Source organism: Cervus elaphus, chromosome 26 (genome assembly GCF_910594005.1).
Source record: "Cervus elaphus chromosome 26, mCerEla1.1, whole genome shotgun sequence".
NCBI lineage: Eukaryota > Metazoa > Chordata > Mammalia > Artiodactyla > Cervidae > Cervus > Cervus elaphus.
In genome coordinates this window covers 19,179,490-19,323,668 of record NC_057840.1, presented here as the reverse complement: position 1 = coordinate 19,323,668, position 144,179 = coordinate 19,179,490, and the positions used below count along the sequence as shown (strand labels likewise).

At 41.8% G+C, this 144,179-nt stretch overlaps 2 protein-coding genes across 4 annotated transcripts; one reads left to right on the top strand and one right to left on the bottom strand.

The window, feature by feature from the left end:
• The first annotated feature begins 34,707 nt into the window (after positions 1 to 34,707).
• On the top strand, positions 34,708 to 101,116 carry SLC2A12 (solute carrier family 2 member 12). Of its 3 annotated transcripts, XM_043888165.1 has the most exons (6): positions 34,715 to 35,044; positions 57,977 to 59,317; positions 78,061 to 78,183; positions 80,414 to 80,546; positions 92,415 to 92,530; positions 100,696 to 101,116. In XM_043888165.1, exons 1-6 carry the CDS (start codon positions 34,930 to 34,932, stop codon positions 100,719 to 100,721), a joined length of 1,854 nt encoding a protein of 617 aa, XP_043744100.1. In that variant the 5' UTR covers positions 34,715 to 34,929; the 3' UTR covers positions 100,722 to 101,116. The 3 variants fall into 3 exon arrangements, with proteins under 3 accessions (XP_043744101.1, XP_043744100.1, XP_043744099.1); XM_043888164.1 differs by lacking the exon at positions 100,696 to 101,116 and having other exon boundaries at positions 34,717 to 35,044; positions 92,415 to 94,309; XM_043888166.1 differs by lacking the exons at positions 78,061 to 78,183; positions 80,414 to 80,546; positions 92,415 to 92,530; positions 100,696 to 101,116 and adding an exon at positions 69,187 to 70,459 and having other exon boundaries at positions 34,708 to 35,044.
• On the bottom strand, positions 96,309 to 131,732 carry TBPL1 (TATA-box binding protein like 1). The gene is made up of 7 exons (XM_043888167.1): positions 131,507 to 131,732; positions 103,284 to 103,462; positions 101,749 to 101,831; positions 101,526 to 101,589; positions 99,895 to 99,998; positions 99,710 to 99,804; positions 96,309 to 96,839 (listed from the first exon to the last, which is right to left on the bottom strand). Exons 2-7 carry the CDS (start codon positions 103,416 to 103,418, stop codon positions 96,760 to 96,762), a joined length of 561 nt encoding a protein of 186 aa, XP_043744102.1. The 5' UTR covers positions 103,419 to 103,462; positions 131,507 to 131,732; the 3' UTR covers positions 96,309 to 96,759.
• Positions 131,733 to 144,179: the final 12,447 nt, after the last annotated feature.

Below are 144,179 nucleotides of genomic sequence, written 5' to 3'. Positions count from 1 at the left end.
GGCGAATAGCCCCTGCTCACTGCAACTACAGAAAGCTCTCCGCAGCAATGAAAACAGAGGATAGCCAAACTAAATAAAAATTTTTAAAAGTCTATATTCTAGAAGCTGCTCTTAGTTAAGTAGAGGCTGCATTTCGCAACGCTTTACATGTTTTTTATTTGTTTATAGCTATCTTTTTAAAGTTTTGTCACCATAATAAATTGGGTTTACAGAAAAGTGTAAAAAAATTAAGACAAGACTACTCCTCATTAAAAAAAAAGAGGCTATTTTCTGGATGATTCCCAATCAAATATATTTCAAGACTGAACAATCTCAAGCGATGGAAACTAAAACTTCAGGGAAGACTTTCTACTATGTTCTGCCATTGGGAGTTACTGAAACATAAAAACAAATGAATGGGAAATATCTTAAAACTCAGGGACGTTCCTAGAAAATAACTGGGAAGCTTTCATTCAGAGTTGCCTTAAGAAGGAAATAATAAGAGCTAATGTTCATTGAGCACATATTGTATTCCTGGCACTGTAGTAGGCACATCCATCTTATAGATGAGAAAGCAACAACCCAGAGAGCTTAAGTCACTTGCCAAGGTCACACAGGTAGGAAAGAGCTCAGCCAGCGTTCTTAACCACAACACCAAATTGTGAACTTTCAGGAAGAAAAAGAAACCCTCTCTTTCTGGGCCCATTCTAATAAAATTCAAAACACAAACCAAAGTCAAATCCTTCACCAAAACAAAGCCTTCACCAATCACCAACCAAAATTTCATTTTGCTAGATACAGTCATAATTTTACCAATAGATGGCAGTGTTGGCTGGAGAAAGTCTGCCCAGGAGACGACCTGTGATCCTTACGGAAAATTCTGGCACTGTACAACAAGCAACTCTTTATGGCTTTTTAGAAGAGGAGTTTAGCTGTTGCTTACATAGTGACACTGTTGCTTTATTATTTTATGATTTTTCTCCAACTTTAAAGCATTAAATTTACACTTGGAGCAAAAGAAAATTCTAGAAACCTTAAATTCACAATAGCCCTGAAGGAGGACTTTTGTTGGACTCACTTTATCAGAGAAAAACAGTGCAAGCATGAAAATAGAATTTAAGCATGCTTATATACCTTGTTGGAGAAGGAAATGGCAACCCACTCCAGTATTCTTGCCTGGAGAATCCCATGGACAGAGGAACCAGGCGAGCTGCAGTCTGTGGGGTCGGATACAAGTTATCGACTAAACTACTGTTACTAAAATTAGCATTGGGGGAGGAAACAGCAACCCACTCCAGGATTCTTGCCTGGAGAATCCCATGGACAGAGGAGCCTGGCGGGCTGTCTGGTCACAGTCAGACCAGACTGAGGGACTAACAAACATGCACATACATGAACCTTGTGTTAGCTGCTCTATCACGTCCATGTCCCATGGACTGTAGCTCTCTAGACTGTAGCTCTGTCCATGTGGTCCATATGTCACTTCAAAAACTTAAATATTTATTTTTATCTTATTTACTTGAAAAGAGAAGCAAAACACATCTTCCCCAGAACTGAAGAACTACAAAGTCAAAGGTTTTTTAAGCTAGAGGGTAATTAAATTTTAAATCCCTCCATTATTGCAGATTTACTGAGGTGAAGCATCACAGTATAAATAAAAGCATTTAATAGAAAATCCCTTAAATCTTTTGTCTTATGTAAATATGGTTTTTAAATATTTACTTGCCTGATTTTCCAATGGTACTTGATTTTATTCAACCTATGTTTTCTAATAGTGGCTAAAATCACTTTGTGTTGAATAAATGTCAATATTGTTAAAAATGCTGAATATTTCAGGGAGCTGCTACACCAAGATTAAAGGAAACTTCTCTAAGCTGCTCTTAGGGCTCAAAACCAATTTATATGGAATTACTTGCTGTTAATGCCTGTCAATGATCTTTTAAATCATGAACAAGTTTAGACAAGAAATATCTCCTTTGACATTTTGTTTGTTGTTGTTTAGTCTCTAAGTCATGTCCGATTCTTTTGTGACCCCACGGACTACAGGCCACCAGGTTCCTCTGTCCACGGAATTTCCCAGGCAAGAATATTGGAGTGGGTTCCCATTTCCTGCTCTAGGGGATCCTCCCGATCCCAGGATTGAACCTGTTCCTCCTGTGTTGGCAGGTGGATTCTTTGGCACTGAGCCGCCTGGGAGGCCCCCTTTGACACAGAAGTAATTATTTTTTTGTTGATTGTACCTATTTTGAGGTTAATCATTCTGGAATTTTAATTGAGTTGGTGCTTCAGTGACTGTAGGTCAACTTGTCAGTTTCTATTACAAATAATAGGAACCAGAGCTCTACTAGGAAGGAATTTATGGTGGCTCAGCAGGTAAAGAATCCACCTGCCAAGGCAGGAGACATGGGTTCGATCCCTAGGTCAGGAAGATCCCCTGGAGAAGGACATGGCAACCACTGTTTTAAATGGTGCTTTAAGTGATACTTTGGTGCTTAATGCACCACTTAATGTCTGCTTTAAGTGATACTCTGCTGCTGCTGCTAAGTCACTCCAGTCGTGTCCAATTCTGTGCGACCCCATAGACGACAGCCCGCCAGGCTCCTCCGTCCCTGGGGTTCTCCAGGCAAGAACGCTGGAGTGGGTTGCCGTTTCCTTCTCCAAAATGATACTCAGATCTTCACAATTAACTTATGAACTTAGTACTAATTTACATCTAGTGAATAGTGAATTGGCTTGATGTCTGAAGAGCAGAATATTATTGACCTTGGCTGTGGGTGTGAAATTCCTTCCTCAGTTGCCAAGAAATGCCAACTGGATAATCAGGGGTTATCTATGGTTTAGAGCAAACTGATTTTGTCCATTAAAGAAAATTCATTGAACAACTACTGTATGCTGATACTATGCTATAACTTAGTTAAGAAATTTGAATTTAGTCTCTGCTCATATGGAATATATACTTTGATTATATCACTCTATTCATTTTTTTTTTTTAAATTTTTTTATTAGTTGGAGGCTAATTACTTCACAACATTTCAGTGGGTTTTGTCATACATTGATATGAATCAGCCATAGATTTACACGTATTATCCATAATTTAAAACAACATCTGCTCCTCCAACTAATAAAAAAATTAAAAAAAAAAAAAAAAAAAAAAAAAAAAAAAAAAACAACATCTGCTGAGGAGTCTCTTACCTGTCGCTGCTTCTTAATAAAATTCCTAGGAAAAAAGAAATATATGAGGAAAGAAAGAAATTTAGGAAAGCTCACAACACTGAAAATTGAGAGTCTAAGAGAAATTTTCTTAACTCTAATGTACAACCTGGATGGAAACATCTAGCCAGTACTGTGATATGGGAAACTGCACAAGCCTTATACTGGGCAAACCATCAGCTCCTGGCCCGGAAATACAAGGACTAGACTGAAAAGAAAACCGGGCATTTCTAACCCCACCCCACGCCCCCGTGCCGTGATGGTTGCTTTTGTAGATGCAAGATTGCCATTCCTCCGTCTACCCACCATTTCTGCGCTCCTTTTATTACCTTTCTTACTTCCATTTAGGGATGCAACTTGAGGAAGACAATTGGACAAGAAGCAGGAAAGGCAATGAATATGGGGATATGTCGTTTCCATAACTAAAGTGGGACAGTTAGAGAATGCCAGCTCTGGAGGGAGTCGTTTTTCACTTTCTCTTTGTGTTCAGTGTCAGAAAACTGGTAGAGAAGGTGGGATAAAATCCCATTGGTGCCACAGAACAAAGCAAGGTGAATGTAATTTGTTAGCTTTTAGAATTTCAGCTAGGAGCTGGATATACTAACCTCTTAATATTAAAAGCTACAAATTTAAAGAGAAATTCAGCTAGCAGCCAATTGTCAGAAAATAAAATTAAGGCTATACATTCACCCAATTTGGTAGATTCTAGATATGTATAGTCATCCCTATCATGGGACAATAAATTTGCAAGCAAACAAATGAGAAAGCATAGCGTGCCATTAGCTAATATTGCATAACAAACAACCACAAAATCTTGGTGACATGCGACAATTAATATTTATTCCCACGGATCTGTGAATCAGCTAGGGATTGCTTCTCTAGATGGGACTCAGTGGATATATCCCTTCACAGAGGTGAATTTTTTTAGTGATAATCCAACTTACTATATACACAACAAACAGTATAGAGATTTTGAAAATGATTTACAGAAGAAGAGACTCAAAAAAAAGACTCATGATGTTAAAAAATCTTTAAAGAGGAAACCTATAAAAAATGTTGATCATAGAAGCCAGAAGAAATAACAGAGAAAACTGTGTGAAATTTTCAATAAAATTCAAAATGATATGGCCTATATGAAATAAGACCAGAAAGTTATAAGGAAAGAAAAAGCTAAAATTGAAATGAAAAATGGGCACTGAGACAATGAAAGTAGAAAGATAGTGAAACAGTTCAAATGAACTTAAAGATGTAGAAACAATAAAAAAATCCACTTTTGAAGTTGATTTGTTATGGGATAAAATCCAACCAGTGATGTGTAGAAACCTTTCTACCATGTTGAAAAGATAGTAGAAAATGGACATCCTTGCTGTGAAATTAAGGTTTCCCAGAGTGGGGTGGGAGCCGGGGAAGTGACTAAAGCAATTGAAACAAGCAATAATTATACACATTACTGGGGGAAAAGAACATTTCCTGAGTTGTGGCAATGCCTTTCAGCCAAAGGTCACCAGGAACACAGTTGTGGTTAAACAGGTTGGTTTTATCAACTTATTGTAATGAGGGAAAACACAGACAGCATGGAAAACTGTGTTAAGAGGGTGTGAGTAAAGACTCTAGGATTTGGGCTTGTGTTAGGTGATTTTTGGCTTCCCTAAAAGCTTGGTTGGTAAAGAATCCACCTTTAATGCAGGAGACCCCGACTCGATTCCTGGGTCAGGAAGATCCTCTGGAGAAGGGATAGGCTACTCACTTCAGTATTCTTGGGCTTCCCTGGTAGCTCAGCTGGTAAAAAATCTGATGGCAGTGTGGGCGACCTGAGTTCCTTCCCCGGGTTGGGAAGATCCCCTGGAGAAGGGAAAGGCTACCCACTCCAGTATTCTGGCCTGGAGAATCCCATGGATTGCATAGTCCATGTGGTCACAAAGAGTTGGACATGACTGAGCAACTTTCACTTTTCACTTTGGGTGATTTTCAGCAGAGTTCAAGGAAGTCAGGTACTCCTTTGGATATGATGCTGCCAGGAAAAAAAGAATCATCCTGTGCATTCACTTCCTAGGGCTGCCGTAGCAAAGAACCACAAGCTAGTTGCTTTAAATGAGAGAAATTTGTGATCTGAGCGTTCTTGAGGTTGGAAGTTCAAGATCAAGGTGCTGGCAAGGCCATGTTGCCTCCAAGGGCACTGGGGAAGTCTCTGTTCAGACCTCTCTCCTGGCTTCTAGGTAGTCCCTTGGTTTGTGGTAGCACAATACCTATCTTTACTTGAAGTTCAGCCTGGGTGCATGTCTGTGCCCAGATTTCCTGTGCCTAAAAGGAATCCAGTCGCCCTGGATCAGGGGCTCATGCCACTTCATCGTGATCACATCACAACTGTCTCCTTGTGCAACGACCACTTTTCTAAACAAGGTCACATTCTGGGGCCCTGAGGGCTAGGACTTCAAAAGCAGATATCTTAGTGAATCTTATCTAGAAAGAGAGAATGCTATAATTAGTAAAGAAGCAGAAATCGTTTCTACATGCCAGGCTAGGGGGATGTTTGGTCATTTTGTTTTTTTGGCTCAGAGGACATTTACCTTTTTGTCTGTGCTCAGGCATGATTACTTCGTGAATTTGCTTTTGTCCTGGTCCATCGTGGTCACAGATGGTCTTGATTGGTGCTGGTGTTCTGTGTTTAACATCATTCTGATGTCTTCGTTTAATGGAAAAAGACAAAACTTAGCTCTGAGTGCTAGCAAAACCAAGACCTAAGTGATCATATTGAGCATCTCCCTGCTACCATGGTCTGCTTTTCTTACTCTCTGTCTACAGTTTTTATGAAGGGCAGATGAATCAGGGCACAGGATCTTAACCCATGATTTCCAGGTCTTCACCATAGCTGAAATCTTGCTGATCAGGGGGGTTTTCCAGAGAACAGAGTCCCTATTTCTGTCTTTGAACTATTTAAGCCTTCAAACTTAGCTCTTATATAACTCTCCTTTGTGTGGAGTTCTTTTTCAGTCCTTCCCAAAAATGCCCATTTTACCCTAGTTTAAAAACTGGCAGTAGAAAGGCAAACTAAAAAATGTACTTTCAAAATAAATGAAGTAGTCAATCCCTGTGTTTTATATATAGAAAGAAAAGCTAATTCCATTCCATGGAAAGTCAAGGGCAGAGAGCTATACTTATAAGTCCCTTGGATATATGGAGCTTTCAAAAGGTCCATATATTTCTGTTGCATTAAGAAAGTTCTGAATTACTGTGAGAGTGAGAATTGTTTCCTGTGTTTCAGCAAGGGTGAATGAGGTTGATGCCAGGTATGGTCATTGCTGAGAAACTTTGAAGTCAAAACCATGCAAAGCTCCAGGTTTATAAGTAGCCAAAAAGGATATATAATCTATTAGAAACCAGGATTGGGAGAATGGGTTTTATTACTAAGTGCTGAATCTGCTGAATCATCATTTTTCAGCTATAGATTGGATCATATAGCTGAATCATATTGGATCATATGTCTGAATTTCAGACAGACATTCTCTGATTCTATCATGAGATTTATCAATACGGAACATTTTATGAACAATGGCAAAGTTTAGGATTAAAGGACATTCACAATCAAGACATTGTTTCTAGAGTAAATTTCATTGTTTTGTTCTGTTGTACTTAGTATTCCCTTAAAATATGTAGCTAACGTGAACTTCATTAAACTCTGAAAATTGGTTCCCAAACTTCTTCCCTTCTGTTGTATTCCTTTCACATTATTGCTAATCAAGGACCTGGTACCACTTTAGTAAAGATGTAAAATGATGGCTTGTATGTTTAATTTCAACCTGCTAAGGAAGTGCTGTAAAGGAGTTTCAAAATCCAAACTACTGTTATTATGTACTTCTGTGGCTAGTGGATTTAAATTCCAAAGAAGCAAAGCAAAATTCTGTAAATTCTGCCCTTAATCACCCCCTTCTCTTCTGGGTTGAAAGACTTTTTATCAGCAGTTGGTTTATAATCCCCAAATTGATAGCTTCGTTTTACAATTAATCTAAATTAAATACAATATCAATGGTTAATATTCTTCAGTAAAAGTTTTTTAATCATAATATACTTTACACCTTAAAACAAGCAGTTTTGTTTACAATAGCTAAGGCATGGAAGCAATCTAGATGTCCGTCAGCAGACGAATGGATGAGAAAGCTGTGGTACATATACACAATGGAATATTACTCAGCCATTAAAAAGAACATATTTGAATCGGTTCTAATGAGGTGGATGCAACTGGAGCCTATTATACAGAGTGAAGTAAGTCAGAATGAAAAACACCAATGGAGTATACTAACACATATATATGGAATTTAAAAAGATGTTAATGATGACCCTATATGTGAGACTACAAAAGAGACACAGATATAAAGAATAGACCTTTGGACTCTGTGGGAGAAGGAGAGGGTGGGATGATTTGAGAGAACAGCATTGAAATGTGTATATTACCATATGTGAAATAGATGACCAGTCCAAGTTTGATGCATGAAACAGGGCCCTCAAATCTGGTGCACTGGGATGACCTGAGGGATGGGATGGGGAGGGAGGTGGGAAGGGGGTTCAGGATGGGGGACACATGTACACCCATGGCTGATTCATATCCATGTATGGCAAAAACCACCACAATATTGTAAAGTAATTAGCCTCCAATTAAAATAAATTAATTATTTTTTAAAAAGAGAAACTATAAGAACTTAAAACACAAAAACAAGCAATTTTGAACTCTGTTAAGGGTGATGACTACCCACTACAGTGTTCTTGCCTGGAGAAGCACATGGACAGGCGAGCCTGGCGGGCTACAGTCTATGGGGTCGCACAGAGTCAGACACAACCGAGCATCTAACATAAGTGTACCGCTGAGCGATGTGATGTAGCTGGAAGAACATGTCCTTGGTTCAGACTGCTGCTGCTGCTAAGTCGCTTCAGTCCTGCCTGACTCTATGCGACCCCGTAGACAGCAGCCCACCAGGCTCCCCCGTGCCTGGTTCAGACTAGGCTGAGCCTAAAGGAAGAGGATGGAAAGGCCCCTGAATTCTGCTCTCCCATCATGTTTTTGCCTTAACTTCCCTATGTTCTCATTCCCTCCTTTTTCAGGCTGAGCCTTCTCCTATTCTGTCTCAACCAGATTCCTGTGGAATCCATGCGCTCTTGGCCATCAGCCCATCCTCTGGTGGCATGGTAAGTCGCTTCAGTCACGTTCAACTCTTTGTGACCCTATGGACTGTAGCCTGCCAGGTTCCTCGGTCCGTGGTATTTTTTCAGGCAAGAATTCTGGAGTGGGTGGCAATTTCTTTCTCCAGGGGATCTTCCAGATCCAAGAATCACACCCACGTCTCGTATGTCTCCTGCATTGGCAGGCAGGTTCTTTACCGCTAGCGCCACCTGGGAAGGCCCCATCCTCTGATGGAGTGGTTCTTAAACCTTGGATGTGATGGACCAACACAGCTTTTTTTTTTTCAAATAGGGACAATAATTAAGTTGCCCTGTTTGTATTTCAAATGGAGAATTTGTTGAAAGCAACTACTGTTGTCAACACCATTTCTGTTTTTTAAAGGATATTTTAACACCAAAAATAGTTAGAAAGGCATAATCTCCAAATAAAGGAAAACCTTTTAAATTGAGTGATTTTCCTTCATAAAAAGCTCCCTGGATGGTTTTTATTTTTCTCATTTTGTTTCAGTCTGGTAAAAATGTGGGTGCAAAGGCTGGCTTTTAAAATTCCCTTCTGTTTTTCTTTCTATTTTCTCTTTCATCTTTTTTCTTTCTCTCCTTTCTTATCAAAATGTAACTATCTTGTGCTATGTTTCCTGAAAGCCTGCCTAGTGACAGGAATTAATTTAAAAAGTCAAATTTATGATAAAAAATAGTTAAAGATGCTACTACTCCTTTTAATTTTTTTCTACCTACTAATGGTTTAAATAAGAAAGATGTCTTATTAAATAAGACAAATAAGAAAGATGCTGTAGGATTGGTTTGACTTGTAAGTTCCAAGATGTCTTTAAGCATTGGCATCCCTCCTTTTATTATTCTAGCTGCATAAATCTGGCTCCCCTTCATGTTTGCAAGATGGTGGCAGATGCTGTCTGTGTGATTTGATTCTTCAACCGCACCCAGGGAGAAAGCCCGTTCACACTTGTATTTATTTATTCAGCCATGTGGCACAGCATGTGGGATCTTAGTTCCCCAACCAGGGATCAAACCCACGCCCCTGCGGTGGAAGCACAGAGTCTTGACCACTGGGCCTCCAGGAAAGTCCCACTGTTGTACTTACCATTGCATTTTGATACTGGCCTTCCTGGCAGCAAAACTGTTTTGAAAGTCATATTGGGTCAGACATATCTTTTCATCAAGCAACTGCCTGTACCAGTTGGCCCATTTTAAAGAATAATGCTAAGAGTTGACTATTTTGTAACTGGCCAGAGTCCCATCTTTCCAAAAACAACTTCTTCCTGACAAGGTATGAAGCCTGAGTTCCCGTGCTCAACTTTCAGCGACACACTCAGGAAGAGTTAAACTTTACCTTTTCTTTCTTTCTTTCTTTCTTTTAACTTGTTTGTTTGGCCAGCCAAGTGGCATGTGAGATCTTAGCTCCCAGACCAGGGATGGAACCCACACCCCCTGCAGTGAAATCACAGTCTTAACCACTGGGCCACCAGAGAAGTCCCTGTGTCGTTTTCTTCTCTTTAATCAATGATGGATTTTAAATCAATCCACCAAAATGCCATTCCCTTAAACTGCAAATGCTATTTTAACAAGATGAGAGGGATAAATTTTGGAGTATTTATCTGCATTTTATTCTTAATTCTGTAGGAAAACTGAGGAACGAGAGTTGTTTTTCCTCCTCTCACATCCTAAGAAACTAAATTCCAAGTGCTCCTTGGCTTCCGGGATATTTTTATCGCAGAACAGAAGGTGGAAGCCACTCCGAATAAGCCCTTTCCTGCCCCCACCTGCCCTTCAGTTCTGGAAGGATAGCCCACTGAGAGTGGAGGAGCCAGGACAGGCCAGACAGGGATGCTGGGAGTATTAGGTCCAGAGTCTGAGAAAGAACAGGTGGTTTGAGGTTCAGGATGGGTTAGGTGCCTGACTCCCCAGAGGATAAGACATCCGTTATGTAGTGGCTCAAAACTGGTAGAGGAGCTAAATGCTGGTGTATGGGGATTCCACTTATTCCTTTTCTTGATGATTCTTCTCATATGGAGAGGCCACCACAAGAGTCAAACAACTGACCTCTCTCCATCCATAACTCTCCTTGCTTAGTGGGAAGAAAAACGACCTCTCTGGTGAATGAGTTAGAAGGAATTAGGCTTGCACATCCCAGGTCTTCTCCATTTTTCTTTGCTCTGTTCTACGGTCAGTTTTCCAGGATTTGCCGTAATAGAGGTAAATTGCAATTGCCCAGATCAGCCTTGGCTGGGTGGGTGAACCAGTCTAACTGGATGGGTGAGTCAAGCCTACCTCTGGAGTTTAGTGTTAGCAAACCATTTGGCCATTTTTTCCCAACAGCTTTATCACTGTCGTAAGTGGTACTTTGATCTCCATCTGCACTATTTCTGCGTCTATTGCTTAGTTGGTCCTGAGCTTTAAGCAGGAGGCAAAAGAGAAGGCTGTGTATTAACCCCTTCAGATAGCAACAACCAAGAGTCATGGCCCTGGACACCTAAGGAACAGATCTTCCTGTCCACTGTGAATAATCGTTCATTTACTTATCCAACAAACATTGACTTCCCACCACATGCTAGGCATAGCTCTCAGTAGTAGGAATGTAAAAGGTGGGTGTCTCAGCCACAGCAGTGAGGTGGTGAAGACTAGAAACTTTTCTTGTTGATGCACCACGTGAGTCTTCAGGTCCTTCAGACACCCCCACCCTGCAAACCGCCAAACATAGCTGACGTATTTAATTTAGAATAATTCAGTCTTTCCCACATGTAAATACTGTAGCTCATATTCATAACTGCTACTAGTTTGTTTGTTTTGAAAAGGTAGCTGTTACTGAGAGATTTGGAGGGTAGGGTAGGATACAGAAAACTAAGGCCTTCCTTCAATCTAGTTACATGGACAGTGTAAAAGTTGATCTTTTTTTTCCCACGAAACTACACTATTATTTGGGGGGAAAAAAAATCCTAAACTGGAGTAAATGAGGCTCAAAGAGAGGAAGTTAAAAATACTAAATAATGGGAAAAAATAGAAATGAAGCAAACAAAAATCAGACTTTTCTGACAAAAGCCCAGACTCCTAAACAATTTTTTAGAAAACAAACCAAAAAAGCTACATAAAATGTTAAAAACAAAATAAAAAGCTAAATGTAGCCTTCTCTTCTCTCCATACAAAAATTGTTAAAATTACTGTACAGAATGTGTGTGTGCTATCACTTCAGTTGTGTCCAACTCTTTGCGACCCCCTGAACCCTAATCCGCCAGGCTTCTCTGTCTATAGGATTCTACAGGCAAGAAAACCGGAGTGGGTTGCCAGGCCCTCCTCCAGGGAATCTTCCTGACCCAGGGATTGAACCTGCATCTCTTAGATCTCCTGCTTTGACAGCCAGGTTCTTTACCACTAGTGCCACCTGGGGAAGCCCATTGTACAGAGAAGGAAACCCAAAAACGTTCATTTAAGGGTGGTCAGATTAAGTGTAACATCTAAATAGCTGGATGAGCAAAACACCATATTTCTGAGGAGTGAATATTACTTAATATGACAGAAAAAAAAAACCAATTATCTTCCTCAAGACTTTTGAAAAATACATTGCAGTCCCTATTCCTTACTTAATTCAGAACTCCAAGAAAAAAGACTTGAAGATCCTAAAATCATAAAGATTATTGTTATTGTCAGTTCTAATTCTTATGTTTGACTAGGGCCAAATGCCAAAAGCATTTAAAACTTTTCCATTCTTCTCACTTACCATAATGTTTGCCAAACCTAAAAAGGGAGTGTGAGAAATAATTTTAGTTAAGTTGTTTTTTTTTTTTTTAACATGTGGGGGGAAAAAAAGACATACGACTGTGCCAGGTCCTACCATGCTCTAATCACAGAATGTTGGGTTTAATTTGCATAATAGCTGTTCCAAAGCTTGTCCCTTAGCAAGTAACTCTGACTCAGCAAAGTCGTGAAGTGAGCAAATAGTCTTCTGGCCCAACCGTTTTATGGCCTGGGCCCCTCTTCATCCTTCTTCCACTGTGGTCTCTGTATTTCCCTACTAGGAAATTCCTAATTTAGGATTAGTGGATCACCCAAGTAAATTTTTATTTTGAAGATATGCAAATAAGAAATGCAAACGAGCAGCCTGAGTTAGGAGAAGATTTCTTCTATATAATTCTGTATCTACGTCTGTATTATGAGGTCACACTGTGCTCTATTTTTTTGTGCCTCTGACTCTCCCATTGGACTAAGAATTGTGCAGCACATTTGTAACCGTGTCTCTAGCTAGAGCCATGGCACACAGTAGGTAATCAATTTGTTTTTGATGAATTAATAATGAATGAATGTTTTCATATTTGGACACATTGACAATATATGTTCTGTCTTTATCCTTCTCAACTGCTATCTTTAATTCTATTTTCATCTTTCCTCAAAAAGTACATTTGAAAGTTGGATCTGAGTAAGCAAAATGGAAGTGTGACTTCCACAGAGTATAAGCAGAAAGCAACTTCATTCTTCCTCTTCATTGCCTTTCAAACCTGCCCTGAGGAGGTATTCCTTCTCTGTTGAATAAAATTTAAGGCAGATCCTAAGAATCTTATAATAACTCTCAGAAAAATTTTAAAAAAGAAGACCTCTAGTTACTTCTAAGTGTAGGAACAGCTTTATTTTAATACTAGTATTTTGGGTTCCATGTATAGTAAGAACTCCAAAACTATTAAGTGAAGGCTTCTTCTTTATCCAGCTCAAGCAGCCATCAGGCTGGAAACTTGCAATGGGGAGGAGGGGCGTGGTCATAGAGTTTCCTTTCTATTGCCTTGAGCTTCTATCTCCTCTCTACCAGCTGATCTGGGGCTGTAATTAGGGATGGGTAATGGAGGTTCCTGGAGAAGGCAGCCCACTCCAGTATTCTTGCCTGGGAAGTCCCATTGACCGAGGAGCCTTGAGGACTACAGTTCATGGGGTCACTAAGAGTCAGACACAGCTGAACAACTGAACAACTACCAATGGGGGTTCCAAGCAGACATTTTTCTTTGAGCACCCCTAGGGGTTCTCAGAGGCCCCTCATGAGACCTCACATCCAGCCCCCTGATGTGGATGATGTATATTCTAAACAAACAGTTGTGACAGCCACTACCCTCAGCACCAGACCCAGAGGGCTTCCCTTGACCTGCTACTGATGGGATTACATCACTAGGTTGATCTCTTGTGTAGACTGCTTCCAGATGGATTTAGTTACAAACCTCAGTGTCCACTTGGTCCAGAGTGTACTCAAGCATCCTCAAGTGTACCACATGCCCCCATCGCAGCCCCTTCCTGTTCCCTGTCTTCACCGGTGGCGTCAGCTTAGCCTTTTAACTTTGTCTTCTTGTGTATAGCCCCAAAATACTCCCACAGACTAAGAACACTCATCAAGCCTTGCAAATGTGTCTCTGAAGTCCTTCTCACTAGGCTTGAGTAAAGAGGAAGTAGTCCTCTCCTTTCCATTTGTCTGGTGTGGGGGGAAGAAAAGAGAATAGCTTGACAGCATTTTTTTCAAAAGAACTCTCTCTTCCGCCTTACCTTTTCACACCCTCTAGTGGATGTTAAGATGGAAGGGTCACAGAAATAGCTTTTTTTAAAAATACATTTATTTATTTTAATTGGAGGATGATTACTTTACAATATTGTGATGGTCAGGGAGGCCTGGCCTCCCTGGGTTGCAAACAGTCCATGGGGTTGCAAAGAGTCTGAAACGATGCTAACAAGAGAACAATATCAAATTGTGATGGTCTCTGCCACAGATCAACCTAAGTTGGCTGCAGGCATAGATGTGACCCTTCCCACCTCTCCCCACCCCATCCCTCCAGGTTGTCACAGACCACCAGCTTTGGGTTCCCTGCATCATACATCAAACTCTCACTGGCTATCTGTTTTACATATGGTAACGTTTATGTTTCAATGGTATTCTCTCAAATTATCCCACCCTCTCCTTCTGCTGATCACCTTCCTTGCTAGCCCCATGTAGGAGGTGCAGCACCTCACTGAAGAATGTGGGAATATTTGCTACCTGTGATACTTGAATCAACCTTTTGAAGCTGTAGCAAAAGTGCCTATTTTAATTAGTCACTCAGTTGTGTCAACCTCTTTGCTACCGCATGGACTGTAGCTCACCAGGCTCCTCTGTCCATGGGATTCTCCAGGCAAGAACACTGCAGTGGGTTGCCTGCCATGCCATCTTCCAGGGGATCTTCCCAACCCAGGGATCGAACCCAGGTCTCCCACATTGCAGGTGGATTCTTTTTTTTTTTTTTTGCAGGTGGATTCTTTACCATCTGAGCCACCAGGGAAGTACCAGAACACTGGAGTGGGGAGCCTATCCCTTACCCAGGGGATCTTCCCAACTCAGGAATCAAACCAGGATCTCCTGCATTGCAGGTGGACTCTTTACCAGCTGAGCTATCGGGGAAGTCCATTTTAAATCTTATCCAAACACAAATGACAGTGTTTACAGTCACCTGTTTTTTTAAACCCAGACTCTTCAAAATAAAAGGGTTAGGTTTCTGGTTGAAAATGTTAAGTGAGTATATGAGTTACAAATAAAGAAATAGAAGAAGGAAAACAAGAGGCAATGAGATTTTAGCTGGTTTCTGCATAAAGAAAGAAAGACTGGGGATTGAATGACATGCCATTCTGAGCAACCTCAGGAGAAGGTGACGGGCGAGGTGGCAGTTGTTCTTTGAAGCTTCAGGGAGGCTAAGCTCAGCATTAGCAGGTCCAAGGCAGGAGTGGGAGGCAGGAGGCGGCATTCCCTGGAAGGCCTTCAGCACAACGTGGGCTAGTGGCTGCCTTTCCATCTGTCTTCCCTAACCTCACACTTAACTAGCCACTGGCCAATACTCTCGTTAGTGCTAGGAGAAAAAAAAAAAATCCACACAGATGTGGTATCTAAAGAAAGGGATGACTTCTCACACTGGGCTTAGGGTTAGCAAGAGTGGGCACTAGCGCATAGGAGTGAAGTCCTGGCCTTTTTTCCAACAGAATTAGCTTAAACGTCTTCTGCAGAGTTTCCACCCAAAGGTAAACCCCGTCATTTGGTGCGTGTGTGTATGTGTGTGCACACACACACCCCTCCTCTGCAGCATGCTGGTTTCAGGAAGAGCCTTTGGTGGCAGAACAGAGGTACCCAGTGCCTTTGGAGACTGTGTCAGTCACCTCTATCCATCAGTCTTACCTTTCATAAAGAAACAGGGGAAAACACCCCAGGACAAGCAGAACACAGCCAAGGGGATCTGGGCAGACCCCACGGGTTGTCTGTGCTGGACGCAGGAACGACCCCAGTCTCTCGCATCTTGTAGAGGGGCCTGCTCGATCTGGGGAGCAGCTGAACGCACGGTGGGGCATCCCAGCACGGATACCCTGACTCCTTTTTCTCATCCTTTGTAGAAACTGAGCATGACAATGGTCTTGAATGTGAAGGAAAAAAAAGATTGGCCTGGAGTACTGAGAAGTCTGAACTTAGAAGCTGGTTATTTAGGAGCCTTCTGAGCAATGCTAGCTGTCCACATCTGGAGAATTTTAGGGCCTGCTAAGTGGGAAGTTGGGCTTCCCAGGTGGTGCTGTTGGTAAAGCATCTCCCTGCAAATGACGGAGATGCAGGTTTGATCTCTGGGTCAGGAGAATCCCTCAGAGTAGGAAATGGCAACCCACTCCAATATTCTTGCCTGGAAAATCCCATGGATAGAGGGTCCTGGCCCAGGCTACAGTCCATGGTGGTGCAAAGAGTTGGACATGACTGACCGACTGAGCACGCACTCACAAGTGAGAAGTTGAGTTTGGGCACCAGTCCCCCACCCCAGTGGAGGCAGGCAGACCACTTGACTACAGAGGAAATTTCAGGCTCTGCCCCTAAGAAGAGTGAAGCATCAGGCTCAGCTAGCTTGTTGCCAGGTAACCAAGAACAGCCTTACCAAATTAGTTATCAGGGGAGAAGGACCAAGAAAAATAAACAGAATGACTAATTCTAGAGAAATTGAAGTTTACCCAGGGGACCAAAAGGAATTGGAAAAAAAAAAAAAAAAAGCTTTATTGTGCCCACCCTCCCAGAGTACCATTACCCACCTACTTGCCTTCAGAGCAGAAGAGTTGAATTGTCAAAGCTGACACGCTTGAATCACAGATCTCATCTAGCACCAACCTTCACTAATAACTCAAAGATTACGGCAAGAAGCAGGGACAGATGTGGCACTTCTTTCAGGAGGAGCCCCCATCTGTCAGACACAGTTTTTTAAAATGTCTCTTTCTCCCTCCATAGAACGCATTTTTTTCAGATTTCTAAACAAGGTACGTGGCACAGTTGTGTTCCATTCCCCAGCCAGTCACGCTGCATACCTCCATAAATCTCATGCTTTTTTACAATCTTGACTTGATACTTTTCCTCCCTGGGATTGATTTTAAGTTTCACTGAGATAACTCATCAATACTTTTTTCAAAGGGTAAATGGTAGAACATTGTCTGAGAGTGCCTTTATTTTGCCTTCATGTTGGAGTAATGATATAGATCATTATACAGCTCTAGGTTGTCTTCCCCTTTATGGATCACAGCCTTGGCATGGAGAAGGGGCTTGTGTAATTCAGTGAAGCTGTGAACCATGCCATTCAGGGCCATCCAAGATGGACAGATCATACTGAAGAGTTCTAACAAAACAAGTCCACTGGAGGAGGGAATGGCAAATCACTCCAGTATTCTTGCTGCAAGAACCCCATGAACAATATGAAAAGGCAAAAAATATGACACCAGAAGATGAGTACCACCCCCGTCCCCAGGTCAGAAGGTGTCCAATATGCTATTGGGGAAGAGCAGAGGGCAATTACTAATAGCTCCAGAAAGAATGAAGCAGCTGTGCAGATGTGGAAATGATGCTCAGCTATAAATGTGTCTGGTGGTGAAAGTAAGTACTTTGGCCACCTCATGCAAACAGCCGACTCATTGGAAAAGACTGTGAGGCTGAAGTATCGAAGGCAAAAGGAAAAGGGGGCAGCAGAAGATGAGATGGTTAGAGAGCATCACTGACTCAATGGACATGAATCTGAGAAAGCTCTGGGAGATAGAGGAGGGCAGGGGAGACTAGTGTGCTGCAGTTCACGGGGCCACAAAGAGTTGGACACAATTTAATCAATGAACAACAATAAGTTTGTCTTCACTGACCACCTTAATTGGCTCCCTCTCTCTCTCTCTGTTTGACAGTAACTCTCATTAATATGCTTACAGGAAGGTCCAGTCAAGGTCAGTGTGCATGTAGGACAAGACACGATTTTAACATCGACATACCTATGTCACGGCTCCTCCATTACAAGTCTCTTATTTTCAGGAAGGACAGACAAAGAAGAGGAAATCTTCCAGAGCATAGATTACAGGGAAAAAACATTTAAAAATAAAAATTGTGTGTGATGGCTTCAGGGGGTTTGACTGAGATACTTGGGATTCAGCAGACAGACTCTAGGGCGGCCTCCTTCATGACCCCCACTACCGAGTGTTCACACTCTGGTGTAATCCGCTCCCGTTGAGTGTGGGCTGGACTTTTTACTTTCTCCTAGTGAACTGACTACAATAAACGTGATGACATGTCACCTGTAATAAGGAACTACATTATCTTATTCAAGACCTTTTCTTGCTGGAAGACTGGTGCTCAGGGTTCTCTCTCCCCAGCTGGCTTTGAAAAGAGCCATATTGGGAGGTCCATGTGGCAAGCATCTGAGAGGGGCTTCCAGGATTTAAACTCCCCCAAAACTGAGAGGCTCTCAGACTAACAGCTGAAGGGAAATGAATTCTGCCAAACTCGGAAGCAGATCCTTCCCCAGGCAAGCTTCCAGATGAGACGGTAAACCAGTTGACATCACCACAGCCTTTTGAGACCTTGAGCAGAGAACCCAGATAAGCTGTGCTAGACAATGGGATGGTACATGTTTTAAGCTGCTGTTTAAGCTGTGATAATTTGTCATGCAGCAATAGCTAGCTAATACATGATAGATCAAACCAAAATCTGGTCAATAAGAGTTCCAGAAATAGAAATATTGGCTTGGCCCAAAAGTTCATTTGGGTTTTTCCATTATATCTTATGAAAAAATCCAAATGAACTTTTTGGTCAACCCAATATAAAGAAAAAATTCTGAAATATAAAGAAAAATCTAACTACTTAGATTGAAAACTGTTGTGTGGATTAATGTGTGTGTACGCTGTCACTCCGTCGTGTCCGACTCTTTGTGACCCCATGAACTGTAGCCTGTCATGCTCCTCTGTCCGTGGTATCCTCCAGGCAAGAATCCTGGAATGGATTGCCATGCCCTCCTCCAGGCGAACTTCCCAACCCAGGGATCGAACCCAGGTCTCCCACATTGCAGTCAGAGTCTTTACTGTCTGAGCCACCAGAAGCTCATGTGGAATAATAGGTGGGGAGAGAAAAGATTCACCAGTTCAATTCAGTTCAGTCGCTCAGTCGTGTCCGACTCTTTGGGACCCCATGGACTGCAGCACACCAGGCCTCCCTGTCCATCACCAACTCCCAGAGCTTACTCAAACTCATGTCCATTGAGTCGGTGATGCCATCCAACCATCTCGTCCCCTGTCACCCCCTACTCCTCCTACCTTCAATCTTTCCCAGCATCAGGCTCTTTTCAAATGAGTCAGTTCTTTGCATCAGGTGGCCAAAGTATTGGAGTTTCAGCTTCAGCATCAGTCATTCCAATGAATATTCAAGACTGATTTCCTTTAGGATGGACTGGTTGGATCTCCTTGCAGTCCAAGGGACTCTCAAGAGTCTTCTCCAACACCAAAGTTCAAAAGCATCAGTTCTTCAGCGTTCAGCTTTCTTTATAGTCCTACTCTCACATCCATACATGACTGCTGGAAAAAATTCATACCAAAATGTAAAAATTCAGGATACCAAGGATAAGTAAAACAGCTTAAAAGATTTTAAGAAAGGGGAAGAAAATGCAAGTTTCTCTAAAAAAAAAAAGAAAATTGGGTAGACATCCTCTTGCTGGATACCTTTAAAGTTCTTATTTTAACCTAGTTATATATTTACCCACACCATTAATTCAACATGCAAACAAAGGTATTCTCAGACTGCAGAGTTCAAATAGTTTTCTACTATTTACCTTTTTGAAAAAAAATACTGTGACTCTACTTCAGGAAAACTTAAAATGAATCAAATGAAGAAGGTATGAGGTCAAGAAAGAAGAAAGTAAACTCTGATGAAGAATATGCAGTGGATCTGGAAAACAACCTGTTCAAATTAAAACAAGTCAAAGAAGGTGAGTGGATTCACCTTAACAATATTATTAAGAAGCTAGATGACTTTAGTGAGAAGGTAAAGGTATGTGCTTCTTTTAGTGAGACTACAAAGTAGGCAAAATTACAAACTAAAAAAAAAAATCTATAAGAAATTACAGGTTCAAATAAAAAGCGATCTAAAACATGGTGTGATTTTGAGCGCTTGATAAAGAATAGCACAATAAATTATTTTATTTTAACATTTGGACATATTTTCTTCTCCTCGTGTCACAGCTTTTAGTGACATATGAAAACATTTCTTTATGTATCCTGTCGTATTACTTCACTTAGTTCTTTAATGAATAGTATATTCATAGTCATCATCTTATAACTGCTATATGGTGAATACCAGTTTTAAAAGTCACCCTGTATATTACCAAGGCTGTTGCCCCAGAATCACACCCCTGCCTCTAAATGCCCCTAAATGGAAAAAAAAAATTACTCTTATTGAAGTTTTAGGAGAAAGCTGCAAAGAGGAAAACAAGAAGTGGTTAGTACCAGCCAGGCCCACGATGGTGGAAGATTTGACTTCCGGTAGACGTTGAACCTCATTATACCCTCACTGTAATACTTCAGCATGCTAAATAACACACCGACCAGCGCCATGAAAACTGCCCTGACCACGGGAAGAGCCCACAGGAGGGATGAGAAGGAGGGTTGCATCAGGTCTGGGCCCAGACCACACCTCTGCTCTTGGATATGCCTTGAATATCCCTCCCACTCCTGCCAGCTTGCTCCTTTATTACTTCAATCATCCTGTACATTTGATGTCTCCACCCGATTGGGTTGAGAAGCTGATTTGTGAACTAGGTTCCTGCTTCTCCGTTCTTTGGCCATTGAATAAAGCTTGTGCTATTCCAGTCTCAGTACTGGTTTCAGTATCGCCTGCACAAATCCACTTAAGAGAAATAACTTTCCTGGCCAAGACAAAGGGTCTCAGCAGGGGTTCGGACCCCAGCATGGGTCCAGTCGACCAATCTGGTAACACACAGACAAATTATGAATACATTAATTAGAGCTGAAGACACTAAAAACATAAACCCTATAAATACTGAGAATGTAAAAATTCATTTGGTTGTAACAGTTCAGAGGTGCTCTAGTGAGAATTGGAGGCCTGAGGAAAAAAATCCAATAGGAGAATTAAAAATAACTCTAATGAACTGGGTGGTAAGTGAAGGCCTGAGGAGCTTTGTGCTTGTGAAAGAGCCAGTGGGGACTGAAATGAATGCCTTCTGTTCTCGACTCTCTTTGAGCAAGCTTAGGGAGTTGGTGATGGACTGGGAAGCCTGGCGTGCGGCAGTCCATGCGGTCGCAAAGAGTCGGACATGACTGAGCGACTGACTGACTCTGCTCACCAACCCCCAGTGTGAGAGGGACAGCTTGGGGCAGCTCTCATTTCCAGGAAGAACCAGGTGAGGAGGGAAGGACGGGCCCCTCTGGGTGAACCTGGGATCAGTCCCTCTCGGGTTCTGCCCCTAAATGCTCAAGACTGTGAATCCGTCAGGGTGAGGCGTGCTGCTTCTCTGGGTGTGGAATCACAAACGCCCCCTCCACTCCCCAGGTCTGGGGGGAGCGCGTCCCTTCAGTCACTTACGCCTTTCCCACCCCGAGCGCTCGCTCCATTGGCTCTCCGCTCAGGCAGCACAATTCCCCGGGATCAGCCCAGGCCCAGGCAACACAAAAGCCAGGAGGAGGGGTGTCTTCTGGGTGCCTGGCAACCGCTCCTTCCAGCCTCACACAAAGCGGCTGCCTCGAACACGGGGGGCCTGGCTGTCTTCTGGAATGGGGGAGGTAAACACACAGGAGCCGCAAGACGCAAAGGGCTGTTTTCACACCATCTTATCATTCTCCTCTCTCTCCTACCTTCCTGCACAATCTGGGGTCTCTGAAAAGAAAACAGTATTCCTGGCTTTGCCATACCTCCCAGGGGCCCAGGTCCAAGCTTCCCAGCATGTTAGTTTCGCCAATGGAAGCAGCTTATCCATCGTCGGTGAGGGCTCAGGACTCCTAGACTGGGAGCCTAGGTCTGCAGCCGGTGGGCAGGGAGGCAGCTTCCCAGCTCATCATGAATCTCAGGTTTAGAATTTTCTTCGCCCCGGTGAAGCCCAAACAAACCTGAAGTTCGAGGGAGCGATGTTTGGCTTAAAGGCAGCCAGAGGGGAAGAGTCCATGTTGACAAACCCAGATCGTGTCCCCTAACTGGGGACTGGGCCCTCTTCTTCCTCACTGTTCTTCCCTTCATTTTGAGGGGTCCCTGTAGTGTGGAGTAAAAGAGAACACGGAAAGAGCCGGCTGAGCCTAATTTCTTGGTGTGTGGAGCTCCCCCACTCCTTGCTTTTCTCCCTAATTTGCTGAGATCACCGCAAATGAGCCCGAGTTGCCTCTGTCAAGCTGCAAAGTCATTCTTGTGCACCGTCTACCACAAGAGAAGGGAACACGAGGCCATTGGGCTTCCCTAATCCCTCAGCGGCTTTCTCTATATCTCCCCACATTGGGCTAAGCGGGGCCCTTGGTCTCCACTGGGGCCACTAGGGGCTTCCTCCCTGCTGTGGCCACTTCACTTGGGTTCCAGGCCACTCCTCCAAGGACCAGGTTCTTAGACGGGGAGGGATGGACCAGGCCAGAGGGTACTCTCTGTGTCTGGGCACCACCCCATCCCAGGGGACCCAGGCGAAGGATGTCCACAATAAGATCCCCAAAGCCTGCACAAGAGCAGTCAGGGCTTTTTATTGCTTTGCTCAATTCCCATCTGCCACAGCAGGAAAGATACGGGCTGCTGAAGTCAACTCATCCCTGTCTCACTCCAGTTTGCATGGAAGTGAGCAATTGGCCCCTCATCTCTCTTCTCCCCCTTTCCTTCGCCTGGTTCAGTGGATAGGAGAGCACCTGGGGAGGGGGGATCACAGGGTCAGCGAGGGTGGACGGGCAGCACTGTGAGGCACTCAGCTGTCCGTGTGTGTGCCCAGTTTAAACGAACAAGTTCTGAGCCACAGGTGTCTATCTCCCAGACCAGACGCTTCTGGACCAAAGACTCTAACTCCAGTTTAAATACAGATCCCAACCTTCCCAACAGCCCTCAGGAGTGGGCTTAGGGAACGGACTTGCCCCAGCCTCCGGTTTTCAGTCAACTATAAATGCTTTTCTGAAGTTCTCAGACGCTCAGGCACAACGTCTGAAGAAAGGTTTCTCCAAGTGGGATCCCAATTGTACCCCACTCCCCTAAGTCATATATTGGAAGCTTAACCCCCGGGACCTCAGCATGTAACCTTATTGGAAATAGAGACTTTACAGATGCAGTTAGTTAAGGAGGTCATACGGGAGTAGGATGGTGTCCTTATAAAGAGACTTGTGTCATTATTAATCCAATATGGTTGGTGTCCTTATAAAAAGAGAGCATATAGACATATGCACACATAGGGAGAATGCCATCTGAAGACGGAGGTTATGCACGGCTCTGCTAACACCTTGATCTCAGACTTCTAGCCTCCAGAGCTATGAGACAATTAAGTTTGTGTCTAAGCCACCCAGTCTGTGGTACTTTGTTACAGTAGCTTTGTTAGTTTGCTAACTAATACACCTGGGATATCTCATCAGTTGACATCACTTCTGGCCTTGGAAATCTGTCACTGTGGCACCATCTACTTAAGCCTCCCACTTTTCTCAGCCTGGGACCTATAGTCACTTATTCCTTGATTAATTTCCATCATAGACTCCTCTCACCCCCAAATGATTCCCGAAAGCTTAGCCTGTAACTCGGGCTCTCTGGTCAGGCTGAAAGACACAGGGGTTGCTCTTGGACTCCTAGAAAAGATTACTTTTAAAAAGAAATTCAGGGCTCCTTCATATCTTTTCATGATTTGAGAGTTCCAGTTGCTTTTTTGCAGCTTCTTCAATATGAGATGGGTGTTGGGCCTGCCTGCTCCTCATGCCAACTTCAGGTCTCAAGTTCTAGCTTATGCAAACCTCCCTTCTTTTCTCCATCTCTTATCAATCTATTTTAGAACAAGAATTCAAAAAGGAGATGAGTGCCATAAAAGATACACATTAATGTGGTTATTTGAACTTAAAAATGAGTTTAAATATTTCATGGTGAAAAAATAAGTTGTTATTCAACCAACTGAAGCTCCAATACTTTGGCCACCTGATGCAAAGAACTGACTCATTGAGAAAGACCCTGATGCTGAGAAAGATTGAGGGCAGGAGAAGAAGGGGACAACAGAGGATGAGATGGTTGGATGATATCACCGACTCAATGGACCTAAGTTTGAGCAAGCTCTGGGAATTGGTGATGGACAGGGAAGCCTGGCGTGCTGCAGTCCATGGGGTCGCAAAGAGTCGGACACGATTGAGCGATTGAAGTGAACTGAACTGATTTAACCATTTAATTTAACACTAATGCCTATCATGATAGGAAGTCTCCATCAAAGGTCGCCGTCTCAGAGAACTACGTCTAGAGAGGAAGAGTGTTAGAGTCAAAATGAACGTCAGGGCGCAGGTACAAAGAATGCAGTCAGATCAACTGGAAAGGTCTTGGGTTCTTCCGGTTGCATTCACTGTTCCACCTCATCACCATGCATTGGGCTGGGTGCGTAGTACATGACATTTGTGAGAACGGGTGAACGAGTGTTTGAAAGAACACATACATTCCCTTTACTCCAGGCAGGCAGGCAGGCAGCCCGAGCAATCAGCTACCAGACCCACAAAACTGCACACAGCAGCTGACAGAGGCAACTACCCCATCAATGCGGTGCTCTCTTTCCCCAGCAGACACTGGCACCTACTGTTGCAGTCTCCAGGGTCCTTTAGCCCCTTGTAGCTGAAAACCTGCTTTTCCCTCTGTCTATCAAAAGGGGGCGGCAGAGAAGAGTAAATTCAGGGACCAGGCAGTTGGGAGCAAAACCACCCCAATCCCACCAGCATCTGAATACAGATTGCCCATACTGTGTCCTCCTAAAAATTAATGTTCTTTTTTTCAATTTATTTATTTTTTGTGGAGAAAAGAAGGATTAAAATTAAAGAAGTTAGGGGAAATCTACCTTAAAATTAGATGTCTCCTAACACAACTCTCGGAGACTGAGAATCTACGTTTAAACTATTTTGTGTCTATACTGAAAATTTTCTTAAATATAAAATGTTTCTTGGTGTCCTAAGTACAGTATGGGCTTCCCTGAGTGACTTTCACTTTCTAAGTACAGTATATCGTATAGGGAATTTCTCAAACGTTTTGGACAGTAAAAGAGCCCCTTCATTTTTCAATTCCTCAGAATGTCTGTTAATATCTCAAACCTCTGTAGAAGAGGAAATAAGGAGCACCACCCTAGCCAAGAGAGTTTCCCAGGTGGCTAGGAGAGGAAAAGAATCTGCCAGCAATGCAGAGCCGTAGGAGAGGCGGGTTCAATCCTAGCCAATCCATTCTTATCTTAACACCAAAGTTGATTCTCTCCACTTTAAGGTATTGACTCTCTTTACCAACAGGGAAAGAAGGACTGGGACGTTGACCCCTGCCATTTCATAGAGTAAGCTCTCTAAAAATGGGGCTTGAAAGCTGGGGCCTGATCCCTTCTTGGCACTGTGTCTTCTCCCCTTCTCTCCTGGTGGTAAGCATTCATGTGTGCTCATTCACTAAGTCTTGTCCAACTCTTTTCAACCCCACGGACTGTAGCCCACCAGGCTCCGCCCAGTTCAGTTCAGTTCAGTCACTCAGTCATGGCCAACTCTTTGCAACCCCATGGACTGCAGCATGCCAGACCTCCCTGTCCATCACCAACTCCCAGAGTTTACTCAAACTCACGTCCATTGAGTTGGTGATGCCATCCAACCATCTCATCCTCTGTCGTCCCCTTCTCCCACCTTCAATCTTTCCCAGCATCAGGGTTTTTTCAAATGAGTCATTTCTTTGTATGAGGTGGCCAAGGTATTGGCGTTTCAGCTTCAGCATCAGTCCTTCCCATGAATATTCAGGACTGATTTCCTTTAGGATGGACTGGTTGGATCTCCTTGCAGCCCAAGGGACTCTCAAGAGTCTTCTCCAACACCACAGTTCAAAAGCATCAATTCTTCGGCACTCAGCTGAAGCTCCCCTGTCTGTGGGATTATTTGGCAAGAATACTAGAGTGGAATTCCTCCTCCAAGGAATCAATCTTCCCAACCAAGGGATCAAAAGTGCATCTTCTGCAGCACTCGCATTGGGAGGCAGGTTCTTTACCACCCAGTCACCTGGGAAATCCTCTGGTAGTGAGACCAGGCCCACTACCAGTTGGATGTGTAGCTGTGTGAAATGTTGAGTCAGGTCATGTTATTGTAGAGGCTGGAGATGCGTGGACTTTTCTAGTTTATCACCACTGTATCAGTTGCCAGTCTACTGTCATACGCTGTATCTGCCCTTATTTAGAAAGAACGCCTGATGTTGTATGGATAAACAAATAAACTGAGCATTAACTTGATTCTCTTCTATGGTTGCTACTGCTATTGAATTAGCAGATAATCATATTTATATAGCACCTGAACAATTTTCAAAGTGCTTTCAAATACTTTATCTGATTTTATCTTAACCACAATCCTTTGAGATAATTTTTGCTAAGGAATCATTGGACTCTGGTCAACAGTAGCCAAAAACAAAGGTGTTGCTGGGCTTTGACTGGTTTATAGGACTGCAGGAAAGAAAAGACAGGAAGAACAAAGTCTTGGGAGAAATGAGGAAAGTTCTGGAGAAACAGGTAATAGTGGGTGGTGTTTTCTGTTCTGCTATCAGGAATGAGTGACTATTCCACTCAGGTACTGACTTTGTGTCACCTCTCAAGACTCACATTCCAGGGACAGAACATCTACTTGTTGTGGCAGGCATTTACAAGCCTACCCCTTGGCTAAGAGATGGTGCACATTAGTTGGCAGGTCAAAATGGCATATCATTTCCCAACAGAAAATTACAAGGTTTTGCCTAAAGACGGGAGCTTAGCTGCATGGCAAAAAAAATTTATTAGCTTTAGGCAAAGCAAGTGTATGTTTTCCTATCTTAGAGATAAGGAAATAGCCTAGAAGAATCATTTGAATGGCTTAAAGTCAAGTGGATAATAAACGAAAAATACAATAGCATTTATATGATCTTACTCTTGAATCAATTTTTTTTTCTAGAATTACCTATACTTCCATGGAGCCCCTTGGATTCAACAGCTGTTATTTACTGAGGGTCACTATGGTTGGATTGGAAGGACTGATGCTGAGCATTGGAAGGACTGCTATTGAAGCTGAAGCTCCAATACTTTGGCCACCTGATACGAAGAGCTGACTCACTAGAAAAGACTCTGATGCTGGGAAAGGTAGAAGGCAGGAGGAGAAGAGGATGACAGAGGAGGAGATGGTTGGATGGCATCACTGACTCAATAGACATGAGTTTGAGGAAGCTTTGGGTGATGGAGAAGGACGGGGAAGCCTGGCAGAAACGGACATGACTGAGCAACTGAACAACAATGGTAGGATACTGTTCTAAATACTTTCTTTATATTAATACATTTAATCTACATAAGAACTCTAAGAGATGGGTGCTATTATTAGCCCACTTTAGAGATGAGGAAACTGAGACATAAAGAGGTTCCCGAGTTAGTAAGTGATGCAGCCAGAATTAAAACCAAAGCTAGTCCTAGAACCTACTTTCAAAGTGATTTTATAATGAAGCAATACAAAATCAACTTGAAGTTTTATTGTTCATCTTTTTTTATTGTTCATCTCTATCTTTTTCTCCTGTGTTTCTTTCTGCAAATACTTAGTGAGTGACTCAAGTCAGCACGCTGGACTCTGGAGGCGTGGCAGAGAACAGGTGATCACAACTTGCCAGGCAGTCACAGTGGTTACAGTCTAGTAGGAAGAAGACTTTAGGAAATCATCACCTTATGTCAGCACTGCCCTCTATGCCTTGGAAGCAGAGAGTGGGGTCCTTGGACCAACTGGGGGAAAGGGAGGACAGAGAATACTGAGGCATCTGGCAAAGGGGGCTGGGGAGGAAGTGGGAAAGGAAGGAAAAGATCATACCTCCCAATTCCTCCAGTATTGAAGGGCAAGTATAGAGCCCAGCCAGACCTCATAGAAAGTCAAAAGACAAGACCATTCTCCTGGGGCCTGACCTGAGAATTCCACTTCTCTGTTTCACTTTATGATTTTTTCATTCTCTTGCTCCCTCTCCACCCAGCTTTCTCTTATTTTGCACATCTCTGCTGCCTCTACCATAACTCTGGCTTGCACAGAGTTTGACCTGCAATGGCTCTGACCCCAGGCTTCACTTCATATTAATCCAAACATTCACCCACCATTGGTGGATACAGTAGAGTGGCCCTTTCAACTTCCATTCCATCCTCCTTCTTCTTGGATAGATTAGAAAACTACATTTCCCAGAGTTCTTTGCAATCAGGCTATAGACATCAGTTGGAAGCAACTGCAAAACGGTAGACATTAAAAAGAAAAAAAGAAGAAGAAGGTAGATATGATGGGAGGCTATTTCCTTTCCCTCCTTGGGAGTTTCCACTGGCCTATGAGATTAAGCGGATATGAGATTTTCCTGAGGCAGTATTTGACATCTATAACTTCCTGGAGAATGCAGATGTGGGGTGCATGTGTGCATGCTCAGTCGTGTCCAACTCTTTGTGACCCCATATACCGTGGTCTGCCAGGTTTCTCTGTCCAGGGGATTTCACAGTCAGGAATACTGGAGTGGATTGCTGTTTCCTCCTCCAGGGAATCTTCCTGATCCAGGGATCGAACCTGCATCTCCTATATCTCCTTCATTGGCTGGTGGATTCTTTACTACTGTACCACTTGCGAAGCCCACAGTTGTGGGGTAGTAGTGTTTAAAACTGACGCCTAGATTTAAACAATGCATCTTGAACTCATTGCTCCATTAGGTAGCCTTAGATGTAGAGCTCAGCTGATGAGTCTGCCTTGTATTATTCTGTGAGTCATTTCTCAATAATTGGAATCGAATCTTTCAGGCCTTCCAATGATTTTATAAGCCCCCAGTTCCCTGTGTTAAATTCCTTCCTGTTTAAAATTTCAAGAGGAATCTGACTGATACATAACCAATCTCTAAGTTAATTTAGAGAGAGAAGACCCCCAAAGAGAGGATCCTGGCTCATCCCTTTGGCTCCCTGAACATGGGAACTCTATTCCTAGTTTGGTCAGTTGTGCTGGGGGAGAGACTGAGGCAACTACAGTGAGGAGTGAGACTGTCTAAAAGTATATGAGGTCAAGGAGGCACTGGCCCATCATAAAGTCCAAGATGGGACTAGATTGCAGAGTTTCCAGTGAGGAAGCAGCAGGAGATGCATCCAGAGAAATCCGCTGAAGCCAGATCATGTTGGGCCTTTTAGGACTCATTGAGAAATGTAGACCAGTCCCAAGAACAGTTGGCAGCTGGTCAAAGGTTTAAAACAACTGGAACCATTTAAGGGTCTAGATTTTAGGTAGAAGTCTTGGCTGTAACATGGAAAATGGGCTTTGGGGGTAAAAAAAATTGCAGCCAGGTAGACCAGTTGGAGGTCACTACCGCTGTCCACATGGGAGGTGGAGAGTGCTCTGGATTAAAGAGTGATGGTAGGAATAGGGGTCGGGTTCCCTGGTGGCTCAGATGGTAAAGAATCTGCCTGTGATACAGGAGACCCAGGTTCAATCCTTGGGTTGGAAAGATCCCCTGGAGGAGGAAATGGCAACCCACCCCACTATTCTCACCTGGAGAATTCCATGGACAGAGGAGCCTGATGGGTTAGAGTCTGTAGGGTTGCAAAGAGTTGGACACAACTGAAGTTACTTAGCACACACACACAAGACACTCAAACCAAATACTTATCAAGTATGGGGAATAAAGAGTAATTTATCTTTCCTGCCATTATGGCATAAAAAGAAAGATAACCTAAAGGAAAGACTTGGTGATTGAATAACTCTTTGTGGATGCCTCCACCCAAAGAGCATGGTAATAGTACTGAGGAAAATTTAAAAATTGGGAATAATTTAATTGGAAAAATAGGTAATAGAATGGAGAAGGGTACTCATAGAGCTAAGCAATACAAAAGCAGATATAGGTTGAACTAATAGATAAGACATTGCAAAGCAGAGGAAGATCATAATTTGAACAGCCCCATTAATTGCTCAAATGGATCTCTGTGCAAATTACATTTTAACTTCGATTTTCTGGAAAATTTGTTTTATAAATAAACAAATTTCTGTCTAAGAGAATGGGAATGGCCCACCTATAATTGTGTGATGTATGTCTTGCACAACTGTTTATGGCAATCCTAATTTGAAGCACTTTTCTTCAGATTTATACTTATTAGATAGACAGTATTATAACAACATTAAGAAAACATTTTTTCAGAAAATACTTTTTACACATAATTTATTCATGATTAGGACTAGTCTAAATTCCTTCTGTGACCTAAGATTACTCTCTCAGTGTATTTGTTATTTTCAATTTTTCCAAATTCCCTTCTCGTTTCTGCCAATATGCATACTTTAAAAATAAATTGTTATGGTGGTAATCAGCATGCAATTTTCTTCTCTGATTTTTTTCATTTCAAATGATAGAAATAACATTTTATTATATTCCTGTATTATCCTTCTTTTAACAATTTATTTTATAATTTTATATCAAATGGACATAGAATGAATTTAATCAGACTTCTTTTGTAATTTGAGGAAATTTAATCAATATCTTGTAACTATTAATGTTCTACTCATTAAAAATATTGAATACCCTTAGAAAAACTTATTTGGATAGTATGAACATGTAAAATAATAAATATTCTTCCAAAAAACTCCTACCAAATGAATGTTTTATTGGAGTACGGCTAAAAAGACCTGCATTGGTATCTGAATAGTTTTTGTCCAGAGATCATATTTGCCATTTGTGTTTACATTGTAATGAACTATTTCAGGATAAAAACCCAGGAGGTACATTTTACAAAAATATAGGGCAATGGGAGGCACCACAGAGAAGCAACAGGGTGTGGTGGAAAGCATGTGAGTTTTGGAATCAAATGGATTTGGACTGCTGTGTGTTGAAATGCTATGTTCTGCAAAAAGACTTGTGCAAGAATGCTCATAACAGCTTTATTTATAATAGCCCAAACAAAACAACCCAGGTGCCCATCAGTAGGAAAATGGATAAATAAACTGTGATATATTTACCCATGGAATACTAGTCAGCAATAATCAGAATAATCTACTAATACACACAAACATATGGATGAATGTCAAAATTATGGTCAGTGAAAGAAGCCTTACACAGGAGTATATACTCTTTGATTCCATTCTATGAGGAGCTAGACCAGGGAAGGTTAACCCATGTGGAGAAAATCAGAACATTGGTTGCTTCTAGGGGTTCTGATGGGAAGTTACTCAGAAAAGACATAAAGGGACTTATTGGATGATAGTCATGTTCTGTAACTTAGTAGAGGTTTGGAGTGGACATACGTATGTGCGTCTCTGAATTTATATAACGTTACATGTGGGATTTGTGCATATTGTTGTATGTAAAATGTCTCAAAGAAAAATAAAGAACCTAAACAATTATTGGACTCTAGTTAATGACACACATACCAAAGTATTTCAACCTACTTTAAAATGTATAAAATCTAAAATGAATCCATGGATGGATAGAGGGATTAAAATCCAGACACACAGGAGAAAGAGCAAGCATAGTAAAATGTTGATTATAGAATCTAGGTTTTCCTAGATTGAAAATTTTCAGGATGAAATATTGGAGAGTGGTTTTGTTTATTTGTTTGTTTTGATCTGTGACATGTTTCATAAACCTCTCAGTTTCAATTTCTGCCAAATGAAGGCAGTAGTCTTTACTTCACAAAGTTGTTGCAAGGTTTAAGAAAAATCATCATAAAAATAGACCTGGAGGATAAACAGCAGAGGTCCACAGCCTTGTGATGCTGCTTACCTTCTTCTTCATCTCCTCTTATTTGCCCTGTCAGTTTATAAGCCGTAATGTATAGTTTGGGATTTGGTAGCATTACCTATGAGCAGGTGGTCTGAAACGCTGGTTGCTGTTGTTTAATCGCTAAGTCATGTCTGACTCTTTTGCAACCCCATGGAATATAGCCTTCCAGATTCCTTTGTCCATGGGATTTCCTAACAAGAATATTGGAATAGGGTGCCATTTCCTTCTCCAGGGCATCTTCCCCACCCAGGGACAAAACCCCCATCTCCTGCATTGACAGGTGAATTCTTTACCACTGAGTCATCAAGGAAGCCCAGTCTGAAATGGTATGTAGCAAAATTATTGGAATTATGGGAGATGAACTGTCCATCTGTTGATTATATCTTCCTTAAGTGGAGGAACAGTTTTTCATGATAGTAGTGGCTCAAATTCCATTAAAGAGGGACAGCCTGTGGCGATACTTGCTTTAAAGAGAGTCCCAAAAAAGAAAAAAAGGACAAAGTGTTACAGAAAGTAGTCAAAGGGGTTTTTATTTTTATTTTTTTATTTTTTTATATTTTTTTTTTTCAAAGGGGTTTTTAAACACTACATAGTTAATCAGGTCACTAACAGCCCATATGTGGGCAGTCGCTTATTTAACATGTATTTATTGAGGGTTTGCTGCATGTCTGGCACTATGCTTAGAGCTAGGGACACAGAGATGAACGAATGCTCAGGATAGACATAGGGGCTTGCCCTCATGGAGCTTACATTCTAGTCATGCTAAAGTTAGTTGGATTTACAGGAATCAGTCTGTCATCCAGCAAATATTTACTGTGTATTCACTCTGTGCTAGGAACTTGGAATGTCCATAGTGAACCAAACAGACATAGTCCGCTGTCACAGAGCCTGTGATCTAGCAGAAAAAAAGGAAGGCTGAATCAAACTGCTGTATGTAACTATAATGAAACTGTCACATGGTAAGTGTACAAAATACTATGAAGGAGAAGTACAGTGTTCTTCAGGAAATTTTGTCAGAAGAATATTTCCCACTAGTTTGGGAGAAAAGATTTTTTCTCCTAGACTTTGCTCTGTTTAAAAGAGAGAAGTGAGCAGAGGACAGAGCTGGGGAGAACCCGTGGCCCCTGCTGGGTCAACAGCGAAATAAAGAACAGGGTCAGAGGCACCGGCAGCAACGTGGCAGTCACGTTGTGTCCTACTCCTTTGCACGTCTCCTTGGTTTCTGCCCTAGGAGATCCCATGTGGTTCGGCTACAGAAAGCAAACTGAGAATTGCTGAATTGCTCTTCACCATAGTAAGGGATTCTGGAATTAGGTTTATCTTCTACTTGGTCAAAGACTACAGAAAACACCCCCAACACATCCATGGTGCCAGGAAGCTGCTGGAGACATGGGGCCTGAGATCATTAAACAAAAGCAATTATACAGCTGATCCATTGCAAGAATATGTCCCCAGCCGAGGTCATCAATTCCCAGCAGAGAGAAGACAGAAGCCAAGAGACTACCAAGAGATGATTAGAATACGTGTGTCTTGAAGATAAAAACAAAAAAAAACAAAAAAAAAACTGTTGCTCCTACAATGATAACACATCCTGGGAACAAATACAAGCCACAGCATCACCGCACCACACATTCTATAGTGGGGACAGGCTGATCTGTTGGAGTCTGAACCACTCACCTCTGAATCGGAAGGGGGCTGGGCTACACTCGAATAACTGCCATTTTCCAGCACTAGCAGCTGACATATAACAGGTGCATAATAAACACTAGTTGGATCAACACAGGTTTGTTTCCATTTGCTGCCTGATTCTCTGAAGAAAAAGAAATACATGGAAACATCTAACGATGAGCAAAGGAAATGTATAAATCATAAGTTAATTTAGAGGTGTGTTAGGATCCAGCCAAAATGATGAAAGTGATGGCACAGTTCAGCTTCTGCCTCTGCAAGCACGAACTTGTTTCTCTGTCCACAGGAATGACAAGGACCAAAAGCTGCAGTTCATCTTCTTCAGGTCAAGAAGTGCTGAAAGTGACAGAAACCAAGAAAATCAGAGAAGCACAAGGCTTGAAAGTTAGCATGTAAGCGTTATGGCATTAGATCACCTGGCTTCCTGGTCTCAGCTATACCACAGGCTAGCTGCTATTTTTGAGGTAAGCCACTTTGCCTCCATTTTCTGCTCTGTAGTATGGGAACCTGCCTTGCAGTTTCTCCCCTCCCCCAAAAGAATCATTTGAGTTAATGCTCTCAGCATAATTTCAGGCACATTAGTGCTCCACAAGTTTTAGTTTTTACTCTTAATGATTTTCAAAAGTGATCCCAATTTCTTCTCTAAGCTTTTTCAAGAAATACGGTTTGCTAAGTATACAACTGAAAGTAAAATGTCATAACTCTATAAGGCCTTTTATAGAAATATAGTCATAAATCAGGGGGGGGGGGAGTCCTTTTTCTCAGGCCCTGAATTTGCTCCAGATCGGATGATACCACAGCCACACCATGGACCATAAAGTCTAGCCTCTCAGAATTGGAAATGCCCCTCCTTCGGCCATCAGGCTATCCGGCAACCCAACAAGAAATTTAGGGTCAGTTCCTCCCTTAAACAGCTATGCATAAATAAACTGGATTATCTTGCTGTAACCCCAGGGTGCAAAAAGTCCAAAGAATCTGTGCATTCTGACTTTGCCTACGCTGGGTCTCAGGCCTCCATTTGTCTGACAAGCCTTGGAGAGAGTGAATATGTATGGTGTTTACCTAGGGTGGCATCAGGTTGAAACAATGGCTATGCTTCATGCTTTGTTGACTTCCCTAAGTGTCATGACTCTTGGAATAACAGTCTTGCAGAAAAATTGACACATTTTCTTTCTGGTGTGTCTCTGCATAAATTGTTCCTCCCTCTCTAAGATTAACTAATACCATCTGTGAGTATTCCAGGCCCTCCCTCAGCTTGCGCTTGGATCTGCCTGTTTCTTTTCCCTGCCTCTTTTCAAAGGTGCAGACAGAGGAGAGCTCCCCACTACCCAAGGGCCAAACACTGTCAGAGCTCAGGTTCCCAAGCCTTGAAATCCTTTGCTTCCAACTCTGCATCTGCAGGCAAAAACAATCCTCGGGAGATTCGGCCCTCCCACCGCCTGTGATAGGCTGCTTGGAATAGCAACGGCGTGTGTCACCGAAAAGGGCAAAGCTTTCGGAAATAGAAACAAAGTTGGTCACAAATCACATTGGCTTTGCTCGAAGTTTTTTTTTTTTTTTTTTCTTCCCCACCTTTCTTTAGCATGCAACCATGGGGAAAGTGACCGCTCGTGTCAGCTGGGGAAGTCGGGGCGGTTTGGTGCCCAGGGAACGGCTGTAACTTCTACGTGACCATGGTACCTGTTGAAAACGCAGAGGGCCCCAGTCTGCTGAAACCGAAGGGGCGAGCGGCGGAGGCTGATGGCAGCGACAGAGCCAGCGGCGGCCCGCATCCTCCCTGGGCGCGAGGTAAAGCGAGGCAGCCTGGCCGGGGGACCGCGAGAGGAGCGCGCTGGACGCGTGTCTCACTCGTGTGCGTGCGTGTGCGTGTGTGTGTCCACGTGAGCGTGCAAGGTGCCTGGAGACAAGGGGGCAGGATCTGGTGGGAGAAGCGACAAGGAGCTCTAATGTGAAGACTGAAGTCTCACTCCTCCTAAGCCGGGTCCCCTCCTCTGTGGGGGCTGCATCGGGCATAAATCTCCTTCCTTTGGAGAAATTGACTGGCAAGATAATCGCGCCGATGAAGACACCCCCACACACCCCCACATACACACATTTTTTTCTCATTTCTTGTCACACGTGAATAATCTGTAACAGTTGGACATTCTAACCACCATTTTAAAAACCAGCATTTTAAGGAGGCTTCCTAAAATTATTAGTTACATAATCAATAAATTCAACTTTCCTTTTAAGTGCCCAGCGTCTTTTTGTAATGAATTTGAGCCTTGTTTGCAGTCTAAAACGTCTGCTTACTTGCTCCTGCTTTCTTTAAAACCGGCATGTTAGACTGAGGTTTGTTTAATACTTTTCCTTCTGGAGGTGAAATTTGGAAAAGTTTTCATTCATTTCAGTTAACTTTGCTAAACCATATTCACTTCCATATTAACAATTTTCACAAACACACTGCCCACATTTAGTTGCCTCTCCTGATCAGTTAGTCTTCAAAGGAGTAGCAACTCATTGTAATGTGAAATGAAATCAAACACAAATAATACCCCCTTCCCCTGCTTCTCTCAGCTCTGCTCCCTCTAATCTTATAATACATTCCCAGGCCATATATTAGAATTTCATGAATAATCCAAACCACCAAATAAATACAAAAAGCATTTATCTTTCACCTTGGGATGGAGCTGTATACTTTTTTTCTTTTAACAATTGTTATTTTAAAATAATTTTGTTTTAATTTGATTTATTTATTGCATGCAGAGTATTAGTTGCCCAGTTCCCTGGCAAAGTCTTAACCACTGGACCTCCAGGGGAAGTCCCCTGTATGCTTAGGTTTGCCTGGTGGGATTGTCTGATCTTGGAATTCAATCCTCATTGGAACTGAAGCACCAAGCGACCCCTCCTTATAAATGGAGAAGCTCTCCTTCTCCCCTGCCCTCCAGCTCAGCCCTCTCTAGCTTCCCTCCTTCTAGTCAAGAATTAATATCTGAGGTCCCTTACACTATGGCCCAGTCCTCTCTTCAGCAGAGCTGCCCCTTTCTCTAAGTGTGATCTAAGTCCAAGAACAAACAAAAGAAACTTGTATTGGGGAGTAGAGAAAGAGTGGCGAAGTTCTCTCTGAATTCTCGCAAGATTGAGCTGGAGGGTGAGTTGAGGTGGTAATAGCGACAAAAGCATTAACTATATAGAGTCAGTGATAAATGTCACAAAGAAGTTGAAAATAAACTTTATGCTAGAGGGGCCTCCATGGTAACAATCAAAAATGGACTATTTCATTTTGATATGTCTTTGAAAGCATAGTGTCCTTTTAATAGGTCAGATTGTCCAAGTTCACAATGGAAAGCAAGTATGTGTGTTTCTAAAGATTGAACACACACAATTTTCAGTTTAAAGTACAACTTTAAACTGTTGAATAGAAACACTAAATGAATAAACACCATCAATTGTCTTTTACATTTAACTTTAAATGAATCTTTATCATGTAGAAGAAGAAACTTAAATGCTTTTCTTAACTCCTTAATGAATACAGCTTTGATGGGTGCTATATGCAGCTTGTATTTAGACAAATACAAACCTTATTATTATTTTCATAAATTTTCCTAAATTGTCTTCGACACTCTTGGTACCCAAAGGCAATTATAATGAACACAAAGTATGGACTTGTTCAGCTGTTTTGACAAGTTAGTTCACCTCTTCTATTGGGGTTGTATTTTTGTCTGATTTACAAAGATGTCAAATGAAATATTTGACAAAAACTTCTTTCAACTTCTTTATATTTTAAACTTCCATAGCTTCATGCAGGAAACTTCAAGTGTTTAAAATATGCTTAATAATTATCCTTCTTTTCCTGCATTTGAAGGTAGCAAGTTGTTCCATATTCCTAGATGAAAACAATGTGCAAAGAGGAATGAGTTATAAACCCAGGATAAGGTAATTAAAGCATTTGAGATACTGAAAATTGAAACAAAACAAAAACCCAGTGATTGCACCCCTTAATGCTATTGTGCATAGTGAGAAGGGTTGGCAGATTCTCCTTGGCCAAACCCTCTAAACTGGAAGGAATGCTTTGTTCCAGTGACCAGAAGCTAATGACTTTAAATTCATTTTCAAGAAGCTATGGCTTAAATGGGTACATTTTTAGTAAACATTTCAGCTTTCATAGACATGTTATAATTGACCTTGTAGGGCAAGGTTGAGCTCAATTTGCAATCTTGGTGCTTAGAGCCAGCAACAGATATAGATGAGGCGAGAAACATGGATGGCTAGAGCACCTCACACAAGGAGAGCAGGAGTCCAGAAGATGTGTGGCTGGCCCAAGTTCAGGGGGTGGCTGAGCAAAGCGGACCCTGGCAGCCTGGGGCCCAGCGGGGCCTGCTCCTTCCTCTCAGCTGCTGTGTCTCCCAGGCTCCTCTAAGTCATGATTCAACAACTGGCTAGGAAGAGGGTTTCCTTAAGTCCCCCATTACCCCACTCTCTCTGCCTTTCCCACTCAGATCTGCCCAAAAGGCCAGAAACAGAACAATACTCGTTGTGTGAGTGCACGTTTTCCACACCGCAGATCCAACTACCCGATGTACTGGAGCCCAGATCGCTGGAGCTAGGCTCATCGGGTCAGCGACCCTGACTGCACTTCATCCCCTCCCAGACCCTTCTAAACCTGAGCTGCCGCAGTCCCGCAGTCTGAGATGTAAGAAATGCACACCTCTGCTACCGAGGTGACTGCGCTATGTAGCTGTCCTCAAACATGTTTAAAGCTGTGGACTCGTTTCTGCAAATGGAGTCTGAGGAGCTGGTCAGTGTGTGAGACGGGTAAATGTGGCACTTCTTTAGAGGAAAGGGGAGATGTGTGGAAAGAAGGACCTGTGGCCTGGCTGCTTCTCTGCTCCCCTCACATCCCCTGGGGCCCTGAGCCGGCTCCTGGGTCAGGATCACATTAGCAAACCTCAGGTCCATAGCTGCTCTGGTTATGCAGGTCACGTTTTTGAGGTTGGGGCATATTTACTGTGCTCCTACTATGAGCCTTGGGCTCTCAGAATTAGCCTAAACGGGTCCCTCTTGAATTGAGTCGGGCTTGACCTTCTCAGGCTTCCTCAGACAGCCCAAAGGGAAGTTTACTTGTAAGATAGACTGAGCAGACTTTGGGGAATAGACTTGTTTTCAGGGAAGAGAAGATCAGACTGACCACCTTGACCTGATAACAGAGCTTTGACTGTGAGACCAACGTTGGGAAGTTACTTTGGGAAGACCGAGACCTTGACCATTCCCATTTTCCCAGGCTTTCCACATATTAAAAAGTGACATCTGAAACTAATACAGTAGTATAAATCAACTATACCTTTTAAAAAGCAGGGAATTTTTTTTAGTAAACCATATACAGTATGTGTGTATCAAAAGAAAAAGTGACAAAACCTGAGACAAAGCTTGTGCTTTTAAAAGCATATGTATCTAACAAATAAATGACAGTTACAACAGCAAAAAGCAAAAAAGTTGTGTATGGCTTGATATTCCCAAGGAAATGGCAGAATTTATAGACATCTGAATTTATGAGGGACTATAGATGCTTTTTTCTGAAAACAAGACCAAATTTAAAGATAACCGTCTTCTCTTTCTCTTCAATCAGCTTATCTTTGGGTCTGTACATTTAACCTCACTTGGAAATCATATCAAAAATCTAAATTTGAGGGGTTTTGTGACAGTGAGACCTGGGTAAATGGCTCCTCCGGGACTTGTGGTGGTGTTTTAAGTCGTGTCCGACTCTTGTGACCCCATGGACTGTATGTAGCTCCTCTATCTGTAGGATTTCCCAGGTAAGGGAGAAACCTCTAGACAAATATGGCGGAAGCTGTTCCACTGCCAACTCTGGGTGGGTGGTGTTTAACTCACATAGCAGGGACCTTCTCCCCTTTAATGTCATGTCACCCCGAGAGGTTAGGGAAGATTGCCGCTTGTCACAAACCACCTCTAGGCTGCCGCCACAGCAGCAGACATTCATTAATGACAGCCTGTGGTGGCAGAGCTTGGCAGACAAGGCCAGGCCAAGGAGCCTCCAACAGTGCCCCTGACCTGGAGGGCCTGAAATTAGCCTGTGGATACCAGCGTGCCCAAGCAGGTTTAAAGGCGATGTCTATTTTGACATCGGTACCTTGCACCAGTACCTTGGTGCAATTGTTAGATATTTTCAACATCACCCTTCAGCTAGTAAGATTGCCGACAGGACCCGAGTGATTGAGTTCTTAGGAAAAAGCCTGGTGAATAGCTGGAAGGACCCTACTGGGAGCCCTCAGGTATATTTTTTATGTATTCTCTAGGGTGTACTTTTTAGTGGTCTAGACCCCGAAGTAGCTGAGAAAAACAGACTCAAAATACAATGAGTCCACTCTGGAGGCAACTATGGAAAATAATTTACATATATGTATTAAAGGTGAATCAGCCCATCTTAAAATGCAGTTTTTAATTGCTAGAGATGTGTGGGATGATATTTTGTCACTGAAGAATAGTTAATTCTGTTTTGAAAGTTGGTTAACTTTTGGCTGTGCTGGGTCTTCCTTGCTTTGTGCAGGCTTTCTCTAGTTGTGTTAAGTCGGGGTTACTCTGCCATGCGGTGCCCCAGTTTCTCACTGCGGTGGCTCCTCTTGTTGCAGAGCACAGGCATTTAAATCGAATGGAATTGGGGCTCCCAAATTCAGCTTTTTCTCAGGAACAGCCTTCCCCAGGTGGACGAGTTAGCGAATAAAATAAGGCAGTGAATGAAAGTCACCCAGAAGTACACCAGGTCATGGTGTGAGAAAGGAGAAAAGTTGAAACAGGCTGCTTTCCAAGCAGCTATTTGGCCAAACACCAAATGAGAACAATTCCCTACCCCGTCTTCCCTCAGAAAGTACCCAACCTCGGGAAATTCCAAAGCAGTCCAGTGGTTAGGCCTCTGTGTTTTCACTGCTGAGGGCCTGGGTTCAATCACTGACCAGGGAAATAGGACCCACAGGCAGTATGGCGAAAAAAAAAAAAAAGAAAAAAAGACACAGAACCTAAAATCCCTCCAAGCATTTCCAAGCTGAAACATTGAGCCAAATATACTACCTTTATAGTAAACATAAAGTCATATGAGTTTTTTTTTTTCTATTTTATTTTTTCTATCTTGGCTCCTTGGTAAAGCTGTTTTTCCTGTATCACAGCATGCTCATTTATGCATTTGCTAAATGGTTATGCTCCAGTGATATACTAATTTTTCTATACGATTTAGGTGGAAGTGATGAGACTAAAATAATTTATCACATTATTCTTACTTTAGGAACTTTCATTTTTTTTGACTGTGACTCACTTTATACTGTTGTGCTGAAGTATCGGGGAGAAAAATGCAATCTTTTGACTTTTAGGAATATTTTCTTTCCCCTTAGGAAAATCAAGTATTATTTAAACTGTAGAATTGTGCATCCCTTGGAAGTAATCTCCAACCAGTCCATCCTAAAGGAAATCAGTCCTGAATATTCATTAGAAGGACTGATGCTGAAGCTGAAGCTCCAATACTTTGGCCACCTGATGCGAAGAACTGACACATTTGAAAAGACCCGGATGCTGGGAAAGATTGAAGGTGGGAGGAGAAGGGGATGACAGAGGATGAGATGGTTGGATGGCATCACTGGCTCAATGGACATGAGTTTGAGTAAACTCCGGGAGTTGGTGATGACAGGGAGGCCTGGTGTGCTGTAGTCCATGGGGTCACAAAGAGCAGGACGTGACTGAGCAACTGAACCAAACTGAACTGGAAGTAATTGTTTCTCAAAAACAATCATGACGAAGGTCTGACTGTCATTATTAGGCTCTGTGGCTATTAGCTGCATCCATATTATTTTATTTATATTATTGCTATTTTATAATGTGTTGCCCCTGTATGCACTTGTTTCCACACATTTTGTGCAAGTTTATGAGCCATGCGCAATGCTAATTTGTATATGGCATCTCAGCCTCAGATGTGCAAGGCTTTTTGAGAATAAAAGAGGGACTTTCCTGGTGGTCCAGTGATTAAGACACCGCCCTTCCGCTGCAGGGGCCACAAGTTCAGTCTCTGGTTGGGGCACTAAAGATCTCACATGCCTTGTGGCATGGCCAATGAAATAAAATAGAGATGATAAAGAATTGGGGGGAAAGTTGTAATTTTAATCAGTTAGTATTGTGAAAGAACATCCCTAGCTAATGAATGTTTCATTTCTATTGGGAAACAAAATTGTAGAAAACTCAAGGCAAAATCACAAGAAGAATTTTTCAGGATTTAAGTCCCATTGTGTAGGTTTTGCCAAAAATAAAGGGATTCAGGAATGTATGAAAAGGCAGAATTGTTATGCTGGAAGCAAGGTATCATGTTACTTCCTTTGCTATCAGTAAGAGACTGTTTCAAAGTTTTACTTACTTGTTAGGGAGATTTCACTCCATATATTCAGACTAGACAAATCTTTATTGAATGATTATTGTGGGTAATTCAATGAGGTAACATTACCCCTAGTTGACAGATAAGGAAACTGAAGCTAAGAGATCAAAAGCTAACAGTTACCAAGCACTTACTAGTGTGCACCAGCTACTTTTCCATTTCATTGATTCTCATAACTTTATGAGGTATGTGATATTATTATCTTTACTTTAGGACACAGAGGAACAGAAAGATTAAACTAGATATGTTGGAGCCTAGCTGCTAACTAACCAAGTACTCTGATTCCAAACTGTACCTTCAGTGTTAAGCCGAGGTACCTCCGGGAGAAAAGCAAAGTGATTGCTCCATGTAGCATGGATAACAGCTTAGAGATCTAAACCTCAGTGTTATAAATCTCTGATGGCTCAGACGGTAAAGAATCAGCCTGCAATGCAGGAGACCTGGGTTTGATCCCTGGGTCAGAAAGATCCTTGGAGAAGGGAATGGCTACCCACTCCAGGATTCTTGCCTGGAGAACTCCACAGACAGAGGAACCTGGCGGGCTACAGTCCATGGGGTCACATAGAGTCAGACACGGCTGAGCAACTAACACTTTCACTTTTCACATTCTAAATCCACGCCAGGGTTTTGCACTTGAACAATAATACCATCCAACACTGATGTCTCTACTTTCTGCTCTGTTCTGTGATCTGATCTGTGAATTTGGGTACCCATCACACTTGATTCAGAACTTCATTGCGTTTCATTTTAGCTAGTTCCCTAATTTTCCATATGATATGTCTTTTTCTATAAGATTATACATTTCTGGATTAAAATATATATTCTTGAACCTGTCAGATCTCTGAGCTAACTGTTTAGAAAATACCGTATAGCTCCTATGAGGTAGGAACTGTGCCTTTTCCTCTGTGTTGCTGTCAGGGATTGTGTGCATATGGCAAAAGTGCCGCTATCTTGTAGCCTCGGAAATGTGTCAACGCGGTGCTCCATACGCCCGCCTTGCTGACTGCACTGACCATCCAGATGAACCTGTCTGCCCTCTGTGTCCAAGATGGTACTGCCACGGAGTACATGCTTAATTGTTAAATCAGTGAATGAGTGAAGTGTTTGTTGAGCTAAACTAAAGCCCATTCTAATTCTGCAATAGTTATTGACTATCTCTGTGTAAGAGGTACAGTACAAGATACTTCAGTGTAAAAAATAAAAATATCTAAAATATTATCTGGGTCCATAAGTTTTACCAACTCATCAGAGAGATAAGAATCTAAATAATGACAATCATTTAGCAAATATTAAGCATGTCCTAGAATCAGACATGATGCTAGAACCTGGGTCCAAGGGTCAACCAGAGACATCTGTGCAATTCAGATGCATATTACCAATGGGTGATGAGAGAGACCAGATCAAGAAACGTAGACAGGAGGAGGTGACGAGACACACATGCCTTGGTAGTGCACAGGGGATCCTAGAAGACAGTATGGCTAAGCTGAGTCAAGAGAGTATCACTGAGGCCAATACGTTTACAGAGAACATTCTAAGCAGAGAAAATAGCTTGTATATGAATTTGGAGAAGAAAGAATGGCACATTCAGGGAACTGCAAATATTTTTGTCTGATGGAAGCACAGAGTTCAAAGAAGGAGAAAGAGGGTTATGAAAGAATCTGAAGATGTTAAGTAGGGACATGTCATGAAACCTTTGTGTGATAAGTAACATGACAGAAAGAATTATTAGGAAAAGATCTTATTGGTTTACGGAAATCAAGAAAAGCTTCTGAAAGTGATGATAGTGGTGACAGAATTAGGGGGTCTTGGAAAGCCCTTCCTCCATGCCTCTAAACCCTCACCATCCTTTTATTTTTTATTTTTTGGTTGCACTGCAGTTTGTGGCACAACCAGGATTAAACATGGGGCCTTTGGCAGTGAAAATAAATAGTCCTAACCACTAGGCCACCAGGAAAGTCCCACTATTCTTTTAACAGTTAAACAAAAATAGCTCCAGCTCCCATAAAGTTAAAGTCACATGCCTCTTTATTCCCCAGCTCTCTGCCCGTCCTCAAACACACACACTATACTGGTGTATATTAGGAGTCTTAGGATCAGAAAGTGGTTTCTGATCACTTTTTACACCAACTTCCTATTTACCCTGGTTTCTTGCCCTTCGCTTCCCAGAGCTGGTCTTTTCTCTTATCCCTCTTCTAGTCCATGCGTGGATCACAATCCTTTCCTTCACATACTCAAATCCTATTCTCTCAAGTTCTTCGTAGATTCTTACTGACAATTTAAAGAGGGCTATAGTGCAATTAAATATTAGGTGGACCCATTCATACAATTCTCCTGTCAAATCCACCTTAGGGACTTTCTTGTCAACCAATTTTTGCTAGAAGCTACAAACCTCTTGTACTATTTTTCTCTTATCTTCATTCCTCATCCTTACCCATCCTCCACAAGTTGACAAAATCTCCTGACCTTTTTTTTCATCTGTCTTACTTCTGGGTTCTGTTGGCCATTCTTTCTTGAGCTCTGTCTCTCTCTGTCTCTCTCTCTCACACACACACAAATTCATGCTTCTTAGCATTTTCTCCCTTTCTCCCTCTCCCTCCCATGACTTACCTCTGTTATCAACATGGACCCATGGCCTTTTCCCTTATCCTTGAGGTGGCCATCCAGGTATTCATTTTTAGTAAATAAAGTGCTCTTCCTAAGAACTTTACATCCACAAGCTTTACAATATTATTGTCTCCCCATTCATTTCCTTAATTAAAGAATTTTTAAAGCACTGAGGATGACGTTCAACCATTTTTGAGCCCCTGGAATCCTTTTTAAATAGAAAAACAATTTCAAATTCTCACATAATAGTTTTAACAGTTTTACGTTTAATGATTAGAAAATATAGAATGGCAGGCAGCTACTCTGCATTCACTCACACTTTGAATTAAAACCTTTTACCTCATCACATCTATGTATATGTATGGAATCTTGAAGGACAAATGTGTATGTTACTATTTTTCCTAATGTTTAGTGAGCATTGATGGGATGAAGATCCTTTTTGGAGACTTTATCAGTTTTCAGATGTCCTTCACTCACCACAGTTCACACAGACTGAGAATCTCCTTTCTGGAGATGTCAGAGGTCTCTGGGTAAATGGCTGCTGGTTTGTTCTCCAGATTCACCCCCTCTTAACTGTATACTGAAAATCCTCTTGAAAAGATGGAAAGAGATGCAAAATTGCAATAACTTTAAGGCCAGATATACTTGTCGGTGGGTTAGAACTTGTGCTGCATTCAGTTGCTCAATTTTGTCCGACTCTGCCTCCCCATGGGCTGTAGCCCGCCAGCCTCATCTGTCCATGGGATTTTCCAGGCAAGGATACTGGAGTGGGTTGCCTTGTCTTCTTCCAGGGGGTCTTCCCCACCCTGGGATTGAACCCACATCTGCTGTGGCTCCTGCATTGCAGGCAAATTCTTTACTGCTGAGCCACTGGAGAAGCCCAATGTATAAAACAGGGAGTAATATTTTAGCTTTCCACAAACTGTCACTGAGCATCCGTACTGAGAGAATTTTCATTGATCAAAGGATGACATTTCCACAGACCTCTTGGAGCTGCTTTTTTGAGATGGTCAGAAGGCTTTGCTCCATAGTATAATTCTTCCCACCCTATCCTATCACCATCACTTCCCATTCTATATCTCTTAGCAGCTACAGTTTCCAAGACTTCAGCAACTCTGGCTAGACAAATGAAGGACAGTGGTATTATAGAATGTGAAAATCAGTGTTAAGAAGAGACAAAGCTCAGTTGAGCCACTGGAGTGGTACATTCTAGAAGTTGTAGTTTTGCATGTACTGTTTTTGACAAGCAAAAAAAGAAAGTTTGCTTTATACAATGCAGAGATGTTATCCCCCGTTCACAATCAGGGGACCAAAAAATAGAAGGAAAAATATTCCTTTCTCAGTTCAGTGGGGTCACACCAGAAAAATAACTTACAGGCATCAGAAATGTGGCTAGCATCTGTGCACATTAACTGCTCCTTCAAGTCTAACTAAGAACATTTCCAACTGCAGCTGGGTGGTTAGAGTAAGGTGTGTCAGACACCGAAAACGTAATTGCTATCCCAATTTCCTTTTTATTTCTTTTCTTTTCCAACGGGGAACTAGAAGATTCAGATGCTTATTCTGTCTTGCAGCCAAGTTTGACTATGGAACCCACTGGTTCTGGTCAGTGAGATGAGGATAAGTCTTTGTGGGGAGGTAAAAAGTTATCCTCAACCTTTTTAGGGCCTGTGACTGAGTCCAAAAATTAAGCCAATGAAGACAGATGAACACAAAAGCATCCATATTTAATTAATGTAAGTTTTATGTGACATGGAAATCTTCATAAGGAAATAAAAGCTCAAAGAAATGATTAAGCCTGAGTATTTTTATACTTGATTTGTCATGAGAATATGACAGGAGTATGAGGTAAGTGTAGTAAACCACGGAAACTTAGCAAGTCTCTTCATTCAAATCCTTCTTGGTGCCCCTTTGCTTTCTGAGATAAGGATGTTCTTTTCCTCCGGGTATAACAGAAAGTACCTCTCACGTGAAATATTCAACATGCCAAGATGGTGTATTTTGGGTTAGCATGTTGTGAATGCCATCATCTTTCAGGGTTCTTCTGGAAAGTTCCCTCCATGATAAAAGGAAAGAGGCACGTGGGGATAACCCCTTGCCCTGAGCCTTCTCCATTGTGCATCTGGTGGTGAGAGCGTCTCATGCCTGGAGCTGTGACAGCCACCCGTACATGTGGTGACAGACTGGGGACAAAAGCCAGCCCCCTGTGCAGGCAGGAACAGATGGATGGGTAGGGTGTGAATCCTTGGAGACACCAAATTCAACTTGGTCTTCTCACAAACTAAGCAATAAATGCCCTTGTTTTTCAGGTTTTTGGTTTCCTACAGTCAAAAATATCATAACTGATTTGGGGGCTGGGTAAAGAGAATGTGGCAAGCTGGTTACTGTCAAGTACATTTTTAAATACAGAGGCAAAACACGCATTCTGAGATTTCTCTTTATAGGACATACATATATTTTGGACAGTATCTGATTTCTGTTTTCTATAATTTTTTTTAAAAAATGGACTCTGTGGGGGAAAAAATGAGACGCAGGACAACAGCTGGTGATAAGAGTAAATTGAGGTGAAGATGGAGCTAGTTGAGATCAGAGATGCAGATAGACCTAATAGGAAAGGTGTGAAGTGTCAGAGTCTAAAACTGCAAAAGCAGAATTATTATCTGAAATCTGTGATGTGGAAGATAAATAAGAGAAGCTATTAGAAATGCACATTTAAAGAAAGGACAAGAAGATAGAGATGAAAGAGAAAAGAATATGAAACAGGAGATAGATCCACTCTACCCCCCACCCACGGTAAGCAATTCAAGTTGGGTCCTTGTGGACACGAACTCCAAAATATCAATAGGAGGACAACTGAGAGAGGAACTTGGGCCCTGTCCAGATAAGAAATGAGAGACCACATATTTCTCTATTTCTAAAATGGAAGGACTGAACCTGTTGGTCCCAGGCCTCCTTGGACTGTTCAATCGCTAAGTCATGTCCAACTCTTTGTGACCCCGTGGGCTGCAGCACACCAGGCTTCCATGTCCCTCACTATCTCCCAGAGTTTGCTCAAACTCATGTCTGTTGAGTCGGTGAGTAATCTGACCACCTCATCCTCTGTCGCCCCCGTCCCCTCCTGCTCTCAATCTTTCCAAGCATCAGGGTCTTTTCCAATGAATCGGTTCTTCCCATTATGGCCAAAGTCCTTCCTGGACTAAAAAGGTCTTAGCTGCAGAGGCGTGAAAAAGCTAAGGCAATTAGTAGCTTCATAGTTGCACGACTTAGCGACTAAACAACAAGAAGTTGCACCAGTCAGGATCATAATTAAATCATCCAGCATGGGCAGAGAAGTTTAATAAATTCCAAGAGTGAAGGTGAGAACAAAGAAGACAATAATTATCTAAATCTACCAGAGCATCTCGATTAATCTGCAAGTAGATTGGAGTACCAGAAGGCAAAAGGAAGACAGTGGCTACAGGTACTTAGCCAGAGGCTAAGAAGTCTTTTTGTCCCTTCTGAATAAGAGCTTCAAGTCTTGGAGTGGCTCACTCATCCACCTGGAATTTTCAGGAATTTTCACCTGGGTCCCCCTGATCCTGTGGAGATTTGGAGAAAGGGGCGGATTCACAGGGATGGCTGGAATGTGGGTCTTCAGGTTCCTGTAACGTTATCAGTGGAGACAGGTTAAATCCTAGACAGATGAACCCGGCTGAGGACATCCTGGAGTTTAACTGCTGTGGAGGTGCTCAGAAAGACTGGTAAGAACCTTCCGTTTTGAGAGAAGCTGGTCGCTGGGGACTCTGTTTTCGAGCTTTTTCAGGGTTTACAACAGGGGGCCTGGGACTCTCATCTGGAGTGGGTTACACTCTGTTGCTATATTCTTGTATTGCCTTCTGGACCTGGCCTAGGTTTATAATGTATTTAAGTTGAGCCTGGGTTTCGGGGTCAGTTAACATGTCCAGAGTAAGGAATGGCCTTCCGAATATCATTTCAAAATGGCTTAACTTGGTGGTTGCTTTAGGAGCTGCCCTGACCCTTAAGAGGGCTATTGGCTGCAGGTGATGCCATGACTCTTGACATTTCCTGATGGAGTTTGCCCAGGATTTTCTTTAGCCTGTTCCACTTCTCCTGAGGACTGAGGTCTCCAGGATGAATGGAGGTGGTATTTATTTCCTAAAGCCTGTGAAAGCTGTTAAGTGACCTGTGCAACTGAAGGCCCATTGTCACTCTGGAGGTGATGGGGCAATCCAAATCTAAGAATAATTTCCTCTAGGAGAGCCTTAGCCACTTCAGTTGCCTTCTCTGGTCTAGTAGGGGAAAGCCTCTGTCCATCCAGTAAAAGTATCTATAAAGACTAATAAGTATTTGAAGTCCTGGAAAGAGGGCATCTGAGTGAAATCTATTAACTTAGCTAGTCCTGTCTCCTGGGTAAGTCCCACCACACTGGACTGGGCTTAAGAGGGGGAGGCTTGAGGTTATCTCCTGGATTATGGGTGGTGCAGAGGGCACAGGCTCAAGTAACTCTTTAATCATCTCTGGGAGCCTTTTCCCTGTTAAAAAAAAAAAGAAAAAGTCAGAAGACAATCATAGACATTGCATCTCTCCCCAGATGGAGAGAATCATGTAACCCTTTAATAATTTTTTCATTGGTCAGAGAGATGTATGAGCAACTTCTGACCTATATGCCACCAGCCATCTGTTCCTTAAGGTCCCCCCTCTGTCTTGGGCCTAAAGTCCAGTGCCTGGGTATAACGTTAAAAGGGGTAAGGGATGGGATTAATGCCTTTTCGGTTATGGGAATCTGGGCTGCTTCCTTTGCTTTCTGATCTGCCCCGTCGTTTCCTTGGGAAATTTGAGAAGTTCCCTTTTGATACCTGCCGCTGTGAATGACTGCTGCCTGTTTTGGTTTTTGAGCCATCTCTATGAGATGGAAAATCTTAGCCCCATATTTTATAGGGGAATTTCTTGCATTTAGAAGTTTTCTCTCTTTCCAGGTAGCTGCATGGGCATGTAAGACAAGGAAGGCATATCTTGAATCTGTACATAGATTTACAGTCTTTCCTTCCCCCAGGGCTAAGGCTCAGGTTAGCTCTGTCAGTGACGCTGTGGGTGCTCGCGATGGCATACCCTGCCCTCTTGACTCCCTCTTTAATGAAATTGCTGCCATCAGTGAAACCAGTCTTCCTTTTTTTCCTATGGCTTCATCTGCTGGGTCAGACCTGCAGGCACAGATTCGATCAAGGGTTTTGAGATAAGAACGTGTTAGCTCTGAGCTTTCGGCAGGCATTAAGGAACGAGGTTAAGAGGATGGCAAGTTTTGAAGGTTAGCTCTTGATAAGGCAGCCTTCAGTTAACCAATGGTGGCCTTTTATCTCTAGGATCCCTTGCACTTGAGGGGTCTGGCCTTCCGTTGCTGTCCAAAGGTAAGCTTCCTCTTCCACTAATAAAGCTGTGGCAGCTACTGCCCAGAGGCCCCCAGGCCAGCCTCAACCACAGAGTCTAGTTGTTTGGAAAAATCTCCTATAGGCTGAAGAACTTCTCCTAGCTTCTGTGCCATGTAGAAGATGAATGGCTTCTTCAAACTGGGAAGCCTGAGAGTGGGGCCTCTAGTGAGGCCCTACTTGATATCATTAAAAGTCTTTTCCTGTTCTCTGTTCCAAAGTAACAGTTCTGTATCTGGTCCTTAAACGGCTTCATACAGGGGCTTAGCCATAAGCCTGAATCCTAGAATCCGAATTCTACAAAATCCTAACATGCCGCAAAAGACAGAGATTTTCCTTTGCCTTTGAAATACTTAGGCCTAATATAGCCTGTTTTCTATCTGGATATAACTGTATACTTCCAGGGTTTATTATATATCCCAGATAGTTAACTTGTTGTTTTGAGATTGATGCCTTTGTCTGAGAGACTCTCTAACTCTGGATCCCAAGGAAATGAAGGACTTCAATGATATTTTGATCTGAGCCTCCATGGAGGGACTACATACTAATAGGTCATCCATGTACTGTAGCAGAGCACCCTTTTTAAGGTGTATTTCCCTTATTTCCTTTCCAAAAGTCTGGGCAAAAAAGTGTTCGGTTCGGTTCAGTTCAGTTGCTCAATTATGTCCAACTCTGTGACTCCATGGACTGTAGCATGCCAGGCCTCCCTGTCCATCACCAACTCCTGGAGTCCACCCAAACTCACGTCCATTGAGTCAGTGATGCCATCCAACCATCTCATCCTCTGTTGTCCCCTTCTCCTCCTGCCCTCAATCTTTCCCAGCATCAGGGTCTTTTCAGATGAGTCAGCTCTTCACATCAGGTGGCCAAAGTATTGGAGTTTCAGCTTCAACATCAGTCCTTCCAGTGAACACTCAGGACTGATCTCCTTTAGAATGGACTGGTTGGATCTCCTCTCAGCCCAAGGGACTCTCAAGAGTCTTCTCCAACATCACAGTTCAAAAGCATCAATTCTTCAGTGCTCAGCTTTCTTTATGGTCCAACTCTCACGTCCTTACATGACTACTGGAAAAACCATAGCTTTGACCAGATGGACCTCTGCTGTCCTGAAACTCCTGAGGCAATATTGTCTAGGTATATTGTTGCCTTTGGCCTGAGTCGAGGTTAATCCGCTCAAAGGCAAACAGATATTGTGATGATGGATGAATTGGGATGCAAAAAAGACATTCTCGAGATCCAGCACAGTAAACCATTTAGCATCCTCAGGGATCTGGGCTAATATGTTGTAAGGCTGGCCGTGAAGGGAGTATGGGGATCATTACACAGTGGTGACGCATTTACTGCTCTGAGGTCTTGTCCCATCATATATCCCCCATTTGGCTTAACAACTGGCAGAGGAGGAATATTGCATGGAGACTGTCAGGGCAGCAAGGTATCTTAAGACTTTATCCATGACGGGTTGTAAACCCTTCTTCACTTCCAACTTTATGAAGTGTTGTTAGGATAGGCAGCTTCTGGTCCAAGACTAATTCTTACAGATGGAGCATTTATGGAGCTTCCAGGGTTTCCTTTGTCCCATGTTGAAGGAGCCGCTGCTTGTAGAATATGACTGGGATGGAGACCTTGCTCCTGTGACTGGTCTGCGTCACAGGCAAGATGAGAAGCTGCTCAGGGCCTCCTAACTGGAGTATTGCCTGAGGGAGCTCAGGTCTCTCCCCCGCAGAGGGTGGGACCCTTAGATATAGCTAAAAGGACACGTGAAATCAACCACTGCTCACACTTGCAAGTGAGAGGCCCTGTAAAGGCATGGCCGTGAGGCTTTCTGTCCACCCCAGTCACAGTACAGCTTGTGGAGGAAAGAGGTCCAGTGTGAATTTATTTATGCACTTAACAGATATTTATTGAAGACTGCTCCTGTGCCAAAGAGAGGTGAGAATACGGATGTTAGGGAAAGGAGAGTTCTTGCCTCAGAGTCTTCCTGTGAGAGGGGAAGACAAACAGGTCAATAACTAAGTGACTTACTAATATGCCTTCATATGTCTGGAACCCCATATTCTGTGCACAGTGGGGGCCCAGAAGGGTCGAGGGTGGGGTAGCAGAAGGTGACAGAACAGGCCAGGCACCCTGGGGGTGGTGGCACTTGAAATGACTCTTGAGTGATGGGTCGGGATTACAGGTGTTCTGGAAGGAGGAGCTGGGAGCAGGGAGAACGCAGATGCAAGGCCATTTTGGGGGCCCCTGCAAGTGTTTCTCAAGCCAAACATGAAGTAGGAGGTCTTTTCAATGTGTGAAGCCTTCACAGTTGGTCAAGCTGCATAATGACTTGGCCGCCTGCCAAAAACAGAACCTGTGTGTGCACGCTTTCCAGTCTGTTGTCGAAGTCAGTCTTCCGGCAAGCGTCTTGTTGTGTGTTCCATTGCGTATTTATGATATAATAGGCACATGGGGAAGAAAAGGAGAGAAGAAAATGGGCACAAAGTCAGATATTGTGAAAGATGGAGTGTTGCGGGTGCAAGCCAGTTAAAGTTGTGGTTTCGTCTGAGTCACCGTGAGTGGCAGACAATGCGGCTATTGTTGTGGAAGTGGCTGCAGCCGCCTCGCCTGTGGGAGTTGGCCGTCCTTTGTGCCAGGGATGTGGGTCTCAGTGCTCATTTGCATAAAGCCTCTGGGTTGTGATCACATCTTTAATAGGAACAGTTTTACTTGATTATCTTATTAAGGAATTATCCTTGCTCCAAAGGAACACAACTGGTCTATTAATAACAAAGCGGCCAGACTCAGAGGGTAGGCATGACCCAGCAGCCTGTGGGTACCAGTTAGAAGTTTCTAAATAATTTCTACTTCTGTGATGTCCACGAAAGGCTGAGAATCCCCTACAGCACCTTTAGGGGGACACAGGGATATAGAGAAGGGCTCTTGTGAAGCAAATCCACGGGCAGAATGGCCAGGAATGCTAAACTTCACCATGAACTGGAAGTGTGGACTGACTTCAGGGCTGGATGTTTGTTGAAAAGGCTCTAATTATGATTCCTCACCCTCCTCTCTCCTTCAGCGCTGGCTGCTTCTCCTCTGTCCACCCGACTCTGTCCTGTCCCAGACTCTGTCCTGTCCCAGACTCTGCCATTCATGATTAAGCAGCCATTCTCTCTCTTTTCTCCTGGTCTCTGTCAGATTTTGGGGGAAAGTCATCTCTGCTTTCTGGCATCCATAGGGTAGCATCCTGCTTCTATCACCAGCAACCAAAAAGTAGATACAGAAAAAAACAAAACAAAAACAAAAAACCCACTCTATGTCTTTCTTCATTTTATATATATGGTAAAGTAGCACCAGGAAAATTCCCCGTGGGGGAAGTCCTAAGGTGTCAGAGGGTTGAGATCCTGGAAGACGTGGGGACTAGCCTTCCACCCTAAATTAAAACTCCAAATGTTGAATGGGCAACTTCAGGACCATAATGGACCTCAGCAGTAATAAGCAGCAGTGAGATGAATGGGGAAACTAGTTCGGGGCGGTAACCCTTAAAGCGTATAACAAGGAAGATATACTCTTCAAATAACATTCTGACAATGAAGACCTTACATTAATTCTGTAGCATATAACCTGTGTTGGTATCCCCTCACCCATGTGAGAATAGGGTCATGGAGTGCAAAAAAAGTTTTTTAAATAATTTATTTAATTTATTTATCTATGGCTGTGCTGGGTCTTCATGGCTCAGGGGCTTTTCTCTAGTTGTGGTGAGCAGGGGCTACTCTCTCGTTGCAGTGCTCAGGCTTCTCATTGCAGTGGCTTCTGGTTGCAGAGCTTGGGCTCCAGGGTGTGCGGGCTTCAACAGTTGCAGCTCCCAGGCTCTAGAACACAGGATCAATAGGTGTAGCGTGCAAGCTTAGTTGCTCCACGGCATGTGGGATCTTCCCAGATCAAGGATTGAACCTGTGTCTCCCGCATGGGCAGGCAGATTCTTTACCAATGAGCCAACAGGGAAGCCCGGGATGCAGCTGTTGAAGGCAAATTGCCAAATAAATAGGTGATTGTTCAGTCACTAAGCTGTCTCCAACTTTTTTCGATCCCATGGACTGCAGCATGCCAAGCTTCTCTGTCCATCACCGACTCCCAGAGCTTGCTCAAACTCATGTCCATAGAGTTGGTGATGCCATCCAACCATCTCATCCTCTGTTATCCCCTTCTCCTCACGCCTTCAATCTTTCCCAGCATCAGGGTCTTTTTCCAGTGAGTAAGTTCTTCGCTTCAGGTGGCCAAAGTATGGGAGTTTCAGCTTCAGCATCAGCCCTTCCAATGAATATTCAGGATTGATTTCTTTTAGGATTGATTGGTTTGATCTCTTTGCAGTCCAAGGGACTCTCAAGTATCTTCTCCAACACCAGAGTTCAAAAAGCATCACTTCTTTGGTGGGACAGCCAGGGCCTGGGGCATGTCATCCAGCTACGCTGAGTGGTTGAAGGGCATGTCCCTGCCAGCGAGGGCCTGATGAAATGCGGTCCACTGAGACGGAAATGGAAGAGCACCTCAGTATTCTTGCGCCAAGAACCCCATGCACAGTATGAAAAGATAGATCGATCGATAGATAATATTGTGATATATAATTTTTAAAAATTTGTGATTTTGTACAGATAATTTTTTATCAGTTCATATGGAGACAGTTTTATTATATCTCTGAAGAATCGTACTCAGCACTAGCTGCTGGATATCAAGAGGGCCGTTGAAAAACTGGGATGGTTTCTAGACCCTTTGCACACACCCTGGTCTGTCAGTGTCCTATGAACCCTGAATAAAAGAACGAGGCATATGAAGTTAAGTCCAGAAAGCTGAAGAAACAGCTATGCCTCTGTTCTGTCAGGAGCTTTTCCCCCCAGACCACGAGAAGCTGGGCTTGGGACTCATACCTTCCTCCAGCCGCTTTCCCCCTTACTCCACCACTCCATCTCTCTCTAAAGTAGAATAGCAGAGCATCAAGGAGTATCTTGATGTATCTCAAAGGGTCTTTCTTTCTATAGGGAAGCACTGTTTCCCATCCAACAAGAGGGAGAAACTAAGGAACGGGAAGAAGGAGGACCATGTGGGAAAGACATTTTCTGCTACTCACCCAGCTCTGGCATCTCTTCCCCCAAGTCCTTGGCTCAGTACTTTCACGCAGCTCTCTGTCCCTCTAAATCCCCTCTGAGGGGCCTCCTGCAACCTGCTCCCCAGGTGCATCACCCTCCAGAATCACCTATTTCTCCAATCTGAATGTTGGAGATGAATCGGCAAAGCACACACCCTAATCCACACGTCAGACTTAGATAAAATGAACAATGACAAGAAGAGATACAAAGCAATATAATATTCTTATCCGAATAGGAAAATCTGACCCAAATCTCCATTTGGTAGAAGAATTTGTAGCTGAGAATTTTAAGATTATGTGGGAAAATAATTTATGTGGAAATTGAGGGCATAAGAGTGCTGTAAAGTGATTTTGCACATGAAAATTAAGAGACATGATAAATAATAGAGATATCACTAGAATGTTAAGTTTCTTGGGGGGCAAGAACCACGTTTGTTTCATTGTGTTACATATAAAGAGATAACACCTGCTGCGTAGGGATTTTACATATTTGTTTTCCGATTAGCTGGACAAGTTGCTGATGTAGTTTCATTTTAAAGGTTTGTGTTCACAATGCTCATACATCAACTTTATTTTATTGTGGATTATTGCATTTTTATTTGCTCCTCCATCTAAATAATTGATGCTTTTTACATTTTATTTTTGGAGTCTCTCATTTTCCTTATGCCATCAGGATCCCAGAGATGTGAAATACCTTGGATACTTGTTGGGGGGAAGTGGTTTCAGATTACCTTTATTTGACCTGCTCCTTTCACCAAAGCTGAACAGCATTTTTAAACCACAACTCCTACTCCAGAATGGCACAATCTCAGCCCTAGCTCAGCCTGTGTTAATTGTGTGTCCAAGTACACGTTTCTAATCCATTTCACGCATATCTCAGTTCTGCTGCTTCTCCGTTGCCTTTGCTGTCGTCTCCTCTTCTGAATGCTGGTGTTCCCTACATCCTCGTCTTTCGTCCTGCCTCTCCTGTTCCTCTGTTCTGTCTCCCTCAGTGATCTCACCCATTCCCGTGGCTTTAAATATCACATACACATTGCTGAATCCCCATTACTTCTCTCCAGGCTTGACTTGTCTCTTAAGTTCCAAATCTGTATACTCAATCCGCTACCTGATATTTTAATCTGAACATCTTACAGGGAAAACAAACATTTTAGCAAGTCTAACGTGGAACTTCTGATTTCCGCTTCTCCTTTCACCCCCACCCACAGCCAGGTCCCCTGGCCTTCTGCCCTAGGTCAGTCTATTGCCTGTATAGTATAATACATAAGTCCGTGTATAGGGCACTATTATAAAATCACCCAACCGACTGCTCAAACCAGGGAGCCATCTTGGGTTCTGATCCACTTCCTTACCCTCCAACACCAATTCATGAGCAAATGTCATCATTTTTACCTACTAACTAACTCTTGAATTTGTCTGCTTGTCATCAATTCCATTCCGCACACTCAAATGCAAGCTAGCACTGTTTCCTGTCAACACTAAGGTTACAAACCACCCTCCCCTGCTACAAGTCTTGCCCCTTGAAGTCTCCACACAAAAGCAAGAAGCTCAGAATGCCTTCCCTTTTAGTTGTCAGTAGGCATGCCCCATCTGTACTGGGAATAAAATACAAATGGTCACTGTGGTCTGCCAGGCCCAGCATGGAGGATACCTGCCCTCTGCACCTACCCATGTTCACTGACACACATCCCCTAGGCCTCCCTCTCCAAGCCCAGGCTGTGCTCCGTACATCCTGGCATCTGATGGTGCCTAAAGCATGACCTAAGCTTCCCTGTGCTCAGACCTTGGAAGCTGCTGCTTCCTCTGCCTGCAGTACTCTTTCCTGGCTTTTTGTGTTTTTTTGTTTGTTTGTTTCCTTACTGTTGTGACAAGTTGTTGTGTTCAGTCCCTAAGCCATGTTCAACTCTTTGCAACCCCATGGACTGCAGCACGCCAGGTTTCCCTGTCCTCTGCTATATCTCAAAGTTTGCTCAAATTCATGTGCATTGAGTCAGTGATTCTATTCTAACCATCTCTTCTGCCGCCCCCTTCTCCTTTTGCCTTTAATCGTTCCCAGCATCAGGGTCTTTTCCAATGAATTGGCTCTTTGCATCAGGTGCCCAAAGTAAATTACAGACATGTAACGAACCCCTGTGTATCTACCGCTGAAAATTAATGATTTAACATTTTGCCTGTTAACATGAATTTGATCAAACTCTGGGAGATAGTGGAGGATAGACAAACCTGGCGTGCTACAGTCCATCGGGTCACAAAGAGTTGGACGTGACTTAGTGACACAACAACATTTTGCCGTTTTCCCTCAGTTGTTAACCTCAAAAGAATGGAACAATATAAAGCTCCTTTTGTTCTTCTTCCCCACCCCTTCTTTCTGACCCAGCCCCGATTTTGTGAAGGCACCCACACCCTGGTCTTTCCCATCACCCTCTTGTGTTTCAGCAAAAGCCAGGGGTGGCTGGATTTTGGCCAGGGGAACAGGAGGGCAGGTTTTCCCAGATGCTGTGCTTCATTTTTCCCCAGATTCCACACTCTGCAGACTGAGGCCCTTCCAGAGACTGCTTCCCTCAGTATCCTGCCCCAGGGTTTGCCTTAGACAGCGTAGGACCTGAATTTCCAGGCTCTCTGAATTTCCAATCTAACACCAAGGCAGGAACAAAACCGTGTTCTTGCTTGTTCAGTCCCCATCATCTGTCATCTGCTTGTCTCACATACGGGTCTGCTCAAAACGAAAACCAACATCACATCACACACACACACACACAAAACCGTGTAAATGTCTCCACGCCCTCCTCCCCGAAAATGAAAGAAAAAAGGTTTTTCCTTCTTTATCTAATCATGTTTTGGTTAGTGTATTATTTGACTATAATTATATGTGTTTATGGTTCTCCCTAGTTGCCCAGCTGGTAAAGAATCAGCCTGCAATGCAGGAGACCTGGGTTTAATCCCTGGGTTGGGAAGATCCCCTGGAGAAGGGAACGGATACCCACTCCAGTGTTCTGGCCCGGAGAATTCCATGGACTGGATAGTACATGGGGTTACAAAGAGTCGGACACGACTGAGTGACTTTCACATATATGTGTTTATAATCAGTGCTATGGAAAATGTACTTAGACAAGGTTGAGTCTCCATCAGACGCGATTCAGAACTGACCTGTTTCTTCTCTCTGCTCACAGGTTGTGGCATGTATACGCTCCTGTCGTCTGTCACAGCTGCTGTCAGTGGCTTCCTGGTGGGGTATGAACTTGGCATCATCTCTGGGGCTCTTCTGCAAATAAGAACCTTGTTAGCCCTGACCTGCCATGAGCAGGAAATGGTGGTGAGCTCCCTGCTTATCGGGGCCCTCCTGGCCTCTCTAATCGGAGGGGTCCTGATTGACAGGTACGGGAGAAGGGCCGCCATCATTTTTTCCTCCTGCCTTCTCGGACTTGGGAGCCTGGTCTTGATTACCAGTTTATCTTACACCACTCTTATAGGGGGGCGCATTGCTATCGGAGTTTTCATTTCACTCTCCTCCACCGCCACTTGCGTCTACATCGCAGAAATTGCTCCCCAACACAGAAGAGGCCTTCTCGTGTCACTGAACGAGTTGATGATTGTCATCGGCATTCTTTTTGCCTACATTTCAAATTATGCATTTGCCAACATTTCCCATGGCTGGAAATACATGTTCGGCCTTGTTATTCCCTTGGGAGTCTTGCAAGCCATTGCAATGTACTTTCTTCCTCCAAGTCCTCGATTTCTGGTGATGAAGGGACATGAGGAAGCTGCTAATAAGGTTCTTGGAAAGCTGAGAGCTATCTCGGATACAACGGATGAACTCACTGTGATAAAGTCTTCCCTGAAAGATGAATATCAGTACAGTTTTTGGGATCTCTTTCGTTCAAAAGACAACATGAGGACCCGAATCATGATAGGCTTAACGCTAGTATTTTTTGTACAGATCACTGGCCAGCCAAACATATTATTCTATGCATCTACTGTTTTGAAGTCCGTTGGCTTCCAAAGCAATGAGGCAGCTAGCCTCGCCTCCACGGGGGTTGGGGTCGTCAAGGTTGTCAGCACCATCCCAGCCACCCTTCTCGTAGACCAGGTTGGGAGCAAAACCTTCCTGTGTATCGGTTCCTCTGTGATGGCAGCTTCGTTGGTGACCATGGGCATCGTGAATCTCAACATCCACATGAACTTCACCAGTATCTGCAGAAACCATAGTCCTATCAACCAGTCCTTGGATGAGTCTGTGTTTTATGGACCAGGTAACTTGTCAGCCAGCAATGACACTCTTAGAGAATCCTTTAAAGGGATGACTTTCCACAGCAGAAGCTCACCGAGGCCCAGGAGAAATGACGTAGTCGGGAGAGGAGAAACGACCCTGGCATCGTTACCAAATGCTGGACTAAGCCAAACTGAATACCAGATCGTCACAGACTCTCCAGATGTCCCCACTTTTTTGAAATGGCTTTCTTTAGCCAGCTTGCTTGTTTACGTTGCTGCCTTTTCAATTGGTCTGGGACCAAGTAAGTATTTTAGTTTTTATTCCTTCCCTTTCTCGCCTTATGAATGTTACCAATTACTTTTGACCAGTCAGAACATCCTACTGTTATAATACTTCATACATGGAAATACTAGAAGCAAGCCAGGACTAGTATTGGCCACCTCATGTTTCTGGTAATGAGGAAAATACACCTGTCTTATATCTGCTTTGTGAAATGTGCAGGGCTAGTATTCAACCAATGAGGAGCTTCCCGTTATCTGTCACATGAAGATGCTTTACTATCAATTAATTGGGAAGGAATCAGACCTCAAAAGATATGTTGCTCAAGAGAATATATTGTTTTATGAAGTCTAAGTTTACTGGGACATTTTCTTCTATATAATTCTCTAGTTTCTTTGAAGGTGGAAGAAAAAAACTGTGTTTAGATTTTTTCAAAGACACAATAATGGATGCATTCCAGTAATAATGAAGAAGGGAATTAAGAAGGAATTATTTGGGGAAGGATGATATTTGATCACTTGAATAACCTCCCAGGACACTTTGTTAAATGGGGGAATGGGAGTCCATGTATTCCCATTGAAAACAGTGCAAACAGTCTGCAGGGAGGTAGCTACAAAACTTTTATTTGATATAGTCGGTCTATTGCGATGACAAAGTTTAACTACTTCTCTTGAGCAAACTTTTTCTAGAGTTTGCTAGAATAGGTTGGTTGTTGCAGTTCTTTAATCTTTTAGCTTCTCATCCAAACTCTAAACCTCTGTGTAGAAAGCTCTTTTTTTTTTTTTTTTTTGCACCTCACTGGAAAGTGATGGGCTTAAAAATCAAGGGCAGTCTTTCACTACCACCCTCAGCTTCCATCTGCATCTCTCTCTCTCCCTTCTCATTCTTCTCCATCCCTCTTTCTTTCCTCATGTACTGAGTTGATATTGAAATGTTTATTTACAATGATCAAGGAGCAAATAGATTTGCTCCAAAAAAGGAAAGTGCTAGAAGCTCAGGAATAATAAGAAGATGTAGGCTGTGTTGAAGGAGAAGGAATTTCATGAACATGTGCAGCTGCCAGACACTGGATAGTGTTTCTGGAAAAGGGCTTGACCTAGTGATCCACTGTTAGCTCTTCATTGAAATAATGTAGATTGAGTGACTAATTGTTTTAATAGCCAGGAACTTGCTGAAGCTGAAACTCCAATACTTGGGCCACCTCCTGCGAAGAGTTGACTCATTGGAAAAGACCCTGATGCTGGGAGGGATTGGGGGCGGGAGAAGGGGATGACAGAAGATGAGATGGCTGGATGACATCACCGACTCGATGGGCATGAGTTGGAGTAAACTCCGGGAGTTTGTGATGAACAGGGAGGCCTGGCGTGCTGCGATTCATGGGGTCGCCAAGAGTCGGACATGACTGAGTGACTGAACTAACTAACTAACTGTGCTCAATGATAGTAATGAGCAAGACAGACATTGTGCTGTCTTCAAGGAGCTTTTGGTTGAATGGATTGAGCTATGCTCCCTGTGTCTGGTTCATTCTGTTCAGCAGTCAGCAGGTTTGGCCTGCTTAATCTGAGTTCATTAACGACTGGACTTGTACATGGCCAATGTGGCCTTTCCTCCAACTCTCTGCTTCTCATCTTTTAGCTTCTACTTCTACTTCTTTGTGAGATCAGCCTGTAGATATTGATTCATTCAGATTCCAGAGAAGGAATCTGGTCTACACTGCTCTTTGCTGTGCCGAGTCATAGGTGGTTGTTCTTAGGTAAGCAGCAATGGCTAGATCAGATCACACGATCTAAAGCCTTGGTGTCCTGAAGCTGGCCCTTTCTTTTGCAATGTGGGGAGGCAGATTTCCGCATAAAGGACTGTGCTCGGGAAGCTAGGGGAAACGCTGCACTACCATCAGCCCCTGATCTCTCTGGCAGATTCCTGGACCCTGATACTGCTCCTTGAGGCTGAAAATGACGAATGCCATTAACGAACAGTTTCCTGGAAACAAGTTTCTACCATTATTTCAGGATTCAATTACTTGGGTGTGTACCTGTGAGACGCTTATTTTAATCAGCTTGGGTCGCCATGGCTTAGAGAACAAACATTAATTTCTCACAGTCTTGAGGCTGGGAAGTTCAAGATCAGGACTTAGGAGATTCAGTTCTTGGCGGCTCCCTCTTCCTGTGTTGTAGAGGCAGACTTCTTGCTGTGTTGGAGAGAGACTGAGATAGGAGAGAAGTAGCTATATCTTTTGTGTCTCTTATTATAAGGGTACTAATTCCATCATGGAAACTTCACCCTTATGACCTGATTACTTCCCAAAGGCCCCATTCCAAATATCATCACAGTGGGGTTTAGGGTTTCAATATATGAATTTTGGAGAGCCATAAAATGCAGCAATAACAATGCTTACGTATCAACTCTGATACAACAGCTAATGAAATAAATGAGTAAGCACCTCTTAAAAATTATTTTCAGAAACTCTTTAAAGTCTACCAGAAGAGCAAGATATGAGTGCTAGCTTTTACCAAGGAACAACTTAGCCTTGTCTGTGAACCTTTCTATATCAATCAGTACAATAATCTTTGCTCACTTGATAAACTTGAGGTGGTATTTATTGCTCCATTGATTTGCTTTGCCGGCATCTTTTTTCCCCTCTGTGCTTAGTCACTCAGTCGCGTCCGACTCTTTGCGACCCCGCGGACTGTAACCCGCCAGCTTCCTCCGTCCATGGTGATTCTCCAGGCAAGAATGCTGGAGTGAGTTGCCATGCCCTCTTCCAGGGGATCTTCCCAACCCAGAGATATAATTCAGGTCTCCAACATTGCAAGCAGATTCTTTACTGTCTGAGCCACCGGGGAAGCCCTTTTTCACCTATATATTGATCATAAAACTAAAAATATTTCCTTTTTTGCATCAGCTTTCTTGATCCAGTCTTTTGAAATATCACAGGTCAACTAAGAATCTAAGAAAGAATGCCTTTTTGTTTGTTTTCATTCAGAGAACCTCTCACATTGGCAGAGATTAATACATGCTACACATTTTAATATGAGAAACATTGATTTTAAACTTCCAGAGCCAACCTGTTCATGATAAGAATCCTCCTGAGCTCATGCTCCTCTTCTTCTCTTTAGTTTTTGGATAACTTCGTAAAGTGCAGTAATTCTTCAGTTACACATGTCTTTGATATATTTCTGTATTAGAGCGAGAGTTCCCCTTTTAGGAAGTTCAGTCTGATTTGGGGGGAAAATTATTGGAGGCTGTTTATTATTTACCTTCTAGAATTCCTCAAATATGATTCTAAACTAATTTTAAATGTATATATATATATGTGTGTATAATTTAGACTTTAGAGTCAACTAATATTATGTCAAACTCTGCTCTAGGAATTTTTTACATGTTTTGGCAGTTTCACAACCAGCCTAGGAGGAAAAAAATTCACCAGATTTTATAAATGAAGACACTGAATCTCAGAAAAGTTAAGTGACTTGCTCACATGAAAACATGTCTTGTTTATGAAATGGACAAGACAAACAGATAGAACTGTATTGGTCCTGATGGTAACCATTAGTTGCTAGTTCAGTCTTCTCCTTGAAGATGTATTAAAAATAGGAATAAGTGAAAATGGTGTATTATTGTCCATTGCATGAAGTCATTAAATGAGCCACTGCATTTTATGCAAGATAGAGGTAGTCTCTTTTTCTGAAGCTCTGCTAGGTAAGTGAGCATGTACATTTTTTTATAAGATTGAATTATGGGATAAAAGAGAAGGAAAATAATGATGAAATGCAGAAAGTTTTGACATGCATTTACTTAAATAACTAAACAATTACGATATGTTTAGCATGTATATGGTTGAAATTCAAGCTCAGCTCCAACAAACACCAAAATAAAAGTAGCTTAAACAAGATAGGTGTTTCTTTCTCTCTCAGGTAACAGCTGGGCCTGGGCAGTTCTGGGCGCTATGGAGGTTTCCAGCTCAGTCACCAGTAGCCAATAGATAGTGTCCCTAAACCTCATGGTAGCCCAAACTTTGATACTGGTTCCCGGTCTATCATGATGCCTATTTAGAAATATTAAGATGCATTTAAAAATTTCATCACCCTTTTCTGATAGCTGATGATCCCTTAAGAATAAGCGAAATGACAAGTACAGTCAATTAAAGGGAGGCTTGCTAGACAAAGGCCTGATGAGAAGACAGTGTGAGAAATTCTGTAAGAAAAGTAGAACCACTGTGAGTGATATGAGATAAGGAATTTTCTGCAGGGATTAGACATCACATAATTGTGGGAGCTGCTGAGAAAGCACAGATCTGGAAGGGACAGTTAGAGGAAAGAGAGAAGGTCACTCGTCAGGGCCTCAGAGGAAAGCTGGTGGAGTCTGGTAAGCCTGTGCCCTCTGTGTCTGGATGCAGCCTGAAGTTTCTGCAGGTCAGCAGGGCAGGTGGGAGGAAAAGCTGGGCTTGGAGCAAGGGCAGCAAAGACCCGGGACCCTGCTAGGACAAGCAGGAATCCCCAAGGAGAAATGGGAACCCACATCTGTCGCTCACCACGTCAATTCTGATAATGCAGGCCACCTGCAGAAAACCAGTGTCCTTTTCCCCAGAGCCCTCCCATGTGCCTGGCCTGGTACTTGGAGAAGCTGGAGGAGGAGATCTGGGTGTACTGGCTGCTCCTCCATGCCAGCAAGGACAACCAGCATATCACAACAACTCATACATCCTGCACGGATGTCCAGGGCGCCAACCACCCAAGCACAGGGCTGTGTCACTTTGGCCTTCCAAGTCTCAGGCAGATTTCTCTTTTGGCCAACCCTCACCCGGAACTACATGGGGAAGGGAATTCTGGGAAATATAGTTCCAGCTTAGCTAAATTGACACAGGACAAAATGGTCAGGTGATAAACTCGACTAAGAGAATAAATAAGAATCTGGAAAGCAATGTTTCAGAGGGTCAAAGGCTCTGTATTCTGTCTTCTGTGTAGACATTTATTTCTTTTAATTAAACATTACTTGTTAAAATATATGACTAGCTTCCATTCCATCTAGTTCTAAAAAAGAGGTTATTTCATTACTGTCTCTTGGCTTTTGTTTCTTTAGCTATAAAACCAAAGACACTCTTTTGCTAATGCATGATAAAAGCTTTCATATTTATTTTCTCAGGAATGTTAATTGTCTCCCTTGAGCTGACGATCGTCACGTATCTCCAGTTCCATCACCTCACATGACTTCTTGTTCCTTTTTTCCCAGTGAGTGCTGGACTTTTCCATTTTGATGCTTCACTGTCAGCTGAACACAAAGAAGCTGTTGCTGAATTCTTATTCCCCTTATGTCAAGAAGACTTGTCTTTGTTTTCCATGGGGTAGTCACTCTGCCAGTCACTCAGTTCTAATGCTCTGGGACCATTTCCCGATGGAGTCAGTGATCAAAAGTTCTTGGATTTTCCCTCAAAATGGACTCCTCTGTTCATATTGTCCTTCCCTTTTCTGCCATCCTCACCTATTCCTTATGGTCTCATCCTGAGATTACTGGGAAGCCCTTCGTGTGGTTCTTTCCCCTCCCAGCCTTTTCCACGTACACCCATCCACCATACCAGTATTCCCTAAACAACCATGTTCCTCATGTAACCACAGCTCACAAATCTTCCATGACTTCCCACTTTCTTCCATATCAGAAAAGTCAAATCATTTTCAAGATGAAAAGAAGACTAGAAATGCTCTACTCTACATTTTCCTTTTATAAAAAAGAAACAAGAAATTCTGAGAGATTGAGATGACGTAGATTTAGGACTAGATCTCTGGGTATCTATCTGAAGCCTAATTCCATTGTCTTTCTACTATGATATCACGCATCCTGGAAGGAAAGGAAGTGTGATTTTCAAGGCCCTCCATCATCCACCCAACTCCATCAGGGTGTCTGCATGACTCCAAGGGAACCATTTACATCATAGTCTATAGACTTTTCTTCCAGGGTACCATTCATATAGAAATACATTTAGATACCCGGGGATACAAAGAGTTGTGACATGAGGCAATACTTTGCTCTCTGTGCCTTTTGATTTTCCACTGCTGCATACCCAGGTCGGGAGACAGAAAGCACTTGCTGTGACCTCTTTTCCTTCCGCATCTAGTCTACCGAAATCCCTCCTATCTTGAAAGCTCAGTGAAAGTCTTATCTCCTCTATGAATTCACTCCTTTTCTTCAAGGTCTTTATTCATATGAACCACCAATTATTTCTAGCATAGAGTAGTTCAGTTCTGAGCTACAAAGAGCCTGAATTTGAAATCCGAAAACTTGAGGTCTAATCTCAGTTCTTCTGCCTACTGGCTATGTAATTTTGAGTCATTTATTTTCTCTGAAGCTGTTTCTAAATCCATGAACGAGGCATAATAATACCTGTCCTACATCACAGAGTCTAGGTGGTCATCAAGGGAGCCAAAGCATAGGCATGTGTTTTGGATCCTGTAGTATATGACGTAAATGAAAGTTACCACGTGATAACAGCTTAGTCCTTAATGATACAGTGTATTGTTTTGAGTGTTTACTGGTTTATTGACCAGAATGTGGTTACTGGATTGTAAGCTCTTAGAGGGAAGACATGACATCTCATATTTTTTCCTTCTCTCCCTTGAAGTCGTGCTGAGTGCTAAGTTGCTCAGTCTTGTCGGACTCTTTGTGTCAAGAGTTGCTCAGTCTTGTCGGACTCTTTGTGTCAAGAGTAGTTCACCAGCCTCCCCGTCCACGGGATTCTCCAGACAGAATACTGAACTTTGTTGCCATGCCCTCCTCCAGGGGATTTTCCGAAGCCAGACTCAAACCTGAATCTCTTTTTTCTCCTGATTGGCAGGCAGGTTCTTTACCATTAGCACCACTTGTTTGAAAATGATGCAGGGGTCCATTCATGTTTCTAAGGAGGAGAGCGAAAGAACTTTAAAACAAAGATGAATATACAGGAAAAGTCTCGGACTGTGTTTCTTTATCTGTGTCAAGCTATAGCTAGTTGGTAGGCTAAGTACTAACAAAGCTAGGGCTACTAGGTTGCCACAAAAAGCCTGTATGTCCTGAAACCATCAAGTTTTTGCTGAACAATCCATCACCTTGCAATCACACACCTCAATTTGAAACTCGAACCCACAGTTTTCTAACCTCAGTCCTTTGGGTGGGACTCCAATCCAGCTGCACTTCAGCTGGTACTTGAACCCACAATTTCTGGCTTAAGAGGGGCCTTGAACCCACAGTCTCCCAGCTGAAACCACACACCTGGTCACAGGACTTAATGGACCTCAGGTTATTTATGTCTTGCTGCAGAAAAAAATTCAGCAAGAGGCAAAGTGACAGGCAAGAAGTAGGTTTATTAATATAGGACACTTGTGAAGGATACAAGAGGGTGGGCAAGAGGAATCTGCTCTGAAAAGTAAATAGGAAAGCAGGTTTATTTAGGGAGAAACATACTCCACAGACAGAGCTCAGGCCATCTCAGAAGGTGAGAGGCCCCAAAATATGGGGTGGTTAGTTTGTATGAGCTGGATAATTTCATAGGCTAACAAGTGGGAGAATTACTCCAACGATTTTGGAGAAGGGGACTGAGACTTCCAGGAACTGAGCCACTGCCCACTCTGACCTTTTATGGTCAGCCCCAGAACTGTCCTAGTGCCTGCGGAAGTGTCATTTTGCACATGCTAATATATTATAATGAGCATATAATGAGGCGAAGGTTCACTGACAGTCAATCTTCTGCCATTTTGGGCCTGATCTGTTCTAACTAGCCTTTATCATACCCTCAATGGCCTTGTCATTCTTCTAAAGGTTGTGCCCTGCCCCCTTCCCTCCTGTCTCAATTTGGGCATGAGTTCTAAAAATCTTTTTCTGTTATGGCCTCTAAGAAAAGATGCAGGAGCGTTAGCAGTGCTCAGAAACAAGTAGTTGGAAGCACTTAGGGCATTTGTCAAATCATAAAGAGTTATTTGGGAATTTCAGACACAGAGTATCTAAAAGTAGTACCAGATTTTTTTTTTTTTTTTTGACACCTCTGCTTTTTGCACTCACATGGAGAAGAGTCTTTCAGAGCATTTCTTAGAACAAAAGCAAAGCTATTGAGATGAGAATCTCAGGTTTGAAGGAGGTTTGCATTTGGGAAAGGGAAATAACCCATCATCTTCTGATTTCTTCCACTTGTAATTGCTGTTTCAAGCACTGATTCAGATATTCACACCTGAAGCTAGAAGGCAAGCAGTAGGTAACAGAATGTAGTGGTGGTTTATTCAGTCTTGTCGAACTCTTGTGACCCCATCGACTGTAGCCCACCAGGCTCCTCTGTCCTTGGGATTCCCCAGGCAAGAATACTGGAGTGGGTTGCCATTTCTTTCTCCAGGGGATCTTCCCAACCCAGGGATCGAACCCATGTCTCCTGAATTGCAAGAGGATACTTTACTGCTGAGCCACCAGAGAAGCTTGAATACATTCCCTTTAAGCAGTTAATTCACACTGATGGCTTAAGACTATCAATTCTGCTAGAGGTTTTAGAAGAGATCCGAATAATTCTTTTTTCCTTGCTAGGAGTTAGTCATTTATGTCCGTGTTCATATCGTAGTTAATTTTTTCTTTTCCAAAGAAACCATGCTGTAAGAATTCCAATTCAATAAACAAAATTGTATTCTAGAGTATTGGCACAAATGACTTGGAATTTAAAGAGTATTTTTATTAAGAGCAAATTTTCATGTCAGATCATGAATGCATTGTAAAACTTATTAACCTGATGTGATTATTGCTCAGGTATTTCATTTAGAGAGCTTATTACTTGTAATAGAAGCAAATCCTTTGTGTCAACAGGGGCATAAAGGGAAAAGTACTTGCTGTTCCAAAGAAAACTCAAAAGCAAGATTAAATCACCTTTATTAAATCTTTTAAAATATGGGTTGGCTTAGAACAACATTCCTTCATTGTATTAGATCACAACATAGTTTCTCTTGTCAAAAAGTATTTCTATTTTTAGGCTAAAGTGTATGCCCGACATTATTTCACTTTCTGGTCCTCCGTTTGCCTGAGTCTAGAATAATTGGGGTACTCTGGAATCTAGAATTCAGAAGGGGGTTTAAATTTGCCACCAGGTAATCTTACATATTTTATTTTATACATTTAAAATATTATTCTATGGAGGAATCCAAGGTTTCACGAGCTTGCTGCAGGGATTCATAGAGGTTAAGAACTTCTGCCCTCCTGTAACTCATACTAAAACTCTTCCATCAAATAAAATCACAATATATACCCCACTGCTTTTATTAGAGACTTTTATGAAACATTCTATTTTTCACGACTCATCTCTCCCTTTAAAATATGTTCAAAATCTTAACTTGACTCTCCACTCTTTCTGGGGTGATTCTGATGATTTTAGCTCCTTCTAATAACGAACACTTTTCTATTGTAGTTCAAGCTTCAGGGTAGAACCAAAGATCCCTGACTTTGTGAGGACATAGAGCCACATAGAGATTTGTCTTCTTCTTAGGCTTCAAAAGTAAAGCAGAAATGAGTCCAAACCCAAAGCATAAAGTCATTATCTCATGAGTTCATTTGAGGTAATACTTGTGTAGCCGCCCTCCTTAAAATAGCCTCTGTAACTCAGAAAAATGTGTGTGACTGTTCTTTTCAAAACAATTATTAGGGCCTTTTTTTAAAATCCAAAAACTCCTATGTCCATAAATTAATTAATTAACCTCTTCTTCTAGCTCATGACTAATATCTTTTCATTAGAGCAGATTGAAGGAATTTGTCCAAGGTCACATATTAAGCTCCATAATGAGATTATGACTGTTACCCTTTAACTGCCTTTGTATTCTCAAGTTCAAGCAGAACTTTACCCTGAAGACTAAATGACAGGTGACCAAATCACCGCCCCCTATCTCTTCTTCCAAATAGGCAGGATCCCCAGCAAGAAAGCATCTTGGAGTGACCCGGAAGAGAAGAGAGGGGCAGAAGGTGGTGGGGATTCATCTGGTCACTCACTTGTCCAGCACATGTCAATGGCTCAGTCATGACCCACCGGGCATGGGACCCACTGATGGTGACTCAGGGATGGGTGAGCGAAAGCCACACCTCCCCTGCATGGAGCTAGCGGTGGGGACAGGCAATAAGACAGAAAATAAATAGATGTATAATACAACTTTGAGAAGAGAGACATGTCAACATTTAAGTGGAAGTAAGAGTGATGGAGAAAAATAAAGGATCGGGGATAAGATCAAATGGCCTTAAGGGGGACACGCAAGGTTTAGGAGGAGGTTTGGGAGGAGAGTAACAAAGCCTGCAGAGGTTGTAAACAAAGTGCATGAATTCAGACCAGACTTTGGCATCAGGCTTCCTGACACTGAATTGCAGTTCCATGCTGTGGGACTCGAGACAAGTCAATCCATCTCCCCAGGCTCCAGCTCCCCGACCCTCCTCACAGGTTAACGGTGGGCTTGAACACAGCTGTTTGCATGTTGGATGCCTCGTGCCTTGCCTGGTGCATGGCAGGGACTCAGTACACTTAGTCATTAGTGCTATTAAACATCTGGGTACAGTCTAGACTTGAGATGGATGGTTCCAGTAATGCCAAGGGCTGACCTCAGCTGGCATTGTGCTTAAGCCATTTCAGGAGACATAGCAAATGTTCCATGGCCCCATATTGAATTATGATGCCATAGTCCTCCTCACCTCCCTTCCAAGCATCATTCCAGTTAGGTCAAGACTAAAGAAAATACATGTATTGCTTGAAGTATGATTCAGTTCTGCATTACCTACAGTCAAGGGAGCCTTCTAGTATATCAGACAGATGTTACAGGAAATTCTGAGGCTTTGGTGAAAGGTGTGATTTAGGCTGAGAAATAACCAATTCCCTATTATTCTGGGTTGGCACAACTAATTTAGACTCTGTGTCTTGGGTGTCTGTCTTGTTCGTTGTTGTTTCCTTGAGCCTAACCTACTGCCTGGCCCACAGTAAAGGCTCAAGAAATATTTGTTAGGTGAGTCCAAAAAAGTTTTTGGAACTCTTTCAGCTTCTGTGATGTAGGGGTGCTGTCTCTCTAGTCAGCCATTGACATATCCTGATCTCCTCTAGCATGAATCTGTATCAATATAGAGTGCATCAGAAATAAAAGTGGTTTGTGTGGAGCCTCATACACATTTGACCAAAAGTTATGTCTGAGTAAAGCTACTCAATTGAGGATGTGGAGCCCTCTCTAATTCATTTGGTGACTTAAGAAGTTTCATGTCTTAAATTTACAAAAATTAAGGCCATAAAAAATGTATGGTATTAGAAAATATTGATTTCTCTTATGTTCTCCAAATATAAGATTTAACCCTTCTCCTGAAGTGGAAAAAAAGACTGAGATTAGCCATATCATGGGATAATAATTCCTACCTCGGTTTAGTAATTGAATGTTTCAAAACTTGACTCTCCAAAAAAGTGTTGAGATAATTTCTTCCTGGTTTTCCTAGCAGAAATATAGAAAAGTCTAAGTCTGGTATTTGGGGGTTGTTTTTACCTACTTAATTAGTGTTAGAACTTATAGAAATATTTCAATGGATTATCTGAGGCTTAAGAATCATGTAAAATTTCTCAGATGTAAGCGGGAAGTCTAAAGTTAATAATGGTAATAAAAGATCTTTGTAAAAAAAAATTCATACCATAGCTACAAATAATCAGCTCTCAAGAACTATAAACTGGCTGATATTTGAACCCACTAGCAAGCTTACAAATTAGCCTGTCTTAGTTTCACAGATTTTGGCAAAAGACACGAGACTCTGGTCAGAGACAAAAGACAGTTATTACTATTAGCAATAGCAATAGCCAGAGTTAACAGCATTTGCATGGTTCCCCAAGCCCTAATGCCTTGACATCATGAACCAGGCCAGATGACACCTACATATAGAATGGGTTATTTTAGAGGAGAGGAACCCCAACCTTGGTGAACCCAAGTCTTTTATAATAGACAGTAAACCAACCTGATTTTTCCCTTGGAGGGAGATATTAATTTAAGCAATAGTAAGCAAACTTTTGCCCAGAGGACACACTCCATCTTCCAAGGCTGCTTGTTATATGAACATCCTTAGAAAGACAGTCTGGAACAAAGTCAGTGCCTTTTCTCAGGAAACATACTGAAATGCAAGACCCATGAAAAATTGTTTTTCAACTCAAATATTCTAAAAAGACCACTTTCTGTTTAAAACAAAACATTGAAACTTTTTAAGGCACAAAGATTATAGATCCTAGCTTTGTTTGTTGGTTTGGTTTTATGGTGTTTAAGCAGCCTTTTGGAGGATAGGTATCAGTAGTAAGCATATGACTCATCTGCCATAACATTTAATCTAAATTTTATAACTAAATAACGAGCTCTTCTAAAAGAAATTGTTCATGTGATGTTTGCGTAGGTAAAGTTGATGACAATTCCAGGGGTGTGGAACAGCAGGTTCTAATTTGGAAGTTTACTTAGCTGCTCGACTCCAAGATATACAGGGTTTAGAACAAAGGCTTGCAGACCAGAATTACATTAAATGTTTCCAAAGAGATTTTGATATTCTTCATATTTCCTTCTAGGCTTCAGGCCTCTAATACTCAAAACCAACACAGTCAAAGACTTTTTTAGTGCTCAATCTTTTCTTTTTCCTACCATTCTTATGGAATAATACATACTTTTAGAGAAAAGGCATATTGATTAAATTATTATTCTTTAAACAGAAGAATTTTATTATCAAATGTAGCCATTATACAATCATATTCAGGCAATGGGTTTGTGTTAAGTGTGTCTACCTTTAAGATCTTCCAAATATTTTTTTTCTTTTAAGTTTTATGTTTCAGTTATCACCAAAATTCATACCAATACTGTTCCTCCTCCCCCCCAGTTAATTAAGTTAAAAGATATTTAGCTTGATTAAAGCGGTGATTTATTTGGTCTTCTGGTGTTAGTCATTACAGTAATGCAAAGTAAACCAACAATAGTATCGGAATGGTTTTATACTAAATTTGCATCCAAGCAAAAGAGGAAAAACTTAACGAAAAGAAATATGTGCCCTTTGCTAATTAAATTTCACTTTCCTCTTTGGAGTTAGATGATGCACAGTGGTTCCCAAAAGAACCAAAGAGTCTGAAACTGCATTTTTGTAGCACAAACACAGCTAAACACAGATAAATAGCACCATTTATTACATTGCCATCAACAACTGTTCACATAATATAATACATTGGTGTTTAACTTTTCTCTCTGACCTGCACTATGATCATTGTCTCATGCCCTTAAAAATTATGAATATCAGACAGTGAAGACATTAAAGAAATAGAGTAAAGGTTTTAACACTATCTTAATAAGCACAGTATTCACTTGTTAAGTTTATTGTTCTTCAGAACGTGTTAAGCATTTTTCCAAAGAACACTTGTAACATTAAAAACTATAATACTTTTCTCATTGAAGTCTGAAGCATCATTCATGAGAAAAGTACAACATAAAATGTTACATGTGAAGCACGCCATTCACATCATACTGTAAACCAGAGTGGACTACTTTTTTTGTAACTCCTTTCTTTTTTTGTTTTTCTTTTTGAATTCTAGTTCAGTGATCTGCAAATTGGGATAAGCATACTCCTGGAGGCTACTTTCTGGAATCTTCCTTCAATAATACATTAAAGGAAATCAGTTTCTTGATTTTTAGGAAAAATCTGTTTCCTAAAGTTTCTTCTTCTCTATCTTCCCACTAATAACTATTCTTCCACTTAAAAGAAAGCACGTCTATTACCTGCCAGAAATCTTATTATGACACTATTTCCCCAATTATAAAAACCTGAGGAACACTAATCAAAAAGGCAGTTGGAGATATTGGTATAGGTGTGGTATGGAAAAATGACTTAATGACTATATAATAATACCTCTTAAGCCTGGATATTTCCAATAATTTGTTTTCAACAAACATAGGCTGAGCTAATCAAGTTATCAACTGATACATCATTACAACAAAATTTTTTTGTTAACTTAAAGAATGTAGCGACACTGCTATTATAAAAATTTTTCAACTCCCCATCAATTTTTATTATTCTTGAGAACATTTCATCTATTTAAAAATGTAAACTTCATGTTAAATGCCATATTGCTATATTTTTAAATGGAATGAAGATGAATATCAAATAGAGATGGTATTTAAATTCCACTGGAACTATTTGAGTGATATAAATATTCACTATTATAAACACAGAGTTTAAATGCCATCAAAAATAAATAAATAAAATATCATTGAAATTGCATAATTTGCTGTCATTTAAATTTATGGCTAAAAAAAGTGAGATGTTGATCTATAAATGAAAGAAAGTACTTAGCTTTTCTAATTATTTTAAAGGCTACACAAGCATGAACGCTTGGAGACCACTGCCACCGGTCTTATTTCCAACTGGTACCTGCTCACAGTAGGGTTCCATTTTTAACTCTGGAATTTTTTAAGGATTTAAAATTTAATCCAATTAATCCTGGTAATCCAATTTCTCATAAAATATCTTAGAAAATCATTTCTGATTGATTCTGACTAGAAATCATTAAAATAGAAAGATTGGGGAACACTGAGGCTTTATTTCATTGCTTTTCTTGGTTTGTTAATAATCTTGAATAAAGTATCTATTTTAAAAGCGGTGAGGAGCGAGCAAACTTCAGAGAGACTGAGAGAAGGGAGAATAGAAAAAATAAAGTCAAGCTACAATACCACTGCTGATGCTGTGGATGGGGGTTTGCTGTGCTGGGCTTGGTCGCTCAGTCGTGTCCGACCCTTTGCAGCCCCCGGCTCCTCTGTCCATGGGGATTCTCCAGGCAAGAGTACTGGAGTGAGTTGTCATGTCCTTCTCCAGGGGGTCTTCCCAACCCAGGGATCGAACCCAGGTCTGCTGCATTACAAATGGATTATTTACCTTCTGAACCACCAGGGAAGCCCAAGAATATTAGAGTGGGTAGCCTATCCCTTCTCCAGGGGACCTTCCCGACCCAGGAATCGAACCAGGGTCTCCTGCATTGCAGGCGGATTCTTTACCAGCTGAGCTACCTGGGAAGCCCAATGGTGGCTTATGGAGGAGTATATTTTTAAAGGACAGGATTTTCCCACTCAGGGAGCTTATAAGATCATAATTTTTTTTTAAACATCTAGTTGGAAGGAAATAGGCATACTTCCTTTCAAATTCACATTTTTAAGTACCTCTTTGCAGTAAGAGGAGAGCTGGGTCTGCTGCACATTGCCTGCAAAGTCAGTAAAAGCCATAGGATTTGGCTTCACTCCTATGAAGTGTAGGACACTGGCTCCATCAGGTTGTTGGGAACTCTACAGCCTAATGTAGAACTTCCTCCGAGTTGCTAGGAGTTCCCTAAGAGTTTCAAGGTAAGGTAAGCGTTTCAAGCCTTCCATGAGTCTTTCAGACCCGAGGCTGCCATGGCATGTGGTTCAGGAAACGCTCAAGCCAAATGGAAAGCATGGCTGAAATGCTGCAGGGTTTACATCTGAAAGCACAGGGAGAGAAGGACAGTCTCAGTGGAAAAAACGTTCAGCAGTGGCAGAAATACAGGAAGAGCGGGAGGTAAGCGTGGCTGCTGACATGGGGGAGCTCAGCCGTCTCCACTGATTGGCCCTATTTATCCAAGTGTGTGTCCTCTGCTGCACACAGAGCCTTCAGTGAGTTTGTCCCTCATGGTCGTTTTATGGCACTCCGTGCAGCCATAAACACCACAGATTCCATCTGGGTCAGGCCTGTTCTGACAGGCAACCTTGGTGATTGAATACCATGTGAAATACGACTCTCAGTATTTGTGGACAAGCGTCTCCCAGCAAGTCCAAAATTTCCACAATCCTTGTAACCTGGAGAAGAGTTTAAAGAATCACGCAGACATTTATAGAGGCACATATTGCAGAGGTGGTCCTGGAAGAGGAGGGTAAAAGGTGAAATAATAGACGTCAAGGAGAATTGTTCCAGGGCCTGCTCACCTACAGCAAATGACTGCACTCACTGTGGAAGAATTATTATATCTCTGACTACTCCAGAGACAGCCACCGCTTTATTGTAGCAGGTGGCAATAACTTGATTTTTGGTGGTGAGAAATTAGTCTCTCTCATTGGAAAAACATTTGGGATTAAAAAAAACGAACATCCACCTATTATTAAATATCAATATATTAACTTCCTGTGATAGTTTATACCTCTTTGCTCTTTACTTACGAACTGAAACAGCTTCCCCATTCCCTCTGCCCTGGGTACTCACAGCCCTTTTCCAGAGAACATGGAGACATAAAATTCTGGCACCGTCTTGCACCCAAGACCGCCATGGAGGGACTTTACCCCTTCAGTAAGTTCTATTTTGCTGCAAATAGCACTTTCAGATTTTTATTTCACTCTCTATGGATCTGAAAACCTGTACTGTTTATGATTCTGAGATCTGTTAAAGCTATTTTAACATTGTCGTTGTTGTTCAGTTGCTAAGTTGTGTCCGAGCCTTTGAGACCCCATGGACTGCAGCACGCCAGGCTTTCCTGTCCATCACCAATTCCCAGAGCTTGCTCAAACTTAGGTCCATCAAGTCGGTGATGTCATTCAGCCATCTCATCCTCTGTCGTCCCCTTTTCTTCCTGCCTTCAATGTTTCCCAGCATCAGGGTCTTTTCCAATAAGTGGGCTCTTTGCAACAGTTAGCGAAAGTTTTAGAGCTTCAGCTTCAGCATCAGTCCTTCCAATGAATATTCAGGGTTGATTTCCTTTAGGATTAACTGGTTTGATCTCCTTGCAGTCCAAGGGATTCTCAAGAGTCTTCTCCAACACCACAGTTCAAAAGCAGGACCCCTACCTGCGTCAAATACCCATGGCAGGAAGGAGCCCAGGGGACTGGCCGGTGGCATAGATGATTTGTCTTCAACAAAGTGAACTTACCTACTTTTATCTTTTATTTGCTCAAGGACAGCCTTGTTACAAAGGCTTCACCAAAATTACGCACCTCTCATTCTTCTCAGAGCCAGATCCCCAGTCTGGCAATGCTCAGGGCAAAGTTACCTGATCTTTGCCCTGGTCTCCAAGGATACAACCTGTAGAAACCTGGTGGAGGGCTTTGGGGCACAGAATGGAGAGCAGGGCTCTGGAGTGTTATCTTGGAATTCCTTATTAATTAGAACAACAATAATCATCTTCCTATGCTTGCGATTCTCTTCCATACCCTCAAGGTAACCATACATAGATTCACTTGGAGCAAATAATCAAGGGAAAAAAAAATATGTGTTTGCAGCCCTCTTCTGTAATTTAAATATTTTTCTTTGAAACAGCAAATTTACTTTGAGCAGATGTTCTCTCTACAGAGCGTGATCCTGCCACGAGAGGTAAATCTTCAGTTAGAGACCCAGGTGACAGCTCCATGATTCTGGCACAGGCAGCCCCAGTGGTTGCGGGTCAAGGGGGTCCCTCCTCAGCCTCTTGCTTCTTCCTCCTCTGGGGGCGGACGATGCAGCTGGTCTGTGTATAAACACTGGGTTTGCAACATAAGGTGACTGAGCCATCGCTGAGCCAGGGCGGGGGCAACTCTTAAGCCCTTCTTTCTTCAGAATCAGAAGTGCTTATACTCCTTATCTACATGTTCATTAACAAATATTTATTGAGCCACTCCCAAGAGAGCACCGAGATGAAAAAGCGTGAGATCCAGAGACGGTCTGGGCTCCACGCCACCTCTACGATCTGTTAGTGTCTAGTTGCTCAATCATGCCCAACTCTTTGTGACCCCGTGGACTGTAGCCTGCCAGGCCCCTCTGCGCATGCAATTTTCCAGGCAATAACACTGGAGTGGGTTGCATGCCCTCCTCCAGGGGATCTTCCCCATCTAGGGATCGAACCTGCATCTCTTATGTCTCCTGCATTGACAGGTGATTTCTTTACCTCTAGCGCCGCCACCTGGGAAGCCAGTGTTGGGACCTTGGCAAATTATGAACTCCTTTCAACCTCAGTTTCCTCTTCTTTAAAAGAGGGGAAAAGTAAAAAAATAAAAAAATAAAAGAGGGGAAAAGTAATGTTAGTCTCTAATGGGGAGGGATTCAGCGAGGATCCAGTGATACAAGGTTTGTAAAGGGCTGCGTCCATTGAAAGAACTTGTAGCTCTTAGGCAAACTGGATTTGATGGGCTGTGAGCAGAAGTCACGTAATCCCATCAGGCAGGTCCTCTAGGGGTCTGTGTCACTCTGAGATCACAAGAAGTTCTCAGATCAGTTCTTGTGTCAGGAAGAGTCTCCTTTCAGAAAGTCAAATATTTGATATCAGATCAAATCCTGGAGTTCTGTTTAATTGAGAGCTTCTCTCCACCCAGCTTGCCGCGGAGCCCTCCTGCACTCTCCCGGCTCTGTTAGCGGTGATGGTGAACTTCTCCAAGGTTAGGGGCAGAGGAGATTACAGGATAGGATCCAGAGGAGAGTGGGTAGAGCCAGCATCTGGCTGTGTGCTTGGCAGAGGGCTCCAAGCTGCCTCCTGTCGTGGGCAGGTGGCCCCAGCCACTGCACTTCCCGTTTGCAGTTCCCAGGGCAGTGGCACCTGCCCCAGCCCTTTATGTGGCTCCCCCTCCTTCCAGGGACCCTTGTCAAGCTCCCTCAGTTTCTCACCTGCCTGGAGAGAGAAGACAGCACGTCCCTCCTCCTTCCTCATGTGGAAGGACACTGCCCTGCAAGCACAAATCTCGCGGAGGTCAGTGGGGCAGAGGTCAGTGAGCTGGCTGTCAGCTTCAGTGGATTTTCCTTCGTTTTGCTGTTCCCCATCCACTCTTCCCTTTCTTCCAGTGCCCTGGTTGGTGCTGAGCGAGATTTTTCCTGGTGGAATTCGAGGACGTGCCATGGCTCTAACTTCCAGCATGAACTGGGGCATCAATCTCCTCATCTCTCTGACATTTTTGACGGTGACGGGTAAGAACTTGCTTTTCCCTAAGGCCTTTTATGCTCTTAGGACAGGTGTTAGGGAAGTACATCACCTGAAAAACACTTTCTTGTCAACATTTTCAAACACTCAAAAGTAAAGAGGATGGCAGTGAACCTGATGTAACAACCACCCAATTTAAACAGTTATGAATCTTTAATTCATTCATGACCCCACTTGTTCTGCCCCCAAATTAGCTTAAGTCATGTTCCAAAAACGTCTCTAAAGTTTCAGCAGGGACCTCTAAAAGACAAGACATTTAAACACTGTGACTACAATAGCATTTTCACCCCTAAAAAAAGTACTAATAGTAATCCCAACTATCCAATCTGGGTTCACATCCTTCCTTATAATTATTTTTTATACTTTATTTGAATCACAGTTCAAATAACTGATTTACAGTTGATTAGTATGTCTCATAATTTACAGGTTTCATCTCCATGTTTCCTCCCTCCCCACACTGACTTTTAGTGCAATGTCAGCTGTACCCATAAAAGAAGAATGTTCTGGAGACACAGACATAGCCTCCTGCGGTCCTAGTACAGCTGGGTATTGCTTTCAGCTTTGAGTGAAATATTTTTAGAGAGTTCCGGTGGGTCCCCCTAGGAGGGCACCCTGGATGACATGGGCATATGACCTACGGTCTGTGAAGAACAGTTGCGGGATCTCGGGGTGTTTGACTTGGCCAAGAGGCTGCTCAGGAAGGGATGCGTTCAAATATTTGAGGCATGTCATGAAGAAGGGATGAGGAAGACTGATGCAGAGAACAGAACAGAGCCTCTGAACCCATATTCCCAGAAGGGAGACCTGGCTTTAGAAAAGACTGAGGAGTATGTTTGAAACAGACAAGGCTGATTCACAATGAAGTCCACATCTTTAGAAGTGGTGAGCTCCCTGCCACTGTAAGTACTCAGACAGAAAAGGGGACAAGTTTGATGAGATGAGCCTTTTTTTCTCCCCTACCTTCTACTGTTCTGATTTTATGCCCCAGAGAGGGAAGGAGGACCAAATCTTTAAGCTCTTTAGCAGTACTCGCTTGGGGGAAAATATGCCCCAGCAGCAAGAAAGGCGAGAGAGAGCAGACTTTAATCAAAATCGCCAGGAGGACTGCGGTACCTGGCTTGTTTTCCTTCTGAACCCACCTCAGCACAGCTGGCCTACAAGTGCTTCATATGTGTGGATCCTTCCACTCTGCTGTTACCAAACTGCCTTCTCACAAAGCTGCTCGGTCAGTGTTCCTGACTGACTGGCTGTGATTTGTGGCCACTCAGGGCTGTCTGCCCTGGTTCAGCCTGTGGCTGGTCTGAGCCAGGCTCCTCCTCTCTGCTCCTGGCGACACTGGACTTTCTGCCACGCACAGGGCACCACAACGCGAAGGCAGACTCAAGTGCATCGGAGGCCACCTCTCACTAGCCACCTTGCCTGGACCTCGGTCAGTACTGCAGAGGGACAGTCCCTCTGGCAAGAAGCCGCCAGAGGAAAAACTCGGTTAGCAGATGAGATCCATCAAAGCCTGGAGGATCCTGCTTCTTGCTGATGCTTCTTAGCAAGTTACTGTCCTTCATTCAAACCATTATCACTTTTTTTCCCTCTGAATCCAGGAAGCCGCATTGCAAATACAGTGCCAGCTACTAAAATGATGAAATACTGCCAACATGAAGTGATTTATTCAAGTCAGAGTAAAGAAGGGGGAGCTCATTCCAAGAAGAGTCTATTTGTATAAATGTCTTTACAAATGTCGACCAAATAGAAACCAAACTGCTACAGCAATGATTCCCCAGAGAGGAACTGTAGAGGGTTAGGAGAGAGGAGAGAGCTTACTTTCTGCTTGGCGTATTTGTGTGTTGTTTGAGGATAGCTTACTTTCAGCCTATGTGTTTCTGTGTTATTTGAGATTCTGTTGTTTGTTTGTTTTGCAATGAACATGTCTATTACCATTTTGAAAACAAAAAGTATGTTCACCAAGAAAATGGCATTGGGTTTAAACTGTGATCCTTACAAGACTGTTATTCACTTCACCAGAGAAAGCTGGGGTTGTTTGTGAAAAGGAACCTTTCAGATGCCGGCTATATTTTTAATTTGTGATTGCTATTTCCCTGGCTCTACTGGCGTGTTTGAAAATACATATGTTTTTATATGTGCTCTAAGAAGCATCTATCCACAAATGGGATGGAAGCAACACAAAATGCATCTCTAACTGGTTTCTTTTGTCTCCCCCAGATCTCATTGGCCTGCCGTGGGTGTGCTTTATATATACAATTATGAGTCTAGCATCCCTAGTTTTTGTTATTGTGTTTATACCTGAAACAAAAGGATGCTCTTTGGAACAAATATCAAAGGAGCTGGCGAAAGAGTGAGTATTGTGTGTGTTGCTCTCTGAACAGCACTCTTAGCTCAAAAATTCAGCTTTTATATACAATGAAATGATAATATCTGAAATTATTTTAGGACGTATGTTTTGGTGGGGAACCATATCTCAAAAAATAATTCTAGTTTCTCTGCTATATGTTTAATTTGCATAATTCACCTAAGAATTTGGAATAAGCACAGTTTTCTAGTCTTCCAAAGCTCTTTTCAGTAATGATTGAAGAACCTCTCCCATCTCTGTGCCTCCCCATCACAGGAGTGGTTTTTTTGTTTGGGGTTTCAGATTGGTCCCAGAATGACATACTCACCCTGTGTTAAACAGTGGGCTTCAGCCTTCTGCCTGTATCACACTGGTAGGTCCCTTGAAGCCTTAAACACCCATTAAGGCTAAAATTACCGGGAAAACTCTTGGGCTTAAATGTCTAGAGTTATTCCAAATATGGCACAAAATATGTTATGCAAGACGAAGAGTTTCCTACATGAATAGGCAATTAGAACGCTGGTTAAATAAAACTCACATGGAGAGATTGCTTAAACAATTTAAGACAGCAGTGGGCTGTAGAAACCCCTGTTTCTTTAGGAGCGGAACTCACAGCTCTGAGTGATGAAACTGGCCTGGGGGAGGAGGCGATCAATGCGCAGGGGCCAGGCTTGAGAGGGAACTTGCTACTCTTCCTAGCATTTAATCATTCTACTTGAAATGCAGGAATACGTGTTCTTAGGCTTTAATATAACAGGAGGAAAATACATATTTACAGTTTGATTTTCTTTTAAAAATACTTCCAGTACACTAGAGAGAAATGTTATGATGGCTAAAGAAATTTGCAAGCACAGTGATTCTTCAGCTTTTGTCTGAAGGAAGAGTAAACTTGATTGGTGAACTGATATATGTGAACAAGTATATAGACTGAGTGAACAAGTATATAGACTGAGTTTTTAATCCTGGTTTAATAGTATTATATAATAATTATTTATTATCATTATTATTAGGGTATAAAGTGAGTAGGAGCATGGACGATTTTTACTTTGTACTTTATATACTTTAAAATGTTTTACAGGTAATTCTCTGGTCATTCAGTAATTAGGACTCGGTGCTCTCACTGCTAGGGCCCGGGTTCAATCCCTGGTTGGGGAACTAAAATCCCACAAGCTGAGTGGCGACAGCCAAAAACAAAGAAACAAAAAAAGGCTTACATTTTAAAGACATTTCATTTTAGTAAGCAGAAAAACTTTTCTCTTAATTTAACATAAATATCAACTGTAAGGCTAATTTTTGATGCAGATAAGGCCTTATTTTTTTAAGTATTCAATGAAAATGAAAATTATTCACTTACAAAAAATATAATTGTCATGAAAGCCAGATATCCCCTTGGCCTGGCCAGAGCATTGTCTGGCTTTATACAAGTTAAAGTCAAACAACTGGATTTCTTGGTGAGCGCAGAATCTGAACAAGACAATTAATTACACACACATGATTTACATAAGGAATATCTTCAGACCTTAGTAACGCAGTGCATTCATCTGTAGACTGGAAACACGTCTGCCAGATGCAGGCCTTTTCCAGAACTGAGCTGCCAGGACCCTCTTGACATCCACCTTTGATGGTCACCCTTTACTTCTCATCCTTCCCTAAGAGCTTGTTTCATATCAGTGGTCTGTTTAGATATAAAACCTTCTCCCCAGATGTAGTGGCTTGAAATACACTAGTTGCTTTTTCCCATGATTCTTTGGTTTGGCTGCTGGGTGGGGCCCCTGCTCATTTCACCTGGGCTCAGTCATGTGACTCCAGCATCAGCGGGAAGGGCAGTTAGTGGAAGATGCTGACACAGAGGGGCGTTTCAGTTCTCTTTGGGTGGCCTCATCCTCCAGGAGGCTACTGTGGCTTCCTCACCTGTCAGACTCTGGGCAGCATTCCAGGTAGTGGAGGCAGAAGCTGCAAGGTTCCTTGAGGTTTCCATTCTGGAAGTCACGCTACATCACTTTCTATTGTCAGTACAAGTCCTAAGGCCAGCTCAGATTCACATAGAGATTGACTTATGTCTTGATGAAATGCCGGGCAAAGGTCTTTTGTTTGCTTGCTTGCCACATTTAACCTATCAATTTGACTGCACCAGGTCTTAATTGCAGCATGTGGGATCTAGTTCCCTGCTGCTGCTAAGTCGCTTCAGTCGTGTCTGACTCTGTGTGACCCCATAGACGGCAGCCCACCAGGCTCCCACATCCCTGGGATTCTCCAGGCAAGAATACTGGAGTGCATTGCCATTTCCTTCTCCAATGCATGAAAGTAAAAAGTGAAAGTGAAGTCGCTCAGTCGTGTCCGACTCTATGCGACCCTATGGACTGCAGCCCACCAGGCTCCTCCGTCCATGGGATTTTCCAGGCAAGAGCACTGGGGTGGGCTGCCATTGCCTTCTCCGCTAGTTCCCTGAGCAGGGATTGAACCCAGGCCCCCTGCATTGGGAGCACAGAGTCTTTGCCACTGGACTGTGAGGGAAGTCCCACACCTACTGTTTCTTCAAAGTCTTACCTCCTGCCTGCATGCTAAGTCACTTCAGTCGTGTCCGACACTTCGCAACACTATGGACTGTAGCCCGCAAGGCTCCTCTGTCCAAGGGATTCTCTAAGCAAGAATACTGGAGTGGGGTGCCATTTCCTTCTCCAAGGGATCTTCCCAACCCAGAGATTGAACCCGCATCTCTTACTTCTCCTGCATTCCAAGTGGATTCTTTACCACTAGTGTCGCCTGGGAAACCCTTTTACCTCCTAAGAAACAATTTTTCCCCCTGGGTCTTCTTCTCCTACCTCATCAACTCTTAATTCCTTCTTTCTCCTTCTACTCCTACATGATAGTTTTCTTTGATATCTTAGCCCTACATCCTTTTGCCTTAAGGCCAAATCTTCATCTTCAAAGCCTTGAGTAACCCTAGTCCTGGATAGTATTCGTTTCTCCTGGATCTTCAAGATTTTCTAGTCCTATTTTCTTTTTATGATGCCCTCGCTAAAATTCTTATGGTTTCACTTCCTAAAGTAGGTTATAAAATTTTGGTTTCCAGGGATGGTCTCGACCCATTATCTTCCTTATGTAACTTCTACAGTGCCTTAATTAAAATTGATTCCTAGTGGATGACTGAAAAATATCCACCATGTGGCCTGTCGATCCAATGCTGACTTCATTGTATGTGGGTATTAAATTGCAGACAGCAGTATAAAGCATAACAGGTTTTGATCTGTGGATCATAGGATGAGATTTAATCTATGACCTAACAGTCTGTGCGACGAGAGAAGGAAGAGGTATGTGCTCAGAAAAGGGAGATGAATGGGCTTCACCATACTGCTCCCTTCCCACAACTGCAGAGATTACTCATTCAGCTCTTTGTTGATGATCTACTATGGACTAGACACTGTATTAGGAAAGATATCCAGAGTCCATAACTGAAGATATCCAGAGTCCATAACTTCCTTATTTGAAGAGGCAGACCAGAAAACAGACCATTGCAATACACTGTGTTGGCAAGTGCAAAGGAAGGTCACATGTACTGGGGAAGAGAATTCCTTTAAAGGTAAGGGTTCGTTACAATTCTGGTGAGCAGTACTAATTTAAAAAATTGAAGTAGGGAGAAAGCAGTAATGAATGAACTGAACAAGGCTATGCATCACTCCTTATCACACTCTTTTAAAGTCTTAAAGCAGAATGTTCTCAATGAATTAAAGTTAAGAAACTTTTAGATCTTTCTTTTTCATATGGGACTGTCAGAATGTATCAAATTTCAAACCAAATGAAAGTTTGAAGACAAAACTTAAGAAATGCCAGTCTTTCTATCCAGTAGACCTCCACAATAAGGCATTCATAAGAACACAGTGATTTGGGTGGCTAAAATTCAACAAGGTGTATGCATTAGAATTCAGGGTAGGGAAGAAATCCATCTAAATTAGCAAAACTCTGCATTATGAAATGTCTTTGAAAGAATCACATTTCTGTTCCTTTTGAGTCACACAATTACTCAAACTTAAATACAGACCCTCTCCAAGAAAGTTTTAAATCGCAAATTAGGAGAGATCCAAAAGCCAAAGGCAGACTCTTCTTGTGCCAGGAGGTTGATGGAGAACAGATATAAATAATGGCACAGGTGTGTATGCAAGATGAGTTGGCAAAACAGTTCTGCGTTTTGAATTCATTTCTAGCAGCAGCAAGCAGCAGTATCCACCCGGGTTGCATTCTTGCAGGGAAGCCCAGTACCTGAGGGCAGAAAGGAAAGAGTTGCTTTCAGAAATCTTGGTTAACTGATTTCTACAACACCAAAGAGCCTGGGACAAGTCTTAGCTTGAAGCAGCAGATTGGCCAGTGCTTTAAATATTAAGAAGTAAGCAACCTGAATGGTGTAAATTGGCCAAAGTTATGTATGAAGTATGTGTGTTAAACAAGGTTCCCTGGAGGGAAATGGTGGAGACAAAAATAGAAATAAAATACATAATTTTATTGAAAATTTATCGAACTAGCTAAGTGAACATGGGGCAGCAGAAAGTCCCAGGGAACTTAAGAGGACATGAAAGTTGAAGAGAACTTGAAGATGAAGGAAGGTTACAGCTGAGCTAAGAAAGTCTTTCTGAACTTAGGAGTTAGTGAAACAAAGAATCAACTTTTGTCACCAGGGAAACACAGAGTTCAGATGTTATGTCCAATGATTTTCCAAGCAATAATACTACTTATTATATCGAATTAACTTCAAATTTGATACTCCATTCCACTTAATATTTTCGTTCCTCATATTTAGAGCTGGTTTCTTTTCCTTCTGTTTCTACAAGGCTGAGAAAACACATCTTCTTCCAAAGTTGTTAAATTTTTTGTAAGATAAACAATGACTCAGCGCAGAGGTCAGAAAAGATCTCACTAATAATGTAATTTGAAAGGATTTTATTTTGAACCCGTGCCCTGCCAGCTACAAACACAAAATGGGACATTTGCCATATGTGCTATTTCAGCTGTGACTTTCATTCTTTCCCTCAGCTTAAGTGGAGGCAATTAGAGAAACACAAGTTAATGTTTTGTAAATATTTTAGCTCTGAGGCTTAGATTATTTTTCACTTTTAGCAGCTAATTTTATGTGGCTATTCCTTCACTCATTCACACAAATTCATTTATTCGCTGAATATTTACCGAACATCTGTTCCATGCCACACACTGCTTTAGGTGCTATAACATTAACCAGTGAGCAAGATGCCCTAAGAATTAAGATAGTAAATGTGTGTGTGTGTGTGTGTGTGTGTGTGTGTGTGTGTGTGTGTGTGTTGGGTGGGTACTTTGGATTGGTGATCTGAGAAGGTATCCTGAAAGATAATGTTTCAGATATAAACTGAGTGCTAATAGTCAGTCCTGCAAAGAGAGAGGGAAAGAGAATTCATGCAGAGAGAACAGCTGGGGCAAAGGCTACAGTAACACACTTGACCTCTTCTAAGAACTGAAGGATGCCCAGGAGGAGGCTGCAACCTTTGAGATTCAGTGAGAAAGTCAGTGGAAGTAGATGTGTGTAGAGCTTCACAGACTGAGTGTGGATTTCATTCTAAGTGCAATGGGAAGCTACAAAGTATTTTAAGCAGGGAAGTGACGTGACCTGATTTACTTTAAGGTGTACCACACTAGTGTCTGCCGGCACATAGCCGCACACGGCAGAGAAAGCATGTGAGCACAGGGCGGGCCCCAGGTTCAATCGCACTCATGACCTCCAGGGCCCCTCCCACACTGCCTGGCAATTGCTCACGTCCATTGTCTATGAACTGCCTCTCCTAGACAACTGCTCAACACCAACTCCCCTCTCTGGGAACTTCCCACCTCCTTGGTGGTGGTGGTTTAGTCCCTAAGTCATGTCCAACTCTTGTGACCCCGTGGACTATAGCCTGTCAGGCTCCTCCATCTATGGGATTCTGGACAAGAATACTGGAGTGGGTTGCCATTTCCTTCTCCAGGGGATCTTCCCGTCCCAGGAATTGAACCTGGGTCTCCTGCACTGCAGGAAGATTCTTTACCAACTGGGCTATGCATGCCCATTCACTCAGTTGTGTGTGACTTCTGTGACCCCGTGGGCTGTAGCCCACAAGGCTCCTCTCTCCATGGAATTCTCCAGGCAAGAAAACTGGAGTGGGTTGCCATTTCCTTCTCCAGGGGATCTTTCTGACCCAGGGATTGAACCCGGGTCTCTTGTGTCTCCCGCATTGGCAGGCGGATTCTCTACCACTGAGCCACCTGCGAAGCCTCTGCTTCTGACTTCACGGAAGAAATGAACACAATCAGAAAGGAAACTTCCCTAACCTTTCACTTCACCCACATCCCATCCTCTGTCTCCAAATATAGTACCATCCCTCCAGGTTCTGAACAGTGAAAGTGAAGTCGCTCAGTCGTGTCTGACTCTTTGCAACCCCATGGACTGCAGCCTCCCAGGCTCCGCCATCCATGGGATTTTCCAGGCAAGAATACTGGAGTGGGGTGCCATTTCCTTTCCCAGGTTCTACCTTTAACTCATTGCTATATAAAGGTGACCACTTCAAACCCTCTTCCCTTCCTTCCCCTTTCCAGAACATTCCCCAACAGGACTCTCAGTCCACCCCATCCATATCTTCCTTCTCTCCTGGATCTTTACTTCAGAAAAATCTTATGTGATTCCCCCCTGCCCTCCCTTAAAAAAAAAAAAAGTCTTTTGGTCCCATTTTCCTCCTTAGGTTCTGCTCTGCTTTCATTTATTTTCATGTTTTCTTTGCCATCATTTATAGTAAAGTTCTTCCAGAGTTGTCTCTATTCCCTGTGAGCAATTCCTCTCTTCCTAGTCTCTCATGAACCTGCTCCAGTGAGCAGACTTTTATGGCCACTGCTCCACTGACATTGTTCCTTTTAACATCCAGGTTACTCCACATTGCTCAACCCAGTGGTCAGTTCTCGGTCAGCATCTTAATGGCTGGCATAGTGACCACTGCAAGCATGGACTGGGGTGAGCATGCCCTCCTTGCTTCACTGCCTTCAGGGACCAACCTCCCGGTTGTCTTCTACCACTCGCTTCTTCTCAGCATCCTCTGCTGGATCTGCCTCATGTTTCACTGTCTTAAAGTTGGCGTGCCCTGGGGCTTCATCTTCTGATCACCTGTCTATCCTTCCCTGGCTCATTGATCTCAAAGCCATGGCCTTTATACTATCCATATGCCACTGATGTCAACACTTATACCTCTAGCTTCAATCTCTCTCCTGAATTCAAGTTTTGTCTATTCAACTCTTTACTCTACACCTTTTTTCAAATGTCTAACAAATCTTTCAAACTGAGCATGATCTAAATTCAACCCTGATGTCCCCCAAACCTACTCCACTCACAGACATCCACCTCACTTGATGTCCATCTTATCCTTCTACTTGCTCTGGCCACAGATCTTCGAGTCTTCCCTCTCCTTCCCTCCATTCCGTATTCAATCTTTCAGAATATAGTGTTGGTTCTTATTTCAAAATACATCTAGAACCTGGCCATCGTCACTGTTCTTCCCCTGATCTGAGTCACCATGCCCTCTCCTGTGTTACTGCAGTAACCACCTGTGCATGCTCATTCACTTCAGTGGTGTCCAACTCTCTGAGACCCTATGGACTATAGCCCACCAGGCTCCTTGTCCATTGGGATTCTCCAGGCAAGAATACTGGAATGGATTGCCATGCCCTCCTCCAGGGGATCTTCCCAACTCAGGGATCGAATCCACATCTACCTTCATCTCTTGCATTGCAGGTGGATTCTTTACCCACTGAGCCACCTGAGACCCACCTGACTGGTCCTGTTTTCAGACTCCATCCCCTCCAGTGTTTTCAGCACAGCAACCAGTGACCCCTTTAAATGTGATCAAGCCATTCCTTTGCTCAACTCTTCCAGCAGCTTTGATGGCCCGTGTTGTTCAGTTGCTAAGTCACGTCTGACTCTTTGCGACCCCACGGACTGCAGCACACCCAGCCTCCCTGTGCCTTACCATCTCCCGGAGTCTGCTCAAGTTCACATCCAGTGAATCAGTGATGCCATCCAACCATCTTGTTCTCTGTCATCCCCATCTCCTCCTGCCTTCAATCTTTCCCAGCATCAGGGTCTTTTCAAATGAGTCAGCTCTTCGCATCAGGTGGCCAAAGTACTGGAGCTTCAGCTTCAACATCAGTCCTTCCAATGTGTATTCAGGCCCATACGGTTCTACAGAGCCTACCACTCTTCCCCGCTTTCACTCTCATCAACTGTATAGGTCATTCTGCTGTATCCCAAACACACCAAGAAATGCTCAAGACTCAGGGTCTCTGCCCTAGTTTTTGTATACTTAGTTCACTGTAGTTTCCCAGCACCTGGAATAATTTCTTTGCATATAGTTGAAGCACATTATTGGAAATGAATGAATGAATTGGATATAGGAGTAAGGTAATGAAGTAGTGGGGCTTCTCCAGTGGCTCAGCGTTAAAAGAATCCATCTGCAATGCAGGAGATGTGGGTTCAGTCCCTGGGTTGGCCAGATCCCCTGGAGAAGGAAATGGCAACCCACTCCAGTATTCTTACCTGGGAAATCCCATGGACAGAGGACCCTGGCAGCTACAGTCCATGAAGCTGCAAAAGAGTTGGACATGACTGAGCAACTAAACCACAGCAATGAAATAGTCAGCACAATAACTAAATTTTTAGTTTGAGAAGCCGCATGGATGGTAAAATGGGGGAGCCTGAAAGAGAACTTGGTTTCAGAGCTGGGAAGATTATAGAGATGTCCATTTGACATCAGATGGATGGTATTCATTGGCAGCTGGATATGTAAGTATGAGATTTTGGAGACATTCAGAGTCTGGGTCAGATTTGGGAGTAAATGGTATGCAGGTTATGGAACCAGATGAGGTCATCTAGTCTGAGAGCAGAGAAAAGAGAATGAGGTCCGGGACCAAGCCCTAGTTAATGCCAACATTTAGAGAACAAGCAGGGGAGAGTGAGCGTGGAAAGTGCCGAAAAGGAGCCAACAGTGGGGCTGGAGAGGAGCCCGGAAAATATGGAATTACTGAAGCCAGGAGGAGTGCTGTGGGAAGGCGGCAGCAAATGATGTTAAATGCTGCTGAGTGGCCAAGTGCAGGGGGGTTGCTGACTGCGGGTTGTTGGGTACAGTCTCCATGGGGTTGGGAGGACAGAGGTGACCAAGGAGGCTTGAGCGTGGAAGTGTGTGAAGACGTCAGCTACAGTCCGCTTTTGCTGGGAATGGGAACAAACAGGACGATCATGGTCTCGACTGTCTTAACCCATCACTGCTCCTTTCACAAGCCTCCCACTCACCCTCGGGCCACTCTGCATTTCAGCTCGCTCTCTCAAACACCCACCAGGACTGGGAATCCACTTCATCACCCACTCCTTTCTCACGTTAGATTCCATGCACCAGCCCTCCGTTTACCCTGTCCCCTCTCCCGTCATTGTTCCGGCAAATCTCAGCTCTGATTAAGTCTATTCTTAGCCTGTTTTTCCCCTGCATCCGAGGAACTACACATGTCTGGAGAAAATAGCCAACTGTGCTAGGTAAGTTCAGTTTTAAATAGCTGAACGTAAATCTCAAATAGGTTTTCAGGAATGTCCTACCGCAGTTGGTTTTCCTACTGTCCTAGATGGCGACCTCATACTATGTCACCCGTCAAACCTCCAGCATTCCGTCCCACTTCCTCACCCCCTGCTGATGGTCTTGGCCTTTTAGTTCACAAAAAAAAAAAAAAAGAGAGAGAGAGAGAAATAGCTCACCTCATGCTCTATGCCATCTACTAAACTACCTACATCTATGCCCATTTTCTGTGCCTTGGTATAAAGGTCAATTCTTCCATTTGTCTTGAGTATGTCATCAATCTCCCCCGTCTATGGGATTATCACTACACACACACACTCACACACACACACATACACACAGAGCTACAGTACTTCCCATCCTAAACAAAATACCTCCCTAGACCTCAAATCTCCAATTCCCCTCAGGTACCACCCACTCCTTGCCCCCACTGTTCAGTTACAGGGTATTTTATGTTTGTTGTCTCCACATCCTTCCCTCTCATTCTTTATTGAACTTACTCCGCTCAGGCTTTTCTTTCTTTTCTTTCTCACTCCCCATGACTTCTGTTACCAAACCCGTTATGTTCTTGTGTTATGTGACTCTAGCAGTATGTGTCCAGTTCTTCATGCTCCCTATCTTTAAACGCTTTTCCTTTTCTTCTAGACTCTAGCAGTATGTGTCCAGTTCTTCACGCTCCCTATCTTTAAACGCTTTTCCTTTTCTTCTAGAATATTGTATTTTCTTGGCTTTCCTCCCTCATCAGTAACTCCTTGGTCTCCTCTATTTCCCCTTCCGTCCGTCCTTGCTTCCTCCCTCCAAATACCGTAATGCCTAGGGCTCAATCCTTGATCTTCTTCTACACTCACTTCTTGGGTGTATTCCCCTGGCTTTATAAGCCATCCATAAACTGATGATTCACAAATGATTTTCTCTGGTCTCTGACCTTTTACCTGATTTTCAATTCCCAAATCTGTCTACTTGACATCTTCGCTTACAACGTCCATAGGCATCTCTAATTTAACATGACCTACACAGAACTCTGGATTCCCAGTACCACTGACCGCCCTTCTCATATTTCCTCCACAAGTCTTTTGCTTGGGGGAACCTCTGAGGCCAAGTGTGCTTCTGAGGCCAGAGGCTTAGGATTCATCCATGCTATTCCTTACACTGTCAGTCAGTCTTGTTAGCTGTGAACATACACTTTCTACCAGTACTAGTCTAAATCCAAGCCACCGTCTTTTATCTGGACTAACCTCCAAACTAGTCCTCTTCAACTTCCACCTTCTGCAGTCCATCCTCCATAGAGCAGCTAGATGGATCTTTTAAAAATGTCATTCTTCAGCTCAAAATCCTACTACATTTCAAATGAAATTCATGCTTCTTACCTATGGCTGCTGCCTACCCCTCCAGCCTCACCTCTGTCATTCCCGTACTCGCTAGGTTCTGGCCACACTGGACTTTCCGTAAATGGTCCTTAGTTGCAGTCCTTCCCATGGTTTCCTCCCTAACTTCACTCCAGTTTCTGACCAAATGTCACCCCATCTTTGGAGACGCCAGCAGTATGATAAAGTCCTCCACGTCCCCACTACGTCATTCTTTTCCACTTTCCTGGTTGACTTTTCTCACTAGCACTCTTACTAGTTGAAGTCAAATGCTTATGTGGCTTGTCTCCTTTGTTAAGATGTAAGATCCTTGAAAGCAAGGTCTTTATCTACTCCAACCACACACCACCAGGAATGTTGTAGCCACTCAACGAACTGGATAAACCATAGGATGGTATATTTAAGGAGAAAGGTTCAAAGGTGGTCTTTTTAAAAGTAAACATAAACTACTAGAGCATGTTTCTATGCTGATGGAAATAATCTTGTAGAAATGAATTTGTTAAAGCAGGAGCAAAAAAATAATGCAGAAAGCAGAATGTGTAGACACAAATATAGGCATATTGGTAACCAGTCTGAGAAACGGGGGAAAAAAAAATCAGAGGATCTGGGTTGTAATCTCCACTCATTCTATGTAAGACTACCCTTGGGATCCTTCCTTGCAGACAGGAATGCCATGGTTGTTCTGAGAAGACACCCCACCTTACCCTTTGCATGAGATTGATCAAAGGTTTGTGGTGCCTGGAATTTCGTGACACATGGAAACTTTGCAATAAACATTGGTCTTTTTTGCACAGCTAAAACATTAAAGCCCCAGGGTGATTTTAAAAAATGATAGCCTGCACATTTCCCCCCCTCCCCCAAATACTGTAAATTAAGAATGACATTTTCATTAGTGTCTCTTTCTCTTTCAGGAACTATGTGAAAAACAACATTTGCTTTATGAGTCATCACCGGGAGGAATTAGTGCCAAAACAGCTTCAAAAAAGCAACCCCCAAGAGCAGTTCTTGGAGTCTAAAAAGCTACGGGGTAAGGGACAGCCAAGGCAGCTTTCTTCAGAGATCTAATGGCCTCCAAACCCTTCAAGGGTTGATAAAGAAAGAGAACACTTAGGGTGTCTTCCTACCAATATGTATTAGCCACTCCCACGTTTTCTGTCCAGGGTCATGGAACTATTTTAAAATGGATATCCTGAAATTATACCGTCTTCACTCATTACCCCACCCCTCAAAGGAACCATGAAAGGTGTTTCAGGAACAAGGTCCCAGGTGGTCTCTTTCTTACTCTGAGCAGGATACCAGGATAAAAATAATACCACCTGGTTCAGTATTTTCCACCTTCTTCACAGAGCAGCCTTTGAAAGATGATGAACTAGTGATGCTCCGAGAGCAACTTTTATCTTAAGGTTTGTTATGCACAGAGGCCTGTTACGGCTTTATTATTCAGACACATAAGCTGTCTGAACATAAGCTGATGGTTCTTTGCCTACCAACACACTCCCCACACTAGGTCTTGTGTAAAAAAGAACCAAGACACAATATGGACAATTGCACACATGTTCTAGGTTAGGATAGGGTCCTGGTTAGGACTTCAGTGATCATTTCTAATTATAGTTCAACAACTATAAAGATTATCCATCTTATTTTATGAATCATGGACTGCAATGTAATTCAAAATATTCTTTTATGAATTTGATGTATTACAAAGTATTAAAAAGAAGCAACTCTGCAATAGTTGAGAAAGATAAGCATTTTTCTATCCATTAAAAAATGTATGAGTAGAAAGGATACTTTCAAAATCGTGGGATCATATTTATTTAGTAGTAGTTGTTAGTAAAACATGAGAAAAGGAGTCAGGTCATTAGGTTATTTATCCAAATCTGTTAAGTAGTTAGGTTTTGAGTTACTAAGTTAAGCTTACTCACGTCTCTCTTTGTAAGGCTTTCATGATAACTTAGATCCATAGTTTCCTGCAGTTATTCACATGCCTCAGGAATATCACTACCTCAGGTTACAGCCTACGGGCCATAATTGATGCTGACTTTCAGATACTTGCAGACATAATAAATGACATCTAGACATGGGGACAATTCCCTCACTATGTTCTTTTCTATGATGAAACAGAGATCACTGACTGTACTAGAAACGTGGGTTTTCACTCACACAGTAATGAACTGCTCTTTTCTGTACTGCACCAGTTGAATTTGAAGATGTGGGGAGGCATTTTACCAATACAATTTGGTACACTGGTAGAAAATCTACAATAAAAAATCTCAAACCATTTATGCAGTAATTCACTAAATGACTTAAGCTATGGGAAACACACACAGAATGTATTGAACAACCCAAGTTGAAAAAGAATACAAAAATATGATTACTCTGAAGAAAAGAGAATCCTCAGAGTCAAAAGCTCTTTTCATTTAGCCTGAAATTTTTGTATCAGCCCATAACAAATTGTCCCAGTTTGATATAAGGAAGTAAGATCTACTGCAGTCCTTTATAATGAAGTGGTCAGACTTCAGTCTCTGTAAGCAACAGTAAAACTGTATTATCAGAAACTCAGGAGAATGACTAAAAGTCCTGGTGCTGAAAAACACTATCTACATTAAAATTGGCAGGGGAACATATGAAGAAAGATCTGCAATCTCCATTCTGCACAGTACATTTCTCACGCAAGTTAGAGCATGCACTGTTCATTTGTTCTGGAAGAAGGGAAAGTATGTTCTGTAGAGGTAATTGATTGAAGAAATTTATTAAGAACCTTCAATGGAATTATATGCCGACATTAAAAAAAGGTCAAGACAGGTAATTAATTGGTATGATTTTTTTTTCTTTGCCAAGCATCTCAGATTGTAAGATACTAACAAAATTGTTAAACTGTGCAAGTCCAAACACTGTGTATCCTTTAGCAATTTCATGGCTTAGCCATGCATTGTAAATGGGCAGGGAACTGTTTATAAACTTAGCAGGTTTATCATTAAGTGATTTCAACTTCAGTATCTTAAACATTCTATTTCTCTTTTATTATTCAGAATCTATAATGAAACAATTCTATTTTCAAACTAATTTTTATCCAATACAACCCCAACTACAGCATTTTCACTTTCAAAAATAAAAAGGGGGAATACTTATAATTTTTATGTATATATTTACAGTTTTTATTTATAAAAAAATGTACAGCACTTGTGAGAAGCCAGAAGACATCAGACGCACTCATTTCTTACCAGCTTTACGTATAGTGGGTCACACCCATGACACTTTGCCAGGCGACACATGAGCAGCAGCCCTGAAACCAGACCCAGTCAGATTGTCCTCCTTCCTCTTTTCTGAGAAAGCGTTTTGATGAGCTACTGAGCTCCTAGTTTTCAAGTCACTCCAATACTGAAACATCTTACAACATTTGGATCTGCATCTTGGCTACATCATCATGTTCCCCCCTCCCTCCTTCTCTATTTCTTTTTCTGTGAACACTGCAGAACAGGAGGTCACTTAATTACTGTTAATTAAGTTTAAGTGAAAACTCAAATTTTTCAAACAGTCTGCCCAGAACCTATGATTTTCATTGAATTTTATTCTGTATATATTTTATGAGGCTACCTACCCCACTGGATCTTAAAACGAAGCAAGTAAACACAAATGTAAAAAGTGAGAAAGAAGTCTGAAAATCACAATTAAGTCTCTCCCAAGAGAGAAAATATAAAAGTTAGCCCTTGCCTCCAACTTAGGAAGAGTGAGAGGAAGGGCAGGGGAAGGTATCAAGAAGAAGACAAAGATAAACATAAAATATGTATTGTTCAGTACAGTTTTCAAGATTTTAGAACATAATAGGGAAAATGTACTAGAATATAGAGGTTAAGGTGTTCCAATTTTTCACAAAGTTTCCAAAACATTTTGGAAAATCAAGGTTTCAGTGGAAGACTGTGTTGTATTATTATCTCTATTAATGTTAATTGAGAAGCTGATACGACTCTCCGCTTAGTTTTACTTCTATGTAAAATCACTGTTAGCTAATACTCAATTGGTCGAGCACCACTGCAGCTTGATACTGTATTACCATTCCTGGGCTCATGGGTGAGCCAGAGTCACTGGTTCACAAATGCGTATTTACTGTTAACTTTAAAGGCGCAATCCCATGTATGGAATAGTCACTCTTTAGCTTCATTCAATAAGACACAGCAAGGGGAAAGATTTATCTTGCAAAATGGCTTTCAAGTTCAAGTTGAACTGTAGTATTAATAAAGTCACACTGGGGCACTTCTTGTTAAAACAGCACAATGTTTCAACTTCTGACAAGACTCTTAATATACAGCCTTGAGTATCAACCTCAGATTATTCTTTTCCTATAACCAAAGTTGAGTCCTTCCAGAATAACAAAGGTACATATGAGGTACAACCCATCACAGCTTTTCTCCTATTTATCTTGTAGGTAATAAGAGGTTTCTTTTTTTAAAACTACAACTCTGCAACTTTTAAAAGATGGTTAACATTTTCTACCATGTTAAATTAGCAACATAAAACATTATGCTTAATCTATAAAGTTCTACTCTGCTTCCCTACAATTTATATACATGTTTTCATTTCTAATCTTCAAGAAAAAAAAAATTCCTACTTGATATTTGGTAACAGAGCATTAAAAGATACTATACACATGTGGCATATGTATATTTACAAAATACACTTCAAAACGAAGCTGACACACTTTAGCAAAAGTCTAAGCTTGCATAGATTAAAAAAAAGAATTATGAATACAATTTTTGTTAAAATAGAAAAATGGGGAATAAAAGTTATAGAATGGATATGAAGAGAGATCTTTTCCAAACTTTTATTTGTGCACATTCAATTGAAAAAGATAACTTTTACAGGTTCTTTGGTGCCCATATTCAGCATACAAAAATGTAAAAGACTATTCACAAATAAAACACATTAGCTCAAACTGGAAAAAAAATAATGACAACAACAAAACAATCTGCGCTAGTGCACACGGAGACAGCTCTGCTCGTGGGGACATGGAAATTACTGCGAAAATAAATAGAAATGTCCTTTTGTAAAAGCAGCAACGTCATGTCTTGTAAACTTCCTTTTTATATTACAGCAAGGTTTGAAATAAAATCCAAAGGGCCTTGAGCTTACACTGTAGCCGTGAAAGAATAAAAGAGTCTATTTCCTCAGTTACTGTTGGTCCGGTTTTCCTTGTGAGTCCAATGTGCAGCAGGTTTTAAAAGGTGCTCAGTTAAGGATTCTAACCAAGTAAGTGGTGAATTATAAAATCTCTTTCCTGCTTTCAAACACGAACGGGTAAATCTGTTCCACAGCGGTAGCGACAGCCTTTACGTTGGGTCCTGCAACAACAGTGGAGGAAGAGGTGAGGAGAGGCAGGAGAAAAGGAGGACAAGCTCACTTCCCAGAATTATAAAGAACTCAGTACTTCAGAATATCAGGCTGTTCTTCTAAAAATCTACACTTATATAACTGTACACACAGTCATAGTAAGAAAAAGAAATACAATTTTTTATGAACAATGAAAGGCAATCAAACACAAAATGATGTTATTCATCTTGGTTTGGGCACCACTGTGAAAAGAAAGTATATTAAAACACACACACACACAATCACAGAGGAAGATACAAAGTGCTGAAACACGCTCATTAAAGGAAGGACTGACAATCGCAACTAGACAGCTATTAACCTATGATCCTTTTGGTCACTGCAGCCTGGCTTCTGGTTAGGCTACGACTGAAGCTCATCACAGGAGTATTGAGGAACCCAGCAGAAGTAAACAAACCTGCCACCAGAGTTGGGAAACCCGGGGCTGTTATAAACGGCACGGTCTCAACATCGCCACGGATTCACCACTATCTGGGATTCACATCTTTATTACTCATCTGGTCATTCACCCACAGCTTACTTCCCTGGTGGCTCAGTGGAAAAGAATCTGCCTGCCAATGCAGGAGACGCCAGTTTGATTCCTGAACTGGGAAGATCCCCTGGAGAAGGAAATGGCAACCCACTTCAGTATTCTTGTCTGGGAAATCCCATGGACAGAAGAGCCTGGCAGTTCATGGGGTCGCAAAGAGTCAGACATGACTTAGCGACTGAACAATAACTGCCAATTAAAAACAAAAAAGCACCAGGGGATGAGGTGATGCAATATATTTATTAATCCATACAATGCTAAGAATAAAATATGCAAGCTTTCATCTAAATAGCTAAAAAATATATAGAAAAGAACAATGAAAAATATTTTCATAAAACCTATTTTGAATAAATACATAAATACGTGTTTTTCCCCCCACTAACATTTACACTTACTTTTGAAAGATCCTTAAAAACATACATATGCATCCACTGGGAACCCTTTTCTGACTCACCTCAGTCCCTCCAGAGAATAGAGCTCTGCCCATTGGGACCACGCTGAATGTGTCCACTGAACTAATAATTCAGAGGGTATTCCAGATGTTAATATATAATGCATACTAGGTAACCAGGTCAATGGTCTGCAGTTTGCCATTGTGTTAATTTTCTATTAACTTTATGTATATATTTTACATAAGCATTATTTTATTCCATACTTCTTGTTTAGTCATTAAGTCGTATCTGACTTTTTTGCAACCCCATGGACTATAGCCCACCAGGCTCTTCAGTCCATGGGATTTCCCAGGTAAGAATACTGGAGTGGGTTGCCAGGTCCTTCTCCAGGGGATCTTCCCAACCCAGGGATCAAACCGAGTCTCCTGCTTGGCAGGCAGATTCTTTACCACTAAGCCACCAGAGAAGCCAAATCCCATAATTAGTAAGGACTTAATATATTTTAGAGCCTCTGTGAAGTCTGAGCTGCAAAGTGTAGAAACCCAAAGAAGGAAAGAAACAGACTTGTTCCTCAGCACTCCATTTTTTAAGATTCAGGCATGATCCTGGCAAGAGCCTTTAAAAGTCTCCAAGGAAGATGTGAAAACCCATGGATGAATCAAAACTAAAGCTTTTCTATTGAAGGTTTATAGGTGTCTTTTCCTTTAAGGATTATTGGAATAAAAAGAAAATTCAAAGACCTAAAGAAGTTTTCCTTAATTTTGCCAAAGGTTGGACCTGACTTCCAAGTAATGTCTATGAACAATTTATAACCACAATACCATTTAAAAAAATCACTCCGCAATGCTAAATGCTACCCTTTGACATCTATGCCTAGTCTTCTGAAATCACCTCTTCCAAATAATTAAAAAGACTCGAAAGATATAACAAAATACACATTACAAATAGATACCAATTATATTTGAATGTTTTGCTCATGTAAAACCTCTATGAAGTTCACAAAATAGGCTCCTCTTTGAGTATTTTAGATGCAAGACATCATAAACTTAAAAACAACGAATGAAAACATATACTAGAGTATTCTTAATTCCAAACTGAAAACCCAAATGCCCATGGGACAATATATTCACACACTGGGTACTAAACAGCAATAAGAACGACTGATGCACAATTATGTTGAACAATACAGATGAATCTACTACGGTAATGATGAAGATAAAGAAGACAGACACAAAACTGTATACATAAGATTTCAAAATAGTATATAAAAGCAGGTTAAACTCATCTACTATGTTTGCCAACAAAGGTCCATAGAGTCAAAGCTATGGTTTTTCCAGTAGTCCTGTACAGATGTGAGAGTTGGATCATATGGAAGGCTGAGTGCTGAAGAATTGATGCTTTTGAACTGTGGTGCTGGAGAAGACTCTTGAGAGTCCCCTGGACAGCAAGGAGATCAAACCAGGCAATCCTAAATGAAATCAATCCTGATTTGGAATCAATCCAATTGGAAGGACTGATGCTGAAACTGAAGCTCCAATACTTTGGTCATCTGATGTGAAGAACAGACTCATTGGAAAAGACTCTGATGCTGGGAAAGACTGAAGGCAGGAAAAGAAGGGGGCAACAGAGGATGAGATGGTTGGACAGCATCACTGACTCAATGGACATGAGTTTGAGCAAACTCTGGGAAATAGTGAAGAACAGGGAAGCCTGGTATGCTATAGTCCATGGGGTTGCAAAGAGTCAGACATGACTTAGTAGCTGAACAACAACTGTGTTAAAAAATGAAGAGACTGGCTCTCTGAGGAGGGCAGAAGAGAAAAAGCAGACTTTATCTCCATTTTGGTATGAACACCTCATTCAATTCATAATTGACAAGCTTGGTTTCAATATCATAAAATACCTGTTACTGTGATACTTCCTGTTGAAAAAATCTGTAATGTAGCTCTTAGCGATTTTATCCGATAGCACACAGCAGGATGAAGTTCAGGTTCATAACTATACCAAAAAAGCCACAATTAATATAAATATTATAGACTCACAAGTAATTTCAATTTGGTGAGTTATGTTGATTCTTCGAAGACCTACCTGGCATGAGGTCTATTGTTCTTTGTGAATTCTGGCAAACGGATTTCAAATGGCATGTTACACACTGCCAAAACGTTAACAACCTTAAAATCTGTAAATATTACCTTTAGGAGAGAAGTAAAACCAATGAATTATTTTGAAACAAACAAAAAAACTTTACTCATCATGGCAATCTTAATTTTAAATCTTAAATTTTAATCCTTAAAAATAAGAGCAAACAAGATAAACAGAAACATTTAAAGCATGATATAGTATTTTAAGTTACCAGAGACTCCTTAATGCTGTAATTAAGCAGGGAGGGGGGAGCTCAAAAACTTTATTAAAAAATAAACAAAGCCTGAGATGACTGCATGAATAAAATAGTACATCTGAGTCTTCTGAATTTTATTTTAAGATTGTACTTTAAACGGGATATTTAATCTAGCAGCATAAGATGGAAAACAGTGAGGAAACATTAAAGCAGATTCCTCCAAAAAGAGTCAAAATGGAAAAGCTGTTATTTCAAACTCAAAAAGCAGTGGACACTGAGCTCCAAAGGCCAGACTTTTTCTTACATGCAGTAGGGTAAAATGATGTTTCTGCGAATTCAGTTAGATGTTTGCTCATTTGGGGGGACAGAATGAGGAACAGAGAGACAAAATTGTGTCTTTAACTCACTGAGATTTCTCTCAACATCTTGAATGTAATGCTAAGAAAAGAGGCTCCAAGGCTGAAAATAATGTCCTCTCAATATTAATAACTTTAGCCACTTCTACCAATATTTTAATGGTTTTACCTTGTTATCTTTTCAACTGTTCCTAGTAAAACCGCGAATCCGGATGCACTAACTACCTCCACCTCAGCAGAGGCACGAGGCAGAGAGTCACGAGGCGTGCCCAGCGGCCTGCCTTCAGTCACGGCTGTCTACCGCGCTGCTGGCCGGCACCAGCACCCCACGCCCCCCGAACCTCGGTGCCTGCCTAGCGCCTTCCGGCTCAGGGGAGACCGCCGTCATCAGAGAGACCTGACCCCCATCCCCATCCCCTCCCACCCAAATCCCAAACTGCCCAGGCCCATCTCTTCAGGAACAACAGCCCTCCTTTTTCTGTTATTTACTCATCATTTCTAAGTGACCCAGAGAGTCCAGGATACATATTCATTTTATTCAAAGTTACGCCTCTAGAAACTGTAAGGCTGACCTGCTAGAGACGGTCACCTTACGAGGCTGAGAGCCTGCTAACCCGCGTGTACATGTCAACAGGGCCCGACGGCTCTCGCTCATCATCCTCACACGGCCTTCCTGTGATGATCAAACACAGACTGTGTGTGTGTGCATGTGTGTGTGAGAGTGTGAGAGAGAGAGAGAAAAGTGAAAAATGTAAGGAGTTGAAAAGTAGTTAATCTATAAGGAAACAAGTCTCCATGGGAAAGAAATTTGTGAAAAAGCCAGGATCCCACAGAAACACCCATGTGGGCAAAGTCTGCCACTACATTTTTGAGCTGAAGGACAGAATTATACAACTTAGAAAAAGGTCAATCATAAGAGGAGTTTTGAGAGGACTTCTTCAAACCATTAAATTATATATATATATTAAATTTACAGAAATAAACTTTTGGGTATCTGTAGCTTGGATAGCTTTTGAAAACGTTACCTGAAATCCTAGTTTCTGGAGACTACGGGCTAAACGTCTGGCACCAAATTTAGCTTCTTCTTCACTATGGTTTCAAAGAAAGAAAAAGATTATCAGTTACACAGGAAATAAATTTTATACTGAGGAACACAACAAACTGTACATGTGATTTTGTTTTCAAGTCTGGAAAAATGTCTTTCCCATGAGGGGAAAATTAAAAAATAAAAACCCAAGTAACATTTACCTTGTTGCTCCAGTGCAAATAATTTTTCCTGAGGACCAAATTGTAGCTGTAATTCTAGGCTTTCTAAGCTTCATTAATACTTTCTGCAAAAAGAAAAGAAAACCAAAAACCCAACAGCTTGGTTAATTTCCACACATGGTTCTACTCTATGTGGCCATTTCATGTTTAAATACTACTTCAAGCTTACCCAAGACTGAAATAACTGTTCTCCAAACCACCCATTCTGAAATGAAGAACTTCACTGAACATAAAGAACGTATTAATTCAAAAGGACATTTAATTAATAAAAAATTCAAGGCCTGTATATATCTCTCACTTTATACTTGAAATCAATGTACTACAAGTACACATTCCGACTTCTCACTCTGCTCACATAACTGGAATTTGTAATTTGCATGGATCCTCGAACATGCCAAACCGTGTATGCCTTAGGAACTTGGCATAGCTGTTCCTTTCATCCGGTATTCTCCTCCTTCAGGCCTCTCACCAGATGTCATCTCTACAGAGAGACCTTCCCTGACCATTTCACCAAAACCCCCATCCCTGTACCCCTCTGCGACTTCCAACCCTGCTCTTCTCTGCTTCATGGTGCTCATTACTTTCTTCCGTGTCTTATAGCTGATATGCCTATTACATACTCATGACTGATGTGCAAATCTTGAATGCAGGAGGAAGTTTGGAGCTGGAGATGTAATTTTAGATTCCTTAGAAACGAAAGGCACTTAAAGCTATGGATTTGGAATAAATTATCTACAGTGTGAGTGTAAAGAGGCCAAGGACTAAGGTCCAAGATAACACGTGAATTTAAATTTTCATTGCAACTCTTCATTTGTGGCAATATTTAATAAATGGCCATAATATATAAAACAGCTAAATATTTTACTGAATATGTAACCAAAAAAGGAACTGGACATTTCTTCTTAAAACTCTTCTTGCATTCTGAGTTCCTCTCTTTCTCTGTCATATGTTGTAATATTAAATTAGAAAGCTAGTAAACCTGGGGAGGCCCAAATTATCACAGGCTCAAAATAAAATCTGAGCTAAAACACATTATAAAATTTCTTACCTAAGTGGCTGAGAAACAGAGCTTTTTCTTCATTTAGTTGTCTTTCTCTACCAGCTTGTCCATCAACTCAAGATGTTAACCTTCCCAGGAATAATAACTTGTCTGCCATATGGCATGCTCAAGTTTCAATGCAGCATTAAGCCTGTCCCTCTCTTTTTAGCAGATTATTTACTTCTTTTTAAAAGGGAAGATGGCATTATTGATGAACATGAAAATCTTTAATTGTGACTCACTGAAATTTTTAATTGAATTTAATTCATCTGTACTTCATTTCTAGCCTGAAGAACTAATGCAAACTTACCAAGATATACTGGCATCTAATTTTTAGAGCTTCAGCAGAGCCTTCATACCCATTCTCAATTTTTATAATAAATGTATAAGGTACTGTCCTCATTCTTTACTTAGTATGTCATTCACAGCACTATAAAATTAGGCTATGTAGCACACATAACAAAAATCAGATACTTACTCCAACATCACGCTTATAAATTACATTTGCTCCCTCTAAAGCAATCTTCCTTAAGTTCAAATGGCATCTTGTTCTAAAAACACAGACTACATTTGTAATTAGAATGTCCAATGCAACATCACTGTCTGCATCCATTGGGGTAGTTTAAAAACTTGGCTTCCCACCACGAAGATCACATCCTGAGAAATAAAAACAAATAATTAAATAATTAAACTCAAATGTTCTGTTAATATTTTGGTCACAAGGAATCTTGAAAACTAAAATGCAAGAAGTAGATCTCTATTTTTTATTTTTCAAGTGTTATTCAAATCATGTCCTTTCTTTTCTCCATGAAAACCGTCACTTTTTAAAACATAACGTGTCATAGAAAGTCTTTGAAAATCTGAATCTAACTTTCACTCCTTAAAACCAATCAGTCAGTACCTTTTACATGCCAGCAACTTGCCAGACTTAACTCCTGCGACTTGCCTTTGCAGCCACCACTTTCCAGGAGTGCCCCGGCCATGGTGATTCTCCAAACACACCATGTCCAAGGGCTGGACTCTCTGTGGTCCCAATGTCCAAGCATTAATGGTACTAAAACCCACCTCATACGACGTGAAAGGGCTATGTAAAGAAGGGCCTGCTTTTTCTCTGTTCCGGTAGGGCCACTGACTTTCTTAAGTTTTAAGACACAGCAATATTAATAATAACATTTATTAACAGACTTTCCTCATTTACTAGTCATTCATTCATTAATCACTTACTGAAAACCTCTACACACGGAGGAGACTGGAGAAAAACAGAAATAAGGCAAGGTCTTCTGTCCTGAGGGAGCTCCCCAGCCTGTGTATGTACACGGAAGCTCTAACCAACAGCTGCTTAGCACAATGCCATTTTTACCAAGACCCCAATCTTATAGAATGCATATCTTCTCAAAACAATGACAGGAATATTTCTAAAAACAAACAAAAATGAGCCCTAGTTTTTACCAAGTACACGATCTACGTCCAGCTAAAGTATTTTCTCTTTGAGTATTCACATCTTAAAAAATAAGTAATGGTAATTCAGTTGACCTACCCCACGAAGAGAAAAATCAGAAAATGGTAACAATGCTACTATAATTATCTTTATAATTCCTTGAAGCACAATATGAAAAAGAACTAGTACTCTTTATAAGGATTCAAATTATTATATGACTAAAAAATGAAGCCAAGAGTCCAAATAAAAAAAAAAATTCTACCTTGTTTTTCTGCCTTTTAGTTTCTGGTAGGACACAATGAGAAGTCAGGTGGAGACTTTTAGCATCTCTGTAGGATCATACCGCATTGAACTCTGTGTATCATCTGAACCTCAACTTCATTCTATTTTCTTCCTTATATTTAGTTCAATCTACCTATTTTTTTGTTTTTCTGTTCTTTGTGCTTGAGCAACCTCAAATGATTCTTGGGTACAAGAGGCGGGGACAGGGGTGGCAGTGATGTCTGAGGGATAGATATATAGGTGGACAGATTAATAAACAGAGGACAGAAGCAGTTATCAGTGGTGATCTTTAAGTGCACACTCAACATTCGACTCACCACCGACTATTCTGAGGACTCAGGCCAATTATACAATCTATCTGTGTCTTGATTTTCTCACCTATGACATGAAATGGACAGTGCCTAATAGTGCCATGGGAATGACATAAAATGTATGAGAAGTACTTAACACATACACTTGGAAAATAGTAACACAAAAAATAACACTGATTAGGGGTAAAAGTTTAAGCCCAAGTCCACAGGTAGAGCAGAGATTTCTTAGCATCACTTTCCATGATTGTATCACAACCCAGACATTGTTCTACTTGCTACTAGAACTGGAAGTAACTGTGAGGCAGAGGCTCCTGACTGCTCACCCCAACACCCATTCACCCCTCCTTCACAATGAACAGAACCCAGATGTCTAGCTGGATACACTGTGGCAGAAAAAAAAGAAATCTATACATTTTAGCCTCCCTGGCAACAGACATTCCCCAAGAGGACACAGGCTCTGTACTGTCAAAGAAATGTAAAACAATATGGCTTCATGACTTTTGAGAAGTCTGCTCAGAGGGACCGAATTAACCAGAAGACCCTTTCGCCTTTCTGCTCTTCTTCATTCTTGCTGGATGGAGTCTGGATATGAGAGGTGGAGCTCAAGAAGACATTCGGGATCGTGAGATGGGTGTGGAAGAAGAGTGAGACAGAAGAAGCCTGTGACCCTGATTCTGCGAAACTTCTGATCACCCCCATCATCTTCTAATTCTAGACTTTATGAACGTGAGGGAAAAATCGATTTCTATTTTAAGCCCTCCTGTGGACTTCAGCTATATGCAGCCAGATCTAATCCTGACTGATACACATCCCATGATAAGAGGCCACAAAAAGCATGACTGAGAAGAGAAATTACATATGAAGGAACTATGTTGAATTTACTGCCTCACACAGACTTTTTACATCAAACAGGCTAAAACAAATGATTCAGATCTCCTACTCTGAGTATTACCTGCTGAACTGTCTGGAACGCCTACAAGGATAACATACAAGGAAAAAATAAGTCAAGAAAGAAGGGGGAAAGCAAACTTTGAGAATGCAAAGAAGCCTTGAAATTAATTAAAATTTGATGATTGTTTCCATACATCAGCAACTTAAAATCTAAAAATGAAGTCATGGGCATAGATAAGTTAGGAAGTCTTCATATTTCAGATGAGCAACCTAGCAAACAGTCTCGGAAGATGTATCATTGATTTAAGAGGTTTTAAATCAAGAGTAAAATATGAGAAAGCCATTACTAAGGAAAACAAAGAGGCAGGCATACTATATGAAAACCCCAGATTTTTAAAGCAGTACTAAAAAAGAGACCCATTTGCAAACAGTTTATCTATCTTGTAAAACAAGAGTAGCACTGAAAACGATTCACTTCTTACAGCTAAGCACTTCGTATCACTTTTAAGTAGGATAATTCAAACGGCAATCCAGTGAGAGAGACGAATCTCAGCTTCTACAGAGTACCTGACAGCCTATCATAGTCCTTCCAATTCTGAGTGAAGCTAAATCATTTATCAGTGCGTGAAAAATTCTACCTGAGTAAACTTAACTCTCAGCATTAAGGAGGAATGCATTACCTCTAAAATTAGTTCAAAAGGCTCACATTATTCCTAAAACATATACATAACTCTTTTTTATTAATTAATTTAAATCACTGCAGATGGTGACTGCAGCCATGAAATTAAGATGCTTGCTCCTTGGAAGAAAAGCTATGACCAACCTAGACAGCATATTAAAAAGCAGAGACATCACTTTGCCTACAAAGATCTATATAGTCAAAGCTATAGTTTTTCCAGTAGTCATGTATGGATGTGAGAGTTGAACTGTAAAGAAAGCTGAGCACTGAAGAATTGATGCTTTTGAACTGTGGTGTTGGAGAAGACTCTTGAGAGTCCCTTGGACTGCAAGAAGATCCAACCAGTCCATCCTAAAAGAAATCAGTCCTGAATGTTCATTGGAAGGACTGATGCTGAAGCTGAAACTCCAATACTTTGGCCACCTGAAGTGAAGAACTGACTCACTGGAAAAGACCCTGATGCTGGGAAAGACTGAAGGCAGGAGAAGGGGATGACAGAAGATGAGATGGTTGGATGGCATCACTGACTTGGACATGAGTGTGAGCAAGCTCGAAGAATTGGTGATGGACAGGGAAGCCTGGTGTGCTGCAGTCCATGCGGTTGCAAAGAGTTGGACATGACTGAGCAACTGAACTGAACTGAATTTACTTTTTAATTGAAGGATAATTGCTTTACAGAATTTTGTTGTTTTCTGTTAAACCTCAACATGAATGAGCCATAGGTATACATATGTCCTCATCCTCTTGAATCTCCCTCCCATCTCCCTCCTCATCCCACCCATCTAGATATAGAGCCCCTGTCTGAGTTCCCTGAGACATATGGCAAATCCCCATTGGCTATCTATTTTACATATTATAATGCAAGTTTCTATGTTACTCCCTCCATACATCTCACCCTCTCCTCCCCTCTCCCCAGGAATACTGAAGTCACGTGTCTTTCAATTTTGGTTTCCTTAGGAGTGGGACTGCTGGGTCATGCAGTGGCAGGGTGGGGGGCCCTGAGTGCAGCAGAGCATGCACTTCTGAAGGAGGTTGGCATTATCTCCATTACCTCCACCATAGTTTGCCCTCAGGTCAAACAACAGGGAGGGAACACTGCCTCCCTCATCAACAGAAAACTGGATTAAAGATTTACTGAGCATGGCCCTGCCCATCAGAACAAGACCCAGCTTCCCCCTGTCAGTCTCCCATCAGGAAGCTTCCATAAGTCTCTTTATCCATCAGAGGGCAGACAGAATGAAAATCACAATCACAGAGAACTAATGATCACACGGACCACAGGCTTGTTTAATTCAATGAAACCATGAGCCATGCCACGTAGGGCCACCCAAAATGGATGGGTCACGCTGGAGAGTTTTGACAAAATGTGATCCACTGGAGAAGGGAATGGCAAACCACTTCAGTATTCTTGCTTTGAGAACCCCATGAACAGTACGAAAAGGCAAAAAGATAGGACACTGAAAGATGAACTCCCCAAGGTTGGTAGGTGCCCAATATGCTACTAGAGAACAGTGGAGAAACAACTCCAGAAGAATGAAGAGATGGAGTTAAAGCAAAAACAACACCCAGTTGTGGATGTCACTGGTGATGGAAGTAAAGTTCAATGCTGCAAAGAATATTGCATAGGAACCTGGAATGTTAGGTCCATGAATCAAGACAAATTGGAAGTGGTCAAACAGGAGATGGCAAGATGAAGATTTTAGAAATCAGTGAACTAAAATGGACTGGAATGGGTGAATTTAACTCAGACGCCCATTATATCTACTACTGTGGGCAAGAATCCTTTAGAAGAAATGGAGTAGCCAGCATAGTTAACAAAACAGAGTCCAAAATGCAGTACTTGGGTGCAATCTCAAAAATGACAGAATGACCTCTGTTCGTTTCCAAGGCAAACCAGTCAATATCACAGTAATCCAAGTCTAGGCCCCAACCAGTAAAGCTGAAGCTGAAGCTGAACGGTTCTATGAAGACCTACAAGACCTTCTAGAACTAACACCAAGAAAGCATGTCCTCTTCATCACAGGGGACTGGAATGCAAAAGTAGGAAGTCAAGAAACACCTGGAGTAACAGGCAAATTGGGCCTTGTCCAGTACAGAATGAAGCAGGGCAAAGGCTAATAGAGTTTTCCCAAGAGAACCCACTGGTCATAGCAAACACCCGCTTCCAACAACACAAGAAAAGCCTCTACACATGGACTTCACCAGATGATCAATACCAAAATCAGACTGACTATATTCTTTGCAGCCAAAGATGGAGAAGCTCTATACAGTCAGCAAAAATAAGACCGGGAGCTGACTGTGGCTCAGATCATGAACTCCTTATTGCCAAATTCAGATTTAAGTTAAAGAAAGTAGGGAAACCGCTGGACCATTCAGGTATGACTTAAACAAAATCCCTTACAATTATACAGTAGAAGTGACAAACAGATTCAAGGGATCAGATCTGCTAGACAGAGAGCCTGAAGAACTAAGGATGGAGGTCGGTGATACTACTCAGGAGGCAGTGATCAAGACCATCCCCAAGAAAACAGAATGCAAGAAGGCAAAATGGCTGTCTGAGGAGGCCTTACAAATAGCTGAGAAAAGAAGAGAAGCTACAAGCAAAGGAGAAAATGAAAGATATATCCATTTGAATGCAGAGTCTCCAAAGTAAGGAGAGATAAGAAAGTCTTCCTCAGTGATCAGTGTAAATAAATAGAGGAAAAAAACAGAATGGGAACGACTAGAGATCTCTTCAAGAAAATTAGAGATACCAAGGGAACATTTCATGCAAAGATGGGCCCAATAAAGAAAAGAAATGGCATGGACCTAACAGAAGCAGAAGATATTAAGAAGAGGTGACAAGAATACACAGAAGAACTGTACAAAAAAGATTTTCATGACCCAGATAACCATGATGGTGTGACCACTCATCTAGAGCCAGACATCCTGGAATGCGAAGTCAAGTGGGCCTTAGGAAGCATCACTATGAACAAAGCTAGTGGAGGTGATAGAATTTCAGCTGAGCTATTTCAAATCCTAAAAGATGATGCTATTAAAGTGCTATACTCAATGTGTCAGCAAATTTGGAAAACTCAGCAGTGGCCACAGGACTGGAAAAGGTCAGTTTTTATTGCAATCCCAAAGAAAGGCAATGCCGAAGAACGCTCAAACTACCACACAATTGCACTCATCTTACATGCTAGCAAAGTAATGCTCAAGATCCTCCAGGCCAGCCTTCAACACTATGTGAACCGTGAACTTCCAGATGTTCAGGCCAGATTTAGAAGAGGCAGAGGAACCAGAGATCTAATTGCCAACATTCGCTGGACCACATATAAAGTAAGAGAGTTCCAGAAAAATATCTACTTCTGCTTTATTGACTACACCAAAGCCTTTGACTGTGCGGATCACAACAAACTGTGGAAAATTCTTAAAGAGATTGGAATACCAGATCACCTTACCTGCCTCCTAAAAAATCTGTATGCAGGTCAAGAAGCAAGTTAGAACTGGACATGGAACGACAGATTGGTTCCAAATTGGGAAAGGAGTACATCAAGGCTGTATATTGTCACCCTGCTTATTTAACTTATATGCAGAATACATCATGTGAAATGCCAGGCTGGATGAAGCAGAAGCTGGAATCAAGATTGCCAGGAGAAATATCAATAACCTCAGATATGCAGATGACACCACCCATGGCAGAAAGCCAAGAACTAAAGAGCCTTCTGATGAAAGTGAAAGAGAAGAGTGAAAAAGTTGGCTTAAAACTCAACATTCAGAAAACTAAGATCATGGCATCTGGTCCCATTACTTCATGACAATTAGATGTGGAAACAATGGAAACAGTGAGTGACTTTATTTTTGGGGGCTCCAATATCACTGCAGATGGTGACTATAGCCATGAAATTCAAAGATGCTTGGTCCTTGGAAGAAAAGCTCCAACAAACCTAGACAGCATGTTACAAAACAGAGACATTACTTTGCCAACAAAGGTCTGTCTAGTCAAAGCTCTGGTTTTTCCAGTGGTCACGTATGGATGTGAGAGTTGCACTATAAAGAAATGAACTGTGGGGCTGCAGAAGACTCTGGAGAGTCCCCTGGACTGCAAGGAGATCCAACCAGTCCATCCTAAAGGAGATCAGTCCTGGATGTTCATTGGAAGGACTGATGCTGAAGCTGAAACTCCAATACTTTGGCCACCTGATGTGAAGAGCTGACTCACTGGAAAAGACCCTGATGCTGGGAAAGACTGAAGGTAGGAGGAGAAGGGGATGACAGAGGACGAGACGGTTGGATGGGATCACCGACTTGATGGACATGAGTTTGAATAAGCTCCAGGAGTTGGTGATGGACAGGGAATCCTGGGTGCTGCAGTCCGTGGGGTCACAAAGAGTCAGACATGACTGAGTGACTGAACTGAACTGAACTGATGGTGGTTTCCGCCTTATGGCAGAAAGCGAAGAAGAATTAAAGAGCCTCTTCATGCAAGTGAAAGAGGAGAGTGAAAAAGCTGGCTTAAAACTCAACATTCAGAAAACAAAGACCATGGCATCCAGTCTCATCACTTCATGGCAAATAGATGGGCAAACAATAGAAACAGTGACAGACTTTATTTTTTGGGCTCCAAAATCACTGCAGATAATGACTGCAGACATGAAATTTGGATGCTTGATCCTTGGAAGAAAAGCTATGACAAACCTAGACAGCATATTAAAAAGCAGAGACATTACTTTCCCAACAAAGGTCCATCTAGTCAAAGCCATGGTTTTTCCAGTAATCATGTATAGATGTGAGAGTTGGACTATAAAGAAAGCTGAGTGTCGAAGAACTGATGCTTTTGAACTGTGGTGTTGGAGAAGACTCTTGAGAGTTCCTTGGACTGCAAGGAGATCCAACCAGTCAATCCTAAAGGAAATCAGTCCTAAATATTCATTGGAAGGACTGATGCTGAAGCTCAAACTCCAATTCTTTGGCCACCTGATGCAAAGAACTAACTCATTCAAAAAGACCCTGATGCTGGGAAAAATTGAAGGCAGGATGAAAAGGGGATGACAGAGGATGAGATGATTGGATGGCATCACCAACTTGATGGACAGGAGTTTGAGTAAGCTCTCGGAGCTGGTGATGGACAGGGAAGCCTGGCGTGCTGCAGTCCCTGAGGTCACAAAGAGTCAGACACATCTGAGCAACTGAACTAAACTGATGGTGGTTTTATTCCTAGGTTTTCTAAGGAATCTCTATACTGCCTTCCATAGTGGCTGTATCAATTTACATTCCCACCAACAAGTACAAGAGGGTTCCCTTTCCTCCACACCCTCTTCAGCATTTATTGTTTGTAGGCTTTTTGATGATGGCCATTCTGACCGGTGTGAGGTAATATCCCACATTGTAGTTTTGATCTGCATTTCTCTAATAATGAGCGATGTTGAGCATCTTTTCATGTGTCTGTTAGCCATCTGTATGTCTTCATTGGAGAAATGTCTGTTAGGTCTTTTTCCAACTTTTTGATTGGGTTGTTTTTCTGGTCTTGAGTTGTATGAGCTGCTTGTATATTTTTGAAATTAATCCTTTGTCAGTTGTTTCATTTGCTATTATTTTCTCCCATTCTTAAGGTTGTCTTTTCACCTTGCTTATTGTTTCCTTTGCTGTGCAAAAGCTTTTAAATTTAATCAGGTCCCACTTGTTTACTTTAAAACATACCCATAACTTAAAACACAGTTTAAACGCACACACATACACAGCTACAGCTATTAAAAAAAGATGGGGAGAATTAATTCCCAGTGGTGCAGAAATATTCCAAATTGCTTGTAACTATGGTACCTACAGTTCCCTATGGTACCTCGAAGTTCCTTGATAGCTCAGACAGTAAAGCATCGCCTACAATGTGGGAGACGTGGGTTCGATCCCTGGGTCAGGAAGATCCTCTGGAGAAGGAGATGGCAACCCACTCCAGTACTCTTGCCTGGAAAATCCCATGGACAGAGGAGCATGGTAGGCTACAGTCCATGGGGCTTCAAAGAGTTGGACACGACTGAGCAACTTCACTTTTCATGGTACCTATAGTTAAACATCTGGATTATTTATTTCACTTATTATATTATGAAGGTTAAAGACTACATCTTAAAGTCACATCCATGACTTGGCACCATATCTCATACATAGTAAATGTTCTATTACTATTTGGTGAATAAACGCTAGAAAATCCAACAGTTCAATCTTCAGTTTAAATTAAAATTCTCATTAGCTAGAAGCCCAAACTATTATTTTTTTTAGTACTGGGTATGGAAAAATTTAAAAAAAAGAAAAAACAAAAAACAAAACTAAAAACTCCTGAAGAAACTGTTCAGGTCAAGTCCAGCCTGCTTTATTTATTTATTTATTTATTTTTTCATTTATTTTTGTTAGTTGGAGGCTAATTACTTTACAATACTGTAGTGGTTTTTGCCATACATTGACATGAATCAGCCATGGATTTACATGGAACCATTAAGTTAGAAGCAAAATGAATCTAAAGCAGAGTGAGTGCCACTAGTCTACTAAATCTCAAAATTGACGTAAACTAACCATAAGTGTTTAGTTGATGATAATACATTATTATTAAAGAAAAACAACACGTAACAGAAAGAAAAAAAACAAGAACTAAAGCAAGTCTGAAACTTCAGTTCCAAAGCCACTCATTTTCATTTAAATGAAGAAGAGCTAAGAGTCTTTTTCTTCCCTACATGCCCCTTAATATCCATGAAAATGCTTATGTGGTGTTCTTTACTGTATTTCACGATGGCTTACACATTTAAAACTTTTAAACTTGTTTGCATGCATCCAAGGGAAATATGTTTCAGCAAATCCACAAAAAAAGAATAGCATTTTAAAGTGGCATTTAAATTTACAAAGCTGTTAAGCCTGCTAACACTATAGCACAAAATACTTAAGACAACATAAATGACAAAAACAAACATCTATGTTCCTACCACCCAGCTTAAAAAAGTATAATTTACAATACAATGGATGTCTCCCCTCTTACTCTTCTCCTAGATAAGGTCCTCATTCCTTTCCTCTGGAGAAAACTCTATTCTGAAGGTCAGAAGACCTCATCTGAAAACTGTCTTGACTTGTTTCTTGTTTCCTTTGTGGATTTTAAAAGATTGATTCAATTTAAGAGTTTTAAGACATTTGATGTCTTCTATTTCTTCCTTGATCAGTTTTCCCAAATTAAATTTTCTTGGCAAATTTTCCAGTTCTTCTAAAATTTAACATTTTATGGCATATAATTTTTTATGGTTTTCCTACAAATTTTAAAAACTCAACTTCAGTATACTTATCTCTTCATCATAGTATCATTTATCCCTGCTTTTTTTTCTATCATCAATCTTGCCAAAAAGTTCTTTTGCTTTTTGTTTGTTCAAAGGAAAAACTATTGGTAGTTCAATCCTCTTTATTAAATTTTTTTTTTTTTTGCCTTATCTTCTTCCTTCTACAGATCTACTCTTTTCTTGATTTCTTATATTGGAAAGCAAATTGGATGCGTAATATGTCAGTTTTGAACTTTTTCTCTCTTCTTGTATGAGCATTTAGAGCAATGATAACCAAGTGCATTCAGTATATCTGAAGTTGGATATATAATGCTTTCACTATCCCTTGATTCTAACAATAGCTGCATTTCCATTATTATTTTTCTTAAGGCTATTTATAAATTCTTTATCTTTAGACATATGTAGCTTTTAAAATCACTAGCAATGAGGAAGTGCTAACTTAAAAGAATGAGATACCACTACTCATACTGGTAAACATCAAACATTGTTGATGAATGCATCTTGAGAAATTATTCAACTGGGAAAAACATAAATAAAGATGATATACTGCAATTCTGTTAAGAGAAACCTACGTGCCAGTGCGGAAGGGGTTGGTTAAATAAAGCATAGCGCAGTCTAATACAACAGACTACTGAAGTGACTCTATAAATTATAACTACATGGATATAGACAGAGGTTCACAATGTGAAAACAAACATACATTTGACAGAGTTCACTTTGGTTTCCACACCTACGTATGTACTAAAAATGCCAAAACGTTAACAATTACCCTACTCAGAGAACTGGCAGCAGGGTGACTGGTCCTCTCCCCACTGCCCGAGGCCTAACGTTGAGACGTGATCTAACAAGGTGTTTTGTCCTGTTTCTCAAGTAAATGCCAAATATGAGTTTGTCAAGTATTTCCTTCTAATAAAAAGCAAAGCTGAAAGTTGAAGCTGTCCTACTTCAGGAAATAACATATTTCTAGCATTGTATTAAGATGCACCATTGAGTTGAAGCATGTTTTTATGGACAACTTAGGTCCTCCTGGTGGTATTCCAAGCGCAACCTTAAAAGCATCAACTGGAAAACATCGCCACCTCCTGGTTTTTAAGACAAATTACATCCAACACTACCACATTTAGAATTTTCCAACCAGGAAAGAAGGAAACCGCAACCCACGCTAGCCAGTGTTCTTGTCTGGGAAATGCCATAGACACAAGGGGGCCTGGTGGGCTGCTACAGTCCCTGGGGTCACAAAAGAGTTGGACATGACTTGGCAACTGAGCACACCGGGAAAGATGGTTTAAACTAAAAGGGCACAACAAACGCTGTTACCAAAACAAAGCAAAAATAACCCTAAAAGCTAACAAAAAGCCAAAAGAATAAAATAAAACTGGGAATACAACAAAGTAGATTCCGGCTACTTGTAAGTGTACTTAAGCTGGATCTGAGGATACGGTGGGTGGGTCCTCAAAGGTTTAACCACAGAACCACTCTCCATGGTTTGAGAAATGGCAGGCAGAGACAGAGACTGGATACAGTCCAGTTGCAAACACACTGTGAGCCCAGATGGTGTCCTAGGGATCGCTCTCTCCTACGAACAAGACATGCCACCCAAACTAACTGCATATTCCTTATAAAGCTCCAAAATAGCAGTTTAGGAGAGAGACAGTTTGTGTTCCTGATTCCAACAGATTACTCAACCATCTCTCACTACACACCTGTGACCGAGATGGAGAAAGGCTAAAATTCTGCCTTTTACAAACAGGGTCTCCTTTCACACAGGTTTAATATTATAGTACAGCATAATCCTTACAAAGAGGGTGCCGCCCTAGCGTTCACATTTAGGTGTGTGTCACTGGGTAAGTTACCTAACCTCTCTCTTAAGTCCCAATTTTCTCTTCCGAAAAATTGGTGATAATATCATCGTATCCCCCAGGGTGTTTTTAAGAAGTAGGGACTAATTATCTGTGTTAAGTACACAGCATACAGCGTGTATTCACTAAATGGTAACTATTACCATTTAATAGATTCACTGGTATAATATTGTAACCAGATGGTATTAATGAACTGACACAAAACTTGAGAACAATCATATTAACAGGTAGGAAAAAAAAAAAAAAAACCAGACCATAATAGGTTAGGCAGGGGTCAGCAAAATAACAACCAATGGGCCAGGCCCTGATTTTTTTTGAAAAGTCTTACTGAAACATAGTCATGCTCATGTGTTTACTTAATGACTATGTGGCAGACATGAGCAGTTGTTAAAGTGAAAGTGAAAGGCACTCAATGGTGTCTGAATCTTTGCGACCCCATGGACTATACAGTACATGGAATTCTCCAGCAGAATACTGAAGTGAGTAGCCTTTCCCTTCTCTAAGGGATCTTCCCAACCGAGGGATCGAACCCAGGTCTCCCGCATTGCAGGCAGATTCTTTACCAGCTGAGCCACAAGGGAAGCCCAAGCAGTTGTGACAAAGACCAAGAGACCCACAAGCCTAAAGCAGTTACTATCTGGTCCTCTAAGAAAAAGTTTGCAGATCCCCAGGCTAGTGCAATGGGGCAGTATCAATAAAATAACATCTAATGTAAAAAAGTTTACATTTTTATTAAGATGAATAAAACATCTGTATACCATGGTCCTTGATTGGCTCCTGGTTTGAACAAAACAGGTGCTAAGATCTGAATACGGTAGATAATTTGAATATGTTAGATAGTATTAGGGAACTGCTATTAATTTTGCTAGGTCAAATAATAAGAGTGGTCATACAGACGATTATGCTTCTTTTTTAACATGCATATTGAAATAGTCAAAGGAAAAATGCCATGTCTGGAATCATCATCTGAACTCAGTAATAAACAGATTTGGTAAAGTTTCAGATGATCCCCTCAATATCTGGAATCTTGCCACAGGAACCAAACAAATTAGGACAATTTCAGTACAGAATAGATCTGGATCATAGGTATAATTTTAAGACAATGAAATGCCATATTACTGCCTCAACTCTTAATAATGATTAAATCTAGGCAAAAGGATATAAGGGTATTCATCACACTGCTCTCCCTACATTTCGATCTAAACAATGTCCATAATAATTTTTAAAAGCTGTTTAAAAAGAAAAACAAATTTCCTCACGATAGGCCACATTAAGATAATGTGGGCATTAATTATATATATATATATATATATATTTTAAAAGAAAAACCAGATCAGATAAAGTATTCAGAGCAAAGGAATTACTAGCCTCTCTGCTACTAAAACATCTAGAATATCCTGATCTTATCATTTAAAGAGGGCACTGATATCCAGATACCCAGAGGAAAGTAGGATGGCGTGAGATACAAAAATAGTTGTGTGAGGAAAGTCTCAGAACATTTAGCACAAGACAGCAAAGACAGCAGTTGCTTTCAAACGTCTGAATAAAAAGGAAACTGAAAAATCCAAATGAAGGCCCAGAGAAGGAGACCTTATGAAACCACACCAAAAACCAAATACCTGCAAAGCAGGAGGCTCCATGGAAGATAAGTGGCCAAAAAAACAGAGTCAGGGCAAGATAAACTGGAGTGTTATACAATGAGTCTTTTATTAGGTAAAAGATGTGACTAGATGGTTTCTAAGATGCCCATCTAACTTTCAAATCCCAGGATTCCAACATCTTAGATGAAGACATACTCTAGACACATTTAGGAATTACATACTACATTTCAATTTTCAGTCTAGAACTATTATGTAGTTTAGTTAAATTGACAACCCATTCTGAACTTCCCACTTTTCCTTCAACAAGCACTTGCATTCAAATGGGCAATAAAGGGAGAAAGTTGGATGCAGTGAGGAGCAGCAGCTCAGGCAGATGACCAAACTGCAGAAGCTCTGTCTAACCTGCTGACATCACACTACGAAGACATTTCTGGTGTGGCCCAAAAGCTTACACTTTACACCAACAGTTCTCGGTGTTGGCATTTTTGTGTTCTAGTCACAGGCAGAAAATTGTATTAACAATATGCCTGGCCACAAAAATCCTTGTATATTCTAAAGGAAAGGATTCTGAAAAGGATTATATAGTATACTACTCATATTACAAAAAAACAGTTAACAAATGCTTAAGTAAAAGAAAAAGTATGTACAAAACCATAATTTGTTGTTATTCAATTGCTAAGTCTTGACCGACTCTTTGTGACCCCATGGACTGCAGCACGCCAGGCTTGCCTGTCCTTCACTATCTCCCAGAGTTTGCCCAAACTCACATCCATTGAGTTGATGATGCCATCCTCTATCTTCACTACCTCCGACTTTTTCTAAATACTAATTCTGAAGACTGGTGTCAGAATAGTTATTACAATTTTTAAAAATCTACATCAAGAGAGTTACAAACGCTGTTTTTCTCTAGTTTTTATTTTACGTTGGAGCACAGCTGATTTACAATGCTGTGTTACTTTCCAGTGCATAGCAAATGATTTAGTTACACGTGTACATATGTCTATTCTTTTCCAGAGTCTTTTCCCTTACAGGTTATTACAGAGAAAGCTACTATTTTTTAAACAACGCTGATGGTTGCCAGCAACCATCTATTTAAAAAATCAGTAAGGAGAAGTATATTTTATGTTTCAGTCAATAAAAATATCTGTGATGATGCCTAAAAGGCAGTGGAGGAAAATTTAAACAATGCTGATTTTCTAAATGAGTGCTTAAGTCACTGGTTTACACCATCATAAAAAGTTCCAGTACAAAAACAAATCTGTCTGCAATGCTGGAGACCTGAGTTTGATCCCTGGGTTGGGAAGATCCCCTGGAGGAGGGCATGGCAACCCACTCCAGTATTCTTGCCTGGAGAATCCACATGGAAAAAGGAGCCTGGTGGGCTACAGTCCACGGGGTTGCAAAGAGTTGGACACGACTGAGCAACTAAGCATTTTGCAATTTAAGAATACATAATCTGATACTTATCCTATATTAACAATGTTTAAACAGTAGCCTGTTTAAGGGTTTCACTATTTTAATATGTACTAAAATGTACCTGTGACGTAAGAAAACTTGGGTGTTAAGGTGTGGACTCTAAAATGGATGCTATGTGACAAGGACTGACTCTAAACTGTGCAAAATACGAACAACACTATTTACTCACCAGACGACTGAGTTGAGGGATTAATGAGCACCTCACAAATTCTAACAGTGTGGGGTTCAGTCGCTAAGTTGTGTCCGAGCCCTTGATACCTCATGGACTGCAGCCCACCAGGCTCCTCTGTCCATGGGATTTTTCAGGCAAGAATACTGGAGCGGGTTGCCATTTACTTCTCCAGCACAAATTATAATGTGCTCTATTAAAGTAACATTACACTAGGCAGTGCTAACATTAATTTAACTAATGTACTATTATAAGAGGAAAAAGTATATTTTGCTGAATACAACTTGAAATCTGGGGATTCAAACTCAAAGATAAGAAATCTGGCATAAAGATTCCTTACTATGTAAAAGAATTTTGGCTAGATTTCTTAGTATTTCAAATAAGCGGTCTTAACATGTGATTTTTACAGATTATATGTCATTTTCTGATTACATAAGAAATACTTAAAGAAAAAAAGTCATCTATAGTCCCACCACTGTGATAATTACTACTGTTTTTCTATCTTCGTATGGGCACATGTTTTGAGGCTGCTAAGTCCACATATTTATTTGTATATACTAAACAAGGTTGAGCTCAAATGCATATGCTGTTGCATCTAGTCAACACAAGATTTTGTAAAAACATCTGCAACTTTTGCTAAGAAAAATAGCAACACTGAATTCATTGATTTTCCTTGAACACTAATGAAGGAGAACTTTTCAAATATTAATAGTTATATTTACTCTAGGCTAATTGCCTCATATCTTTTGCTCATTTTCCTTCTGAGATATCCTACTGATTTTATAAAAGCTCTTATATGTAAAGAAGTATCAGTCTTTTGCCTGCTTGTGCTATTTCTTCTGCTAAAAATGATCAATGCCTATTTCTACACCTGGCTCATTCCTACTTGTTCTACAGCTTAGCGTTACCTTCATTCATAATCAGTTCTACAACAATAAACGGTAATCTGAGCATCAGGCCCCATCCGATCCAGTAGTGAGGAGACGGCAGAGGGGACAGCAGGCGTTCTCAGCGAGGCCAGCAGTGTGAACTGTTCAGACGTGAGGAAGGGCCAGGAGACCGGCTGGAGACGCAGGGAGGGGTTAAGTCCTGCCTTCCAGACCATGTTAAGGAGTTTCACATTTATCCCAAGATAATGGTGGGCTAAAGAGAAGCAAGAAATGACATAATGTATTTGCTTTTCATGAGACTCTATTTATTGCCATTTCTTTAACAAGAGAATGGAATGCAAGGCAAGAAAGGGGGGAAAACTCAGTCAGGTCCGCTGCTGCAGTCCCGGTGAGAAAGGCCAGCAGTGGGAGCAGGGTGGATGAGGACGCCAAGCAGCAGATCAGAGATTTCTTAGGAGACAGAGGGGACAGAGCTTTGTGATGGATATGGCGAAGAGGAAAATGGAGATGGAGTATGACTTCAGGTTTGCGGCCTAAGATACCATCTATTGGGACAGGGACGCTGGAGGCAGAGCAGGCTTGCAAGGGGAGATGGGGAAAGGAGCAGGGGCTAAGGATTCTGTTTTTGACCTGTTGATTTGAAGGAACTTGTGAGACATCCACGGGGAGAAACAGAGAATCAGATAAGAGTCCACTGCTCAGGACAGGCCTAGGTATAGACTGGAGGTGAAAACTTAGAAACCCACATGTAGAAGGTAATTAAAAGCACGCTGAATAAAATAAGAAATCAAAGGTACTAAGACCTCTGGTCTCCAAGACTGAGCCAGGGCATCCATTACCATGATGAACACCCTGAGACCCATGACCATGCTGCTGGGGACCCACTACACTCACACTACAGTGAAATCTCATATTTCGGTGTCTCCATGGTAGACAATAAGCTCCTCAGAAGAATGATCAATTCTTACTTGTTTCTGAACCCAAGTCTTGGCATAGGTCCCAAGGCATGAAACACATTCAATGAAGTGTCTGTGAGAGGTTAACTGTTAGCTTGAGATTATTAAAAAGCAGTATCTCCACACACACACAGAGAAACAAGTTTTAGGAGTCCAGGCTCTGCAGCAGATTACTTGGGTTAAATCCAGACTCTACCACTCATCAGTCACATGACTTGGGCAAGTTATTTAACACCTTTGTGCCTCAACTTCCACATCAGTAAAATAAGGCGGATAACAGCACCTAGTGCCAAGTGTCAGGAAAACTAAAATTTCATGCAGAGCATTTAGCATAGTACTTGTACATGGTAAGCATTCAAATTTAGCTATTCTTATTGTTACTATTATTATCTTCTTCCTTCATCTTCCATGGATAGAGAAATGTGCAAAAATGGAAAGGATTTCCAGTTATTCATTGTGGTCCTCCAGCTTTGGAACACAAAAACAGATCATGTTGCTTCAGGTCTAAAAGCAAGGGTAAAAATAAAACAATTTTGATGTATCTGGTAAATGATATCAGTATTTAGAAAACAACTAAATTTAACAGTGAATTAAAAAAAAAAGACCTAACAATAACAAAATCATTTCAAACCAAAACAAAAAGTAGTTGTTGACTATGTTGGGGTTTTTTTGGGGGGGGGGGGCAGTGGGAATATGGAGGAGATGGAGATAGGAATTGACAAGAAGAAAGAGTCTGACCGAGTCTACAACAAGTTACAAAACAGACATCTGCTAACGTGTACTTAGCTACGTACCTGCAAAAATAGGAAAACTATCATTTAAAAAATCAGGAAGTTTATCTTTTTTACAGAGAATCTTGATATCTGCCTTAAGCTACCCATGATAAGTAACTACAATTTGTGACTAATCTAGTCATTACGCTGATGCTATTAACACAGCAGTCTTTTTTCAAGATTGTCATTTTCTTTGCAAGTAAAAATGTTAATTCATAAAAAAAAAAAAAATGTTAATTCATGAGGTTGCTAACAAACTGAATAAACCCTCTTTCAGCTTGTGGCTGGTGTCAAGGTTGGCATGTATAAAGATAATTTTTCTCCGTATCCTAATTTTTATTTCAAGGGTGTGAATGCAGGATTCAAGCTTGAACTTCTGACGGCTCATGAAGAATTTAATCCAGAGAAAGCACTGCAAGGTGAAAACACAACAGGTGGAATTTCCTATTTTGACAGTTTCCTTTCAACCACTTTTATAGGCTTACCTTTCATATGAAATGTCTGTTCTAATGGAGACAACCTGTTTAAGGTCTGAGTCATGAATGAGTGCCATTTTAAAAACAGGAAGGTAAGATTATGAAATTAGCTATTTGGAAAATAGTATACAGAGGTCAAACTTTTCTAGTTAAAAAACAGTTTTTGCTATTTAGTGGGAAAAAAAAACAACCCATAACATTTAAATAAAAGCAAACAGGACTACAGGGTGACTGCCTTCCACATGTTAGCACCAGTAAGAACGTCTTGTTTTGCTCAGAAATGAGCAGATCTTGCACTGACTGAGGGCTGTATCTCTCAAAAAAGACAAATGTGTGCAACTCGGCCAAAGAGCAGAAGAAAGCCACAAAAATGTTCTGACTTAGAAACTTCTTCAAATTCAATGTGCAGAGGACGGCAGGGCACAGATTTAAAGCTAGCACAACGCTAAGTGAGTAACTGATGATAACGTACAAGAAGTGTTCTAACAGAGAACACACAAGAGCGATGAGGGGCTTTTCTGATGGGTACACTGGTTCTTAACTTCTAAGAAAAAGCCCAAACAAAACAAAATAAAAGCTGTAAAGAGGCACAAGCCCCAAAGATATTGATTAACTAACCTTTGCATGGCCCTGATTTTAAAAACATTTCCAAGTTGTTTCTAATGGGGCAGTCGGTTGAGAATCACTGGGCTGAAACGCCACAACAGGTCAACAAAATGATGGAATTTCCCTCTCAGGAGGTCCTTAAAATGGGTTATAGTCTCATATCAGGGCTGTTTATCATAGAGAACATCAAGATTTCCGCACTCTGTTTCCCATGCGTTGTTTCCTTAACTCGGATTCATGCATTAAATTGTCACAATCTGCCTTCTGCCTCTGCCTGGGATGAAATGTTACAAAAGAACTGCTCCAGAGCATAAAGCACTGGGAATCCCTGATTCCCCACATTCTTCCTCACTATCCCCTGTCCTTGGCTTCTGAAGCACCTTTCCTAGGTTCTCCTCCTATCTCAAATATTGCTCTGTCTGCCTCTTAAATCATAAATTCTTCAGGGAAGTCCGTGACAGTGCCTTAAAAGCTCAACAACGGGTTCTAGAGGGCAAACTCCCTTGGAATCATATCCACACTAACCTGGATAGGTATCTGAGGAAGCCACTGTTTTCTTCATATTTTCAAAAGGATTTAAGATCCTTGAAGATTATAAATCATTGCCTTAAATACTTTTAAATTTAAGCCTTCCAGGCTTCAATCACTATCCATAAATTTTGGGGTCTTACTTCAATCCTAACCTATAAGAGATTGAATCTAGATTCCTATCTGTTAGGCATATTCATTGAGCTAAACCAATGTATCCAAAACAAATAATTAATCCCCTCAGAAATACTTGCTCAGAATAAAATGGTCAGGTAAGGAGCCCTCCTGACAGTTGTCCTCTAGTGGAAGAAACAGACAACAGACAGACGAGCAATGAGAATAATTATAGAATGTGATCTGTGTTACAAAGGGAATGACGAGAGAAAGTGCACAGTGATCCAGGAAGGCCTCTTAACTGCCTCGGAAATGACAATTATTTTTAAAAGGAGCTCTTGAAGGCTGAGGAGGAGCCAGTTATATGAAACCCTGAGAGAAGAGACTCCAAGCAGAGGACACTGCAAACGCAAAGGTACTGATGGTACTCAACTGTCTACAGACCGCAGGCGCTGTGAGTCTGAAGAGAACGAGTTCACATACACGTGTATCTTTGCAATGTGGCTTAGTAGCTGGCACTTGGGTCATAAACTCAGTAAGTAGTTGGTGAATTAAATGCAGAAGGACACCTGAAAGAAAGAACTGTGGAGGTGGGAGGCTGCTAAGTGGGAAGGGGGTGGGGGAGGAACGGACTGAGAGGTTGGGGCTAGTAGATGCCACTATTCTATGTAGAATGGATAGACAACAAGGTCCTATTGCATAGCAGGGAACTATATTCAATGTCCTGGGATAAACTATAATGAAAAAGAGTATAAGAAAGGATATATGTATTTGTGTAACTGAATCACTTTGCTGTATAGCGTAAGCTACTAATAACACAATATTGTAAATCAACTATAGTTCAATTAAAAAAAAAAGAATTGTGGGGTTGGGGAATAAATGGGGAGAAGGAACATTCTCCAGTGAAACAAAAAGAATCTTAGACGCCTCAGCTATTCAAGTTCTCCAGCAGAATTCTATTACTTTCTTATCTCACATTCTGGTCTGTTCCACTTGGTGCTTCCAGCGTCTAACAAGGCATTACCACTTTCAGTTAAAAGTCCCATGTTCTAAAGGGTAACCGTGTTCCAGGAGTTTTCACAAATACAGACGTATAATACATATCTGATGTAAGGAAGGAACTATTTTGATTAAAACACACAGACCAACCCTTAGCTCTTCTGGTATATATTCCCTGTCCCTTTCCCTAAGCTACACTGTCGATTTCAGCCCCAAGGGTCCTAATTCATCCATATCCTAAGTTCATTTCAGGGTAGCTGGTTACAGACTAGCGACTCTGTCAGTTACCTGTAGCACAGCAATCATCGGTTTGATAATAAAGCCATTACTCCTCTCTTTACAAAGTGAGAGTGAGGATACAATAGAGATAAATTATAGTTTCAGACATTTGAAACTCTTCCCATTTAACAGGCCCCAAACAAAAAGCCTAGTAAGAGTAACTTTAAAGGCACACATTATTAATATATACACAAATTAACAATCATCCAAGTAGGTTTACACTATGCATTGAAGTGGAATTTTCTAGATTACTGGCCAGCCAAAGATTTTCTCTAAAGATTTACACTGGCAATATGTTGCTGTGATGATGAAAAAAAAAGCGTTATTCACAGATTAATATGATTTTTTTTTAATCAGCTGTGACTGTTGAACCATGTCATATCCCTTATCTCAGCTTCTCCCCCACAAACAAAAAAGAGGAGAGAACTGAATTAAGAAATCTGGTAGACTTTTGAGATGAGCACACCAGGTTTGTTTCAGGAAGGTCCAATGAACTGGTGACTGTGTCTTCTACATAGCTGTGGCTCCTACCACCACCCTAACCTGCCACATCCTGGGATGTGGTCAACCCACAAGCAGTTAAGGGAGGCTCATTACAACCTCACTAGGCTGCACATGCATACAAGAAACTGGAGATATACAAGATGTTCACCAAAGCCATAAGCAGGTGAAAGAAAAAAGGTTTTGGGGCTCAACAAAAGTATTTGGCAAATTAAAAAGAAAAGGTTCTTGTTTCATAAAAGCTGCAGGTTCCTCATGAACCTAAACAGAGGTTCAAACAATGACAGAATCTATTAAGTGTTGGCCACATTCACAAACCAAATGCCCATCTTCAGATCTGCACTTTGGGGTTACACACTGGTTTTATTATCTTCATGTGTGAAAGATGGCAACATCTGACCCTGAAAAAGGGTGATGTTGAGAACACCAGGGAAATATTAACCATGTGATAGAATAAAACACCTAGCTTTTATTCTGGGCAATAGTACTGACACCTTGAAGACCTGTTGTCATAAAAGTTCCCAACACAGTCCTCAGAATATCTAAAATTAAAGGATACATACATGTGCATGTGTGTATATGTATATATATATGAAACAGCCAGGATCATTTCCATGCTTATTTCAATATTTTTTTAGATCTAGAATCCATGATGGCTATAGGAATTATGTACAATATTACATCAATACTTCCTCTATTGTGGCCAATGTAGTTATTAGTACTCAATGAAATCAACAGTATCAACTAGATGTCACTCTCTTCAAAAAGGAAAACAAAAGTCACACCTCTAAACACAAACATATTTGCCAATCTGGGGGAGGGAGGGTTATAAAAACCAACTAAAACAAAAATTGCACAATATGGAAGAATTATAAAATTTTACCCCTGAATATTGAAAGCAAAACATACTTTTAATAATGTGTTTTATATAAACTTCCATGTCTTATAAAAAATATTATTTCAACTAAAACCTAAGACCTATACATTAGCCAAAAATAGGAGAGAACAATTTGCGATTTATTATACTTAAGCAGAAATATTCATTTTCTAGTCAATAATTTCAAAGGTCCATAGAGCTAAAACATTTGGACTTAGCATTAAAAAAATTAGCCACTTCAACAGCAGTCTAATAAACAAAGATCTATTTACCAGGTTATTCCCTGATTAGGCAGCCTCAGTATTTGGTGTCAACCTTATCATAAACAAATAATCTTGCAATCATCTGCAGTCATCCCTGAGCCACTTGGATTATCAGAGCAGAGCAGCAGTTTCAGCTACCTCTAAAATGACAAGAAAGCTACTATGAAGAGCACATTTATACTGACACAAAAACCTCAAGCCAAATGGGCTGACAATGACATCAGCAAGTTTCAAGTTTACCATCACCTATGGTTATACAAGTAAAAAACAGTGTATTCTAAAGAAAGACTAATTCTGCTAAATGAAACCATTGGGGTCTATTCCTTTTATTCAGAAGTACCATACAACTAAACAAGCAGTCGAGTCCACAGGGAAATAGCATTTCAATAGCTGCAACACGGTGCCAGACCAGCCTTTGTTGGCCTTCCTTTTCCAAGAAACAGAGATGTCTCTTTTTACTGAGTCCATCTGCCATAAGTGATAACCAGATGTCTGTGTGACGATTCAAAATTAAAACAAAAGTCCTTCCCCCTCCCAAGACCTAAGAGCAGAGATGAGTCCAACAGGCAGCACTATAAAGCGTTTCAATGTTTTAACAGCCTCCGAATGAAAGAGACAAAGCGGCTCCCCTTTAAGGTACCACCCCAGCAAACACCAGCCAGCATCTCTTCAGCTAACTTCCCAGAACACTGTACTAAGTGCCTCACACTTCCTGATCACAGCAACCCTGTGAGGTGGTACTAGTATTAACCCCATTTGACAGATAAGAAACTGGGGAATGGAGGCAGTGGGAAAACTTGCTCAAGGCCATCCCACTAACAAGCAGCATCGCCACCAACTGAACATAGGCAACCTGTATCCAGAGTCCCTGTAAGCGCCAAACAAACCCTAGTCTCAAGAAAGTACAACAGATTTTGATCAAAATTGATTTTACAATGAAAACTGTTAAGTTATCAGAAGGAAGAAAGTGAATGCCTGATTCTCTGAAACCATGTCATTAATAAAAACAAATTCTGACTTCTTTTAAAATGTCCTGAGTTCTCACCTACTGAATTACAAAAAAGTGTATCATGTATCAGTGTCTATGGACAGCAGTCTACGATGGTAACGATGACAATTAAAGTACCAAGAGTCATCCACAGAGGTCCTGAGAAAACCGTCCATAAAGATGCAATCTGATTTTCAGTATTCTTTCTGGACAGATGAATACTGCATGGTCAAAGTCGCCAGTCAAAGTTTTATGGTGCATTTTTTGGGGGTGAAATTTTAAACAGCTTCATTATGGACTCACACATGAAGGCTGATTTGAACTGTCCCAGAATTCACCTTAGTATATTGGGGTTTTTGTTTTTTAGTATTCAGTGGGATCCCCAGCAGCATACTTCGCATTACAAAACAAGCCCTTTAAACCAAATTGTGAATTTTATCGCCTGTTAACTACATGAAAAGACCAGATGGGTACAATTTTTGATATGACCTGATTTCTTTCTACTAATGACACAGTTCTAGAATCTTGTTTTTTCACAACTATACAAACATACTCACTCCATTTTTCTTCTAAATCAAAGGTTGTGTCACAATACAAGAATCAAATTTGTCTACATGGCCTGGGAAGACCTCAGATAAATATACTCTTTTACCCTTTTGAAATTACTCAAAGTGACAGTCATGGGACAAGAGCAAATACTGTATCAACTCAAAGCAGTGAACCATTAGTTTTATTATTTGAATTGGTCAGAAAAAAAAAAGCCATAATCAAGTTTGAGAAATTTTGCTGCTTAGAATATACAGCCAATATAAAAGTTTAATTTTAGGCATCAGGATTAGATTCCTAACTAGATTAGATGTCTAAAGGTTCCCTTCATCTACTAGATACATCACTGAAAGGAAAGAAATAAAATATGTATATCCTTTAATTAATGTTAATCTTCAAAACACACACACACAAACATACAACAGGGTGGCAATTTACAGTCCTGATCCCCAAGAAACTTCTAATTTACCAGGCATGATGAAATCCATACACCAGTAGTAGAGCACCAGGAAGCATATAATAAAGGATTTAAAATTCAGATTTGTGTTTGTCACGTTCTGGTGTCATTTCCCTGCTATCTACAAGTGCATAAAATGTGCCTGATGAGAGACACCTTTAATCCAGCTTTATACACCTGACCGTGGCATCAGATGTATTAAAGATACAAAAAATACGGGTATAAATTGCAGGAAATCTTTATTTATTAATTCAAATACCACAATACAGCTAAATTGCCAAAGCACTACCGGTTTTGAGAACATTGTGGAAACATTCTACTATTATCAATTCTAAAATCCACTTAAACTTTATTTTTCATAGCAATAATTATTCATCACATGGGCTATGATGCAACAGAAAGAAATCAATCACTAGGTAATTATATGCCTCCTTCACCAAAAAACAGCACTGATACCCACCTTAACTAAATTATACAGTATTTGCTGATTTTTAAATAATGTGCCACATCCATGCTAAGAAAGAACACTCTCCAGAAGTTAAGAAGTTTTCAGCTGTAAATTTTCCATTTATTCATTCTACTCTATAGCAAATTCTATACATTCTATATACGCATCTACAAAAATTTTGATATGACAATTTCCCACATATGAAAAACAACTGTGGGATTCACTTAGTTTTGCCCTCTAATTTGGCAAAGCATAATTTCAGTCAAGTACTCAGATGCAAAACGATCTGAAAAGCTGGATGTTAAGACAAGGTTTTTAGAGTACAAATTATGAAAATCTAAGGTTCAATTAAAAACACAGAGCAGGCTGTACTAGATCTTTTATCTTTTTTGTTTTTAAGTGACTACATCTTCAATTACAGTGTTACCATGTGGACTTCTGTAACACCTTTTATTCCTAAAAGTTCAAATATTTTTACATGCCTTATTTCAGTACAGTCTTGATTCTCAGCATAAGGCTCTTACCTGTCATATTGTACAACCAAAGCTGTTGGTTCAGAATGAGTACAGAACATCTGACATGAACACTCCATTCTCAATATAAGCAGAGGGATACAGAAGGAAAATGTAACAGACAAAGTAACATTAACGAAAAGGATTCACAGGCCAAGGATATATGTTGGAAACTCCCTAAGAAACAGAAATAATACAAATAGTATAAGAAATCATTTTTGACTGGGACATGATTAGGTCAAGAGAGGAACCAAGACAACAGGAAATGTTGCGAGTATTGGAGCAGAGGGCAGAGAGAGCAGGGACTGTTAATAAAGGTAAAGGCTTGGGCTTAAATCCTTTTCCTCAAACACAGAAGGGGTAAAGGAAAGAGGCAGCAGCAATTAAGATCTACATGAAGTGAGTGTGACGGCAGCCCTGGGGCAGAGGGAACTCACTGAATCTCACATGAAAAGAGAACATCCTCCAGCACCTCAAGTGCCATCATCCCCCAGCACAACCTCACACAAGAGAGTAAGCCAAAGTCCTTGACTCACTAATCTACAGATGACAATATTAGGTTTTTCTTCTCAAGAGGTTTAAAATGCAATTTTAAGTTTCCCAATGTGTATACTTCCCGGGCTTCCCAAGTGGTGCCAGTTGTAAAGAATCTGCCTACCAATGCAAGATGCAGGTTCGATCCCTGGGTTGGGAGGATCCTCTGGAGGAGGGCACGCAACCCACTCCAGTATTCTTGCCTAAAGAATCCCATGGACAGAGGAGCCTGGGAGGGTGCAGTCCAAAGGGTTGCGAAGAGTCAGACATGACTGAAGCAACTTACCACACACACAACATTTGTATTTCGCGTCTTTGTTAAAGGTATCTGCCCACCTCTTTGCACATATATGAAATTGGTTTAACAAGAGATGCTGCACCTCAATTCCTTGAAAATACCCGAGTCAAAAACTCGATTCTGACATCAACCAATCAAGAACACAGAGCAGCAGATCATAAGAGTCTCGAAGACTGATTTTGAGGGCAGAGAACAAAAGCAGGGGTTTTGGGGAGCAGGATGAAACGTTTTTGTTTAAGACAAGTCAGACTTAGGGGAAAAGTAAGAGTGGAAAAAAATTAAAGGACAAACAGAAACTGTGGTTGACATCATTGCTTCTGTGATTTATCAATTTTCTTTTCATCTTTAATCTTCAACTAAAGAGCTTTGTTCCCGTTGGACACAAAAATAGTATTACTGTAGCATGCATATATGGCCATTTCAGTACGCCACAAGAAAACCTCATTTACTGACCTAGAAAGGTTTGGGAAGCATAAAACCATTAAATAGAGGCCTAAGGCCTAAAGAGATGGCACAAACTGGTAAGCAACATATCAGCTGCGAATAATTCTTTCAACTACAGAGTGATGATAAAAGTCCTTTTTCGATTTAACTGCCATTTTCTCAAACTTTCCAAAAGACTGCCGATTATGCTAGAATAGCTAAACCTTCTCATATTTCTCTTTTCCAATTTTCCCAGGGAAAATGTCATTCTTTCTGCAAACAAAAAATCACACCAAGCTTGTTTCCTTTTCTTTCCTTGAGCCAATTTTAAGTCACTCTCCTTAACCCTAAATACACAAGCACACGCTGGTCAACTGCCAGTGTCTCTCTAGAACTGCGGGTGACAGATGCAGTCAGAGAGCTCACAGACGTGGATTGGCTGTGGTCTGAATCCTATTGCAATGAACACACTGACAGAGCCCGCAGAAGCACATCTCGACAGAAGGAGTTTAAAAACCGTCATTTCCAATCGAATTTACTTTTAGATCTCTTACTGGCTATTATGCTCCTACCCCGGTTCTCAACCTTGCTTAGCCCTACGTCCTACCCATTTTATCCTCCTCAGTTCCAGATCCTTCATCAAGCCTAATTCTGGTTAATACTACTACTACCAAAAAAAAAAAAAAAAAAAGGCGGGGGGGGGGGTGCTGCAAGCATTGCCAAAAGTAGGAACCGACCAAGGTGCTATTTGGGAGCGTTCCCGTCGCGGCCGAAGCCGCAGGAAGTTTTCTGGGAAGCAACGGACCCCTTCAGCATCTTTGCACGATCTCTCTTCCCCTGGGTGAGGGCTCCACAGAGAACGATGGGGAATCTCCCTTCTCCAGTCTTTCCCAGTGGTGGCTAACCCAGAAAATAAAAATCTCTCTTTTCTTATCCTACACTCCTCCGGATAACGTTCCCAGGCAGTGACGCCCCACCCCCACCCCGTTATCCCAAACGAGATCCCCAAATATCACCCCGTCTTCCTAAAAGCTGGACCCTCCCTCGGCCGCTGGACCAATTTCCCGCATCGGAGGTCCTCTCCCCCCCGCCCCGGCATCCGCCCCCGCACACTCCACCAGCAGCACGGCCGCGGCTCCGCACAAGCCCGCCCCGCGCCAAGACGCCCCGCAGCCGGCACTCGGGCAGCCCCGAAGCCCGCGCTACCCCCCGCCCAGGGTCGCCGACCGGGTTACCGTGGGAAGAGCGGGCGGCGGCAGAGGACGCGGCGGCAGCGCTGCTGCCGGTTGCGGCGGACGCGAAGGATAAGCTGGAGGATAAGGATGATGATGAGGCGAGCGCGCTCCCCAGTCTCCATGGAACTCCCGCCCCGGCCGGTTGCTAGGAGCCCCCAAGGCTCGGGCTCCGTCTTTCGTGCTTTGTTGTTCCGGGTACAGGGCGGCCGCTGCTTCCCCGCGACAATAAATAGACCAGACGCGGGGGAGCATAGAGACAACGCGCGGCGGCTAGAGCGCCGCCGAACAGGGCCCTCCTGAGTTCCTCGCTAGCCAGTCATATCCGGCTCTCACTGCTCCCGTCACTTTCCCCCGCCCCTTCCTCCACTTTCCCTTCCTCCTTCCTGGTGTCCGGGTCGGGTCGGCCCGGCCTGCCTAAGGGCTTGACGGGGTGGGGCTCATGGGGAAAGGTGTGGGCTGGGCTAGACTTCTTTTGCTTGAGAACCGCTTGGAAAGATTTCGAAAAAACTGTGTATCCCTTGTATATTTTTAGCTAGTACTTACACATGAGTACGTCATTTCTGGCATACAGTGTAATATAAACGGACTTTGGTTTTTTTTATTTTGAGGGGTGGGGGTGGAGGGGGGCAAAACCTTGCCACTTCTGTTAGCCCATTCAGTTCATAGAAAAGGTCCACCATTCAATATAATTAGCGAAGCTGGTCCTCAACAACTAAAAATTGTTTTCTAATTCTGACGAATACATTTTCTGTCTTGAAAAAGTCCGACTTCGCTTTTTCGGTTAAAACAAACGCGTTAATTTACGTGATCAAGCTCTCGTGAAGGAATGCTAATCCTAGTCCTAAAATACAGTGATAGGATATGATAGGTAAAAGAATGGATAGATGGATGGATGGATGGATGGATGGATGGGTGGATGATAGATAATGCAGGGGGGTTAGGTCACATTTCTGTCGCCTGTCCGTTTGGTATTCCATACTCAACTTGGGTTTGCGGTCAGGACTCTGCCTTGGAAGCCGGGAGGCACTTGAGAGGCTTTTAAGCCGCGTAGCCGGATCCAAGAGGGATGGGAGGAGGGAAGAGGGCGGCTGCACGCTGGGACCGGGGTGCTGGGCAGGGGCGGCGGCGGCTCTGCTCACACGGAAGCCGAAGCCGGGCGCTTGAGGACTGAGACCCTTCCGCGGCTCCGCGCCCAAGTGGTCCTGGAATGACCCGGGGGGCTCCGAGAGGCGCACACTTCGCCAGTTTGAACGGCCGCGCTGGGGCCCTCGGGGCCCCTCGGGGGCCACTTGAAGCGTGCCGCCTGCGAGAGCGAGACAGGACTAACGGTCCGGGAGCTCCAAGTAGCGGCGCGCATACCCGCCGCGCCCCGGAGTCCCACTCCCAGGCCGGCCGGCGCAGGCCTCTGCTCAGAGTTGGGCTGCAGTTAGAAGCCTCTCCCTGGATGAGGCCAGCGGGCAGCTCTAATTTAATAAAAGGCCCTACGGGACTCATGAATACCTGGCCTCTGGTTGGTGTGCATCCGGCATGAATCATGCTAATACCACAGTCCTTTTTGAAAGATGATGGGCTGACTTCTGAGGGGTTGGGGAGTAGGCAACCATTCGAGTATTTCACTACTTACGGGGTCTTCAAGGATGCCTATAGATCTTTTCCTTCCCACTCTGAATATTCAGTAAAATATGTGAGCATTTAAAGGCACTGTATAATTATGGAACTTTGATCTGTTTCAGTTTCTATACTTATTTATTCTCTGAACAGTATTAAACCATTATAGCTTGTGTTAGGTGTAATGAAGACAGCAAGCAAGAGGCTGAGTTAGAGGGTCATGTCTGTGGAGTAGTGTGGAGATGACTTTCAGGAGGTAACCTTTCAGCTGTTATCTGAATGGGAATGGAAGGGCTGCACCGTGTACCAGGCAGAGGGAACAAGACAGGCTAGAGCTATCTGTGTGGGAATAGTAGCCTGGATGGGGCATCATGATCAGTGCAAGGGGAAGCGGACTTGAGGCGAAGTTGACAAGAAACTAAGGCTTGACCCTTCATTGCCTTGCAGGCCATGTATAAGAGAGTTTGGATTTTCTTTCAAATGCTGAGGGAAGTGAAAGGTTTTAAGTGGTAGAGTGGCATGGTCTGATTTGCCAAGGAAATGGCAGGAGAAAGGCTCTATTCCAATGATCACTGCCACTGTGGATAAGTCAGCTTTACGGTAACGGTGACTAAGGTCTTTACGTGTCACCTTCCTTACAGGAGACCAGCAATATAGCTGGTATCAAGCATGTCAACTGCTTTGGACTCCCCTTTTTGTCACAGACAGGTCAGCAGTTTGCCTCATTATAGTATTTCCTCATTCTGGAATTGGGTTTGATTTTACTGCAGGCACCATTCTCTACAGAGAAGGAAATGGCAGCCCATTACAGTATTGCCTGGAAAATCTGATGGACAGAGGAGCCTGGTGGGCTACAGTCCATGGGATTGCCAACAGCTAGACCTGGACAGTTGTTTAGTTAGTGACTAAACAACAATGACCATTCTCCATAGACTTGTTGAATGCTTTAGCTGAAACACCATTCTACCCACCAACAGTGTAAGAGGGTTCCTTTTTATCCACACCCTCTCCAGCATTTATTGTTTGTAGACTTTTTGATAGCAGCCATTCTGACCGGCGTGAGATGGTACCTCATTGTGCCAAACCAAGACTCTTGATTAATACAGAAATTGACATTTAGGTTGGTAAAACAGTAAGCTTTATAAGTTGTATAAATGCTGCTTAAAATGTGATATAAAGGCAAAAGCCCCTTGATAAAATGTACTGATCAGCAATGAAGTAGGTATAGAAATCAAGAGGAACATTTTGAAACTTTCAGTAATCTGACATTACTGTTACATCTAAACATGCAACTTTGTGTTTATAGAAACATTCGTGTTGGATTGGTAACAAATCTGATCATTTACCATAGTTATGCCCATTAAGGCTCCAGTTTTATGAACTTGGCTGAAAAAAAAATCAGGCTATTGGAATATGTTGACATATCTCCTTTAGGGCTTTGATATAGAAAAACTGTTCAGCATAGCCTTTCTGAAGAGACAAGTGGTAGTGGAAAGGTACTTAAACAGCATTGTTAAGAGGAGTCCTTTCTGCCAGAGGTTTAGTTATCCTACACTAGTAGAGATCAGATGATATCTACTCTGCCAATTGAAACAATGAAAATTTCTGCCCCATGTGAAGTTAACACACTATGAATATAGTGACCAAGCAGAGCAGTGGTGTCAGGGATCCTCATTTCTCAGGATTCTTCTTGAATATCTCCCGTTATACACTCTATACCCCAGTTGAAAGAGTAATTCCTCCCAGTTTGCCAGTTAAGTAGTGTGCAACTTAAGGGACAGAGTCTGATACTATAACCTGATTTTATGATGCCAGCTGTTCCCTCCCTCTGTGCTCAGATAGTGTCTATGGCAAAGACAGTGAACGGAGATCTAGGGAGATTGATGGGTTGCCAGGTCAGTTTCCAAGAGCTAGAAACAGGAAGGGCAGAGTCCATATTCAAAGCTTATGTCTCAATGAAATTTCTGATAACAAACTAATGGATTTCCCCCAAATGACATTGACTGGCAGCCAAGTAAGTTTGAAGGTGTTGCCAGAAAGTCCTCACCCTGGCAAAAGGCATTTACCAACCAGTGTACTGCCTCAAAGACAATGTCCCATTCTCTGTCTCTAGAGGAAGATGAATTCAATTGCTGAGGCAGCCCCAGAAGATTCCTTCTTACCACTCCTCTAAGGCAGAGTCTTTGAGGGTAGTAGAAGAAATCTGGGCACTTTGATAGGCTCACCAAGATCTCAGTTCTCTGCTTGTTACTCTTGTCCAACAGGATGTGATGTGATCTCACCGCCATGACATGCTGTGTCTCCTTTTTACCCTTTCTCATTAGTTTTTGTTATCCCACACCCGCCTCCTTTATTGTGTACTTGTGTGTTGGGGAAAATTTATTATTCATCGGTTAGCTACATCTGGACCTGTTAAGACTGACTACATCCAAAAACTCTGAATTTGTGCTGGATATAACTTTGAGTTTTCTTCTCCCACTGGGTAGGAATTGAGTATATATAATTTCTTATGAGATTATCACTTTATGTCAGGAGAAGCTATAAATATGGAGAAGACTCTGTGTGTGTGTGTGTGTGTGTGTGTGTGTGTGTGTGTGTGTTGTATAGCAGAGGGTGATGTGAAGAGAACGTTTATTGTTCTGTCAACCCAGAACTGCTCTCTTCTTGTGGGAAGAGTACTCTTTCTTTCTATTTGGGGCAACAACTTCTAGTCTTTGCCTACCTCCAATCTAATGAAAGTCCAAATGGGAGGTACAGTAGCCACAGTGGTTGACAGAGTGGTGGGTTTCTGAGCTGAGGTAGGACGATTATATAATAAGTGTACTGTGATTGAGTTATGACTCAGTTCCAAATTCACCCTGTGTGCCTGTTCTATGAAGGTGGGTCTTGACACAGTAAATATTCTTCTTTTGTTAACTATCACAGTGTTAAGCTTTGTCAGTAGAAGAAGTGCTGGAGTGACACCGAAGGAGGAAAAAATTTTGCTTCCCTGCCAGGCACCTGAAGCATGGGAGACTTTTCTAGAATCCACCTCTGGCAGCACAGTGGCCTCCCCAGCTCCTCTCAGGGGTCTGAAGGACAGTCAAGGGTGAAGGAAAATCTTCTAAGTGGGCATAATTTGAATAGTACATTTGTTTATTTGCCATGTCTGGTGTGAGAACTGACCAGAATGGGCAGTTACTAATGGTTTTTCTAGATGGAATGGGGACTGGAAGATTGGAGATGAGGAAGTATGGGAAAGAAGTATTGAATATGGATGGATTTCTCTGAACGGGTGCAGACTGTGAAGACATTTGTGTCTTATTTGAATGTACACTAAGGGTACCCACTGTAGAGGAGACTGTCAATAATCAGGCGGACAAAATGGCACACTCTGGATTTGCCCAGCCACCTCAGAGCTCGCTCTGTGGGCTTGTGGAAAGAGTGGCCGTGGCGGTAGGGATGCAGGCTGGGCATGTGCTCGGCAACCTGGATTTTCCCATGGTAAGGCTCATCTTGCTGACACTGGTGCCAAATGCCTAATTTGTCAAGAGCAGAAAAACAACACTGAGTCTCTGATATGGCCCTGGTCCCCAGGGTGATGAACCAGCCATCTGGCAGGTTGATTACATTGGACCTCTTCCATCATTGAGAGAGCAAAGATTTGTCCTCATTAGAATAATGACATGTTCTAGAAGTGGTTTGGCCTTGACTACTCTTAATGTTTCTGCCAACACCACTGTGAAGTCACAAAGTGGTTTATTTGCCTCTGGTGCGTTACACACAGCACTGCATCTAATCAGGATACTTGGTTCAGAGCAAAGGAAGTGTAGCCGTGGGTCCATGTCTATGGAATTAACTGACCTTACCACATATGCCATCACTTGGAAGCAGCTGGCTTAACTGAACAGTAAAATGGCTTACCAATGACACTGTTATGGTCAGTTGGGAAGCAGTGCTCTGGAAAAATGGGATTCTGTTTGACTGGATTATGTTTTGAATCAGAGACCATTATATGGCTTTCTCCCTCTCATAGGCAGAATCCATTTGAATCAAGGTGTGGCAGTGAGTGTCTTTTTTCACAACTTCACCTACCAGTCTGCTCTCAGGATTTTTCTTCCCTTACCTAAAAACTTTGCTGCTGCTGGTATAGAGATCTTAGTCCCCATGGGGAGAATGCGCCTTCAGGATACGCTATGGTTCCACTACATTGAATGACGAGGCTACCAATTGGCCGTTTGGGGCTCCTTATACCTCCAAAACAAAAATGGGGCAATCTGAAGGCTGGAGTGACTGGTCCTGGTTACCACAGGGAAGTTGGCTTGCTTGTTCTACACTGTGCGGGCAAGGAGCAGACTCTGGAACCCAGAAGATTTTCTGGGTAACCTCTTAGTACTTTCATGTCTCATATTAAGACTAATGAAAAATTAAATCAACAAAAAATAAAAAGTAATTTTCTTGAGGACTCAGAATCTTTGGAAATGAAGATTTGGGTCATTTCACCAAGCAAAGAATCCCAACTGGTTGAGGTTCTGACTGAAGGCAGGGGAAATACAGAATGGGTAGAGGAGAATGAAAGCCATAGATATGAATTATGGAACTTGAACAATTATGGAAACAGGGACTGCAGTATCTTTATATGTTATGTATTAGCTTGTTATATCCATGTGGTTATTTGTATTTACTAATCATTTTCCTTTCTCTCCTCCCCACTTTTATTTTATATTGAAGCTGTCAAGGTTGCATTCATTTTCTAGGCCTGCCATAACAAAGTACCACAAACTTGGTGGCTTAAAACAACAGAAACTTATTCTCTCACAATTCTGGAATATAGAATTTTGAAACCAAAGTATTGGCCTGGGTTTCAAGGATTCTCAGCTCTGTTAGGTTTTATCATTAACTCTCTATCCATATAGTTTGTTTTAAAATGACTGTGTAATCTTTCATTCTACCAGGTAATACGTGAATACACTTCTCAGTAGACATTCAGACAACCCACATGAAGTGAAGTCTCCTTTAGTCGGCCACCTCCTGCCATCCTATTCCTACTCAGACTTAACACTGCAGTGTGACATCTCCTTTGTGTGGTTCAGAAATTTCCCACTGCTCTAGTCTTCTGGCATCACGGACTTCTTTTCAGTGCTCTGAATTAATTTTTATTTTTTTCCTATTAATTTAATTGGATTTTGAAAGACTAAGGAGCTAAATATGTCTTTCGATCATCTCCTTGAAATTAACTTTATCTGGTCATTTGATAAATAATTCAATTCACAACTTAGATAAATAATATTATTTTTAAATATATAAAATAATCCTGAAAATGTATGCTGCCCTCTAGTGGTGGGAAAATTGTGTACTTTATTGCTGCTCTAGAAATTTTAAGCCATTTAGCCATTAGTTACTTTGGGGGCTTTCCTGAGTCACTCCTCGGTGAAGGAGTCGAAGTTTAAGTCCCTGGCCGGGAAGGTGCCCTGCAGTTGGGCATGGCAATCCACTTCAGTATTCTTGCGGGCTACAATCCATAGGGTTGCAAAGAGTCAGACACGACTGAAGCAAGTTAGCGTGCATTCATAAGTTGGGGGAGCACAGTGGAGGTTGATGCAAAAAGAGCATCCTTAGACTTGTATTGTTTAAAAGAGGAGTTAAGGTATGTGTAACAATTAGGTATTGTTGAGTTGTTAAGTAAGATTACTAGAAGACTACTGCTATTATAAACAGTAGAAAATAGACTATAAATTTCCATCTAGTAGAAGGCCAAAATTAAACAAAACAAATAAATAATTAAATGGATATAAAGAAAGTCAAGAGAGAAAAAACATAGAGTAAAACAGAAGATAAAGAGTGGAAACACGTTCTACATTTCCAGTAAACATAATACACGAAAATGGCTTAACCTCACATGCAAAAAATCAGAAAATATAGTAATAGATTAAAAATAGTTAAACTATATTCTGTGTATAAATATATTAAGCTCGCCAGTTTAAAAAAAAAAAAGAGACTGTTCTTGTGGATTAAAAACTTTAAAAAAAAAGAGAAATTATATTGTTTCCAAAATATTTCTTATAGTTAAAGAACAGAAAGAATGCAAACTAAAAAATGCAAATGTTTCCAGAAAAAAGATTAACCATTAAAAACTAGTAGCCATGTTAATATTGGGAAGATAAGTACAAACTTAATAGATATATGATGAGAAATTGACAAATTTATATCAGAGCTGATATGCTAATAAACCTCTCTAAATTATTGATAGATAAAGCAATGAAAATTCATAGAGCTACAGAAATTTTAGCTAACACAATTAACAAGCTTTTTACTTGCTGTAAGGAAGAAAGCCTGGAAAGTCATTAGGGAAGTATCAAGTTAGAAAAGAAAGACAGAAGAAACCCCAAGAAAGCTGAAAAAAAGACATTAACCTCAAATGGATCCAAATGTATATGTGATGGGGTCAAGACCTTCTCTCCTAAACAATGTTGCAGAAGACATTATAACTTCTTCTCTGTTTCCCCTATTTTAGACAACATGCAGGCTGCTATCTTTCTATTAACTTATTTTTTCTTCAGAAGAGTTACAATGTTATTGATTAGGTATTGGTTTTCCCCTTGAAACCATGCCATGATTGAATTGGAATGTTTTTGTATTTGTCCTAGGAGCAGCTGTTAGGGTTACTTTCATTGGGAATTAATTCTTTCTGGTTTTCCTCTGAGGTGGTAGTTTTATACATAATGATTGGTTTTAAGTACATTTTCTAGGGTCTGGGAATTAAACACAACCAGTGTTTTCCAGCTCATGTATAACCTCCATCACAGTCTTCCTAATTTGTTTTGCCCAGGAGACCCTCAAACATTCAAAGAGGTTTGCTGAACTTCTTATGTTCCATCTGGAAGATGCTGGGAGCACCTCGCTTCATGCCCTTGCTCATCCTGCTCTTTGCCTGTGCTTGTCAGCTTGCTCCTGAAGGCTTTGTCTCATCATCCTCCTCTCTCAGTCCTGGTGGATTCAAGTTCAGTGTCAAGTCAGCTTCGGAATCATAAATCAGAGCTTTGAAGAGACTTTGGAGATTAATTCAGTTTCATAAATAAGGCAACAAAGGCCCACACTTTTCCCCCACCCCGACTAGTCTCCTTCAGAATCTTGGTCCTAAATCAGTTGATTTTTTTCCCAACCCCACTACTCATTCAGTAATACTGAGGATTTCAGCCTTGAAAATACAGAAGAGGAAACAAACGAGGCTGCCACCATGTGTTATGACACTTGAACAGAAAGGAGGAGTTTATTCAGAGAAGTCTGGGAACTGGGGAAATTATGCAAGGTGAAATTTCCATTAATTAGAACAGTAATCACCAACTCTTAGTAATTACAGCTTTTAGACCTAGCAACCTGGAGAAGCGCATGGCAGCCACTCCAGTATTCTTGCTTGGAGAATCCCTTGGACAGAGGAGCCTGGAGGGCTACAGTCCATGGGACTGCAAAGGGTTGAAACGATTGATGCGACCTAGCACACGCAGACGTAGCCATGGAGCTGCCCGAAGTCCCAGGAAGATATTATAATTGGCCCATGGTCTGTAGAAGGCCCTTTGTTGCTGTCTGTTGTTCAGTCCCTCAGTCCTGTCCGACTCTTTGCGATCCCATGGACTGCAGCCTGCCAGGCATCCCTGTCCTTCATTCTTCTGGAGCTTGCTCAGACTCAAGTCCATTGAGTCGGTGATGCCACCCAACCATCTCATCCTTTGTCGCCCCTTCTCCTCCTGCCCTCAATCTTTCTCAGCATCCGGGTTTTTTCCAGTGTGCTGGGTCTTCACATCAGGTGGCCAAAGTATTGGAGCTTCAGCTTCAGCATCAATCCCTCTAGGCTCCTCTGTCCGTGGGATTTCCCAGGCAAAAGAACTGGAGTGAGTGGGTTGCCATTTGCTCCTCCAGGGGATCTTCCTGACCCAGGGATCGAACCCATGTCTCCGGCATTGGGAGGTGGATTCTTTACCACTGAGCCACCAGGGAAGCCCAAACCTAAGGGTCTGTCCTCCCTCACTTGAAATTAGTGAAGATGTGTAGGGGTGCTATATGAGAAACTCTTTTCCTGCTACTCTAGTGATTAGAAATGGGCTGCCCTTGTATGAGCATTTAACATTCTTAAAGAAGCCTAATAATCTCAAAGGCCCAATTTCTTTTATTGATATATTAAGCCCATTTTATGTTTTTGAAACTTAAAAATCCAGAAGATTTGAAATAAATTGTACAACACAGGGTTGACTAGATGAACCCTGGCCTCATGATTATGAACTTGAGCTCTGGAGACAGACCTATTTTGGATTCAAATTCCAGTGCCACCACTTGTATGATGACTTGGTCAAATTACTCAACTTCTCCAGTCTCAGTTTTCATCTGAAAATGGGGCTAATGATCCCTACTCACTGGGCTGTGGCAAAGATTACACAGGAAGAGGCATGCACAGAATTTAGCATAATGCCTAACATTTACTTAGTGCTCCATAGATGTTAAGCTGATAAAATCTCATGGAGGCAGAGATGTGAGTACAACTACACTTTTAATGTATTCAGAATGAAGCTATCAAATTTCTTAAAGAAAACCATAACTTCTATTGTGTTTTTAAGTGCTTTCTCAGATAAGATGTCATCCTGAAAAATCTTGCCAGCAGGATTTCACAAAGGCAGGATCATAGTTGAGGCACCACTTTTTTTGCCTAGTACATGGAATTTCTTAGCACATTACACAAAAATTATTCTCTTGGCGATAAAGTCAGGCTGAGTTAGTGAAGAGCAGCAATTTTCTAGTTAGTTGGTCCTACGTTCAGGTTTTTAGATCCATCCCTTAATAGCTGTGTGTTCTGGAACTTCATCGTATGCTTGTTAAAATAAAAGAATAGTAGCATATAGTTAGGGCTTCCCTGATGGCTCAATGGTAAAGATCCAACTGCCAATGCAAGAGATTTGGTTTGATCCCTCCGTCAGGAAGATCCCCTGGAGAAGGAAATGGCAACCCATTCCAATATTCTTTCCAGGAAAATCCCATGGATAGAGGAGCCTGGGGGGCTACAGCTCATGGGATCACAAAAGTATTGGACCCGACTTAGCAACTAACAACAAAGCAAGTGCTTACATAATGCTTATATAACAATGAAGATTGTGTCGTCCTGCATCAGGGAGATAATGTGTGCGAGCATCTGTCCTAGAGCAAGTCTCAGGAAACGTTTTTCGTTGCCTAGAAATTCTCTGAACATGGTGGTGACGGTGGTGTCTAGAGAAACCTTAGGGTTTAGATACCTGGGAAGTTGATTTACAAATCCATTTTGTCTGATGAACATACAAATACAAAAAGAGAATGGTTTTGACAGTGTATCAAGATATTGCTGTCGGGTCCAAATCCACCCTTTTGCTTGCTCAGCTCTAAATCCACTGTTCTGGAGCTGGGTTTTATAAGCATATCTCCTTTGTACTCTTGCCTGGAAAATCCCATGGATGGAGGAGCCTGGTGGGCTGCAGTCCGTGGGGTCGCTAAGAGTCGGACACGACTGAGCGACTTCACTTTCACTTTTCACTTTCATGCATCGGAGAAGGAAACGGCAACCCACTCCAGTGTTCTTGCCTGGAGAATCCCAGGGACGGGGGAGCCTGGTGGGCTGCCGTCTATGGGGTCGCACAGAGTCGGACACGACTGAAGCGACTTCTCAGCACCAGCGGCAGCTCCTTTGCAGCTGATGGGTTATTGAGCTTTGTCAGTAGAGGGCGCTGGAGGGACATGCAGGAGGAAGCGTGTCCTTTGTGTTCCCCCGTTTGTGCTCCTTCTCACACCTCTTTCCCTGGGCCAGCTTCGGTAGGCCAGGCTCCTGCTGCAGCGAGTGTGTAGCCTGGAGTCCGGTGGCCAACAGAACACAGCACCTTCCTGCAGGCGTCTCTACCCAGCGTCTCCTTCCGTGGCTTTACACCAACTTCCGAGGTGCGGCGCCTCTTGTGGGCGGCTTCCCCCTCTTGTGGCTGGCTTCCCCTGCAGAATCCCCAGAAGCCGAGTTCCCGGTCTTAGCCAAGGTTTCCAGTTTGCCAGCCTCTGCGTGCACCCCAGAAGAGTGTTCCTGGCTTGCTGGTTCCAACTGAACTTCCTTGCTTGCCAGCCTCTGTTCCAATCACCTGTGGATCAGAACAGCACCAAAATCTTCTCTGTCCGGTGGATTTCTTTAGTAGTAGAAGCTGAATCCTGGTCTTGGGAAGGGGGGGCCTGTCTTCCAAGTTTGTTTCCTTTGTGGGTGTACTCCATCAGCCCCAGGGTTCTCCCTTTCTAGTTAATCCTCTGCTGTAGTTAATATTCACTCTTCTTTTTTATATTCTTAAAACTGTGATCTAAAGTTAATTGTCATTAATATATCTTAAATGATATAGGAATAAGAGGGAAGAAAACAAAAATAAGTGCTTAAAATGCATGCAAACATATTTACAATAAAACCAGGAAGAAATAACTGTAACTCTGTATCTTAGTCTAAGGAAAATGTTAACAGTTTTCTTATATTTGATATATTAGTTTCTAATTGCTGCTGTAACAAATTGCCAAACAAACTTAGTGGCTTAAGACAACAGAAATTTATTATCTTAACGGTTTGGGAGGTCAGAAGCTGGAAGCTGGATTCACTGAGCTAAACTCAAGATGTCAGCAGGGCTGCATTCCTTCTCGCAGCTTAGGGGAAAAGCGGTTTCCTCATCGATGCCAGCTCCTAAAGGCTGCCACCATATTGGCTCATGGCTCCTTTCCACGTTCACAGCCAGCGTTGGCAGTCCAGTCTCTCTCACACTGCATCACTCATATTGACCCTTCTGCCTCCTCTTCGACATTTAACGACACTTATGGCTGCATTTTGCCACCCTAAAGCCCCCTATCTTAAAGTCAACTGCAGCCGATTGGCAATCTTAATTCTATCTGCAGCCTTAATTCTCTTTTGGCATGTGTATCAGAGAAGCAGAACCGGTAGGAGACATATATCAAGATATTTACTGCAAGGAGTTGGCTTATGCGATTGTGGGGGCCGTCTAGGCGAGTCTAAAATACACAGGGCAGGCTGTCAGGAAGGGCAGCTGGAACTCAG

Excerpts from the sequence above, each read along its gene's own strand:
- TBPL1 (XM_043888167.1), bottom strand. The coding sequence starts at position 103,418 with ATGGATGCAGACAGTGATGTTGCATTGGACATTCTAATTACAAATGTA. Across the intron at positions 101,590-101,748 it reads ATTTGCACTGGAGCAACAAG|TGAAGAAGAAGCTAAATTTG; the intron begins GTAAATGTTACT and ends TTGAAACCATAG. Across the intron at positions 99,805-99,894 it reads AACAATAGACCTCATGCCAG|TTATGAACCTGAACTTCATC; the intron begins GTAGGTCTTCGA and ends TTTTTGGTATAG.
- SLC2A12 (XM_043888164.1), top strand. The coding sequence starts at position 34,930 with ATGGTACCTGTTGAAAACGCAGAGGGCCCCAGTCTGCTGAAACCGAAG. Across the intron at positions 78,184-80,413 it reads GACATTTTTGACGGTGACGG|ATCTCATTGGCCTGCCGTGG; the intron begins GTAAGAACTTGC and ends TGTCTCCCCCAG. Across the intron at positions 80,547-92,414 it reads TCAAAGGAGCTGGCGAAAGA|GAACTATGTGAAAAACAACA; the intron begins GTGAGTATTGTG and ends TTTCTCTTTCAG.